At 41.7% G+C, this 119071-nt stretch overlaps 6 protein-coding genes across 8 annotated transcripts in view; 3 read left to right on the forward strand and 3 right to left on the reverse strand.

The window, feature by feature from the left end:
* oaz1b (ornithine decarboxylase antizyme 1b) overlaps positions 1 to 4768 on the reverse strand; it is a 5324-nt gene extending 556 nt beyond the window's left edge. The window contains 6 exon segments of the mRNA XM_041059173.1: positions 1 to 481; positions 626 to 711; positions 1058 to 1230; positions 1607 to 1693; positions 1695 to 1746; positions 4572 to 4768. The exon segment at positions 1 to 481 is cut by the window's left edge and continues 556 nt beyond it. Coding sequence (XP_040915107.1) covers positions 351 to 481; positions 626 to 711; positions 1058 to 1230; positions 1607 to 1693; positions 1695 to 1746; positions 4572 to 4696 — 654 coding nt within the window. The 5' untranslated portion in view covers positions 4697 to 4768 and the 3' untranslated portion in view covers positions 1 to 350.
* A 5426-nt stretch (positions 4769 to 10194) lies between these two features.
* LOC121195605 (endoplasmic reticulum metallopeptidase 1) lies at positions 10195 to 28379 on the forward strand. Its single transcript, XM_041059179.1, has 15 exons — positions 10195 to 10487; positions 13105 to 13409; positions 15125 to 15252; positions 15414 to 15519; positions 15860 to 16006; positions 16213 to 16305; positions 17861 to 18073; positions 18281 to 18501; positions 20361 to 20535; positions 20862 to 21052; positions 21247 to 21399; positions 21611 to 21813; positions 21903 to 22018; positions 22585 to 22748; positions 23505 to 28379. The coding sequence occupies exons 1-15, from the start codon at positions 10213 to 10215 to the stop codon at positions 23679 to 23681; spliced, it is 2667 nt and encodes an 888-aa protein (XP_040915113.1). The 5' UTR covers positions 10195 to 10212; the 3' UTR covers positions 23682 to 28379.
* Positions 28380 to 28507: 128 nt separating this feature from the next.
* Positions 28508 to 60592, reverse strand: ric1 (RIC1 homolog, RAB6A GEF complex partner 1). Of its 2 annotated transcripts, none has more exons than XM_041058848.1 (27): positions 59974 to 60592; positions 56214 to 56321; positions 44832 to 44911; positions 43803 to 43910; positions 41723 to 41868; positions 41370 to 41506; positions 40539 to 40627; positions 39667 to 39755; positions 38585 to 38729; positions 38433 to 38481; positions 37822 to 37992; positions 37517 to 37729; positions 37082 to 37120; positions 36710 to 36820; positions 36342 to 36431; positions 36050 to 36210; positions 35168 to 35306; positions 34959 to 35075; positions 34418 to 34825; positions 33985 to 34296; positions 33683 to 33841; positions 33069 to 33205; positions 32671 to 32951; positions 32292 to 32504; positions 31947 to 32124; positions 31671 to 31859; positions 28508 to 31555 (listed from the first exon to the last, which is right to left on the reverse strand). In XM_041058848.1, exons 1-27 carry the CDS (start codon positions 60112 to 60114, stop codon positions 31240 to 31242), a joined length of 4326 nt encoding a protein of 1441 aa, XP_040914782.1. In that variant the 5' UTR covers positions 60115 to 60592; the 3' UTR covers positions 28508 to 31239. The 2 variants fall into 2 exon arrangements, with proteins under 2 accessions (XP_040914782.1, XP_040914781.1); XM_041058847.1 differs by having other exon boundaries at positions 40539 to 40630.
* Positions 57925 to 64594, forward strand: exosc2 (exosome component 2). Its single transcript, XM_041058849.1, has 10 exons — positions 57925 to 58024; positions 61245 to 61436; positions 61928 to 62029; positions 62174 to 62219; positions 62333 to 62422; positions 62589 to 62654; positions 62753 to 62821; positions 63024 to 63200; positions 63423 to 63551; positions 64212 to 64594. Exons 2-10 carry the CDS (start codon positions 61321 to 61323, stop codon positions 64290 to 64292), a joined length of 876 nt encoding a protein of 291 aa, XP_040914783.1. The 5' UTR covers positions 57925 to 58024; positions 61245 to 61320; the 3' UTR covers positions 64293 to 64594.
* A 551-nt stretch (positions 64595 to 65145) lies between these two features.
* On the forward strand, positions 65146 to 95522 carry abl1 (c-abl oncogene 1, non-receptor tyrosine kinase). 2 transcript variants are annotated; one of them, XM_041058806.1, is made up of 12 exons: positions 65146 to 65686; positions 66414 to 66781; positions 85853 to 86017; positions 87020 to 87315; positions 88942 to 89214; positions 89659 to 89743; positions 89908 to 90085; positions 90656 to 90840; positions 90993 to 91145; positions 91242 to 91331; positions 91443 to 91571; positions 92117 to 95522. In XM_041058806.1, the coding sequence occupies exons 2-12, from the start codon at positions 66655 to 66657 to the stop codon at positions 93793 to 93795; spliced, it is 3360 nt and encodes a 1119-aa protein (XP_040914740.1). In that variant the 5' UTR covers positions 65146 to 65686; positions 66414 to 66654; the 3' UTR covers positions 93796 to 95522. The 2 variants fall into 2 exon arrangements, with proteins under 2 accessions (XP_040914740.1, XP_040914741.1); XM_041058807.1 differs by lacking the exons at positions 65146 to 65686; positions 66414 to 66781 and adding an exon at positions 80268 to 80827.
* Positions 95523 to 95649: 127 nt separating this feature from the next.
* Positions 95650 to 107790, reverse strand: rab14l (RAB14, member RAS oncogene family, like). Its single transcript, XM_041059047.1, has 8 exons — positions 107661 to 107790; positions 102789 to 102847; positions 101634 to 101687; positions 100863 to 101040; positions 99925 to 99991; positions 98579 to 98666; positions 98079 to 98109; positions 95650 to 97985 (listed from the first exon to the last, which is right to left on the reverse strand). The coding sequence occupies exons 2-8, from the start codon at positions 102838 to 102840 to the stop codon at positions 97808 to 97810; spliced, it is 648 nt and encodes a 215-aa protein (XP_040914981.1). The 5' UTR covers positions 102841 to 102847; positions 107661 to 107790; the 3' UTR covers positions 95650 to 97807.
* Positions 107791 to 119071: the final 11281 nt, after the last annotated feature.

Here is a 119071-nt window from a genome sequence, read left to right on the forward strand (position 1 = left end):
CAAGAAACTGAAATTACATGAGAGCTTAACTTAAAACTATGACAACTGCAACATGACAATAAGTCCAAAAAGCAAAGGTTCCCTCCTTTTTAGATGACAACATCAATTAATCCTTAATGAAAATAGTATGTTAAAACACACAAAGATAGATGGTGAAGACAGGAGATGCACAGCTTACATTTTCCCTTGAACACAAAAAGCGTGGGGGGGAATGAATACTTGCATACAGAGAGCTACCGCCGAGGGTGTAACACAGACGGTGGTGAATATGGGAAAGCTGGGACGGGATGGGCAAACACACGATGGGAAGAAAAAGGGAAGTAAGGGTGGGGTGGAGGGGCGGTCCAGGGCTACTCCTCGTCCGAGGAGTCCCTGTCAAAGTTGTAGGCCATGAAGAAAACGTCGGGTCGAGGTGGGACGAGGGCATGGCCCGGTTTCACAATCTCAAAGCCCAGGAAACTGAAGGTACGCACCAGTTTAGCTGGAAAAATAAAGTAGGGACAACAGATGTCAGGATGCAGTATAAAACAGAACAAAGATGGCAAAATAATTATGTATCGTGACAGCTGTGTGGATGTCCTGAATGAAAAAGGTGTGCTGGGAAAACGGGGCTGTTTGCACATACCACGATCATCTCTGTTCTTGTAAAAGCAGACAAACACGCTAACGACTTTCAGATGTTCTTCAGCATACTCCAGGAGAGCCGCAAAACTGGAGGGAGAACAGAGGGCAGCTTAGGTTAGAAAATGGAACATTTTAACATGCAGCCTCAAACACTCAAGAACATTGACCGAATCTCTGACTAAATCTCTAGTTTATCCTTGAACAATTAGAAGTGATTATTGCACTGCTTTTGGCTTCCCCTTAGATGTTTCAAAGAAAGCCAAACCGAAAGTATGTTCAAGCTAAAAATTGAGATTAACAGGGAATCAAGATGTGGACAACCTTCCTGTGACCTCTTTAAAGAAAAAAAAAACCCACTTTACCTCCACAATTTCATATTATTACTTTGGGATTTATTCCAAATTTAACTGCCTGTTTACTCTCCTGTGCTTACCTCTCCTTGCTGCCTTCAGGAAGAGGGTCAAGAGGTATCTCCACATAGAGTGCGCTGCTGCTTAGGACAGCATCCCACTGTATTGTCTTGGTAACAGTGGGACGACTTTGGAAGTGGAGTATCCCAGGGCGACCATTCCCTGCCGGCTCCTCCGTTACAGTCAACTTTCGGTCCTGGAAAATAAATGCATTATTTGCATTTATTTTATGACATTAAACACAACATATGTATCAAACACAATGTATGTAATGTATGTGTATGTTTCTTTATGGTGTCCAATTACAGTTCCATGCACACATGAGCCCTGCATTTTCAGTCCTGTAAAGAAAATAAGCACAGAAACATCTCAAGTAAAAAGAAACTGGATTGTGTTCAAAACAGGAGGAGCTCCTATTCTTGACACATTCCTTCCTCTGAAAGTGACAGCTCACCCTCAGTTCTGTACTCGCATTTCAGCTCCTCTGACTACCTGTCAATACATGTGTGTGAGAGAGAGAGAGAGAGAGAGAGAGAGAGAGAGAGAGTGAGTGAGAGAGTTTCTAGACTTACTGAGTAGACCGGCCGAGCTGAAGGAGTGTGATCCCGTGTGCCATTCCCTCGCCCACCTGGGATCTTCAGGGGTGGGAGAGGGGCATCAGGAGCACCACAGAGGCCCCGGGCCACGGGTACTACTACAGTGCAGGGACAGCCTGGAGGGGGGCAGAGAGAAGACACAGTCAGGACACTAATAACAGAAACATTTGTGTACAAGTGTTTTAGCAGTATAATTCTGTTCTCTAGACTCAACTTTTAAATTTTGGGAATATAACAAAATTTGGGAGCACAGCCTGGTTGTTGTAATTACTGTTAAAGTCCCCAAAATTACAACAGCTGTTAACTGTGGTGACCCTTTTTCAGACTAGACCTGGGACAGTTCATGCTGCCACTCACTCTCATCTCATTTCTCTAAGACGCAAAAAGCACATGTATTGTAGAATTTGAAAAAAGTATCTGTCAAAGTAATGTTCACTTTAAAAACACCGTGCTTGGAAAACAAAAATGTTTCGTGTTTTCTGTTTAGCTTTATTAGGGATAAAATTTAAGATTAGTCAATACTGCTTTCCAAAATAACTTTTTTTCCAAGCAGTAAAATACTACAGCCACTAACATTTAAGTGCTCAATCCACAACATGTGTTACACAAGCAAGCCTGGATGCTCATTCAGACCGCTTACAGTTTATGTTCCCCCAAACAATAGTGCTGTGTTTACAAAGCTGTTAACAGAACTTTTAAAAGAGTGGTACACCAATGCAGAAGGATGCGGTGGGAGGCAACCAACCCAAAATATTTGCTGTTAAAAAGCACAAACCCAGACTCCAATTCTTAGACTCAAATTTCAGTGTGGTTAGATGAAACAGCCAGTTTATGTTAAATTGTTTTCAGACTCTTAAAAAAAAAATCTTAATTCGATGTGCTAAAATTTACCACATTGTTGGATATTTATAGTACACATTATAAAAGGAGCCCAAAGATAAAGCATGAATAAACATGCAATGAAAATATGCTTATTTGTTGAAGCTGACGGTGAACATGATTGAGCAACAATTAACTAGGAGCTGGCTGATTTTTTATCTTAAACAATACAGCTGGTCTCAGTAGATTCCTAATTGGGGTGCAACTAATACTTATTATATTACAATTAATCTGGCATTTATTTTCAGCCAATTATTTGTTTGGTCTGTAGTATAACAAAAAATACACATTAAAACTGTCAAACTCAAGGCCGCAACTAAGTATTATGCTCATTATCAATGTGCCAATTATTTTCCATCATTCGTTTTGTCTATAAAACGTCTGAAAGTAGTGAAAATGCTTTTTAGAATTTCATGTCATCCAGTGATAATGGTTTAAAAGAGTTGGTGTGTTCAACCAACACACAAGAGTTTGCTGTCATACATAAAAAAGAAAGGCAGTAAATCTTCACATTTGAAAGGAACCAGTGAATATTTAGAATTCTTGCTTTTAAAGTAACTAAATACTTAATTATTTTAACAGTAGTTAACTATTTTGATAATAAGTTATCCTTCTCTTACCAAACCTCTTCTCCCCCAACTACTCAGTTTCACCAGGCAGCCAACTCAAGGAAGAGTCCTGGCTGTTCCAAACTTATACCATTCCCTTTCCAAATCATGTCCAATCAACTGAATTGAACACAGGTGCCTCCTCGTCAAAGGTGTAGAAACATCTCAAAGGTAATCAAGAGAAATGGGAGGCACCTGAGCTCAATTTCAAATGTCCCAACAAATGGTCTGAATGCTTATGTCAATGAGATATTTAGGTTTTCCTGTAAATAAACTTTCAAACAAATAAAAAATTCTGTTTTTGCTTTGCCATTATGGTAATATAGAGTGTAGAATGATTAGGAAACAAAAATCATTTAAACGATTCAGCTAAAAATGCAACATAAGAAAATGTAAATAAGTGGATGCAACTACATACTTTGATTAACCCTTCAGGCACGTATTTTAAAACCTTCATTAAGATCCAAGACCACCTATTCTTTCTAGGTCGGGCGACGACTTTCTAGGAACGAACAACACATCGGAAAAAAAAAGAAAACATCGACAACAACCTCTCCTTCCCTTTGTTATTTATTTACTTTGAAATATTTGCACGTACCATCGCATCGCCATGTACAATAACACGGCCCAGTCGCGAGGCCTAAGGCAGTGAACTGACAGTTGCGTAATAACCAACCTGACTCAACTGTCAGCTCACGAGACCAGAGTGGCCAGAAGCATGTGTTCACCTGGCTCCTTCACCGTCACGTTTTTAGCCTGATGTCATTCTTCTCTTGCCTTTCCTGGAATCACCAAATGTTACATGTTCTGACTTGATCTGAGGTCAAGTAGTCACCTTGCGAACCGTCAGTCATGCGGAGAATCCATACAGCGTTAATCGGGTTTTTCGACAGCAAATTTACCCATTTCAAATATTTTTTTGAGTCTTATCCTTAAATATGGAGATCTGCTGGGTCTTTAAATTGACTTGTACGTGAGAAAATATGAAGCAAACCTTTTTTTTTTTTAACTTTCTCTGATAATTTATTATTTTCCAGTGCCGTTCGTTGCAAATTAAACTAGTTATTTTTTAACAGCCCACTTAACAAATCAAATGTATTAATATTGACTAAAACGTTTATGCTAACTGGAGCAGTTAGCTAACGTGACGTAACACTTTCGACAACGTTAGTAGCTAACGCTAGCTAATGTAACGCAGCTCATGTTGCTTCTTGGGCCAAGAAGTAAACGTCCGTTTTTTTTAACATGACAGTTGGTTGAATAACATTAAGCATATGGCTGTCTCAAAATATAACGCTGTGGTATCGGTGAGCCCCGTATTACATATAACGCGTACATTTAAATGCGTATTACTTCCGCTTTTCTGTGGCTGATAGCTGGGTTAGCTTAGTCACCCCTCCCCCACATCACGGTTAGCAGTTAGCCAGGTGAGGTATTTTTCATCGTTTACTTACTTCCCAATCATGTCACAGATACCGCTACTTAAATCCGCCATGGTAGTAAAAGGCTGCTGTTTTCCTTCTTTCTCGCGAGCAAAGCAATGACTGTTTAGGATCCGCTGGAGGTTGGATTTTACCATCCGGCCTCGGGTAGAGACACGACGGGCTGACTGCTCTCTGCTATGCTCGGCTGGGAAGTGATCGGTCGGAAAGTTGTAGCTGATAGAAAGGAAAGTAGTCAAGTTATCCACAATGTTAGTTACGCACTTCCTCTGCGACTTCAAAATAAAACTTGTATGATACAAAATTCTTGTCAATTTGAGAAATAAATGGGCATGTAGGTAACATAGCAGGTAATATAATAATAAGAATAAGAATATTGTTGGGAGATACTAAATCCTTTTTTACTGGGCTAATCACTTTTAAACACGTTGCATTTTAAAAAAATGTCCAAAAATGTCCAAAACCTATGGCCATCATGTTTTCACCCTTGGAAGAAAAACCGATTCTCTTATTTTGAAAGCGAAAGACATGGTTTCAGCAACGCCCAAAATGAGCTCATATCTAGCTTCACACGTGCTAACAAGCTAACGCTAACCTCGAAAGCTAGAAATGCTAAAGAACATGACCGAACTTCACCCTGGGAAATTGACTGGCCCTGACCTGTGACCACAGTTAAAATAGTAATAAAAACGTCGGATAATATCTCGTTTGCCGCCAGTAAACTATGCTCGTTATCTTTATGTTACAGTTAAGCCTAAACGAAGTGTCCTTGCCGTTTATTCCCTTTAGCGAGACGTTACCGAGCCGAGTAAACAAACAGCTTTAGTCATGTTAGCTGCCGTTAGCAGCTGGGTGTTTACAAGGGGGCGTCTAATGGAAAAGTACCAAGGACAGAGAAAAACTTAGAACAAAGACACTAAAGACGTACGATTTCTTTATGGTAACTGGACTCCCATTGCCGCTAGCTTTTATCGCATGTTGATACATTGTTAACAAAATAAGAAGTTTGTTCATTAGTTAATTTATGAATGTGTAGGATTGTATACAATTACTCCAGTGCTTTTCTTAAAAAAAGCATTTACACTTTACTTGAGTATATTCCATTTCCATTACTACTACTTAAAGTTACCCCGATACATTTATTTGACAGCAATTTTTGATTTTTCAGATTAAGATCTACATATGAAATATTTATAGTTTGTATGATGATTTGCATACCCACCAGTATGTAGAGCAATTCAGCAGTTTCACCTTGACCAGCTACCACCTTAAAGTACTGCTTGCGTGTTATTGCAGTAATAAAAATAAAACAATGATGCGATTATATAACACAGGTGACATTGCATAATGAGTACTTTCAACTTTGATGCTTTAAGTACATCCTGTTACTGATACTTTGTACTTTTACTCGTGACATTGGCTTTTATTTAAAATGTAGTATCTACAGTGTAGTACTGCTGCATTTATTTTTTACATTTTTAATAATAGATCTAATTGGTTGATCTAAGTAGATCTAACCACATTCATTAATTTACTGGTGAAGACAATAAAGGTGATTCTGGGTTTAATTTAAAAGTGGTTCAAAAAAGAAAAGGGAGAAAAGTCAGAGTACAGTGTTAACATCCACATGATGGCGACAAAGCAGCAGCAGTACAGGCCACAAGCCAACACATGATTTCACCACAGTCTGCAATGATATAACATTCATGGTTAGTGTGAAATAATATAGTTATTATATAATATTTTTAGTAACAGATTAATAACTGGTTCACATAAAGGTTAATGGTACAATGTAGTCATCTGTTGCATAATTAAATAGCTGGTAATTGTTTGTATAAGTAAATGATTCAGCTGGTGGTGCAGCTGGCATAATGACATTTAATGTTTGAGTGGGAAAATTGCATTTGCGTTTGTAAATCTTTAAACAGTTTGCTTTCTCAAGTAACCTAATCAAACTTTCTACAGTGAAATACCAGGAAGTAATCTGAATCAGTTTCACTGGCCATGTATATTGACACATACAAGGAATCTGACTGCAGTTCTTAGTAGCTTTCAGTAGTGCAGTGCAGAGAAAACATTTACAGGAGTATACAGATAAAGACAAGGGGCTATGTTAAGATTGCAAGCTACACACAATCATATGTAAACATAATGAAATATTAAAATATAAAAAGCTGCCCATGTGAGCTTTTATCACTTTATCAGCCCATTACCTCACATGCACACCATACTTACTGTACAGAATAACCTGTAGGGCTGGTTAATCAGTCCAATTTCCTGACAACAGTAACCCAAAATACACCATATAGATATAAATACACCAACTAGCCAGCAGTTAATTGGTATAGTTATTATAACATAACTGGAAGGCTCTGTCCAAAGCTAACAAAATTCAGTAGCCACCATATTTAAAGCTCACCATCTGACACTTGATATCTTATGTGTTTTGTTCCATAAAGGACAATAAAAACAGCAGGATGTGGTTTCACAGGGGACTTGAGGTGGTGGTGGGCGGATTGTTACTATTAGACAAAGCCATTGTTAGTACTTCCCTGCTTCTAGTGTTTGTGTGAAGCTAAGCTAATGTGCTACGAATTTACAGCCTTATGTACCATACTGATATGAAAGTAACGATTTGCTAAGCCTATCAACAAAATTTTAGTTTAGTTTTAGTTAACTTTGTAATATGCTCATGGGGGTGATTATACTAGTATGTCTGTGTAAATAGATTCTAACTGTGGGGTTAATGTTAGTAAAATGTATATTTGTATATTCGTCCATTTTCTATACCACTTACTCGTTAGGGGAGCTGGAGGTTATCCCAGCTCACTATGAAGCATGGGCACTTTGGAGGAATGGACACTTGAGCCAATTAACCTCTTTTGGGATTGGGGGTGGGGGAGCTCATGGAGTATCCATGCGGAGGAGCCCAGACCGGGGTTCGAACCCGGAGCTCACTTGTTGTGAGGCGACAGTGCTAACCACTACGCCATTTGGCCGACCACCACCCTACCGTCGTATTCATTTTTCACAGTACGTTAGCTTCGAGTTTGCAGACAACGTACGTCCTGTCGACGTGTTTAGAACTCCTGCTATGTAAAACCAAAATGCATCCACACGCTCGCTTTTTGCTCAGATAGAGCTGGATGGATTGGTTGCTTGTCGGTTAATGGTTTTTCTTCGTCCGTATCACACGCCTCTCGCCTCGCTAGCATAGTAAGCTCGTCCGCTGGCTCTGTTACACGGTATTTTGTTATGACTGTTAGTCAACAGCTCCACCTTGCGGTTAAATTTTGTATGACAGCCAGTAACTGGAGAGTCACTGCTGTGTATTACAAAAAAATAAAATAAGAATTTTCGACTCATAATCGTCCATAATATAATCGCGATGAATCAGTAATTTATTTTTTCATCACCCCTACCTGTTACATACAAAACATGACTTTAAACTACCCAGCTGTAGGTTAAAATGTTAAAGTTAGTGCTAACTCGACCAACTAAATCTTTAATCAAACCATGCATTAATCCGTCGGGCATTATTATTTTTACTTAAGTATAGATACGTAAAAAATACTTAAGTACAGTAACGAAGTACAAATACTTTGTTACATTCCACTACTGGTAATCTATCAGTGATAATGATAATATACGATAACATAACACTGACAGGGGACATTCTGTCTGCATCAAGGTTGTCTATTGTAAAAAGATACAATGCAACTATTTGAACCTTGCCTTACTTTTATATTTTCAGTTCATTTTGCTGATAATCCTTTCAAATTTTTACTTGAGCATAAGTCTGGTTGTGGGATTTGTACTTGGACTATCTTTGCAATATCATGGCTTTTCTGCTGGACTGCATTACATGGCACAGGGAGTTCATAGAGTTCATCTTAAAGGAATAGTTCCACATTTTGGATATGTATATTCATTCACTTTCATGGTTAGATCCTTAAATACAGACAATGGTTAGATTAGAGGATCATTACCTCGCTAATGTCTACTTTAAACATGAACTTTATTAATCCCCGTGGGGAAATTCGTTTGTAGCAGCAGTCACAAGGAGACAATAAATACACTTGAAAAAGGAAAAATAAATTTGGAAAAGAAATACAATATATACAGGAGGGGGTCTTATATACACATATATATACACACATAGCAGCAGACAATTGCACATACATAAATACATACATACACATATACATATACATACAATATATGTAACATATATATACAGTTAATGTAACAGATTTATGGCGTTAGACAAAGCCATTGTTAGTATTTCCCTGCTTCTAGTGTTTGAGTGAAGCTAAGCTAATGTGCTGCGAATTTACAGCCTTATGTACCTACTGATATGAAAGTAACGATTTGCTAAGCTGTTGGTAAAAAGTATGTTTGTATATTCATCCATCTTCTATACCACTTAACTGAGCTGGAGGTTATCACAGCTGACCATGAAGCTTTGGCACTTCAGAGCAGCCAATTAACCTCTTTTGGGATTGGGGGTGGGGAGCCCACATGGACGCGGACGCAGGGAGAGCGTGGAGTACCCATGCGGAGGAGCCCAGGCCGGGGTTCGAACCCGGAGCTCGCTTGTTGTGAGGCGACAGTGCTAACCACTACGCCATTTGGCCGACCACCACCCTACTGCCGTATTCATTTTTCACAGTACGTTAGCTTCGAGTTTGCAGACAACGTACGTCCGCTGGCTCTGTTACACGGTATTTTGTTATGACTGTTAGTCAACAGCTCCACCTTGCGGTCAAATTTTGTATGACAGTCAGTAACTGGAGAGTTACTGCTGTGTATTACAAAAAAATAAAATAAGAATTTTCGACTCATAATCGTCCATAATATAATCGCGATGAATCAGTAATTTATTTTTTCATCACCCCTACCTGTTACATACAAAACACACACCTGTTACATACAAAAAGCCTATATTTATTCACTTTCATGGTTAGATCCTTAAATACAAATGGTTAGATTAGAGGATCATTACCTCGCTAATGTCTGTACTTTAAACATGAACTAGCCAGCAGTTAATTGGTAGTTATTAGCACATGGAAACAGCAGGCTCTGTCCAAACTGTAACTGAGATTTATAGCGTTAGACAAAGCCATTGTTAGTACTTCCCTGCTCCTAGTGTTTAGCTAAGCTAATGTGCTGCGAATTTACAGCCTTATGTACCATACTGATATGAAAGTTAACGATTTGCTAAGCTGTTGGTAAAAGGTATATTCGTATATTCATCCATCTTCTACCACTCTACCACCACTATACCACTTAAGCTGGAGGAGCTGGAGGTTATCCCAGCTGACCATGAGGCTTCAGAGCAGTCAATTAACCTCGTGCGGATGCAGGGAGAGCGTCGCAGGGAGAGGCTCAGCCTCGCAGGGAGAGGCTCAGGGCTGAGCGTCGCAGGGAAACACTCTCCCCTGAGGCGTCGCAGGGAGACCGGGGTTCGAACCCGGAGCTCGCTTGTCGTGAGGCGACGGTACTAACCACTGCGCCATTTGGCCGACCACCACCCTCCTCCTCTTATTCATTTTTCAAGCGCCCGCCCTGCTGTTTAAGATTGTCCCTCAGCGCGATCCGTCCGTCGTCCAGGGGGAGGAAAAAAAAAAGCTGATGTAGCGCTGGCTCAAAAATGGAGAGCGACACTACTGTCAGGAGACTAAAATCCTTCGGGACGCAGAATTATGTAGCGCAAGATAACGACGGTTCCCGAGACCGGTGCGGGAATAACGGCTACAGCGGTGACCCGAAGAGGAAACCCGAAGTAAGCCTGTACCTGCTGCGGGAAGGGCTGGCAGCTTCCCTGGTGTCTGTTTTTATTTTGGTGCTGTGGGGACTTGTTCATTTGTCGTTACAGCAGCTCGTCATCGGAAAGCCCACCGGCGAGTTCAACGCTGTGAGAGCCAGGTGAGATTTTGTCTCTGCTTATTGTAATTCTCACTTCTTGTGGTTTCATATGTCGGCTAACGGTCTCGCAGCAGCAGCAGAACCCGGGCTAACCTTTCCTCTAGTTTGGCAACAGACCCGCCTAGAAACCACTACCGGGTGTCACCTCCACCTTTACCTCCATGGTAACCTGCAGTTATTTTAACGGTGTATAAGGGGTTGAACAGTTTAGCCCTGGAGCGAAGAGGTCCAGCGGCCACTAGGAGTGATCCGTAAATGATTTAACCCCCAACAAGTATAACACCTCCTTACCCAAGCCTGTTAACATGAACAACTATGTTATTCCATAAACTCGAAATTCAAAGTTCCAAGATGCTCAGAAGGGTTTTTTTTTTCAGGTAACACAACGCAAGTTTATTGACAGCACAGCACAATGCAATTCACGCAATTCACAGTGCTGTATGTGATGCATGAAAGCACTGAAACAGGAAATACAGCACAGACATGAATTAAAATCTTATGATGGGCATTTCTTCCTATTTTCGGATATTTTATAGACTGGACTGTTTAAAAATATAATCAACACTGATTGATAGTGAAAATAATGATTAGCTTCAGCTCTGTTGTGGCAATTTCGTGTGTAAAATTAATTTACAGCTCAATTAAGAGTAAAGAAATTCAAGGTCAAGGTTGCAAGGTTGCTGAAAACATGTTTGTTATCCTACAGTATGAGCACACTATGCACAATGGTTACCTATTACTAATATAATGCAGCCTGTGTGACCACAGAAAACATCAACAACATCCTGTTCATTAAAAGAAGCTTTAAAATTCTGAGATAAAACAACCACTTAGCTTCACAATGCAACAGTGCATCCGTTTTTTCAGTCCCTGTGTGAGAAGGAGAGGCAGGGATTATGGAACAGTGTCTGAGGTCAGCAGGGCTGTGGTTGAGCTCTTGAAAGTGCTGGGCGATGGGATTTGCCATCATTTGGCTGGTTGCTTCATAAATGAGTCAGGCATGCTACATTTCAACTGATTAAGGCTGTGAGCTTTTTTTGGTCACAGTTATGGCTTTTATGAGTCCAGGCCCTGCAAGCCTAGTTTTGAATTATAAGCATAAAACGGTGCCTTAGAGGTTGCTGTAAAAATAGAGTAAAAGCAGCAGTTCAGACGACATCTTTAATGCCACCCTTTCACTACAGAAAAACTACATGCAGCAATGGACTTGGAGATTTTGGATATTTGCTGTTTTTTAATCCATGCTTGTAACAAGAAATGGCTTCACCCACCATAGTTTAATGACAGGCATTCTTATTTTCTCACCACTTCTAAAGCCTACTCTCTGGTGGCTGTGAGCATCAGTTAGCACAGCAGAAGTTCTGCTGGTGTGGGCAGTGGAGCCAACATTGGGCTTTCATGAACAGTTGCAGCAAACACCACCAGCAGCTGCTTTAAAAAAAAAAAAAAAGACGAGGAAAGGCATCTGTTTTCTTTCTTGTTTTCTCTGTGCCATATGGGCTTCTCAGCTTTATTTCCTGTTCTGCTTGTCTTAAGGGACTCTGTGCAGTGACAAGGAAGATAAGGTCAAAATAATACAGAAACATGGCTCACTGTCACCTGATCGAGTCAGGACAGTTGTAGTAACTCCTTACTCTAGGACTCCTGACAAAGATGGGTTACACCCTGTTTGTTTTTAAAAATTCCCATTTTTGAATGAAAAATAACTTCACTTTAGTTCTGAACCTTTCTTTTGTGGGCCATCTTCATCTGACTGGAAAGTAGTTCCCCCTCTTTGTTCATTTGGGGGACGTCAGACATTTTTCTAACTCGTTTTTGCTCAACTCGTCTTTAACTTTTGATATTACATGCAGGGCTGTGACAAACAGCTATGTTTTCCTTTGATAAATTATTTGTTTGGTCTACAAATTATGCGAAAACTGAAAAATGCCTATTGCAATTTCTGAGATGTATTCTCTGTTCTCATATTCAAATGGCTCGTTTGCCTGACTAAAACGGTACAAAACACAAAAATGTTCAATTTACTTTTTAAGAAAAGTCAGAGGAAGTAAGAGCCACAGCATTCATTTTTTGCATGACAAATTAAAATTTTTCTTATCAGTCGTCTGTCAGTCACTTGTTCGACTAATTAAAAAGGAGGTTAGCGAAAGACTTAAAACGGACTCATATTCAAGATGGGTCCCTCAACAACAGATTCTGTAGGGATATCTGAACCTGAACCTGGTGCCATTTCAGGTCATCATTCAAGTATTATCAAACACTAACAACTGTAGCACTCTCCTGTATGAGCATGCAGTTTTTTCTTAGAAGAGTTATTTCTCTCAGAAACACACACACAGGCATGCACATGCTCGAACTGTGAGTCAGCGAGCTCACATACGTCTTCAGGAGATGTTCTTGTTTAAGTTTTGAAACCTTGTGGTAATTTTAAAAGGAAAGTCACGGGCTGTGACCACACATGCTATATATATATATATATATATATATATATATATATATATATAAGCTGGGATGTTGTGATAGGACAAGCAGTCTTGGTTTACTGCCCCTGCTTAGTTTCACAACAACACAATATTCTCCTTCTCACTTTCCCCTCCTGCCTCACCTCACCATCTAGACGGCACTTGGAGCATATCACCAGCGTTGGCCCACGGCCAGTGGGAAGTCAAGAGAATGAAGTCCTGACAGTTGGCTACTTGTTGGAGCAGATTGAGAACATCCGGGCCGAGACCGCAGCAGGCCCCCATCAGCTCACGGTGGATGTGCAGCGACCCACCGGCTCTTTCTCCATCGACTTTCTTGGAGGCTTCACCAGCTTCTATGACCGTGTCACCAACATCGCGGTCAGGCTGGAGCCCAAAGGTGGCGCGCAGCATCTCATGCTCGCTAACTGCCACTTTGACACAGTGGCCAACAGTCCAGGTATAAAAACATTCATCCTTCACTTTAACAAGTCTGCCTCTTGTTAATGAGAGCTCTCTGCTGAAACCATAGAAAGTGGGTGAGCCTTCTAATTATAAAGGTTTGAAGATGAACAGTTGTAGCTCACAGCTTGCATGGAAGCAAACTTTCACACACCTGTGTGCCAGATTTTAATCACAATAAGGGAGAGGAGTTTCAAATATCAATCACTGAATAAACGAAACCAAATGCTCATTTGAACTTTGAAATTAAACTTGCTGTTAGAAGTGGAGCAGTGGGAGAGGTCATGACTTATTTTACAGCCATTTTCTTTTTTTCTTCTATTCCTGTTAACATTTCTAATCATCACACCCTCACATATCTAGCAGCTCTTCACTTCACAGCATGAGGTAAAGAGACAGTGCAGTTGGTTTCCAACACACAAGTCATCAAGTGTTTTCTGACGATGACAATGCCCTCAATTGTGCCCCTTGTTATAAACTGTAGTCATGCGGGCCACGCAGAATGAAATTTAAACTGCAGTAGCAAGGCAGTCGACGTTTGGATCCAAAGTAGTTCTTGTAAATTATTACAAACAACCACATTGTGCTTTTAACAGGAAGCTGCTTAAAGCTATCAGGGGATCATATCTAGACCTCTCAGTAGTAACCGTGTTTGTTGATGAGAGGTAGTATGTTGTGGTATGTGGTGATAATTTCTTTTGTTTTAATCCAGGAATTTTTCCCTCCCTGTTTTGCTCCACACTCGAGAGTCTGTTGGAGAGACTTGTTTTCCTAGTTCTTACACACACATACAAACACGTGCACAAACAGCTTCACTGGCAAAAGGAAACTGATCCAGTAGGCGTGGGCCGGGAAGAAACACATACATTTTCAGGTTCACCACTGCCTGCAGGCCTTTGATTTCTTGGAATTCTAAACACTTGTTCATGTAAAAAATAATAATGGAAAAAAGAGAAACTAAAGGAGCAGTGTATTGTCTTGTACACATTGTTGTTGAAATAGGTTGCGTATATGCGCAGGCAAGCATTGTGATAGTATCTACGATTACTTTTCCGACCTGGATTTATACATGGCATCTTTTGAACTCTCACAGAGCTTTTTAGGGTCAAGAATGAATATGTCGCTGACATAAATGGCAGTGACAGGAGCATGAATAGTGTCCAGACTGTGAACAGGCTCCCACCCCCACCACATGCAATCCAGAAAGCTGAAGCACATGATGTCTCAGTTTGGCTCTCTGATCTTTATTCCATTTTTTTCCCCTTTCTTTGCATTTACTCTCAGTAAATTTTGTTCCTTGCCACTAACCTGTCTAATCTGTCCGCATCACATGCACTAGTCACATGGTCTTTTCTTTTTCTTGTCACTATTGCCCCTTTTCCATTGTGCCCTCACCATCATACAAGCAGTGGGAGATGGGTCTTGTCGCATTCTTCAAATGTTTGCACATGGAGCCTACTCCCTTCATTCTCATGTGTTCTCATTGTGAATTTGTGTTACTCTGGTGCACTCCGAATTTATCAGCTCTACCATCTGTATTTTTACTTCATGTTGAGGCAGTGAGTTTGGATGTCTCTGTGTGTAAAGTCGAAGTCAATGCTTTTTTTTTTGCCTGACACAAATTTGAAAGACAACTATGAGCTCATATCGTTCATATTTTGCAGGTTTTTATTTTTTATTTTTAACACGCATTCACTGGTTTGCTCGTCTTAGGTGCCAGTGACGATGCAGTAAGCTGTGCAGTGATGCTGGAAGTCCTCCATTCTCTGGCCAAACAGTCCACTCCTCTTCACCATGGAGTTATCTTCCTCTTTAATGGGGCAGAGGAAAATATCCTGCAGGTAAATTAAAGTGACAAGGACATGTCTTATACTTTGGGTGTTAGACTAGCTTGTCCATGCCACATTGAATTTTCAGTTTCTTTAGAACGTCTTCTCTCTTTCTCATTAAATATATTCCATTCTTTCTATGTCTCTTTGTTTCTCTATTTCCTCTCCCTCAGGCCAGTCATGGTTTTATTACCCAGCATCCGTGGGCCAAGCAGGTGCGAGCCTTCATTAACCTTGAGGCTGCAGGTGTTGGGGGCAAGGAGGTTGTTTTCCAGACAGGTAAGTCACTGTGTGTGTTTGACAAAGTGGTGTGGTTTGTTTATTTGCATGCTTTCCCTCTGGTTTGGACTGTGTTTGTTTTGCATATGTGTACCTTTTCCTGTAAGTGGGAAGGTTTGCAGAAACAACTCAGTGCAGTTTTTGCTGTTACTGTTGCTGTTTACTGTTACCAAACTACAAGCAGCAAGTGGAAAAGACAAAGGAGGAAATGATATAAAACTACAGTGATGTGTCTTTGTGTCTATAGTGATTATGCTATGTGACCAGACTTAGAGATCTTAGATAACTGTCACCTATATAAAATGTACCATCAGCTTTTCCTTTTCATTCCGCTTTAAAGGGCCAGAGAACCCGTGGCTGGTCCAGGCCTACGTCCACGCAGCCAAACACCCTTTCGCCTCTGTGGTTGGCCAGGAGGTCTTTCAGAGTGGTGTCATCCCCTCTGACACTGACTTCCGCATCTACAGGGACTTTGGTAACATCCCAGGTAAGACCCCACAATGTACATAGTACTGTTTAGAAATTAAAATCAAATTATAGAACCTCTCTATGTCAAAGTCCAAAACAAGAATCCAGTGGTTGATATAGTCTACAAAGCAAATATATTTTTATTTTTTTACTCCCAACTTTTTCTGTTTTTATTTCTTTTATTTTAATCTCCTGTGTGTGTGTGTGTGTTTGTTTTATTTACAGGCATTGATCTGGCTTTCATTGAAAACGGTTTCATCTACCATACGAAGTATGACACTCCTGACAGGATCCTGACAGACTCGATACAGAGAGCTGGTACGTAAATAACCACATGTGCATCCATACTTAAATAGATGCTTTTATCTAACACTCACTGCAGATATATTGTTAGCTGGTGGGTGTGTCTGTCTGTCTGTCTGTCATGGAGAGAATGGTCACTGCAGCAGAAGTGGTGGAAACAGCTGCCAGCATCTTTTTTGACAAAGACACAAATACATGCTGCGCATTTTGTGCTTTATCCCCAAGTGTCAGACTGGTCAGCACTCTGCTGATCTTAGTTTTTTCCCTGAGAAGTAAGAAATGCATACATGCATACATACTGGCCACAGGCCTTTTCTGTTGCCCTCATTTACCTCGTGCTTATGTGTTGCTGAATTGTTTTGCTTTACTTAGCAGAGAATCCAGTCAGTCAGCACTAAAAACCTGAGACAGTTGGCATCGTTCCTCTCTTCCTCAGCAGCTACTGGACAGCTCGCTCCTCTTTTTCTTCTTCTGCACACAGCAAGTCACCATGAAAGGCATGAATTATTCGAGAGAGAAAGTGAGGTTTCAGAGGGAGGTAGAAGGTATTTTTAGTCTGTGAAGAAGGAAGCAGTTTTGTAAGGTGGAGAGTAGATACAGCACAGAGGCAGTGGAGAAGTAAGATACACCAGTAGCTCTGGTCAGTTAAAGCCTGTGATGGACACAGCGGGTCTCTGTCAAAACCTGGCTCTTTAAAATCTCCTGCTTCACAGCTCTGTCTTTAGACAAAGAGGGGAGCCAGGTGCAAGGCTAGCTTTGCTCTAGTGTAGATTCACTTTTGCTAAAATCAAATATATACTGGGATTTTTTTTTTTTTTTGGAAAGATGATATATTATAAAACAAGTATATGAATATAACAATGTTATCAATGTTGGTGTGACTAAAATTAATGTTATCATAATTTTAATTTTGTGGCAGTGAAATTGAGAAAGTTATGGGTAAATCACATGCAGTGAACCTTACATGAACAAGTAGATGTTGTACACTCAGTTGTTTACACTTTTAGGCCACAGTGAGCCTACCAGGCGGAAGAACAATGGAGCTTTGTCTCGTCTGTGTGTGTGTTTGTGTGTGTGTGCGCTGTTAACTGTGCAGACATGGAGGCAGCAGTGCATAGAGCAGCACAGATAAAAGAAGCTTAGCCTTAGGCTGCAGTAACCAAAACAGCGAACTCTTACTGATCCTTCTTGTAGCCAGATCTCTCATCTACATTCAGCATCATGGTTGTAGCCGTTTTCACGGCAAGTTCTCCACATTTCCCGTACACTGGTGTGTAACTGTTGCGTAACTACGAGAGGCCATTCAGGCTAAAAATCAGACTTGCTCTTACACACACACATACACCTTCATACTCTTTAACACACACTCTACTGTTTGGACCATGAATCATATTTGCTCACTCTCACCAATGCTGCTATCATTCTCACTCACACCCACACAATAGTGTATGTAAGACAGACCAGAGGTTAATGAGAAATAATTGATTGAAGATACAATGATTTTGCATCATTTCTGTGTTACATTTCAGCTTTGAACTGCTTCACCTCTACACTCACTTTCTCGGTCTAGGTGACAACATCCTGGCAGTCTTGAAGTACCTGGTAATGTCAGAGAAGTTGGCTGATTCCTCAGAGTATCGTCATGGCAACATGGTATTTTTTGACCTGTTGGGGGTGGTTGTTGTGGCGTACCCCGCTCGCGTTGGCACCATCCTCAACTACATGGTAGCCACAGCCACGTTCCTCTACCTAGCCAAGAAAGCGTCACTGCCTGGCAATGGGGGTAGGTCACCATTTCCTGTACTGTATATGTATGTAGTGTGTTTTTCATGTTGTGGCTTATTCAAGTGTTTTTCTTGAAAGATGTAAGATAAGAATAGTCCGATCCCAATTTGTGGAGCCAGATACTAATTATTGAACTCTTTTAATTTTTCTGTGGAAGACTTTGATGAGCTGTTCGTCATTCAACATTCACCTCCATCCCTCTCAGGTGGCCGCTATGTTCGAGATCTGGCCTATGCCACAGGCGTAGCAGTGCTGAGCTGGTTTGTCACCCTGCTGTCGGTGCTGATCGTAGCTCTGCTCATCACCCTGCTGGGCCGCTCCATGTTTTGGTACAACCATTTCTACGCCTCCGTCTGCCTGTACGGGGCTGCAGCCACCGGAAAGATGATCCTCATCCACACCCTGGCCAAGAACCTTTACTACGGGGTGAGTGACAGAGTTTTTCCTTTAACTTTGGACAGTAACTTTAAATGGCAGACCCTTGTGCACATACAGAGAGCCAGGCAGTTTCTCTTCCTCCATGGTGAATACAGAACAGCAACTCTTTGTGCATGTTTGTGTGTGAGATTGTAAAACTGTGGAGACGTCAGACATGCAGTAATCTGTCAGTCACATGTACACACTCGTTTAGCAAATAATGATTTACTGCTGAGAAATGTCTAACCTGTCTCAAACTATCACATGTTAGCATCTCTGCCTGTTAATGGAGAAGCTTAATTCTTTCATTCTCTAGAGGCAGTGTTATAGACTTTTTTTCATTTTAGCAGCCAAATGCAATTCAACAGATGTAATGTGTGTTTGAACTCTAGTAAATAGAAGTCTTTAGAAAACATTACAGAAAGTTGTTTTTTCATTTGGAGTTTCAGATAACCACTTATCAGAACTCCAGCTTATCATTTCCTAGAAAGGACACAGACCACCCTTTGTCCCAAACCACACAAGGCTTTATCTCCAATGAGACAAAATCTATATTTAAAGTATCTTTGTGCTCGCTTTAAATGGTATTTTCTTTGACATAAGAGTCTAGATGGAGCAGACCTGATTCATTAGTACTGACGATAAAATGAATAAAGAAGATACAGTGAAGATAAAATGAATGATGCCCTCGTGAGAAAGCTACAAATTTTGACATATAGCTTGACCACTGATAATTTGCTATTCTGGTTCACTTTTTCCCAACGGTTTTTGTTTGATATGCTGATTTACCCCACAGCCAATACCCCAGTGTGTTCATGTGAAGCAATTTTAAACTAGATGTGCATTGTGCAGTAAATATACTACAACACCTGCACAATGCTGTGACGGTGCATTGCATTCTTAACTGCTCTTTCGAACTCATCCCCCTTAATTTGCGTGACAGTAATGTGAAACCATACACACCTCTGTATAGATTTGGTGTGTGTGTGTGTTGAAGGATTTCTGTATAACATCTGTTTTTTGAAAAAAAAAAATCATTCAACCAAAACACAGTGAGAGAGAGAACTGGGTGATCTGATGTTCATTTAAATGAACAATGCTCTGCCTCTTGTACTGATGGGATGTTAGGTAGCCTCTGAATCAGCCCACAGTTATGCATACATAGGAAAAGTCAGTGAATTAGTTGTGTCGTAGTAGAGGGTTTTTACCAAATCCTCCTCTTTGGTTTTGTGTTCCTTTTTATTTTATGGTTTTGGTTTCAGGATACAACACAGACCATCGTGGAAAGTTCCCATTGTAGCAACTGGGAAGTACCTACTCATACCATTAACTCTTTGTTTCTGTCCAGTGTTTATCCACACAGTCAGTCAGTCTTACTGTTTCCGATGAATGTACATGGGGCACATTCTTTTAATAAATAGCTTTAACTTGTCAACAGCGCTAATCTCTGCAGTGTATGAAACGTCTTTGCTATTCTTTAATTTCAGTGATGCATTTCAGGGGCTCCTTATCTGATGAGTGAGGAGTAACCACAGTGTGTGTGCCACCACACACACTCCACAGACAAAAACTTTCAGCATTCCCCTCTGTCAGCAGATTTTAATCCCAAACTGTTTGACGTGATCTACACTGATAATTGTGATGCCTGGAATAAAGAAGGAAAAAGCGAAGAACAGCTCTTTTAGCCTGAGGTTCAGTTAACATGTTAAAAGTTGCAGATTGTCTTATTTTAATAAGTTTGTCAGGACAGAGACATGTTAATAGATTAATTATTTTGTCTACATGTAGATGTGGTAAAATTTTAAAGAAACTAAAACAGAAAACTGACTCAATTGTTTGTTCATCTGTTGTTTGTGTTTTTCACACAGGGCGTCCGACTGGTGGAGCTGGGTGATCTCTACTTTGATGTGAGCTTGCTTCTGTGGTGCTGCAGCCTGGTGTGGCTCACCCAGCAGGGCCTGTGTTCAGCCTACGTGCCCATGCTAATGGTGGCCTTCCCCCTGGCCACCAGACTGCTGCTAGCTAAGGAATTTAAACACAAAGGTAAACACTCAACTCAGCTTTAGTTACAGTGATGTGTTTCTTAATCAGCATGTTTTTGATTTAAAGGCATAGTTTTACATTTTGGGAACCAAGCTTGTTTGCTTTCTTAGTTCCCAAAATGCTGAACTATTCCTTTAAAGAAGAACAAGCTGAGTTCTTTTCCACCTCACTGCTGTTCTCCAGCTGTGATGTGGCTTCCGCTCATGCACGAGGTGCCAGACATCTTGCAAGCTCGGCAGCTCTTTCTGCAAAGGTGTCGTCATGTCTGAGTGAACCTGTCGATTACAGCAGGATGGACAAACGCTAACTTCTCTTTCCTTCTGCAGGAGCATCAGTGAAGTACAGTGTGCTCTACCTCTTGGGCCTGGCATTGCCATATGTCCACTTCATGTTCCTCATCTGGGTGGTGTTTGAGATTTTCACCCCCATCATGGGTCGCAGTGGAACAGAGATACCCCCTGAGGTGGTGCTCGCTTCCCTCGTCACCCTCGCGACCATCTTCCTCTCCTCTTTTTTTGTGAGTATCCTCACATTATGTACAACAATGAACATCACATCACGCCACATTGTTTTAACAGCAGAGAGTTTACTGACATTAAATATTTGACTTTAGGTGCCAATAGAATTTGTAAATATGTCAAATTGGCACATATATTTGTCTCGTGTATATTGTTCCCCCAGTAACATGTAGTACTTTCTTGTCTGTCTCAGCTACATTTCATCTACTTGGTACGGAGCACTAAGTGGATCCTGGCTGGTCTTGGCTCAGTCTTCATCATCATGTTCCTGCTGGTGTCCTGCGGTCTCTTCTTTCCTTATTCAGGCAGTCCAGACAACCCTCGGCCTAAACGAGTCTTTCTGCAGGTTCAAAGTCACAACAGACACATAGAAACACAAACATGTACATGTAGCAATGCATTTATTCCAGTTCTCGCTAAGATAACTGAATGAGAATCATTCATTTATAAAGTACGATTTCTGACCATTTTACTTTTCCTCTTCTGATTCAAAAAAATTGAAAGTGAGAAAAATGGCCTAAGGAAACACATGTTTTATCCACCCACCCTCCCTGTAGCATACGACAAGGACCTTCCACAATCTCCAGGGCCAGGTGGAGAGCCGGGACTCGGGCCTTTGGATAAACAGTTTTGACTACACAGGGATACAGCACATCACACCCAGCATCCCTGAGATCAACGACACTGTTCGCACTCGCTGCCGCGAGGACCGACCCTTCTGTGGTTACCCCTGGTTCCTGCCTGTGAAGTTCCTCAGCAGGTCAGTAACACAGCTTTGTAGCTGACGTCATTGTCTCCGTGCTCTTTTTTTTTGTTCATTTAATGTATATTATTCTGCTGTATTTTCAGGAAGAACTGGTACCTAACTGCTCCAGAAGTGTCTCCCAGCTCTCCAGTGGAGTTCAGCCTTCTGTCCAAAGAGGAGACTAGCTGGGGGACAATCAAGATGACCTTCAGTGTGAAAGGTCAGGAGCCTTTTATGTAACCAACTTATATCTAGACGTTTTCTTTGTGGAGTTGCTGACTTCCACTCTAATTTTGGACCTGATCCATATGACTGAAACTCCAGCCCAAAGCAGATGTGTCCAGTGACAACAACTACCAGTCAATCAGCACTGAGATTCAGACTTCTCTAGAAAAGCATGCTGCCACTTTGACACTGAATTAAATTGGGTAAAAAAAACACATTATCACTTGTTGAGGATTTAAAACCCAAAGTTCAATATGAAGGACCTTGAATATTAACCCAACAATTATTCCCCACTCCTGCTTGCAGGTATGTTTTTCAACAAGCCATTTATTATTAAAATTCATTGAATCTTTGTGAGGCTTTAAGAAGTCAATTATTTTTGGATTGCTAATGCTACATGTCCCTAACAATTACAGTATGGCCACATAAAACAATATAAACTCAACAATGTTATACATTGATTTTCACATTTTTCTTTTTATGCATCGACAGGATGATTTTGATGTTTATGTGTTAACTTGTTAGTGCGTTTATACCTATGTCCTGTCCGGTCCCATGCAGGCCCCAGCCACATGTCTCTGTATCTAATGCCTCACCGAGGAGCCAGCCTCTCCACCTGGTCCTTCGGCGACGGGACGCCTCAGTTTGACCTGAGCGGAGAATATTTTGTCTTCTATTCCCACGGCCTTGACGCCCCCACATGGACCTTCTGGTTTGAAATACAGGTACTTATTTTCTGTATTCTGTACTTTTTTTTTTAACTTATTAACAATAGTTAACAGTATCTCTGTTGTGTGTTTTTTTCATGTGAATTATTCAAACTGCTTTCTGTTTATGGGGAGTGGAGATAATCTTTGGAACCTTTGGTTACTTTTGAAAAGATTCAAGCTAGCTGTTTCCCCCAGCTACCATTCTTTCTGCTAAGCTAAACAAACCACCTCCTGGCTCCAGCTTCACATTCAGCATGTAGACGTGAGACTGGCAAGAAAGTGAATATGGGTACTTCCCAGAATGTCAAACTATTCCATTTAAGACTGTTATCTTTGCCACAGAGGCTAAATAAATCATCAGGGCGCACTTTTGATACCCTCTGAATCCATCCTAGTATCCAGATAGAAGGAAAAGGGTTTTTTCTGTATCATTCTTTTCATTCCTGACATTTTTGAATTTCTGCCAAACATCACCTTAGCCATGATGTCTGCATGAGATTAGCTCCTGCTCCTTGAATGTATAGTCTTGCTGTCATGTGACATCTTTAAACTCCGGTTTTGGAGATTTAAATTTTTTGAATTGCATTTAAGACTCCATGAAAAGAACTCCATGATCCTTTAAAGACTCTCCTTTAAATCCATTACATAAGCTCAAAAGCATGCAGCATAATCAAGCTAAAGATGAGGTGATATTTATTAGTGCCTGGTTTTGGTCCTGTTACACGTTTGCTCATGCTGGCATTCATGGTCTTCTTCCTTTTTCTTTGTCAGCCTCCCAGGGACCCGGACCCATCAGGCCCCGAGGGGATGATCTCTGTCGCCATCTCCTCCCACTATTTCTTCGGGGAAGACCAGAGGACTCCTCAGCTGGAGGAAATCCTCCACAGGTTTCCTACATGGGCTTTTCCTTCGTCCTGGGTCAGCACCTACGACATGTACCGATACTGAAGACTGCACACATCATGGAGGCTGATGCTGAGGAGAGCTGAGGGCTGCGGGGAGGGGGGGCCCCCGAGACAGAGAGAAAAAAGCGAGGAAGAATCAAGGAAAAGTACTGAGGACCGGCCCTGCCACCTTTTTCACTCTGACACAAACGCACACTCTAACAAACACAAACACACACACTCACACTCCCTCCCAGCCTGCCTGAGAGACCCCCATCACTGTGTCAGTAGGCTTAGTAGCTAACCGAGCAGGAAGATGTGCTGAGACATGGCAGAGGTAAGCTGACCAGAGAGCTTACAGACTGAATAACTCACCGACCAACACACCGGCCACCACAAGCCTCGTGCTCACTCCTGGGTTAGCGAAACAAAGGGGTTAAGATTTTCTTTTTGTACTCAATCTGTTGTGCCTTTGCTTTAGTCACTCCATCTCACCCCCCCTCCCACCTGTGCCCCCCCCCCCCCCCCCCCCCGCTCACTTCCTCCCCTTTTTTCTTCCTCTCTCATGCTAACACTCTTCCTGAATGAATAATGTCGCATGGCTACCTCTCCTGCTCTCTCTCTCTCTCTCCCTCTCTCTCTCTCTCTCTCTCTCTCTCTCTCTCTCTCTCTCTCTCTCTCTCTCTTTCTCTATCCGTCAGCAAACTACTCAGTCCATGTTCAGTCTAGACGTGTCTCTGGCTTCCTCTTCAAAAATAACACCACTACCACTATCTGCACTATAGGTGTAGTATCGTATTTGATGGATCTGTTTTGGGGGGGAAACAAAGACCTGTTTTTGTTGGACCCCTCTTCTTGAACTGGAAACTTTGAGAGTCACTTTTCATCAACATGCACTTGTTATGTTAGGTGCAGATAGTTTTCATATTAGTTAAGTAAACTGTGAAATTGCTCGTTATTAAAGACCACTGATTTGAAGCAAGTCGTAACTATGTATTTCAGAGGGGCACGCCACCCAGTATGCAGATGCAGAACACTGTGCCTGTTAAACACCTGGCTGAAATCAAAATGTCAAGGTCTTTTACGGGGTCTTAAAGGGTTCGGCCTGATGTGTTGGGCTTGATGAGACCAGAACTCAGACCAGAGGAAACACAGACATGTGGCCATGTATAAATGTCCTGTGATTATTCCCTGAACCTTGAGGGTGACTGGGTGGGAAACCAGCAATGCAACTCCACACTTCAGTAACTGCATCAGTGTCACTTGTCACAAAGTCTATTTGTATTTACTGTTACTGTAACAGTATTTGTGCTTGTTTTCAGACTTGACTTCTTCACTGTGCTGCGAGTTGTCTCCAGCAGCACCAATGAATATCTCTTATTATGATCTTTTTTTTGCTACAAAAGATGGTTTTCAGCTGGTTTTAGCTTCTCAATCTGGAGGATTTTCTGCTTTGTCATATAATAGCAAAAGAAATATATTTGGGTTTTGGATTGTTGGTAGGACAAATTTATCCAATTTAAAAAAAAGAAATATGGCTTTCCAAATAATTTTATTCAGTTCAGTTTTTGGGTTTCCTGGAAGAATCTCTACAGTTTGGTGCTAATATAGCAAACAGTGGCTGCGTTCACTTATCTCATAGTTATTCAGCCCGTTCATTTAATTACCTTCTTCTCCACAGTTGTTCTGAAATGTATCTAAGAATATGAAATTATACATCGGTTCTTCTGGAGACAGCTTATAGTGGTAACTATTGTCCACTCATTTTTCTTCTTTTCTCAAGTGGAGCTGCATCTTTACTGTTTATAACCCAAGTATCACAACTACAAACCACCTGGTATGACCTGTTTTACACGAGTCCGCTTCACATAGCGGACCCAATAGAACACGTTACAGTCTGTGTCACCACTACCTCCGTAATGATCAAAACTGAAGTGTCCGACACCATGAGAGTCTCCAGAGTTCTGGTTCTGAATGTTAATTGCTGGAAACATTTAGCTAACCAAGGTTAACTAATATTAGAGAGACACAGAGATTATTGTTTGTCCGTGGGCTACCTCTGTTTTATGCACACGAAGCCGGAGATTAATAGATTGATCTGTAGTGTTTCAATAGGTGAATGGCGTAGCTGTGCTGTCAAAGAATCAGGACGACCGTCCCCTCCCTGCCTTCAGTCCTACACACTGATGACAAAAAAAACAGTCGCATAGCTGCTCGTTGGTTGTCCAGATGTTTTGGCTCCGTCCACGTGTGATCAAATGTGGAATCTGCTTGTTAAAAAAAAAAAAAAAAACCTTGGGAGATTATTTGCACTTAGGAGATCAACTGAGAAAAAAGTGATCGCCTTTCGTCCACTTTGTGTTACACCCAGTGACGTGTCCTTGTGATCCATGTTGTCTGTTCGGCTTCAGTCACCTAAAACAAGAAATGTTGACATGAAGGAGGCCTTAAAAGTTTTGCTTCCAAAGACGCACAAAATGTTTACTGTTGTGGACACAAACGTCTCAGTGGTCTTAAAAGCTATCAAGTGCCGCACCGTACAGCATTTTTATGTACGTGAGTTGTTGTCTGTCGGAAAGTTTAAACCTAGAATCCAATCACAGCCTTCAAGAGCGCCTGGCCGGTTGAAAACAGATTGTCCTACTATGCTCTTTCTTTTATGCATTTTGTTTGACACCTAATGAGTTAAACAGAAAGTCACAGCTGAGTTAAAGCAAGCGAGTTGGTAAATTAGGCAGATGATGAGGTAGAAAGTTAATTCTTGACCTTGGAAACGGCAGTTGACAAAAACAACTCAGTGGCTGCTCTGGAGCTTTTTTTTTTCTGAGCTCCTTTTAAGACCTCTTGTCCGTGGTGGCTTAAAAGTTGATATTCAGATGTGAAAGCTTGTTCTAGCTGTTTACACGGTGAACAACGACCTTTCAGTCTCAACTTTTAAGCCAAACCTTAAAGACCTTAGGGGAAAAACAGAAATTTGAACATCTACCGTTCCAAGACAACTCTGCAACCTACATCTGCTGAGGAATGTCATGTAATGTAACTGAAAGCTCCACAAAAGCTGCTGAGTGAGACATAACGGTGAGACTGTTTTGGTCAAAAGCCAGATAATCTGATCAGCTGACTGCAGTGTAAAGACACATCCTTCAAAAAGCAAAATATCAAATCAATCAGATACCCACTGTTATGCATTTCAAATTGTTGGTCGATAAGATTTTTTTTCTAGAGTAGAGATATAGACAAATAACACCAGTATGGTCCTTTAATACTTTTAATAATTTCTGCACCAGATGTGCTGCTTTTTATTTTGAGTGATGTTACTACTGAGAGGCAGGAGTTGATGGTTTGTCAGTGAACAGGATGGTTGATGGAGCAGTAGCTGATGTGTTTTTCAGACATGTCAGACTTTAAAGACGCTCTCCCATCTTTTTTTCCCCCCCTTTGATTTAACATCAAATGAGGAGACACCTGAAAATACCAAGCTGACATTAGATTAAAGTCTTTACAGCTGAAATAAACCATGCATTTGAGAAGGACCTCCAGCTAACACGCATCTTCACCACTCTGTGTGTGAGCGTGTGTTTGTACATGTGTGGCTGTACAGTGCAGCAGATCAGAAACTTAGTTTAAGTGACATATGATGGATCTATTCTGTTATATAGAAGGACTTACAGTTGATATGCAGAGTGTCTACGGGAGAAAAAGCTTTATTAACAAATGTAAATGAATATTTTTCTATAAAAATCTGTTAAGTGATGTAGTGTTTGAGATTTGTTAGCGGCTGAAAAGAAAGTTACTGACCATTTCAAGTTGTGGCAGAGATGTGACCATTTTACCTTGATTTTTTTTTCTTTATAGTTATAACGTTAAATGGGATGATAGCTGATTAATGACAGTAAGAACATAGGAGGAACTGTGGGTTGGAGCAGGGAGATGTTTGACGAAAACGCTGTGAAATGGCTCATTCCTGCACCGTTAGTTCTCCCTCTAAGACTAAAGATCACATGAAGCACTGCTAGACTGCTTAACATTAAAAAAAAATAATAAAGTGAATTTAAATTGTCACGTTACGACAGAATCTAATGTATTAATGTAACTCAGTTTAGGCTGAGAGGCTGACCAATCACTGCGCAGTGTTTTTTTGTTGTTGTTCAGTGTAAAGTCGCACTTGGACTTAGCTTTATCTTCATCACATCTAACAGTCAGATGCATAATTAACAGTCATTCACACAAATGTCCATATCAGCTTGAGAAATCAACAGTTCAGCTGAATACTGTTCTGGCAAACACGTTAAAATGTCTTAATGCCTTTTGTTAAAGGATGTTCTTTTTTTTCTTTTTTTAAAGTAAAATTTGTTAACAGATTTGTTATCGTTACCTGAGCTGTTTTTTTTCCCCCAGCATCTTGATTTTTCACACTTGCCTATTTCAGTTCAGTTTTTATTCTATAAGTTAAATTAAGTTTAGGTTTTTAAATAAGACTGATCACTTTGTTCATCTTTTCTGTGATTGATGTGACACATGAAATAACTGTAACAGTTGCGTTTCTCCTTTGAACTGCTGTTTTGCTTTTTTAAATTTTTTTTAAAAAATGTATATTTGTCCACTAGTTGGAATTAAGTGATTGATACGACTGTTGCGACTGGGGTTATTGGGATTGATCTGGTTAACAGGGTATCCATCTATTGAATGGATGGGATGATTTTACCTTATGCAAGAAGCTTGAATTTAATTAGCAACTGTACAGCCATTAAAATGCTTGTTACGTTAATGTTGGTTGCATTGTCCCTCTGTTTACAACACGTATCATTTCACTGGATGCACATACAAACATCAGACCATATTATACCTAGAAATTATCTGGTTTAATAGTTCTCAATGAGGCAAACTAACCAGTTTTAAAAATAATTTATTGGTCTTTATGTACAAGGGGAAAAAAATGAAGTAGAAAACCAAACATGAGTAGAAAAGGCAAATGTACAAGAGAGTATCTTTACACTGCATTGAGGATGTCTGCTGCTCCTGCCTCAGATATAAAACTTTACTCAGAGTCAGGAAACAGGCAATACTTTTAAACTGTACACAGGAGGGAGGGAGCGCCGTCCACCTCGTGAGTGAACGTGACACCCGAGTACCACGAGACACACCTGACCGACCGCTCCTCGCCTGCAGAGAAGGAAACCATAAAAGATCTGCAATATTCATTTCCGTAGGAAATTGTCTCATATGCTGTCAGCATTAGTTTTTGAGCATTGATGCTTATGTTTCGGATGAGAGGGATGGATTGTGTGTGTGTGTGGTGTGTGTGTGGTGTGTGTGTGTGTGAGAGAGAGAGGTTTCGTTCCCCCTGCATAATGACTCGAGCGCTCAATCGAAGCAACCGCTTAAAACAGAAGGCCTCTGGACGTAAAGTCTTTGGTTCATCAAGTTACCGTTTTCAAGTCAAATAAAGCTTACAGCGGAGCAGCGTAGTGTAGCTGTAGGCTTGTTCAGAGTGGAGACGGGCCCCACTGGAACGAGGGTGCAACGGGATTTACACTGAGTGACCAACAGTACATCGGCGACAGCAGCACTGCGCCGCAAAGTCACTTTGCCCTTTTGTGAATAGAGAGTGTTTTGACAAATACAGGCAAATCATTAAAAAAAAAAAAGAAAAGAAAAGAAAAACCGTTTAAGAATCTACATTTCATCAGACACCACACCAGACTCTTGTACACGCTGACAAGAGAGCAAAGAAATCTATCTATAAAATATAAATTTGGTCTATCACGAAAAGTAAAAGCAAACAGATGGTGGAGGGGGGGGTCAGAAAAGAAGTAGTGAACATAAAAAATAAAGCTGAGTAACATTTCAATACATTGCACAACATAATACTGACGTATCTGTGATAAACCTTTTAGTGCTTATGGTAGAGAGCCAATACATGACTTTGATTAACTAAAAGGGGGGAAAAGTTTGTTATCACTCATAAAAACAAATGGAGCACATTTCCAGGTGTCAATTCAGCAATGATCATTCAGCTACGATGCCCAATAAATAATAATAGCAATAATGATGACTAATACAATAAAATCAATTCCACGTGATGAAAGTCACCAAAACATTTCGACGCACTGTCAAACACAACGCGGTTACACGCATTCAGAAATCCCACGCAGAAGCACACAAAAACGCACGCGGTGAAATCGGTGATCGTTGTCTCGAGCGGTTCAGGGGTGCGATATGCATGTTGGACTGGACGAAGTATGATGATGAAGGTTAAACTGCCGCGACAACCATTTCATCCTCTTTTTCAGAAACGATACTGGCGTGCGCCACTGTTAACACGACCGACTGGGGAATCACATCGCGCCCCTGCAGTGAGTGACGGGTACAACAAAATCTACAGAGCAGGATGGCTTAAATAACACAACGATCAGGAAACACAATTAGAAACTGTCAGACAGACTGACACTGTGTTTAAAAGCTGGATAACGTATCATATGATTTTGGTTCTTATAGCACGTTTCACCCATGAGCTTCATCCCTCCACAGTTTTAAATCTGCTCGCCTAAGGAACACTGATCTGCCTCGGTTGTTGTCTAAAACCTGGACCACGCGGAGAAAAGCAGATACCCCCCCACCCCCCCCCCCCCGGGACACTTCTGGGCCTGGACTTCATCAAGGTCGGGGTGAGGTCGGTGCGCGAGAAATACATGAGCGGAGGTACTGATCAGAGGTATGAAACTAGTTTGCACTCGCGAGGGTGGATTCTTCTCCAGCGATCATTTTCTTGGACATCTTAAGGTTCTCACCTCTCAGGAATTACACAGAATTCATAGCACGAGCAGTTTGAGACTCAACAGGGAACGAGGTGTAATTGATAGAAAAATAATGTCATCTTGTACATTGTTACATTATTGAAAAGGTTATCACAAAATATTTTTAAAATCATATGAGGTATGAAAGTATGAAACACCTCTTGTGCGCACAAACAGAACGGCACACGCTTGCTGTAGGCTCAGACACACTTCAGTGCATCTCCTAAAATGGTTTCGTGAAGAGAGCTTTGTTCTACATTATGCTTAGCAACATAGCATGATGCCATGATCAAATACGCTCAGGTTTCTTTTTTTTTGTTGTCTTTGAGCTGATTCTTGCACTGTTTGCATTGACCAATGGAAACAAGGGAGCTTTTTGTCTGGAAAGTGGAAAAAAAAAAAAAAAAAAAAAAAGCCTGGTGCCTTCCTGTGCTGGTCTACAGCTTCCAAACACCACAGCGCTCTGACACAGGTGACCTTTCTCTAACAGACTGAACCCTGTCTCCGGTTGAGCTGCGATGTCTTTGTGTCAGTCGGGCTGTCTGTTGCTCTCTTGGTAGCTCAGTATCCACGGGGGGGCTCTAGTCGACACAAAGGGCAAATCTGAAGAGTGGATAATACTGACTCTAAGAACCTGCAGGAGAGGTACTTTCTGTGCACACACAAGTACACACACACATGCACGCACACACACAAGCACACACACACACACGAAAATAAAGTCTATTTCCAGTCGCTGCTGCTGCTGCTGCTTCCTCCTCTCCTCTTTCCCTCCAGGGGCCCAAAGTTCACAGGTTATTAGAGTCCAGAGGAGGCCCCCTGGGTTCAGGACAAGGTGCAGTCGTAGGCCCCCTCCTCGTCTCCCTGCTCCTCTGTCTGTTCAGGAGGACAGTCCTCGGAGGGGGGGCGAGAAAAACCTCCCGCAGGTTCGAGGGAGGGAAGGGCCAGGCCCAAAGGAGCCGCTACCCCTCTGCTGTCCTCGGGTCGGGGTACAGCGGCGACCCCCAGCCCTTCAGAGCCGCCAAGTTTGGAGCTCTGGCTGGTGGGCTGGAAGGCTTCAGGCTGCACCTGCTCAGACGCAGAGTCCATCAGCTGCTGCAGCTGCGGCTGGATCAGGTTGAGAAATGGTTTGTATCCCAGGCTGAAAAAAAAAAAAAATACAAGTCGGTTAGCAACATTTGTCCAACTGACACAAACTGAAAGAGATAAACAGGAGCAGCAGAGGCACATCTGTACAGGCCACATGTTGAACCCACCAGTCGGTGGAGGCCCACGTGTCGACGGCCAACAAGCCGTTTCGGACACTCTGCACAGTTTCCTGGGGAACCTCCGGGTTGTCCAGGAAGCCGATCACCTGCTTGATCACATTGGCGTCCCGCAAGATCAGACCGATCACTACACACCACTCCAGACAGCACGCCTCCATGAAGACGTGGAGGAGGTACCTGAGGAAAACACAGAGGGGCACCGTCGTCATATTACAGGCTTTCAGTCTCACGTTGAGCCGAGTCAAATAATCAAACAACACTCACCTGAGCTGCACCTGCGACTTGTGCGGGCCCTTGTTGGCCAGCTCCATGGAGATGTGCTCCAGCTCGGCCTGGCTCAGGCTCAGAGTGGAGGAGTTCTCGTCAACCATCGTCCAATCACCATCCACCACTGAGCTGGTCTCAGTCAGGTCTGTGGCCGAGCCGATGCTGTACTCCTCCACTAGAGGGAGGAGAGATGAAAGAAAATGTTTAAAAAAGAAAAAAAGCTGGTGAGCACTTCACTGATTAAAACGCCAAACAACACGAGTTGATAAGAACAAAGGGCAGATCAGAGCCTTTTTCTAATTTAATGGAAAGGTCAGGGATTACCTGTTCAGGTCTTATTACCTTTGTTGGTAAGCAGTGACAGGAAGGCGTCATGTGTCTGAGTTGAGTGCTGGTTGGAGTGAGCGGACGAGGCCGTGTCCATATCTTTGGCCCTCTGCCCAAGCCCGTCCAGCCAGGTGTGGTTGGTGGGAGCTGCCTGAGGGGGCGCTGTGTCCATGTCGCTGTTCAACAGGCTGTCAGCTGACTGCGACTTCAACAGCCGTGTGCTCAGCACTTAGAGGAACGACAACAAAAAAAAGTGCAAGTTAATATTTAATTAATGCATTAACTGTATTCAGTTAAGTCCAAATTAATGTGTTCATCTTTTGCTCCAGCCTCTCATCATCAGCCCAACATCAGGGATTAAAGTGCTAAGCTTTCAACCAAGCCCGTCACTCACCTGTGCGACACCGTCCGTTCTTCAGAGGCGAGCTGAGGCTTCCCACTGGAATCACAGGGAACGGCCAGAGAAAATCCTTATGGAGTTTCTTCAACGCCAAAACGAAATCGTCAACATGGGCCACGCGGTTTCGCTCGCGACACAACCAGCCGATGAGTTCGAAGCCCAGCTGTGCCGAGAAGCATCCCAGGTCGCGGAGGCGTACCTGCTCCAGGAGGCGGCGGGCGTGACGCCAGAGCATCATGTCAATGTACATGTTCTCCGCACACTCCACTTCCCGACTGTCAGGAATGAAAGCAGGAGGAAGGAGAGAAAGGAAATGTGGAAACATTTAGATGTTACAGAGCAAAACAGAATCGTAGTCCCTCACAATCTCCACTGTGTGTGTGTGTGTGTACCCTTTAGATGAGGGTCCAGTGGGCATACTGAGGGTCTTCTGCAGGTTGAACTTTCCTGTAGAGATGGAGTCTGCCGACTGAGACAAACTAATGCTGCGATTTCTGAAGAACTCAAAACCTCCAGTTGAGCTGGGTTCCTAACACAGAGATTCACACCATTAGTTTCAGTTTCATCAGGTTTAGAATAAAACGTTTCTGAATACCAAGCACAGCCCACTACTCACAGCAAAACAGGTCAGCAGCCACTCGTGCTGTGTTTCCGTGAGTCATGTTTGTTATTAAATGTCAAAACACTTCCTGTGTGCTTTCAAGTGTTGTTTTGAAGTGAATGTTATTAATGAATGTATTTGTCCTGGCCTTACAGCAGACATTTCCTTTTTTTTTTTTTTAATCCATTTTGGCACTTTGACATTGATATATTTGAAAATGGCTAAAAACTACACTGCAGAAAAGGCTCCTTTAAACATGTCTCTCTCCTTTCAGTGTGGACAGATGAAAGCATACAGTATATAAATAGGATTTTCAGGTTTTAGGTCGTGAGTGATTTCTATGACCAGGGTCGAAAGAACAGACAAAAATAAAAAGTTGTCATGAGATGCTTTGAACTTGCTCACCTGAGTTGTAGGCGTTGGGGGCGGAGTCTCCATCTCCCCTGAGCCAATGGCTTTGAGGAATCGGATCATGTGCCGGCAGAGGTCCCACTTGCCCTGTTCCAACGCCGTGTTGAAGAGCAGGGTGGCGTGTTGTCTGCTCACTGCTGGAACCTCCATGTTCTTTACAAGGGCAGGGAACAGAAGAAGATGAGCCAAAGAAAGACGGAGACGTGGTGGTGAGACGATGAAAGAGACGTGGTTTCACTGTAAAGCTTTTCGATAATCTCTGCATTATGCTGTGAAAAACAAACTGCAGTCCCTACCTGCAGTATAATCAGATAAGAGGCTGCTGTGTCCAGGTCTTGAGCCATGAGACACTCCTCAAACAGATCTTTGGGGTTTCCCACAGCTGCGAACAGGTAGTTCCACAGGGCGTACTCTGTCTTTCTGGCACAGTGGACGATGGTCTGAAGGAAGAGGGGGAACTCTGTGATGAACTTGGCCACAGTGGGCAGCAGAGGGTCGGGGATGGGCTCCCGCGATGTTGCCTCCTCTTCCAGAACCACATGCACCATTAGCTCCATGACGTGGGGGAAGTAGGGGAGAGAGGCACACGACTGAGCCAGCATCAAAGCCTGTGGGAGAGGGAACGTTAAGGAGGGGAAAGAATGGACTCAGACTGTGTACAGACTGTATAAGAATTGTATATTTGTGTTGATTGTTCTCCTGGTATCACCAGCACTCCTTTAATAATACCTGTTCACCCAGATTGCGAACCAGCAGCTGCCTAAGGATGTGGTGGAGGTAGATCTGGGATGTCCTCTCTACAGTGCAGTAGGGGAACAGCGCCTCCAGTGGCTCCGAGGATCCCTGCAGCCCATCATAGAGCACAGTCTCATTGGTTGCCCCCAGTACCAGGGCGTCCTCGAACAGCACAGCCAGAGGGTAGATGTTGATGTGGAAGGGCAGCATGATGCGTCGGGAGAGGAAGGAGTGGGGCTTGCGGTGGTCTCGGGGGAACAGCGGCAGCCAGACTTTCATGCCTGCTTCGCCGCATGACAGCCACAGGGCCTCCAGCAGGTGGCGCTTCTTCCTGTTGGAGCGACAGGTGGTCCACACGTTCTCCACACACTGGGCCAACACAACAGGAGGGCAAAACGGTAGCTAGGGGAGAAAGAAAACCAAATATGTAAAATCTTATTCAGTTAACATGCTGCTTTAGTGAAATTTCTGAATATAAGTGAAAACAGCTGAAAGGTTAAAATTCAGAAAATCCAAGCAAAGTGTTTCAACTCACCAGCTTCTTGTTATTAGCAGGTGTCTCCTTCTCTCGTACCTGTGGACCCGAACGGTCCCTCTGTAGCATGATCAACTGACCAGCCAGATTCAACATGATGCTTTCTGCCATGCAGGCCTGAAACAGACACGCAAACATAAAACATGAGTGGACACACACCTATAGAGACTTTGTGTGTGTGTATATGTGTGTAGCTGTTCCTGTGTTACCTGCTGCGGGGCTTTCAATGTGATGCCAGTCTCTGTGCGTACGGACGTGAGTGTGACAGAGACCACGAGGGCCGGGTGAGGGATGTAGCGAGACATCGACACCTCCTGCAGCAGCTCCACGCTGGCTGACGGGTTTGGACTGGAATGACAAGTATGAATACACAAGCTGTAAGTCAGAATCATGACTTTAAGGTAAAAACACATAATGCATGTGGGACATGGTCACTGACTATATCTATGTTCTGAAATACTGGCAAAGAACTTAAAATATGTAGCACACTGAAATCTTTTATTCTGGTTGGACTTCTGATTAAATTTACTCGATGTACTGTACCTGACTGCAAAGTCACTAAATTACTATTTAGATAATATTTTAAAGTTCTCGTTACAATGTCAGACATAAAGCTGAGGCCCAGTTCTGTCGTGTGATAGGTTTTAGACCAATGGCTTTGACTAAAGGCCTTTTTTCCCCAGTGGAAAATATAGCTGAGTAACACTATTATGACTGCTGGTGCCAGGGATTTCCCTGGTGCTGGAGTGTGTGAAAGGAAGAAACTATGCTGAATGTGCAGAACAGTATCCAGTTTAGAAAAGATAACGTCGGCTCTAAGACGTACTGGCATTTGTTTTGGGTACTCAAAGTTTGGGATCTTAGATAGAGAGAATTTTAGCTAATCCTCACCTTGAAAATCTGCCACTAATATGTGAATAAACATATTGGTTGTACAAGCCCACAAACACATTACTGCCAAAGTTACAGGGTATGAAGAAACAAATATTTACAGGTATTCAAAAAAAAAAGTTTAATGTCAAATTAGCGGTATTGAATGCTAAGGAGATCTGAACTGACTGGCAGGGTCATATGTATACAAAAGAGCCCACCTGTCATTCCTCTTCTCTATGCTATAGAGGCAGATGGAGCAGTCAGCTCTGAACAGGATGACCATGTCTCTGAAGACGTTGAGCAGCAGAGTGTCTGAGTGCAGCTTAGTGACCGAGGCAAAGGCGTTGTCCAGGTTGGATGAGCGTTGATAGAGCCTCAACTGGTGTCGACGGAGGGACGATAGAGGGAGACATCATAATGAGACTAACATGACTAAAATCATCATACATGGTAGGAAAATAGAGGGGTGAGTGAGAAACAATGGTGACGTGAGTGATGCTTCAGTCTCACCTGCTCTTGCTGGTCTATAAAGTTGTAGCAGGCCACCACCACAAAGTCAGTCCACCAAGCCAGACCTCCCGTCACTGTCATGTTCTGCTCCTACAGAGAAATACAAGTGCACATTATCATTATTCACTTGGGCGAAGACTTTTTTAAATTTTTTTAATTTTTTTTTTAACAACCTAAAAATGTATTTCCCTATGAATTCTAGCTTGTGATAGAGAAGCCAGCTGTGCCAGCTAGCATACATTACATGTTCACTCTGGAAAAAATAAAACACTTTCCGGTCACCATTCGTTCATTGGTAATTGCACTAATGCCATTCATAGAGGGTAAAGTTTAGAATTTTTTGTCCTCCAGTCTATGGAGTCACATACCTGAGTGATATTTCCAAACAGCTTCCATTTCCTTGTGAACAAGGAGTAGTGTGCAAAGCCTCGCCTCCCTGCCACAGCCATGCACTGGCCTGCTGTGTCTATGGCTGCAAACTGTACACACACACACAGTCAAAAAGGCAGACAATAGTCTAATTTCATTCAAGTTTACTATGTAAACATTAGTGTTACATTACTACTTTTAAAGGAATATTGCAGCTTTTAGAGTCTGAGTGCAGGAGTACCAGATGTTCCACATGTAACATCAAATTCAAAGCCAGAAAGTTCAGAGGTTCAGAACAAACGGATGAATTTAATACAAGTTTCTGTGATTCCTGACACACAGCCAACTCACACACACACTCCCAAACTTACCCTTATTGGCCAGTTGCTCTCTAGGTATGTGCTGTGAATCTGGACAAAAACAAAAAAGAATAATAATGAAAAAATTAACAATACCTCATATCCACTGAGCTATATATACAAAGTCAAGATAAAGGCACTTGAGCTTATATAAAGCTCTGTGGCATTTGTTGCCTTTCTTTAGAGCTAAAATAATTAGTCAATTAATTTGATTAATGCAGTCCTACAGATCTTAATGATAAATAAATGAAAATGCCACCAGTATTACCTGTTTGTGCCATACTGGTGGCATTCTGGACATCTGAATCTCAAGAAATAATTCAAGAATCTTTTCAAGGTAGGAGGTCAGCTCTTATGTTTTTTCCAAAATGGTATAAAACTGCCAATTCTCCACTGGTTAGGCGCATAAATCCCACCTAACCAGGTGTGATGCCTGTGCATCCTCACCTGGACCACGTGCCAGTGCTTGTGTCCAAGTAAAGTGCTGAGTCCCTGAGAGAGAGAGGAGTCGGGGTTGGGGGGGTGGTGCAGCGGGCTGCCATCGCGCGGGTGTAAGTGTGTGTGTGGGTGTGAGTCAGACGTGCTGTGGACCTGCGTTGGGTCACCGCAGGTCAGGTAGAGGCGGTCTTCACCATGGAGTAACACCTGCTCCTGGTTACTCTGTAAAGCCGAGAGAGCACCAAACAGAGCATGAATGTTTAATGTGTGTGTGTGTACACAGAATTGATAATACAACTCTATCTTGCTCTCACCGTGCAGGGGTTGACTGTGAGGGCACTCTTGATGAAGTGGAACTGCAGTATGCCGGCCTGCATGGAGGAATGAGGAGGTTCGACCATCTCCACCTCCTCCTGCTCTTCCTGTCTCCTCCTCTCTGGTTTGTTAGGGAGCACCCATAGGTGGTACCCCTCTGCTCCCCAGCTCTGGAAAGGGCAGAGTGCAAGTTTCAGTATGAACAATGGTGACAACACATAAAAAAATAAAACCCCAACCAATATGGAGAAAAATCATTTTAACATGCAAACACATTAAATATGTAATGAAGAAAAACTCTCATTATTCTAACTGGAGCAGATGCAATTAATTAATGGTGCTTAGGCTGTGTGTTACCTCTGCTCCACTTCAGTGAACAGCAATTTGCTTGTAAATAACAGGGTTGAACAGGGACTGAATTTTAGCTACAAAACATAACCACTACCCAAACACCTGTTTCTTTTTTAAGCTGATTCACTGTCGTTATGTTAACTGACCTATGTGGCCTCAAATCTCTTCAATATACTTACACAAAGAGTTTTATTTAATTTATTCAGTTTTTTTAAATGTTAAAACATAGACAGAGGGACAGTATAAAAAGTCCCCTAACCATGGAGCTGATTTTAATGGGGTCCTTCTTGGTACCATCAGAACGATACCTGAGGGGAGGACACAAAAATACAAAAATTAATTTTAGAAAAAGGTTCATATCAAATTGCATTAAACACAAATGTGTGTGTGTGTGATTGTGGGTCCACCCACGCAAAGTCCTCTCCCAGAGTGCAGATGAGGTGAGCTCCAAAGACACTCCACAGCGATAGGCCACCACACTCCCATGTAACCATGGCAACGCTGTAGTCAGGTGACCAGCAGATGAGCTTGACTGGGCCTGTCTTGTTATAGATGTCTGGATAGGCAAAGAATTCAGAGAATGACAGTTCAGAGCACCTTAGTTATTGCTTCATTGTTAAGAAATACTAATTGAATGCTTATGTAAATGATGTGTTTGAAGCACTGAACCAGTTTATATTATGCTCTTTTCTCTCTTCTCAGTACAAACTGTAGCAAACATTGCAGTTTGAATATATTTGAATATTGTCTTTTTCATTGATGTGCTCATTAGTGTTTGGTCTTTTCTTTTCAAATGTTCTTAGAAGCAAACGAGTGATAATTATATAATTTGACAAAAACTCTAGCAGAAGCTGAACAAAGTGTTTTTAAATCAGTACTTTTTTTTAACCATAATGCCTAATGATATACTTAAAGCATCGCAACCTAGACCTAGATAAGCAGCAGAAAAGGGATGGATGGAATAACCTATTAAAAATTCAAGTTCATTTAAGTTTTTGCTAAAATCCACACTTGCTGACTGAACTCAAAAAAGGACTGAACTTTGAGAACAATCCCACTTGTTAATTTATCAGAGTGTAAATTCTACCTGCAGCTAAAGACTGGATACAAGTACATATTATAATCAACACTACTTCCCATAGCACACATGTCAATTCATTTTAAATGTTTTTAGTACCTTTTAAGGCACTTTTTGAGGAAAATGTGTAAGAATTTTCATGACTTGCACATAGCCCTGGAAGCAGATTCCCTACATGGCAGCTCACCCACTAGGTGGAGCTATGGCTTTAAATCCCATTACAGAGGTCTGGCTGAAAACAGATGTGAACTAAAGGGAAACACAGACACAGAATCCCAAGAGGGAGACAGCTGAAGGAATGCAAGTTATCTCAAAGAAGAATTTGTGTAGGGGTATGACACGGAGGGACAGATAAAGAGAGGAGGGAGACAAAAAGGGGGAAAGACAGAGAGAGAGAGAACCGTAAGGGTGATACCTGGGTAGTGTTTCGGGGTGAGCTCCAGTTTGTGGGACAGCTGCATTGATCCAGTTGTGGTGTCTATCATGTACACCAGCACTGAGCCGCTGTAACGAGAACAAACACACTTTAGGATCAGAATGTTGCTACAGTGCAAATGACCGATGGCTGTAATTTGGACCAATACCTGCGAGCTACTTTTCTATGCTTTGAACGTCTCCCAGCTTGTCTGTACACTTTAGTGCTTATTCATTTGGACACACACACATGCCTGCAAATACCTCTAAAACCAACAACACAAGCTGAAGGTATTTATTGGTATTGTGCGTGATTGCAACAGTTTAATCAGAGAGGCTTGAATCTGATTTCTTCAACTGATGCCTACTGATACATTAGTTCAACTCATTCGGTGGTAAAAGTCACACCAATCCTCATTAGAGTAACCAACACTTTTATCTGGAAATGTGTTTTCAAAGGTGTATTTGTGTTTTCTTGCTATACTGCCAGACTCTAGACTTCATTTCTCTTGTTGTCTGCAAAGGACTGTTTGGACACTAATTGTATAAAGAACTGTAACACTGCGGGTGCATGTTGTTTCAATAAGGTACAAAACATAGAAAACGTGCAGAAAAAGATGAAGAAGGAGATTATTAAGGAGTGGGGAAGAGAAATTCCTGCCAAGCTGGCAGATTGCGCAGTCCATGAGGAGTTTCTGACAAGCACACATTAGGTAGCCTCTGCAAACACAACCTGACAGATTCTCACAGTGGACACACACCACATGGACAACAATCAGTCTCTATAACACACACATGCAAACAAACACCCTCAAGTTTACTTCCCAACAGTGGGTTGTAGAGAAACAGACAGACAGTTGAACACACACGTACCTGGCACAGCCGAAGGCCATCAGTCTGTACTTGTTGTTGACAGCCACACAGGTGCCATCAGTGATGTCTGCTGCCCAGACGCCCTGTAGCTGCTGGACACAGACACAGACACACACACACACACAAAACACCTTTATGATTTACAAATGCCTCACAGTGTGTATGATGTCAGTTACAGGTCTGCAGAATGTGTTTTAACTGCAGTCTCTCAAACATATCACTTACATTTAACATTAAAATGCTTTGATAATTCTAAATGAAACTTTCACACACACATTATCAGCACATTGCTTGGCTACAATCTTGGTTTAACATTTATATCTGGACACATTATATCTTGATGGTGACATCAACACCCACTTTCCAATTTCAAAACATGATTTCGAGCCAAAATTTTAGAACAGCTTGTTAATGTTGAGCTCGGCTCGCCTCTTCGGATGTGAAAATAGATCCTACGGATACAGTCATCACTGTTTAAATCAAGCCAAGACAAAGTAAGAGCTCCAGGCCCTGTACTGGATCATATTCTCATGACATTAATAAAAAATACTGCGCTGCCCTAGTTATAAAATATGAAAAGCTGTTGACCTGAACAAGTTGTAGCACCAGTTTGGATACTTTTTTCTAGGTAACTGGCTCTGCGTATCTCTGCTCGTTGGGAAAACTACTGAGGTTTCCGGTGCGACTCTCACTAAACGAAAATCAAACTACTGAAAGCAGAAAGGCCATTTTTCATACTCTGTGTTTGCACATCTGTGTTTACCCTTTAGGAAACCGTGTGTACATTTTAACATCAACAGTTAGCGTATGTGTGTCTGTAAGTGTCCTTACGTCTGCAGTGATGGTGCTGCTGATTGGTGTGATAAAGCCCAGCCGTCCGTCACTCAGGACCACAGCGAAGCCGTCCAGGGTAACACAATACTCCATACAACGGATATACACTCCCTCCAGGTCGAGAGAGGGACCACCTAAACATACATTTGAAGTATTCAGTGCAACAAAGAGACTGAACCGGGAGCTGCAGTGAATGATGGGAACATAAAATAATTCATCTTATTTTGAAATTATTTGTAATTTATTTCCAAACAACAGCAAGTGGTTTGCTGCTTCTGTTTACAGTGTGAATTAGAATCAGGCCTGAATTCTTCTCCTGTATTTAGCTGCGCGCACAGGTCAAATCTAACCTCGAGCAGACTGCAGGTCTAGCGAGAAGGGGATTGTAGTGAGGCAGATGGCCTTGCGCCCGTTGCTGCCTAGCCCGTCCCAGTGCAGCACGTGAAGGTAGCCGTCTGCCGTACACACCAGTAAGTCCTCCTGGAGGGACTGCAGGCTGGTGGGAAGAAGAGGAAACACAGAAATGAGAATTTTGATCAAAAGGAAGAAAATGTGGATTAGTTGGTTTAAGAAAAAAATGCAGGGGTGGTAGTTAGGAAGAGTGGGAACAAGTTGACAAACAGCAGAGTGTTAGAAAACAGTGGGCTAGTCATCATCCAGCTGTGCCCTCTTAGTGCAGCCTGAAAGTTTTACTGGCCAGCTGTGATGAGGCCACATAGCTGCCAGTGCCAAGTCTCACTGTCTTCTAACACACAAGGGAACAAACAGTGTGTTTGTGTGTGTGCATAGCGCTTCATTGTCTTCCAAAAAGTATGAGAGGCCTAAGACTGAAGATGACACAATGGGACAACCAAGAGAAGAAAAGCTGGAGTCAGAAAGGAGAGAAATAAAGAGAGGCAAAGGGTGGAAAGCACAGTGGACTTTCACTGTGGAGGAGGCAGCGACTTTTACGGTAGTTTCACAGCCGGAGACACCCACTCATCTCCTGCACAATCAAGCTGTGCCTGTGAAATGCCGACAGAGTGCTCTCGTTCAGATGACTACTCTATAATCTCTGTCTAGTGCAGACAGTGGAAGGGATGTGACAGATGAACAAAGACACAGACAATACAAACATGAGATAAACAACAAAATGAACAAAAAGTAAGCAGAGCAGAAAACTGGTGGAGTGACAGTTCGTGTCACTCGGCAGACAAAGACGTCAAGTTAGAGGATGTGGGGGTGATAACAGGGAAGGCGAAAAACAAGAAGAAAGAAACTAAAAAAGAACTGAAATTAGCAAAGACTGGAAAACAAGGAGACGGCAGACACAGGCTCTTATGTAACAAGCGCAAGTGTTGTTCTTCGGCCTTTGTTATTTCTTCACATAAATTTTATTATAATTTGGGGACTAGGTTTTAGAAATCCACATTAAAACCAACACAAGTTTCTATGGTAAAAGTGGACAAGGGACTTCCTGGTCAATTTTTTCACAGTGCACTCTAAGCTTATGATAAACCTGTATGAAAACTGGATGATCTGCTGAGAAAAATGTGCGATGCTGTGAAAGTAGTGTGTGACTTTTGTGTTTCAACAGCGAGGTGTTTTTGATAACTGGCAGACCTGAAGCGCAATGTTTTACAATAGGGCAAAGATTAGAAATGGATCTGTCTTTACACAGTGTCAGTGATACTGGCTTAAAAATCCTGAAGTGCTTTATCAAGTCTTTTCAGAGAATGTGGAGAAGTACATGCATCCTGTTCATCTTCCCAGCACCCCTCCACCTCTGCAGATTCATGTATATTTCTCTGCAGGCCTCTGTGTTTACAGCTAACAGAGTGGGGGGAGCATAGCTTCTCACTGCACCTCAGCCACCTCCCGCTGCCGATGCTGACTTTCCGTAAGGGAGAAGAGAAATTTTCAAGTCATTACTCTTGAGCCAAATGCCCTTCACAGATACTGCACACAAAGAGCGGGTCACTTTTAGCAGCCACAACAATGGTGCAATTTTTTTAAATACCCACTGGGGAACCGCCTGAGCAAGAACAATGTAAATGCTGTTTAAATCAATTCAGAGGTCAGCAGAGGCTAGGAGCTTAAAAATGTATTAATCCATGTTAAAGATACTGAAAGGTGGCAGAATAACACTCGAGAAGAGACTGTGTAGTTTTCAGATCTTTTAGTGGAAGACTCATGATTAAAGATTTGAAATGAGGAAAAAAATTATGTACATGAAAATCCCCTGTGCACAAGGGCAGGATCATACGTGATTCATAGCACTCTCTCTTGTTTTACAGGAAGCACTTGATTAAGATACACAGTGAGCATATTTTTGGTTTCAGTTTTGCGTGCATGTGAGCGTGATGATACATCCAAGACCAAGAGTGAGGATGAGTAGGGTTTGTATGAAGGGAAAAAGGCAGACACAAAGGACAATAAGAGACCCTCTACCTGGTGATGGGGGCCTCCAGATCCACAGGTTTCTTCATCTCTAAGGACAGGGCCGGGGCACATTGCTCCTCCTTATAACCTGGGGTCACCTTCACACGAGGACTTCCCCTGGGGCAATGCATTAATACAAATATGTATATTAGTTTCACTGATGTATAAAGACAAGTGCTGAAAACCCAAAATGCAACTCATTTTAAACTCATAGTGCTGAAAAAAAGATCGCTTGACGTGCCCACACTTGCCCCACCGCTGCTGGTATGGTGTCTAGGAATGTGAAACACACACTCAGACACAAAGGCATACAGACACACACACACAACAATGGTACAAAGCAGAGGAACTGATTTGGTTTTTCATATTCTTCGGGGGGTCCACATTCTTTTGACCACGTTGTGCATTTGTCACATTAATAATGCGGCGCTAACTGCAGAATTAGCTTCTAAAATGTCACTACCTGCTTTCAGTAACCATATAACCACACCAACTTACACATTGGGTCATGAGCAAACATAATACTATGCAGGAGGATTTAGACGTGAAACCCTCTTGTGTTCCTTCTGGCATTATTTTCCAGCTGCACTTACAATCCACGGGTTTCATGTTCTGGGTGTAATAAGGAACTTGAAACTTTCTTCAAAGAAAGACCGCAGCAAGCAAAAAAAAATACCCCAGGAGGTAAAAAAAAAAAAAGTAGATGAGGTTAAGTGTTCACCTAAACTAATCGTGTGGTTGCAGCATTATCATTATAATTTGTCATTAGCAGTCGTAAAAGTAGCACGGTAGCAGGGCTATCACCTGTTTCAACTGTTCACTTCAAACAGCATATAAATAGTGTTGTTCACTAGCTGTGTTTCGTAAATGTAGCGATTAACCCTCAGCAGATATTTATATGATTAAATGGCTTTTCAAAGGCCGAATGATTTGCTGATAGTCTAGTGTAGTGTCCCTGAAAGTTACAGCTTGACCCCTTTCATTTGGCTCACTTTATATAAGCTTGTGTGTATCAGTTTGTATGTGTGCTGCACTCACTTTGGATAGACAGGCTCATAGAGGTACTTGTCATCCCCTCTACCCAGCACATCAAACAGGAGGATGTAGCCTTTGGCAGTCTGAAAACAGAGAGGGGGAAAAAAAACCACATCAATATATTTGCTCTCCAACTATTTTATTATCAGACAGGGAGATGGACAGGGAAGTGTCAGACACTGAGAGGCTGTAAAAATTAATAGTGATGAGAATTTAAAAGCAAAACTAAATTGTATCACTGGGATGTAATCACAAACTTGCAAAGTCATTCAGTGCCTTTTCACGACAGCCAAGGAGAGAAACAATGTGATGACTGGAGGGAAGAAAGGAAAAGGGGGTTTATCAGTAAATAAAAACATCATCTAATGTTACCATCACAGAGGACAGAGGGAGACAGGAGTGTGATGATGGCCGCATAGAGACTGAAAATAGTACTGTGTAAAAAAAAAACCAACAACCATAAATTAAAAAAAAAACAAACAAAACCAAACTCAGAGGGCTGTGTTGGTGTGAACATGGTGCACAGTAAGCCACTGGCAATATGAACTTGCACATATGATGGCCAAAGCAGCACCAGATGCATATGTATATCTAGATCTAAACTGTGGGTACTGTTACTTTAGTTGATGAGAGGTGTTTGACTGAAGCTGCGGATCTGTAACAGAAGTCACTGCTGCTCTGTAACTGAATGATACTGGCTGGGCCCGATTTTGGCTGCTTCATATCAATGTCACAGTGTGTCCTTGTTAAAATAGGACCTTTGAATCATGCTGGTTAATCCCACACCTATTTTATTTGATGTAAAGGTGCTTCCCTCAGAAAAGTCCATCTGAATCCTTTGATAAACAGTTATTGTAGAGTGTTATTACTTGCCAAAGATCTTTAGTAAGGAGTCTTGATCAGTATTTTAGGGTATTTCAACTTGTTTTCTACAAAGTATGAGCTATAAAGGATAATATTTTCCAACACAACCACTGTCATAGCAAATACATTTGTATTCACAACGAATGCTGCTTGACATTTTCCTGCACTGCCCAGTCCTGTGCAGTGAGCTGCCAGTTCATTAATTTTGAAAACTGAATTTACATAGGCTAAAAAAAAAAAAAGCTGCATTTAAATAAGTTTATTTTGCCTATTATTATGTACTGTGTCAACTCACTGACTATATAAGCAGGTCTAAACTGCTGCCTTTGCTGATAATGATGCTCAACAACAAATTTGTCAGCATTTAAAAACAGCTGAAAGACACTCGCTCCAGGCTGTCTGTGGAGAAGTTCACACTATCTATGATGTCAAAATAATAGTAAAGTATAATGATTGCATGTGAGCACAATATTGCAGTAGGACTTTTTCCATAACTACACACACACACACACGCACACACACTGTGCTGTCAGGGAAACTGCTGAAATTGAGCCTGTAGACTGAAACATGACACGAAACCCGATCTAGACTCCACTGTCAGCAGTAATGTGCCATGGTTTTGCAATGGCTGTGCATAGAAAGACTTCTGAGTGAGCTTGAGACACAGATCGTGATTCTACTATTGACAATGTTTTATTCAGATACGCTTCACTGTATGCCCTTGTTTTGCTCATATTTTGTGGCAGCGCACTGAAGTAACCCTTGACTTTTCTAGTGTGGTGACAGCGCTGTTGGTAGCAGGCCAACGCTTCAGCCACAGCAATGAGAAAACCCAAATCAGAGAGAGGATAAAGCCAGCAGCAACATGAAGCTTGACTAGAATAAGACCGACCACAGCCAGGGACAGGACAGAGAGCCAGACTGAGGCCTGCTAAACCCATCAACTGCCTTGGAGCTCCACAAAGCTGCTGATGCACACAAAGGCAAAAACTGCTACACAACTACACTTTAACAGACATAAAATGTACTTCACAAAGACAAGAAAATGCCAGTATCTCAAAAGGTTGTTTTATATGCTTTAAATATACATAGAGACACTTTAAATATACATAGAGATCATTCATAGGAGTAATTTGAGGACAATAATATTAATGATAACAACAGCAACAACAGAGTTAACTGGTATTGTGGTGATTTCCATGATTGGTGTAATAGCAGTGGCACAATCTTCAAAGCTTCATCTCAAACAAAAATTTCATGCAAACACTTTGGTTCAAATATTTGTTGAGGCAGTGAGCGATGACAGCGTCAACATATAAGTCAAACATCAGCCACACAGACCCAGATGTGGTGAAATGAATCATTAAACTACCTTCACACTGAAGGAGGTTCCCATATTTTGTGATTTCTATATATTTATTGTGAACTGAGGTTGCAGAAATAATACAGCCAACTCATCATTTTCATATTAGCACTGTATATAGTTAAGATGATCACAGTAGGACATAGTCTCATTACAATGACCTAGTTAGCTATTATAGCCCAACATGCTCATGTCGTGAGAGTAAGAGAGCTGCAATTCTCCATATTTGCTATTTCAACATCAGGAAATGTTTAGAAATTTTTTAGCTGCATCTGTTTCCAGATCGGCACTAAAATAGAAAATGAGACGTTTATTGAAACACGAAAACTGCTAACAGTCGTTGCCACTGGGGGCAGGGAAAAAGAAATTGAGCTTTATAAGAAATTGTGTGTAAGCCAGAAGAAATACTTTAACTTGCATATGACCAGTTAAAAGTTGGGGGGAAAAAAGTTCACATCCCAACTCTGAAGTCCTGTCTTCAATCCCAGGAGAACACCCCCCCGAACCCATATCATCACAAATCTGAACAAGGCTTCCTTCCCAGAAAAGGAGCAATGTGGGCTCAGAAAGGAAATGTGAGTGTGACTAGAAAGCTACAGTACTTCAAAAGCATGTCAATTACAGGAGGTAGTGAAGTGTCAAAGATGGGAGGGGGAGGGGCGGGAAAACTATTTGCCAACCTTTGACAAACTTCAGCAGTGTCTCCCACTCTCAACATCTCCTGCCTTTCATCTGTAGTTTGATCACACCACATACATGAAAGCATTCACACACCCATTCATCTTTTCATGGGACTATGATCAGGTTTACTTCAGCTCATCATGTCAGATAAGTGTAAAACTGTACATGAAAGGACTGAGAGATAAAGAGAGAAGACCACAATTGAGATGCATCCCACATCTCCAGCACTCTCTGTGTTCCTGGTAAGTTCACACATGCAGAGATAATGATATAAGAAGAGGCATTGTCGACTGAAAACCAATAAGCACGCAGGCACTGAGATTCAAAAGGTCCAGCATAAGGGAAGTTGAAAAAGTGTTCTCTTTATGTTGTCTGACAAATGGGTGTAGTTACATTTCTAGGGAGGTGTAAGTCGGGCTACGGCATATAATATAAGGCTACGCCGTACCTACACCATACCTACAGCAATGATGCTATGCAGAAGTAGAAACTGGCCTGTACACTCACAAGATGCACTGACATATGTCAAGACCATCTCAGTTTCTACTGGAGATACAGGACTGTGATGCCAAACGGAGGTTTCCCTTTACAAAACATAAAAACAAGTTGCTAATCCACTAATTTGTCAAGGGCCAGTAAAGCATGTGATAGACTCCCTCTCTCTCTCTCTCTCTCTCTCTCTCTCTCTCTCCAACCTCAGAAAACAACAGCTGAACTGGAGGCATATATTAAAATTCTGTGATCTGTGGTAAACAAGCCAAAGTGACCTGATTCTTTAAATGTCATGTAATCAATAAACCTTGTTTTGCTTCATCAGACTGACTCACTTGAAAATATGTCAGGCTTTGTTAAAAAACAAGATAAGGGGAGAACTTTGACTATAGGCCAAACGTGCATACACGTGGGTTTCTGATGTGGATACAGATACAGATGTCCTGCTTTAATCAGGTTTCTCCTAATAACTTGTGAGCACATTTACATTCGTAATAACTATAATATGAGAGGCACATGGTAGATGATACTATAATTATAGACAACAGCTTTAGCCCTTGTCATGTTACACTACCTCCTCTTCATTTGGTACTTCTACACTATTTAAACCAACTATCATGACTTGATGCTGCATTTGACAGAGGGGAACTTAAGAGGAAGGGCTTCATGCTGCTGTAAAACACAAACCAATAGAAATGAGGAAAGAGCTGACTGCTAACTACTCTAGTTCAGGCTTGCAAGTGGAATGAAAGACTTTGAAAGCTTTCACAGAAAAGAGACAACTCAGCAGAAGACTATACATAGTGTAATAGTGTACCGAAGCCTTCCTTCTGCATGTTTAAACAAGCTCCAAAGGTCCACACACACGCGCTTGTGGCAATCTGCAGTGGTTCCCTGAAATGATATGCACTTTCACTAAAATGTGACCAGTCGCACAACGGATGCCAGTGGCTGTCACTGAAAAACATATTGGACAGAAATGCATGCAATGTTCCTAACTGCCGTGGGACAGTAGCTACCAGCATGGACTGCAAACAAGTATAAACAGTGCACAAGCAAGCAAATGTGTCATGTGTATCTGTAACTGCAGCACGTGTAACTGCGGTCTTACTGAAAGTGGTTTGGAAGCACACAGCTGTGAGGTAGTCTGAACTGAAGCATGAGAAGACAGCTGATCCATCTCATTACCATCAGTTTATTTTTCTTTAGGGTTGATTGCAGGAGTGGGGAAGATTGCAACTGAAAAATCACTCAGCTGTACGCCATTACCTTCGACTGATGCCCTATCTTGCCTAACAAGGAGGGAATTATGTGCATTAGGTGGCTAAATCTTGTTCATTCCTTTTGGGTAAACTGGCGTGTCACTGGGAGCACAACAGTGAAAGTGCAAGGCCAAAGTAAACTCTTAAATTATAGTATAGAAAGAATTAGCACTGATGCATAAATTGTAATTGGTTTAGACCTGGAACAACATCACAGAATATAGAAAACAGCAAATCTTGGTCACAAAAAAAATAAAAAATAAAAAAAACGTCTCTGGTGAAAACACTTAGTACTGCAGAGTGTGAGTCTAAAAGCAGAGAGGGAACATTTTGGCCTCGGACGGATCCCAAAACACACACACTAGAAGAGCTAAATACTAAAAACTATTTCCCCTGTTTGAAGAACTTCATCCTGTCTTGACTCCTGCCACACAAAAATGTCCACCCCTCTCGCTCTGTCAATTGCTTTTACTGTCTCTCTTGTCCTCTCTGTCTTACAGACACATACACACACACTCTCTCATCTAAAGATAGTCTTAGCCATGGTTTAGAAGGGTGATTACGTTAGCCTCAAGGTCTGCAGGGTGTGTGAGCAGCCAAACATCTGGGAAACAGCTGGTAAGGACTACTGCCTGGGCAAGGCTGGCCTTTATTGTGCTGCAGTCCCCAACTTCTTTAGGTCTGCTCACCCTATAATTAAACTACAATACTAATGAATGTGAGAAAAGTTATGGGTTCTTGGAAATGGAAAGAAAACACACAGCTAGTATAGACACCACACAGCCTGTGGGTAAACAGCAGAAACATTCAGACATGTACTTTAGATATCATCATAGCCTCGTGTGTGCTTGGAAAGAAAAACTCAGTTTTTTTTTTTACATGTAAAACTGCCAGAGCATTTATGGGGTCAAATGCACATGTGAAATGGATGGAGACCATCACCATGAGTGAGGGTGATTGTGTGATGGGATGACTGGTCTGTTCCATAAATATAGTGGCACCTTCTTTATTGAAAGTACACAGTCATCGCATCACATGTATTTCTAATGGTCAAACATTTTTCTGACTAAGCACCTACTTTGACAACAGGACCAGCATTGTGTTGCAGTATGTTTGCCCATTCAGACAATGTTTCCCTCCTGTTTAAATGATGTTTCCGTCTCTGTTAGGGCTTTGGCTTTAAATCAATACTGGTACCTATAGGATTGACACCAATAACATGAATCCATCTAATGTTAGATCACGTCCTGGGCACGTGAACACTCTTCTTAGTGCTGCAATATTTGTTATCCCATTAATATGAATTCACTCCATAAGTCATATTTCTTTCCTGTAGATGACGCTACAATAGCTCCTTTTTACAATAAAAGGCCTGTATATTGCTTTTTGATATCACGGATCCTGGCCCTGATAATATTTGGTAATGCTTCAAAACCACATTTTGTGGTTTAGCCCACCCCTAATGACTCGGCTTAGAAGATATAAATGGAGTTGTGGCTGAGGTCAGATTTAGGTAAGAGGAAACACACAAGACTGGTTTCAGTTTTAGCTGCTTTAATGTCTCCCTCAATAGAAGTAATGGGCACAAAAATGCAACACAAATATTAAAAAACAAAACTTTCAGTCACTGGATTAAGGAGAGCAGCTTCTAATCAGTAGATCTCGCAATGGCGTGACATCTACTAAGTGTTGTTAGACTGAACCAAATGTAGGTTCTCACACATGAAACTGTTGCTGCAAAGTTCAAACCTCTTGACCTAAATATTTCCTGTTTTAAAGGAAGTACAAGTAAACGAAAGGATAAACCCCAAAAAGCAAAAACATCACACAAGACAAGAACATCCTCTTAAAGGGAAAATCAAATTTGATTAAATGAAATGATTAAAGTTGAACCTGTCATAAAAGCTTCATTACAATTTGAGCTTTGTAAATACTGTTGACATTAAAGAGGGATTTCTGTGGCAAATGACATACAGCTTGTGGTTGTGCCAGTCAATTCACATTTCTGCCACTTAGGTGAACTGTTTGAACACATTTCATATGCGTGCACAAACACACAATAAAGACACTCCTCCCCACATTAACTTTTAATACTTTGCACAAGTCAAGAGCCAGGACCAAGCTCTGCGTTTGTGGTGCCCAGGAAGTGAGTGAACAAGTATGCCCTAGTATTTTTGGTAACTCCAGCACCTGCTCCCTGTTGTGTTTGGCTGGGTGGGCTTGGGACCGAGCCTGACTTACTGCTTTCCCAGACACATTCACAGCATTCACTCGTGTGTACTTTGGCATCCCGACAAGAGGAAGGGATGAAAGTGAAGACTGATGGAGTGGGGAGGAAGACCGAGACAGACACAGAGGTTATCCCACTAATATCTTCGAATAAATTATGTTATGTCTTCACGACTCTAAATTATTTTGCCATTCCTTTGCTGACATGAACTGGAATCCAAATCATTTATATGACACCACTGGTGAAAACTGCGTTGCCCACTGACAATTTCTGTCCATTGTTTTCCCAACACCCTTCATTTCTAGGACATTGTCTGGATTTCTGAAAACAGTTTTGACCCAGGCATAAATATATTTATACTACGTTCGTCATAATAACTGTCTCTTTTGTACATACAGACCTGTATTGCAACCCCTTTAACACCTGACACATAATGTTCAACAGAATGGCTTCAAGGACAAGTGGTGGTGTTTTGGGACAAACACGCACTGCTGTCTGCCACACTGACTTTCAAACAGCATCTTGTGTCCTTGACAGTTTTTCCAGGCAGGGTTTTCCCAAAAAAAAAAAAAAAAGACCTGGGTTGAGGTTTTTGATAAAATATAAAATAAGCAGAACTAAGCTACGTTTTAATGACCTGCTTAATTAAAGGCCTGCAGAAGAGTAATGTACAGCCCTGTTGTTAATTACTTAAATCACCAAGTGTATGTGTATGTGACCCAGCACATCGCAAGTATGATTATAAGAGATCAAATAATATGATGTGTTCACAGAGAAAGTGCTAAACCATTCTGGTACCATAATATGAAAAGACAGATGATTGTGTCAGCTGCGTTCATGTGGTCTCTCTGTAGACCTACTGTAAATGTAGTTTGGTTAAAATGACGCATTCAAAAGAAAAATGCATGTAAACAAACTTTCTAATGTCCAAATGCAAACACTTCTGAAGTCCAGGAACCTCAGTCCCCACAGCTGAAAGCATGGACACGAGCAAACACAAAGCACATTTTTCTAGTTGACGCTAATTATTCTAGTGAATCAATTTTCTGTGCGCGGTTTGTTTTGATGCCGTCTGCTTCTGTTCTGGGTCTTGGCAGTCGTCCTGTGCGTTGCCGATCACATGGCCTTTGGAAGCTGATTGAGTCATCTGCTGACTCGGGTACTTGCCTTGTGTGAGATTACTCAGCAAGACACTTCCTTCGCACAGTTATCTTAGATGCTGCAGGGTGCTCAGCTAACAATCATGAGTAATGGTAACAAGAACAGAAAATGTCAGAGGTTGATGTATCCTGAGACTCAGTTGTCCCCAATTTTTCAAAAGGTGGACTGTGATTGCTGTTCAGTGTATTACATCACTACACATCTGGTTCACATTATCAGTGCTGGTCTGTGTAAAAGTTCTCTTTCTGAGATATTCTTTATCTAGGCTGCAACACTGGAGAGTAACATCAATGCCGTGGTGCTTTTGTTTAGGATGAACACAAGAACTAGACGAAACATTTTCTGACAAACAAAAGTATTAGGCCACGAGCAGCACCAACTGGTAGAATTAGTGTTTCTATTACACACTTATCCTCATTCTCATAAGCTTTGTTTATTTACATCAAGATCCTGAGATAAACAGCCTGATTCCACTACCACTGCTCAGAATCCATTGCTGCCTCACCGTGCTTGACACAGCAGATGCAGCATCCGCCTGTTCCTTCTCTGAACTCTGAACAGTATGTATCAAGGCATTAGCTCAACACAGACGGGGATCATTACCAGGGATTACACGTGATGAGAGTGATTTACGTTCCACCCTGAAGATAATTAACATGCCGTCCTGAAAATAAATAACAGCATCTCAGTTAATCCAGCCATGATGTACTCTGCTGCCTTAAGGGACACTCTGCTGCCTGTGGGCATCAAAACCTGCTGTCTCTCTATGAACAACTCCGCTGTTTATACACTAATATTATGTGCATCAAGCACAGAATTTCCTCTTGACATGAGTGGAATCTCTGTCAGAAAGCCTGGACACAACAAGGTCAGCTGTTGCCAAGATATGTCATGGGCAGTGAAATTTCACTCTTCAAAGCAATGTAGGTGTGCTGATTTTCTGTGGGCTGAAAACACTGACAGCTGATTGAACATGATAATAGTGGATATTTTAGTGCATGCATAAATCTAATCATAACCATAACTACTCACATTTCATGTTATAGATTTTCATGGGAGATAGGTATGGTCATTGAACTGAACTGCAGTAGATATGATGATCCGACTGGAGGCGTGACAGCGGAGGAAAGATCTGGCTAAACTAACATCAATAAGCTTGTGTGGGCTTACATGCAGGGACATGCTGGCGAGAAGATAGTCTTTTCAACTTCATGGAAATGAGCATGAATTTTTTAAAATCATGTCTTTTAAGCTTTGTGGGCTGATAATTTGCATATTCTTTTGGTTGTGGGTTCATATCCAGAGTTTACCCAAGGCAGGGTTTATAATGATGCAAAGAAAGATCCTGGGGGAGATTTTTCACAATCATTTAAAGAGGAAAAAAAAGAAAGAAAAGAAGAACAGGCTGTGTATCCCCCCTCTCATCGGGTTCAGCATTTGGGTAATTTTGCATTGATTAAAAAAAAAAAAAACATAAAAAATGAGGCCCTTTCCATCACTCAAAAGAGATGAGGTGCGTAGATCCTTCTAGACGACTGTGGTCTGTTCGCAATTTAAAGCTTCTCTAAAAACCGGACCTGTTAAGAAAGAGATCAAGGTTCAACTGCTGTTTCACTTTCTCAGAGTACTGGGATCAGCAGAGGGCAAAGTATGATGAAACTGTAGATAAGAAGCAAAGTGAAACCGAAGCATTTGAATATTATCACTATCACTATCATGAAATGTGACAGTATGGTCAGTGACTCTTAGTGATTTATCTATTACAGATAAATTACTGCCACAATTTCAGGATGTTACAGCTGGATCTAACTGGCTGTAACTTTAGGAGCCACCTGTGCACTTTCAGATACAGCAGTATATGCCTAAATCCCAACATTTAGAGCTTAAATTGTCCACTAAGTGGCCACTCTGGCAGCGGTAGACCTTGTGACCATTTGTAAGATGCACACCTGAAGTGACGGCGATGGAAGTCAAAGCAGGTACTGCATTCCTTTTCTTACAGACTTTAAACTGGGTAGTATGTCAAGAGCTCCTAACAGTTTCCTGCATAACAAATGTTCATGTTTTTTTTTCTTTGCTTTCCATTATCTTTACTGTAATTTTGAAACACCTAAAAATGACTAACTTCCCACTATTGTCCCACGGCTGTACACAGTGTGTGACTGAAAGTGAGGTTGTAACATGATGTAGAGAGCTCCTGGGCTGTGTTTTCAGTTCCGCTGTGACTGCTACGGGAATACCTGCCTTGTATCTGGACCTCTGAAGAACAGTGAAAATAGGGCAAACTCTGCTGTTCAGAGGAGTGTAGCTACACTTTCATTTTCCATTTGTCATGCTCATTCTACTTTTATGCACTACAGCAACAAGGAAGCTGTCTGTGTGCATTTATATAACAAAAGGATGCTGTTAAAATTCTTTTGTCAGTGACTGATTACTGAAGCATCTTCAACCCACTGACAGAAACTCTACAAGCAATAAATCAAAGTAGTAAGAAATGATAAGAGGAAGTGTTACTGCTACAGAGACTGGAAAGGAAACCAAACAAGTAACAGATAGGAGGGGGAAATGAGAAAAGAAACGAATAAGAGGTGAGACCCGTGATTGGTATCTTGCTGTGTCAAAGCCCTTGGATAAGTGCAACGGCTGCCCAGCTTGGCAGCTTTGTTATGCAGGTGCTTTCATTTCAAACGTGCTAAGTGCTGAGAATGGTTTGAGGAGTGTATGGATGTGGGTAGGCCGTTCAAACGTTTTCCACCAACATCATCATACTGTGTGTGGATTACGAAAACAATGGCTTTTTTTTTTTTTATAATTGTGTCAGACGTGGCCACAAGCTCCCTGACGCCTTCCAGAAATAGTGATCAGATACTCTGTCTTCTTGTTTTAACATTTCTGATGGCACACAACAGTTTGAGTTGCTGATCATAGTGGGAATTCCCTCAACGACTCAACTGTCCAAGAACAAACGATCATGGTGCGATATTCAAAGTGTCGATTTTATCAATAGTGATTATGACCGTGTGACTGTGATGTACAACTGTAATCAAGCCAGACTGGAAAAAGAGATCAATAAAAACCCAATTTTGAGAATCATTTCACATTAATTTTATAATTACATGAAACACCATCATGCTGTTGGTAACTTCTCATGACTTGGTAATACAATTCTGAACTAAAATTGACTTACAACATTTGATGACACAATTTCTCAGTGACAGAGCTTCATGTGAGGTGAACAATGACACAATAGGCTGCACTCTTTCTGATTTCCAAAGAATGACATAAATCAAACCACACGCACATAGGATGAGATGGTAGAGTGGCATACTTACCGCCACAGCTATCATGGAGTCGTCTGGTTTCCATTCTGCCCTCTGGTAGAAGCCAAACTGGGCCGCCGCCTTTGCAGACTCGATATAGCTGACTATCAAAACACTGGGCTGTGGGAGGGGAACAGGGAATATGGGAAAGAAAATGAATACTTTAAACATCCTGTTGGTCGTGGACATCTTGCTGCCATATATGACGACATCAACAGTCTACTGTATATTGTCAAATGAAAATGAAGCATGCAATTTTATTAAATTTTAATGTTGCCACTCATTTCATTGCTTAAATCTTGGGTCACTGGCAAAGAAAGAACAGACAGAATTGTGCCCAAAATAATGGGACTGCTCTGATTTTGAATTTTTATTTTGTGAGGCTCGTTTAAAAGCATGTTCAAGTACTGTTAATACCATACAACACAGACAGAGAGTTGAACAGGTGCACCACACAGACTTTGCCTAAGGCTGTTGCCCTTAATTTGCCTCTATCCCTGAGTCCCTAAGGCAGATATTTGTCTGAACAATCATCATCACCAGTTCATTCCAGTCCCCTAAAATAACACTGAATTTGAACTATTTTAGGTCTGTATCTTACACTGTCTGCTCCTGTTGAACGCAGACATTAATCTATGTTAATGTGCAGTAAAATAAGAAGCAGCGAGTGACTTCTGATTCATAAATGTGTAACTTCAACCAGCAAATGGCAGCATCAGCAGGTGTTAAAACATCTGTTGAAGAGGAGGAATGGTAATGAAGCCAGTTTCTAAACACCAGAGGCCTAAACATCTGGCAAAGCGCAGTTCAGTCACTGGTATTATTTAACTGCCAGTGGAAACCTCCTGCAGATTGCCAATGAGACTGGTAAACATGTTTTTTGGCTTGTTGTGCTACAGTTCTAGTGATCTCTTTTAATTTTAAAGGAAGTATGAAACTGCAGCATAAGCATTTCAAAGCCACATTACCAGAAGTATATAGTGGACCTGTGTCTTTTAAGACCTTATACCCAGTCACTGTAATAAGAGAGCAGGTTTTAAGTATTTCTACCCTTCTGTGTCCCTTTAGTGGAATTAAAACTTAATAATGTCAGTGATACCTACACTTGTGTAACCTCTCTCCTCGGTAAGAGCTGCAAAAGTCATTAGGAAGTCTGTAAGTTAAAGGAAGAACCACAAAAGTTTCCCCCTTTTGATGGCAGCTTAGTGGAGCTACATATAGTGCAGTCTGTAAATATTAGGAAATAAATATTATGCTTTGCCTCTGCATGACAATACACATTATTCTAACTGAGCTAAAACTGAAATGGTTTGCAGGGTAGAAGTGACTCGAGCACATGAATTTCCCCTGCATTGCCATTTCCCATGATCTACCACAATTGCAGTCAGCTGGTGTTACTGAGGAAATCCCAGGGGAGCGTAAAAGATTACACACAAACAACTACATGCAACCATATGTGTGCACACACACACACACACACACACACACACACACACACACACACACACACACACACACAACAGTGCTAATTTTCAGATACCCAGAGCAAACTGTGGTGCTACTATTGAAACACTGCATGCCTCTATTCCTAGACATCCTGCGCAGCAGTCACCCTCCCATCCAGCTGCGGCAGGGTGGCAGAACAGAACAGCTACAAGTCTAAGCTACTGTGCTACACGGATTAGTAATAATGCTTTGACTGAACTAGCCGGGCTCAGGCTCCACTGGCCAAGGTCGAGGAGAGATGGGATTAAAGAGAATTGACCTGGTGGCAAAGTGATGGCTGAGAGCAACAAGGGGCAAGAAAGCTTCAAGGAGAAATGGTAGATTTACAACATCCTACATACACCACATTACCTACACTGTATCTATTTAATATCACATTGCTGACATTACATTTATATATTGTCAAGTTTTCTATTTACATGTTTGCATTAAGAACATATTTATTTAGGACATACAGAACTTGAGACAATTGAATAAAACACACCACTCTACTACATCCCCTGTGTGTAGAGTCGGGATAGACAGTAAACTGAAATGACATAATGGATACAACACATGTGAGAGGTGCATGTCAAGAGGAAGAAGCTGCACTAATCGACATTCCTGAGATGACCCTTTTCCTGGACGCCTTATTGATACTCACAGGCAGGCAAAGTTCTTAAGAGGGGAAACAAAACATGGCCACATCCTGTGTGGGCCTCAGGATATAAATCCTGACCCATTGTTGCTAAAACTGAACAATGTACAAACAGCGTGGAACACAGACTGAATTAAACAATGTGTTCAGCTGAAGGTTATCAAATTGAATGGCCCCTCCTCATATCGGCATGAAAAAATCTTTTATATTCAAACAAATGAGGACAGGAGAATACATTTCACAGCACAGTGCTATGTTTGAAATCGTATGGGACTTTTCCTACTACATTAGATATTAGTGCTGGCATTGAAACCTGTGCTGAGTGGGAAACCACCAAAGATTTCACGAGCAATTTTTAATTTCCTCAAAGTGAAAAGTTGAACTGTTACTTGACTTACTGGAGTACCGGGTAACAAGTGGCATGACAGTCACATTGACATAAAATATTCTTTATGTGGAACATACATAAATGCGGGTAGCCATTTGTTGTAGCAGTCTAGATCTATATAAAGTTTACATGAACTTGTCAATGATTTGTTGGAATCATATCATATCACATCATATTGTTGAAAAGACTGCCATAAAATACAGAAAGAAAGAAGAAGTCAGCAATGGCTTTAAACTACACAGAAGCCTTTTAGAGAAAAGGAACACTGTTTCTGCGTTACTAGGAAATTTTCATTGTGCAACTATGCTACTGTGGATGAAAAAAATTAATGATGATGAAGTCATGTGCTGACTTGGTTGTTTAAATTAATCATTTAACTCCTGAATTAATGTTGAGCTTCTGTCTGACAGAACATGCCACAACTTACAGGTCGGAGGGTATTTGTTTAACCACCAGTAGAAATCCCATGCTGATATTAATTTGAACTTTGAACTTGACTTCTTGAGGCAGTGTGTTAAAAACACAAAATTTCACCAGAGGTACTGAACAGACCAAAGAAGTGCATCCAGTTTACATTTCCATCCGGTGGGGAGGTGTAAACTGCCCTCTGCCTGACATAAAGCATTCATCAGGTGAACTTCAGTTCCTGTGGCTTAGAGGATGAAAAGCCACCAAGCCTTTGTCATGAATGAGGGACTAAGTTGGGGGGGGGGACGCCATTCAGATACAACGTAGTGATAAAGATAGATAAGATAAGATAAGATAAAAATACTTTATTGATCCCAAACTGGGAAATTCAACTGTTATAGCAGCCGTGTACAGGTAATAATAAATTGAGCTGCTATGTCTTGGTGAAAAGCACACGTATACGGATGTGCTCAACCTGTTATAATGCGTAACAATGTCACCTGTCATTTATGTAATAGGAGTGTCGGTGGCAGAGTTTGGCAACACATCACGGTAAATGCCTTCAGGCTGCCTATCGCTAATGACACCGCTGATGCTCTCCGTGTTTATTAACTATCCTTTTAATACCGAAGGGCAGTCAGCCAGATTGCCACGCAGTATCAGTACCAATCATCCAAAAAAATAAAGCAATGGCAGATGTAGTCTGTGAAGCAGATTTAATGCACCATGCTCACCTTTGCTTAAAAATGGAAGTAGCGCTGCACGCATTGTTTTTGTCTGGACAGCTGAGTTCATGAGCATGACTGAGGCGAAGCTGCAGCTGGTTGACTTACCCGACTAAACCAGATGCTGAGCTGTGTCTCCGACAACACGGCGAAGTAAAACCTCTGGGAGCTGGGCTGAATGTGGAAGGGCTCCTCTTCACTCCTCAGCGGACAAAGCAGCCTCCGGGGCCAGCCGGTTAGAAAATACATGACGGCAAACTCTCTGAGCCTCGACACTGAAAACAGTGTCGCAATGCCAGATCGTCGGTACCCCTTATTCCTCCTAAACTATTTTTAATCCAAGTGACTCATGGGCAGCTCTTTCCCTGAAAATAAAAAAAAAAACTTTGAATAGGTGTGGGCAGTCCACCGTTTACCCTGGTCAGAGTATCAATCCATGGACGCCACAGTGAAATCTCCAACAGCCGACAGAGCTATACAGCTAGCCCCGGGCTAGCGCTGGCTTTCCAACTTGAAGCTAATGAGCTGTCCAAAGCAACTGCGGTGTAACCGAAAACAAAAGCAACCAGGCCCGCGGCGACACCATACAGCACCCAACAGCGCGCAGCGGCTTACAAATGGGTCGATTAACTTTCGGTCCCGCTGCCCGATCACTCCTTACGGTGTCTGGACCAGCGGTGTTTAATAACGGCAAAGCGTCCAGTTTTCACTCCTCTGTGCCTCACCGTCGCCATCTTTACAAGAGTCTGTGAGACTTAAAGCTGATTGGCCACGGCGGAGAAGTTTGCGTCCTGTTGACATCTGACGTCACCCATCCGTTATGTGAAACCACGGTTGCGTTGAAGCCAACGTGGCTCGACACTGACATCTGGTGGTGTAAAGCTAAATGTATTCAAACCCTGAACAGAAAACACATTTTTATCATTACATTACAGCATACTCATAAACTGCAAACGGGGTCCGTAGAAAAAATGTTACTTAACCAGTCATGCTCCAGTCCGTCTCCCAGCTCTGTAAATAAATACTGTTCAACAATACAACCTCTGTATATAATGAGGCAGTCCATCAGTGTTGTATTGTCTTATTATATGAATGCAATTCATCATTCGTGTTCAAAGACAGATGAGGTGTTTTACCACCACTCTCTCTCTCTCTCTCCAACGGAACTGTATTAAGGGTTTTTGATGGTGCCACACAAAACATGGTAAAAAAATAAAATGGCAAAGCACATATTATGGCTAAATAGCAAAAATGATTGAGTTAGAGTTTGTAGAATTGTTTTAATCTATATCTTCATACAGTGGACTTAATTAGCAGTTTTTAAAGTCTGTAGAGCTAAGTGGAAAAAACCCCATTTTGACTCAGCTTTCATCTTTCAGTAGGTGGCGGTAAAACACATTTAGCTGTTTGCCAACTTCCAGAGAGGGCAGAAGAAGAAGAACCGAAGTAAGAAGCATGGCTGCGGACATGAGATTACCAATTATTCGAAAACCTGTGTCAGTTTCTGCTGTTAGCCGAAAAGATCTGGTCGTCCCCGGCGATGTTATCACTTCAGACACTGGTTTCATGAGGTAGGTACTGGTTTATGTGCCGGTGATGTGATCGGTTGACTGCTGTGTCTACGGTTGACACACTACGTTGCCTTGGAAGGAAATCAAACTGAATAGCTTGATGATCTTTGATGCAGGTTCTGGTGCTGGTATCTTTCGTGTAAAGAAAAAAAAAAAAACTAGTTCAAGCTTGACAACCAATAAAAACATTTAAACACATCTAAAACCTACAGGCTGCACCAGCTTGATCTCTTTAAACTTGTTGGTCTCCTTCCATAATACTGATTTAGCTACTGACCAGTTTAAGAAAGATTGAGAACATGTCTGGTCTGCTGTCAGCAATGAATAAGGTAAATCTTTCACTGATAGAGTATCTGATTAAAATTAAAAGAGGAGCTGTGTTGTCCATCACCACTATCTGGTGCTCATTGTTAAGCCAGATACTTAGCCTTCATCACATCTCTGTTTGGCTGTATTACTCATTAACAGTGCTTTACACCATTTATTCCCAGGGGTCATGGTACCTATGTTGATGAAGACAAGCTGACGGCTTCAGTGGCTGGTGAGGTGCAGAGAGTAGACAAGCTGATCTGTGTCAGACCGCTTAAGACCAGGTAAGTGATTTCAATTGAGGTTATAAAGTCAAATGGGCCTAGAGGAAGTGAGCTGATGTGTGCACAGATTTTAATTGGTTTATTTACTGCTGCATTTGCAGAATTTATGTAATTGCTTTTGTGTTGTATTTTATTGGATTACAGGTTCAATGGTGAGGTTGGAGATGTGGTGGTTGGAAGAATTACAGAGGTAAGACCCTCCCTCCATGTTTCTTCTCCTGTGATGTCTGACATTTCAGACATGCCATTATGGCCAATAAGACTTTGTTTTTGTCATTTTTATTATTTTCTTTATATGTATAGGTGCAACAGAAACGGTGGAAGGTGGAGACCAGCTCCCGGCTGGACTCTGTCCTCTTGTTGTCTTCTGTGAATCTGCCTGGAGGAGAGCTGGTGAGAAGCTAGAAAATATGATTCACTGGTAGATGTGGTCTGTGTATTACACTGTTAGCTGAATTAGCATTATTCTGAAGTGTAGTGAAATGGGTTTGGATAGGGAAGTTATTAAAAGCCAACCTTTATTTATTGTTCAAATATTCTATTTGTTTTTCTCTTTTAGAGGAGAAGATCAGCAGAAGATGAGCTCACCATGAGAGAATACCTTCAGGAAGGCGATCTCATCAGTGTAACTAATAATTTATTAAAATTGTTAATTAGCTGATCTATTTATTACATTTTTTTTTATCCATAATGTCTTTGTTGCATTTATCCTGTGCTTTTTAGGCAGAGGTGCAGTCTGTCTTCTCAGATGGAGCTCTGTCGCTTCACACCCGTAGTTTAAAGTATGGAAAGGTAAGTTATGCCACTGTGCACAATTATATGTGATGATGATAACTGGAAAGTTGTAAATGTTTATATGTAATATGGATCAGTGCCAAGTGGGTGAATTATAAAATTGTCTTATTAAAAAAATACTGTAAATCAGCAATTATTCTTATTTTAGTGACGGTCTTCATTGACTTAATATCCTGTTTCTGTTTCCTCCGACCTTAAGTTGGGTCAAGGAGTTCTGGTACAGCTTTCTCCGTCTCTGATCAAGAGGCAGAAAACACATTTCCACAACTTGCCATGTGGTGCATCCATCATCCTCGGGAACAATGGTTTTGTGTGGTTGTATCCCACACCGGGCCAACAGGAGGAGGAGGCTGGGGGCTTCTACACCAGTTTGGAGGTGGGCACAGGAAGCACAAAGAGCAATATTTCATAGTTTGTTTAATGAATTTATCTACACATTTTGAAGCTAACAGTACATCAGATTGGACGTGGGATCAGAATCATTTAAATAAATTTACTGCTACCCACAGCTTGGTTGAGAAATGTATCTGGTCTTTTTTGAATATGTGCAATATGTAAGTGAACTGCAAAGATGCATTTCTTGTCTCCGGCCTTTCAGCCTGTTAACCTGTCAGATCGAGAGGTGATTTCACGGTTGAGAAACTGCCTGCTAGCGTTGGCTGCACACAAGGTCCTTTTGTATGACACCAGTGTTCTCTATTGCTACGAATCTTCACTTCAACACCAGGTAGGAAGCGCCATAATGACAGTCAGCAAATTCAGTTTGTAACAGTATGCAGTTGTTTTTGAATCACACACACTGTCTCACAAATGTCAAACAGTGGCAATGGAAAGGTTGGAAATAACAACAGTTGACTTTTCTGTAATGTATTGTGCCATCTGGTGGCCATATTGGTAATCCACAGATTCTGGGCAACACTTACGGAAAACAATTGACTGCAGTTCTCAACTTTGACTCTGCTGCTTTAACAGTGTGGAACAGATATGGTTAATTTCATTGCTCTTTGGGGTGGGGAACGAATGACTTAATCGCCAATGCTTCTCATAAATGTTGCGCTTATGTAACAGAACATCAGCATATCATCTCATCTGCTATTACCATGCTGCTGCAGACACATTTACACACATTTCATGAGTAACACTTAGTTTTGATTAGTTAACTGTTGTAAACAAAATTATGTTCACTGTTAAGACAAAGATGATTGAGGAAAATATTGCATTTGCAAATGTGAGAACAAATGTTCATTATGTATCATTCTGCTTATGTTACTTAAGCCCTTATTATGTAAATATTGCTCATCAGAATCTATATGATTTTCTGGTGTTTAAGTTACAGATTTCTTTCAGTGCAGCTGATCTACAGTCATCCACTTTATGCTCTTTGCAGGTCAAGGACATCTTGAAACCAGAAGTGATGGAGGAGATTGTAATGTTGACGCAACAGAAGCTGTTGGAACAGGAAGGCTAGAGAGTCCTGTGACCATGCCACAAAATCAGGATTACATCAAGCATCTATTTCAAGGACTGACCACCCACCTGAAGGCCTTTTTTCACAGAGGCCTCCTATTGTGGCAGCTTGATGGGCAATTTAACAAGTTTATTTTAATAAACAAACTGCTGATCATTGTTTGACTGCAAATGGTAAAGATGAATAACTTTTAAGATACTTAAGTTTAAGTCTTAGGTAGAGGTATAGTGGAACAATTTTGATAATGTGTGAGGTTATAAAAAAAACTGTTGCATGCAATAAATTTTGTATCATTTTCAGTACTAAGTGTGGTCTGTCTTGTTGAATTGTGAAGAAACAGATAAAGGAAAACCACATCAGAAAGGATAATTTTAATTTTAGTTTGTTTTAGTTAATGTATTTTATGCAAAAATTTCCCATCAGAAATAAGAATAATGCGCAAGTGTAAATGTATAGGCACCATTATTGGTTTATATTGTTATTAGTGTACATAATTCAGAGGAAGAAGGCATTATATTTACTTTGCACTGTCATTATTTTTTGGTAGAGCACAAACCCAATTCTTGCAATTCTTTAAAAGACCACATTATCCTGTGGTTTACACAGCTTACTTCTATAATTTAGAAGTGAATAAATGTCATTCTTATACAAAAGGGCATAAAAACCAGGTTCTGATAGGTGCACCCTCACCTGATCTTTGAATGCTGTGTCTGTCTCACTGGAGTTGCTGCTCTCCCAGCATAATAAAAACTTTTGCTCTGGTCCCATGTACTAGCCCACGCACGCACGTGACGTCACGCGTCGCCCCACCCACATATTTCTGTAAACCACCTTGCGTATGAAGTATGGCGGCCCCAGCCACACAACTACTACTCGGACAAAGTTTATTGCTCAGGTTTTCACGTGAGAGCGATGAATAAGTACGCGGGCCGAGGAGTCGGTAACGAAGAGCTCGGTGACCGTAAACAGAGGAGAAAACTTGCAGGAACAGTCGTCGGTCTGTCGCCGGCGGAGTTTCCTCGATTTCTCTTCGCCTCCTTGATTGAAGTGCCTATAGTCCGGGTACCACAAGGGAAGAAGCTCCGCAAGACGGGAAGAGTGGACACGGAAGTTTGAAACAAACTGATTTATGCGGCTTTGGAAAGCCCGGTTGCAAAAGTATTAAACTCTGGCGACCAGCAATGTTTTTGTGAGGTTAATACCGTGCACTTGCCCGACTTTTACTACCAGCGTGTTCGCAGCGATCCAGCAAGAGGCAACTGTTGACTACTCGATGTGCATTTAAGGGTCTGGCGCTGCTTACCACCAGCTAACGTTAGTTAGCCTCCATGGCTACCTTCAACACTAGCTTGAGGTCGCCAGCCTGCCAACAATATAAATGTTTCCTTGGACGTGTAAGTTTGTTTTCACACTTTTCTTCACTCCAGAAGTTTGTAACCACGGTACAAGTTTGGTTTGTGTCGTTAAAAAGTTACCCTTTGTACCCAAATGCATATTACTCGTGAGTTAACGTTTTTTTTTACATTGTTTTGGTAATAAAATAAGTTGTCTAGGGATTATAAGGTTTAGGGTAACAGTAGTTAACGCTCTGCTGCCTTTCACTGCCCTTTTTTGTATGTTCTCTATGTTCATTGAGCACTTTGTGGTTGTTGCCTATCGACATTTAATTCCTCGATAGGTATGTGTGTAACTTGCACTATGCTGAGTTCGTCAACGTTAGCTTGTCATTTAAAGAACTTTATTGGTATTGTAAAGATGAAAATCAGTGGCCTTGCATCCAGGATACAGAACAGAAGGAAATGAGGTTGTAAACAGAAGGAAGCACATGCACTGTGTACTGGTGTATAATGCAGATGTACTGACAACATAGTTGAAGCAGAGCATTAAAAAAAACAAATAAAACCATACCTTAACAAGTTTAGGATATAGTGAGTCATTTGACTGAAACTCATCTGACGAGTTATTTATTAGTTGTGTTGGGAGTGTTGGAGTGTTGTTTGTGCTTTAAGTGCAAGTCAGAATCACTTGTAAAGTATTCCAATACATTTTTTTTTGTTTGAAGGTATCATATCACTCTAAGTGAAATCATTATTGAGTCTTAATTGTTTTTTTTTTCTCTAGATTCCTGTGAAATGCCTTTCTTTGACCTCTGAAGCACTCAGGCTCCATTAATGCATGATAAACAGAGACATACTGGAGTAATACAGACCTGCATAGGTGACCCACATCACCCATACTCCAGGAGCAGACAGACTGAGTCAGGGAAAGGGGCTCCCCTCCCTGCCTGGGGGGCCAGCTGTTGGACGGTGAGCAACTCAGTCCAGCTTGGAGAGTCCCGGCTGCGGCCTGGCACCCTGCCCTTATGGGGCAGCAGCCGGGGAAGTTTGTAGGGGACCAGAGGAGACCCAGTCTGCCAGCCTTCATAAAGGGTGGGAAGAGAGAGTCGTCTCGACATGGGAGCCAGCCCTGTAACGTGTTTGCTGTGCATGGTAAGTACAAATATTTACAGTAAGACCTGTGTAAGGTTGCGTGTCATTCACAGCAATTTTTTGCATACTGTCACACTGTAATCAGTTCGATTAGTTGTTTAGGTATATACTAAGACATTTCTGACTTGTGTTCCCAGTAGTCTGTCTGTCACTTCATTTTTTCAACAAAATAAATTACACAATGAAGATGAGTAGACTGGACTGACCATTGAACTGATGAGGGGAAAAGTAGATTATGTTTAAACTTGAGTCAAAACAAGAATGCAAGATGTGGAAAATGTAATTACACATGCATAGAAATCAAAAGATTGTACAGACAGTATCAACACAACTGTAGTTGGATTATCAGGAATGTGGCTTGCTAGCGGAATATCAGACTTGCAATTACATAACCTGGAGAAGAGAAAGTGTTCACTTTAAGGCATGGGATACTACATTTTAACAGTTTATAACTGTTTATAACCTAACTCTACCACGTGCTAATAACAGAGAGCCATTCTTTGCTTGACACAGGGTGACCCCAGAGATGGTTGCATGAATCAGTACCTTTGCTTGGTCACTTGCTTGGTTTTTGCTGTGATTGATTGACTGTCACTTGACCAATACCAAGTGTGATTTCTTTTGTAATACTACACAACAACTCGTGACTTACTGTTGCTTGCAAAGCAGCCTTTAGTTGAGCATATAATGAATGATGAACTGCAACCACTAAGGTGTTATATGGGATCACTTAGTATCTGTGGACTAGTAAAAATGATTAACAACATCAGTTACGCTCAATATGATGGAACAGTGAGGTTCATTCAAAAACTATGTAGCCATGTTCTCTACTGGTTCCTCCACTGTTATGTTGTTTAAAATATTTTGGACTGACTAACACCCAGACTGTGTGAATTGGTTTTTGGTGCCAGGAATTTTAACAGAAGTAGGTTTTGTGAGACTTATGTTGACTCACACTTAATTCCTGTTTTTATCTGGAAATGAGTTTACAGTGTAAAGGAATAACATATTGATATAAGGTGATTTATGTTCTTTACTGGTATTGAAATTAATGCCTGTAAATTATCCGTGGTTGGAGATTTCCTATCCATCTGTTTGTCACACAGAAATGAACAGCAACTGGGACTCATAATAAGCATTTAAACCCACAATACAACTTCACTGTGGCGAAGTGTACTGTGTGGCCAGTATGACTGATGTTCTGGCCAGAGAAAGATGAGAAACAGCTTTAAGCATAGGACATAGAGAAAAAGATAGAGTCTTTCCCAGTCCTTACCCCTATTCAAACCAAGCCTGACTTCACTGAAGAACAGATGGAGGAGAAGTCAGAGACATTTATTAAAGAACACCTCCACACCTTTGTTATAAAGCAGCTTCTGTAGAGTGTGGTGGAGCTCAACAGTGCCTCCTCCTGTGTTTGCGCAGGATGGTGTATAGTGTGGTACTACAGAATGCTGTAGCATGTCCTCGACATGGCAGAGAACATTCAGGCTGTGTCCACAATTGTTCACCATCAAATGTATAGGCTTTTACATTATGTAGTTACGTCAGAAGAGATGATTTTGAAAGTAGAAGGGGCTGATAATCTATTTTCTCCTTCAACCCTGGATATAACAGGGCATCCAATTTTAAAATTCACTAGGCTCTCCTTTGGAGCAGTATTTTTTTTAGGCGGTCACCCCTCTGATAGATTGTTTAGGTGGCAAATAACTGCTAAGGTTTTGTCTGATGGCAGGGGCACACCTATAGGATAGCTCTGGAGAGTCTGAAAAAAATGTTCTAAGTATTTCCCAACAGAACTGTAACGGCAGTATCTTGCCCATAAAATCTGTCTAAAAAACGTTGTATCATATGTTGAGATTGTCTATCAAGGTCCATTTCTAAATGGCAGATCCTTCTGACTCAATGGACCTGACTATTTGGTATGTTATTTTTTTTGAGACGGATGAAAAGGTAAGTTTAGACAGCTGCTCGATGAAAGGAAATCTGAAATTAATAGCAAACAAGTGAATGATTTCAGACAAAGTGATAATCAGAGCACCCCTCAGGGAGCCTTTTTGTCTCTGAGCAAGGCTGGCATGCTGTGGTCTTACCTGGTGAGGTTTCTCCTAGGTTTGTGTATTGTTTAGACCATGATCACATAAAGCACTGTGTCTGTTTCCTGGCTAGAACCTTTTGTTTTGTCTAGTCTCCCATTAGATGACATTTTTTGAGCCATGGCAGTGTAGAGAAAGCAGACTTTTGTAGGTTTAAACATAACCTTTAGAAACCAGCGGTGACATCATCATGTACTTCACTTCTTGTTTTTATAGTCAGTGGTTTGTTATTTACTGGTTTTGGCTTATGAAAATGTCTTTGTGGTGGTCTCTTAATTTATGGTCCAGAACAACACAACACATAATATGACCAAGGTACACGGAGGATTGTTCTCTTCCATAAATCACAGTAAAAAAGTCAATAGAATTTTTTTTGCAGTTATACCTTTAAGCTTTGTCTTTCAGCTGCCTCTACTTAGATGCATAATAATGTAATTGATACTCAACTGAGTATCAATTACATTATTATGTCTCTATTTAGATGCATAATAATGTAATTGATACTCAGTTGTGGGCTTGGACAATGAAAAACAAAATGTAGATTGTACCATTTCTACATCAGCACATCACTGGAAAGAATTGGTGTGTTAAACACAAAATATATCACAAAATATATCTTATCAATTCAGGACAGTGCTTCAGTTAAAATTGCTTCAGATTTAATCAGTTGAGCGATAAAGCTGAACTATTTTAACCTTTTAAAACGATCACATGCCATTGAGACGGATGCATGCCATGCATCCCGCTAAACAGATAAGTTTACCAAATGTGTCTTTAGGGCTGTGATTGCCTTGGCAGGAGTACTTTCCACTGACTCTAAGTCTTGCATAACGCAGAGGGGGACAGGACAGGGAAGGTCAGAAAAACAGAATGAAAGCCTTTGCCAGTAAATAGATCGAATTTGGCAAAGGGTCAGTGACGTGGGTCGTATTTGTTTTCTCTTTCTGCCCCTTTCCTCCTGTGATGAGCAGGTTAGACCATGAGAGAGGATGTGAGTCATAGTGCAAGAGGAGGGCAATATCAACACATGATTTTACATCTATGTTCTTTTTCTTCCTGGTGAGCCCCAGGTAGTTAACTCTCAGCTAGCCAGTGCCATGCTGCTTCTCAACAGGCAGGTTCAGACCTCTGCGTGCAGCTGCCTGGGAGAGAGACAGAGGCAGTGAATGGCAAGCAAAGACCTGTCTATGCTCTTGGCACCTCTGTGTACTGTACAGTGGGGGAGGTATGATCTCACTGGCTAGCTAGCACAGACTGTAAGTACTGAGCAGGGTAGTGAATTTCTGAAGACACTGCTCACTTGCTGCTTTTTCACCTGTTTTCTCTGTGTGTGGTTCAGATAACTGACACCAGTTTTACAGTTTAGTTGCCATTATTGCTATATCTCTCTGTTTGCAGCCTTTCTACAACAGCTTGTTCCCCCCACGTCTTTGCCATTTTGGTTTTGAAAGTCCAAAAGTAATTTAACTGAATTAAAAAAATTACGTCCAAAGTGGTGTACCCATGAGGGGGTGTTAGCTTCAGCTTTACATCAGTATTAGATTGTTTTAGCGACCACTGTTATTTCACTCAGTGAAGCAAAATTTTTTACACTTCCGTCAAATATGTGCCTCCCTCCTTCCTCCCTGAATTTTAGTGTTAACTACATAGGACAAATATGTGACCACCGCCAAGTTTGACTTGCTGCAGGAAGTGGAATTGCTGTGTAAAAGTGCTTAATGAAAGAATAATGCCTTTCATTTGTTTTCCTGCCGTTCCCTGAAAAGGGCAAAAGGAAATAGAAAAGTTGAGCGGAATTTGGAGGTTCTAGGGTTTAAAGGAAAGAGTATTGGCTTTTTTAAGGCTCACAACAACATCTGGTTTGTTGGTAAGTTAATGATTGCAGTCCCCATGTTTTGATGGTATGGAAAGGAAAATTTGCCCCCTAGTGGTTACATTTATTTATGTGGTTAATGTGTTTTATTCAGGCACATTGCAGCTGTGATCTAGCTAGATAGCATTTTGATACAAAAAGACTACCTTTATAAATATAATAAAGTTATTCATTCTCATTAATTCTCTTAGAGGAAGACGCCCTTGGTGAGAGACAGTAGGAACTTTTTCTTTTTAACTTAGGTGCTGGTGAGCATCTTTCTTTGGAAGGAATTGGCTGCCGTGTTGGAATTCCTCATCCTTTATTCCATACATCAGTGGTTAGAACAAGAGCTGCATACCACAGGGCAAACATATAATAAAGATAAGCTGCATCTTTTACTGTGCCACTCCTGCTTTATGGAAGACACAATCTCAGACTCCGATCCTGGTCTCATCACTGGCGTCTCAATCAAGTGGAAATCTGACAAATTTGGGGTGCACTCTGACCCAAAGCCAATGTAGTCCTGACATGTTTCAGTAATACATTATCGAACCCTAACTGTAGAGCAAAGCGAGTAGTTTTTTGTCCCCTGTTTAATCAATCATTTTGTTCATGAAAATATGCTGTTGTATGAAGCCTGCCCTATTAGCTGTAAATCCCCTTGAAATTACTGTACTACTGGAAAACAGTGACAGCTGGAAACAGTGTAAGAGTTTAACAGATGGCGGTTTTGGCATGTGATTGCCTACTGATTGTCCCCGTTGTCTCAAAATTTTAACTACAGCCAACTTTAACTTCTAGACAACAAAAAGAGAACAGTGTCAAGCTATGGTCATCAGCCAGACAAATTGGGTTGCAGAAAATGTAGGATCCTCTGGCATGTTGCTTCTTGCTTGGATAGGTTTCAGAATGGGCACAACAGGGCTTTTCTTCTTACTCATAAGCTTCACCCCACAATTTTTCCCTGGTTGACGCCTGCAGGCTAGCCTGGCAAAGCTTCAAGTATGTTCAAGGCACATCATAATGTGGAGATGAAGGAAGATGACACCCCACTTATTCATTGTCTTTATTTGCTGATTTCTATTCAGGGTCTTGGGGTGGTGGAGAAACATGTAAGGAGCAGAAAACAAAAAAACACGATATACCGGTTAAGTCACGCTCATGTATGGGCAAATTAATAAACCATTTGATTTATGTGTAAATATGTGAACATGAAGATTTGACACAGATAAACTGGCACGATCTCTGGAGCTCGATGCAATGATGTCATGATCAATGAAACTAGATTAAATATCTGCTGCTTGCGTGAACATGAAAATCCATATAACTATCTTAATTTGAAGCCAGGCTTGTAATAATGACAGAGCTATGATATGTCATCTCAACAGCTTGCTCATTAATCTCTGGCAGGTTGATGTTCCTTTTATCTGCTACGTATGAATGTGCATATAAAGAGGCTTTTTAACTTTTGAGTTGATGGTGGTTAATGTACTTTGACTTAATAAAGTTGTATTCAGGGCAGAGCATAGACAGTCTGACCCCTCCTCTGATATAGCCTTTCAGTGACATCGTTTGATTTCTGTGTGTGTGTGTTTTTTTTTTTCCTGCAGCATGTGTTCAGTGTGTATGCAGTAAGTGAAGCCATTTCTCTTTTAGTCTGTAACTGGCTCTTTCTTGGCTGGAACTCGAGGAATCTATACAGTCTAGACACCAAATCTCCTCCCATGATCCCTGTGGGTCCTGAAGATGGGAGGAGGGGGGTCTGTGTGTGTGTGTGTGTGTGTATGCGTGTGTGTGCGTGTGCACATGCACACCCACGTACATACCCACGCAGCAGGCGCCTCATAGTAATGCTCATTCAGGCCAGCTGTTAGGCCCCTGGTGGCTTGTCCCTTGCTATGCCCGGCCATGTGTTCACACTAGTGGGTGCACACACGTCCTGTGCAGCTCTCAACTGAAAGGACTCCTCTACTCTGTTTATTGTTTACCAGTTAACCATGACAGTGCCTGAATGGTCCTTTGTGATGCAGTTTTGATAGGTTTATCTGGAAAATTTAGTGTAAATGTCTTAATATTGTGTGAGAAAGCATGTGTTTTTTTGTGTGTGTGTGTGTGGGTATGTGTGAGAGACACATTTGTCCCTTGCCGGATGACACCTTGATTAGTAAGTGTTTCCCCCTCTCATCAAGTCTTGACCACCTGGAAACGAGTCCTCTTTATTACCATGCTACCTGATGACTAGCCAAAACAGCTGTGTTTATAAGTCAAGGTAGTCAAGGTAGCCTATGCCTCACAAGTTCCCTCTTTTAATCAAGGTCCACATGTGCTGACAAATTTACAGCACTTGATCATATACAGATCTTACATGATGAATGATGAAATTATGGTAGTTCTTCACAAATAAACTTTGAAAAAGGTATGTAATGAACCAGATTCATCTCTTCTGTCTTTCCATTTATTGTCCTATCTTCACAGGAGTAGTTTACACTAGTAGTTAATCTATTCCTGGCCTATGGCCTCTTCATATTTTGTAGTGAATCACATATGTTTGTATGTGATCTGCTTCGCCAGAGGTGTATTGAGTAATATTGCCTATTTTGCACAGAGAAAAAAAAAGAAAGAGAGAGTTGAACATAGGGCAAGCCACAGCAGTGAAGTGAAGAATGTGACCTCTTGTGCATTCCTCTCTCAAATAACTGGTGCAATCCCCCTCCCTCTTTACCTCCTTTCTTTCTTCTCTGTTTCTCCCTTCCTCTTTTTGTCTTTCTCTTCTCTTTGTCATTGTCTCTCTCTATTCCTTTGTCTTGCTCCCATTTTAAGTTTTTATTAAGTGGATTTTGCACTGCGTAAACATTTTTTATAGACATGGAGAACAATAGCAAAAACAAGCAATAGGCTAAATTAATGAAAATCAGCAGACAATAATGGAGCACACAAAAAATGTCACAGTTTAAAACTGTAAACAGAACACAAACATCGGGCAGCAGCAAAAGCATATCAGCATTTATTATTAAATGTTTTTGCTCTCAAGCTGCATTATCCAGTGTTCCAAAAAAAAAAAAAAAAATCAACTTGTGCATGAAAAAAACCTTAAGCTGCTAAAATTGAAAAATGATCAGCTACTTATAATGAAGCTGATTTGAAGGGGGGAAAAACGCAACTGCAAACAAAGGAAGAAAAAAAAAATCACAAAGGCACAAACCAAAGCTTAAACCAAAGCTTTTTCCATATACATAAGGTACACAGTGTTTTGTGCAGAACAATTGGAAGTGTAAGCATGTTGGTTTAGTACAAACAGTCCTGTTGAGTCATTGACTCTCACCCTGGTTTTTCTTACTTAGATTCAGTTCAGCATCTGCAGCTTTATATTGTATGTTATAAAATCTGGGCTTGTGATTGCCCAGTTTCAGAGTTTTTTGTATTGGTTTGTAATTTATATTTTCAATACTGGTACATTTTTCAAAATTTCATAAGCTTGTTTCAATGTTAACTACGTGGGCAGCATTCACAGGGCAGGTATTTGTTATTTTACATATTGTCAAGCTTGAATTCCCACAGTAAGAGGCCACCAGCATACCCACTTCCTTTTCTTCTTTTTGCTGGTTATCCTTCCATTGTACACACACATAAATATACAATACATACAATGCTCACAACCTCCAAGTTGTGTTAGGAATGCAGCGTGGGAGCTCTTAGCCACCCGGATCCACATGCACAGGAAAAAAAAAACACCCCCTGTTCCCCTCTCCATGCCTGAGCAGGCAGCCCTAGCTCCAGACACAGCTGTTGCTTTCTCTGCAGACAACCTGCTACCTAGGATGCCAGCTCTGTCTTTTTGTAAAAAGTTCAGCCATCTATGGACCCCCTTGTTCAGAAAGCCTTTGTCCCCTTGCAGATTATAGGATAAAAGTCCATGGGGGCATGATTTGCCATGGGGGCATTTGGTTGATGTTCCTTTACTTTTCACAGTTTTTTTAGTTTAATGCTTTTGAGTCTGCCGATGTTTCAATTTTAATTGCTGTTAAGTAGGAATAAGAAAAACCCTGTCCACCTAGACATTGTCTGACCAGTTATATTATTGTCTGGTTTGTTTTTTTTTCTCCCTCACCAGTCCAGTCCATACAGTACTGGTATGCTGTCCTGTCCTTTTGTGTTGTGTTAAGCTCCTCTTCATAGCGCTATACGAGGGTGCCTGCTATGCTTGCTGCATCTGGATTCACTTAGACACAAAGAAGAGCCCAAGCTGCTCCACTGCTGCAGCCTGAGAGCCCCATAGCCGCAGTCGCTCCTCTGTGTATCCGTTTCTGTTTTTTACCCCAATGGGCATACAGACAAATGGGGTCTTTCTCCAGGCGTCTAGATAACGTCTCAGACACTTAGGGCTGATGGTCTGTAAGAGCAGACAGTGCATTTACTGGCTCTCTCTTCCCTGTTTACTTTGTTTGTCTGCTCTTATCACGGTGTTGTCCTTTTATGTTGTTGAATTAATACATTTTGCCCCAAGTAATAGTAGACGCTTTAGTGCTAGCTTTCTCTTTGAATTGTCGTAAAACTGCAAGCGTCCCACTCATACATATACACACACATGCTTTTCTTTGCTTCTTTCCCTTTCCCTCCTGAAAGAGTTTGGCTCTCCTAGTCTGCACACTCATAAAACAATGGAATATAAAAAGATATGCTTTTATGCCAGCACTCTGGGTCAGATCGAGTAGTTAAGCTAAATTCTGAAAATGACTGGATTAGCACCTTCTCCCCTCCACACACACACACGCACAAACACGAACGCAGGTTACCATTTCTGAATAGAGCTAATTTGTCTGGCCTCTCCTTTGCCCTCTTAAGTACTTTATCACTGACAAGTGATGAATAGTTGTGTTCATCTGAGCTGCCTGTCTGTTTGCTCTAAGTATGAAATTTTAACTCTGGGCTGACATCCATACATTTCAGTTCTCTGCAGGTTTGCATATTTTTGGCACTACATAGTTCTGTCTGGGCCTACAGCAGTCTGTCGTGTGGAGAAATGAGCAAAGGTTTTGCTTAGTCACCTGGTTTGTGTTGCCCTATTTTGTGTCTGTCATCATGGTAAAATGGTTCCTCCAGTCCTGTTCCAGTAGGTCGGGTGGGTTTAACTCCCTCTGTCTCAGCTCTGCGTGCTAGCAGGTCTGCCAGGCACGTCTGTAGTGAAGATTGTTGTAAAACTGAGCTGACAGTAAACTGTTAACGGGTCACCTCAAATGAGAGGGATTTGGCTGGAAAGAGAGAGAGAGAGATTGTGTGTGAGCAGATACACAAGAGCATGCCTATAAAATAGATTTCATCACAAAATCTGTTTAATGACCTGTGGGTCAGTTTCACTATTTCCATGTAAAATACATTGGAAAAACAGCTTCTAAAAAGCACAGAGAGAATCAACATAATGGAAGTTGTTTGTCTTTTGCTCTTTGTGCGTATTTACTGATTTCTGCACATTAGAAACTTTAATGAGTTTGCAAGTTTACATATGTACCTCTCTATAATCAGTTTCACTGTTGTCCACATTGGTAACTGATTACCACCACAGGCTGATTCTAGAGCCTTTAACCTTGAATCAGATCAGCCACTGTTTTGTTCTTAAGTGTCTGTTCTCCCTGTGGACAATGCTGAGTGGAGAATTACGTGGAACCCTAAACCCTTTAACCTCATCTACTTGTCTGGAGGCCTCAGACACTCTGACTGCATTCTCCAGAGGGCTCTGAGTAAACAGCCACATGCACACACGTAGACACACATCCGTACACCAAATACATGGTAACTGGTTCTTGAGTGTCTGATATTTAATTACACTTGGCTGTTACAGATTGCCGTGACTCCCGAGTTAGGCACAGCAATGAAATAATGAACCATGTGTAGTGCAGAATCTCTATTAGGAACCTTCATGGCTTTGTCTCTTTCCCCATCTCCCACCCAGTTCCTCCTCTGTAATTAGAAAGTTTGCTTGGTTTAAAAGTGCAATAACTCTTGTTTCATTACTTAGATGGACAGGATTTATGCCAAGTTGGCTGGCTCACATTTCTAACATTGTTAGACAGTGTGATTATGTTTGTGTGTGCACTCTCGTGCATGAAGTTACAAGGACAGAAACCGAACAGCCCTCAGACGCACTCGAAGACAATATCCTCTTACCATCCCCTTCATTTCTCTATTATTCCAGCTTCAATATGACCAAGTATTAATTTATCATACTAGTTAATGGCCTACTTCTGCCTTCAGCGCCTTGCCACAAGTAAAAATGTTCATAGCAGATGTCAAGAGCAGTTAATCATGTAATGGTATGAATTATTGAGGTGCATTCCTTCTCAGCGCACACTGGTAAAAGAGCATTAAGTGTAAAAGTAATACCAATTCATAATTGATAGATAGGATATGAAATATGATATATGATTTGTGTCAACACCACTGTAGTGGTGTTTGTAACACCACTATAGTTTGAATCGTAACACAGTCGCTGCCCCAGTTGAGAGCTTGGGAACACAACCTGTTCTCTCTGCTTGAAGGTTTGGAGAACGGAGTCAGGAAAGCAGGAGGGGGGGTACATGAGAGGAAAAGGGCCAAAAATCATCCCGTGGGTGGATGTACGTCAGCTAACTGTTAACATACTAGGCCCGGATTATAAAACGCGAGCGAGCGATTCTCCTATGAGCTCACTTCCAAACAATGTGCTTCATGTTTCTCCATCTGCAACCTTTTTTCCCTCTTTCCTCCTTCATTTTTATAGCCCCTCTCCTCTTCCCTTCATCCTCTCATCTCCCCAACACTTTGTGACTGCGGTAAGTTAATGGGCCTTTCTCAGAGTTCGAGGAAGCCTGCATTTCTTCTTAATTGGTGTTTGGGGTGGCGCATGAGAGGAGCACAAATGTTTGCCATACCAGTGCTGCAGCGATGATGTAGGGCCTGGTGCCATGTGACTGGATGTTCAGGGTACTGAGGTCATTACTTACAAAGCCACTGAGACTGAGCCATGTTGAAGAATACCCATAGATGCTAACAGAAGCATCACTGCCCAAACCAAACAGACAAGCGCAAAATAAGTTGAAGTTCCAAGACTAGTAGATGTGGATGTGTAGTATAAGGTCAGTCCATGTCCAATCCATGATATTTATATATTCATTTTTCTTGTTCTTCTTTGTCTTGACTTTATCAGCCTTAAATCAGTAAACAGTTGCAAAACCTCATCCCTTGTCATCACTATTTCTAATGACCTGGATAAGTAGCCCATTACACATCATCTGCAGTGCTTTTGAAATCATCCTCCAAACCTGTTGACTCAAATTAATTTTGTTGTCTGAGTTTTCCACAGCTATGAGGTGATAGAGGCAGGCAGTCAACCAGAAATGAAGCCGCTTGCCAAAAGTTGTTGTGTTCAAGGAGAATTTGTGATTGAGGTGCTCTTCATTTTCCAGCCCCTTTCATACATCATTCCATCCAGCCTGTTGCTCCTCATATTTCTGCTTGTCCTGTGTATAAGACATGACATTTTTAGTATCAGATTATGTTGTCTTGAAAACTCTTTGGAGTTTGAAATCCAGTCCAGTGACTGTCCAACCTTGTGATTGATCTGAGGGGTGAGTGTCCCTACTTGCCTCGTATCCTTTTATTGTTTTTAAACCACCAAAGATTTCAGACTGTCGGTATACTCACTTGTCAGTTTATTAGGTACACCCAGCTAAAACAGCTGGAGTGTAATACAGCAGTCCTTCATTAAATCTTATCTTCATGTTCTAATGTTCAGTCCTTGTTGAATCTGTTTTAGAGAGCTGTTGATTCATTTATATAAACATTTTAGAGGTTGTAGATTGGCATGCTGCTGAACGGCGTTGTGTTATACTAAGCACTATTTTACTTTCAGGATTAATTTATGTTCCACAGTAGGACTTTTGGTTTACATTAGGTTTCTGCCAGTCAGCTACAGACATACAGCGAGGTCCAAATTTCCAGAAGAGACCACTTTCTGATTGGCTTGAACAGGAAAGTCCCATTCACTTGAAAGGGAATGCGGTCTCAGATTTCTAGACTATAGGCCGTCAGAACAATAGTACCTTGTACACTTTATTGTATGGGGGATATTTATAGTCAGTACTTTTACTCCCTGATTGGAAATTCCAGTGACCTGGTCAGCCAGTAAAGTGGGTTGGCACTCACGCTATTTGCATGGTGTCATCAAGTCAGCATCCAGTCAGTATGTAATTACCCTCTCAACTCGGCCTCTTATCTCTGATGTCAAATATGTACTCACACACTAGGATGTGTGTCATTTAAATGGAAAAATGCTTGGCAGACAGAGTCAGCACATTATAGCAGCTCTCGGATGATGGTTGATAATTCTTTAAGCCCATAGAACACACGTTAAAAAGCCAAATCATTTTTTTCTGACAACAAAAACTTGAGGTTCACAATTGCAGTATTTGTTGCTTGGCTATTCATTTGAATTGCATTGGTTTATATGGGTGTTCATGAAGTTGTCTTCACCCCCAGGAGACGGCCTACTAAAATTTAGTTAAGAGAAAGAAATACACAATTCTGAGCTGTGTTGTCCTGTAATAAAGAGCAGGACAGTTATTTAGAGAAAGATGCATTTATAATCACCTTTATAGTTATATCCTCATCTTTTTTGCTTTTATCACATTTTCAAACATTTAAATGGATTTACTTTTGTTAGTTGGAGTTTTGACTAAACATGAATACGTTGTATATCACTACACTTTGAGACAACTGAGAAAATATAGAAGAAAGAGATATAAAGTTATAATGTGTCGCAAGTGTGCTTTCCTTCTGCCAAGGATTGTTTGTTCCCTCCAGATATGGCCAAACCACCGCTGCTGTCTAAAATCACATGGTCAGACATGCTTTTCTATAAAAAAAAAAAACAACTTTCATTTTGATGAATTTAAATATATTGCTCACTTCACTGCCATTTGAAATAGCTTGTGGCAAATGAGCCTTGCGTGAAGTCCAGAGGAGACTGGTAAAGGTTATACTTTGCTCCCTGTTCGCTGCCAATGATTCAGAGTTTCAGCTATGTCTTTAACTACCCAGGCCTGTCTCCAGAAACGATTCTTTAACCTGTAAACATTTCAGACTGGAGAGAGGGAAAAAAGCATGGCTGAGAAGAACAGAGAGGGGAAGAAAGACAGTGAGAGGGGGGAAGGGGGGTTAAAAAGTTGGAGGAGGAGCTTCTTGTAATCATCTCATGACTTCAACAGAAGGCGAGGAGAACTATTTAAGATCCATACTGAATCGTAACTTCAATCAAAGTTTTAAATGAGACCTCTGGCGCTTTTACCTCATATCTTGGCATGAAGTTTGGGTGCTGGTGTGCTGTTGTTTGTATTCTTTTTGGTGAATGCTCGTGTGTGTTTGTGTGTGTGTGTGGTAGCGGTCTCTCCCTCTCATTGTGTGTGTTTGCTGCTGGAGGTGGGACGGCTCAGCTGATGTCATTGAGTGCAGCAGGCTGAGCCTGAAAGAGGCCCTTTGTTGGCAGCTGTAGCACGAGTAGTCCCTGCGCCTCAGATACACACTCACACAGGGGACAGGAGAGAGGAATGGCACCGCTCAGACTGCCCTACTGCCCACTCAACTGACACATCTATAAGTCTAGCAAGCTTTTTGGACCAAACCCACGCTTTTGGATAGTTGCTGTATCTTGCAAAAGTGGAGCTAACGAAAAGCTCAAAAGCCAAAGAGGGGAAAAAAACATGGAGACGCTCAGAAGAGAAAGTTGGTAGACTTTGGCGGACTCCGCTTTTTGTTTCGGAAAGGAGCAAGGAGAAGCAGAGGATTTACAGCAGCTGGAAGGACAGAGGAAAAGAAAACTAGAGTATTTAATCACCTATTTTGGCTTGTTGCCGTTTCTCCTTTTTTTTGTCTTGTGTTTGAATTTTTCTTCTGTTGGACACATGTAGAGGGGAAACGTTCGGGGGACGTCTCATTTGAACAAGCAACAAAATTTTTGAGTGGGAAGGGAAAGAAAACAAATGAAAATGTTGGAGATATGCCTGAAATTGGTGGGGTGTAAATCTAAGAAAGGCCTCTCGTCCTCCTCCAGCTGTTACTTGGAAGGTAAGAACATTTAGTGACCGTTATAGGGTTGTCTCTTAGCTTGGGCTGTGATTTTAATGTTTACTTTGGAGGAAATGTTAACAAAAATCAAAAGTAAAGATGTCAGAGAGGCAAAAAGTAGGGTCTTAGGAGACAAAGGGAGAAGGATAAAAGATGAAGTATCAAGTAAAGTCTGAACAATGATTTCTGGACTGTGGAAACTGAAGAATGGGGAGGAGAAAGTGGAGAAGCGAGCGCAGGGGAGGGCGAGGGAGGCCAGACACACTGGCTAGCTGCAGAGGAAAGAAGTGGAAAAAGAGACGGAGAAGAGAATACAAGGAAATATGACTCCTGGCCGTGTCCCACTTAACTCTTGTTTATGAGGAGAGGGGCTCTAATCTCGGTCTGCACTCTCCTCTTCAGTTCTCTGCCATGTTCTAGTACTTGGCTGTGGTGAACTGATTCCATAATGAACTTAGACGATAGCGTAGATATATTTACTTCACATTTCTTTGTAGTATAAGAACTTATTTTCCATTACTTCCAATTAGACTGTTCTGGTCACAGATAAAGTGGGTAATTGATTTGCCCGTGATGTATGAAACACGAGGGGAATTCGGAGAAATCTAGGGCACACTGAGTCTGTGCATAATCACTATAGGAATGGAATGGTAATGGAAGACTCTGTGAAGTAATATGTGCCAAAGATTGTGCAACCAAATGATTTAATAGAGTTAATAGTCCTGGTACACTCTTCACTGAAGTGGATGACAGTGATAAAGAGTCTTTAATTTTCAGACCATATGGTACAAGGCACAGCAAATCTCATGCTGAGATGATCTTCCACTCCACGTTTAACTTTCTGTCCTGATATAATTCTCTAGAGCTTGAGGCCTTATTTGTCATCGGCTCCAAGTAGTAAGAATTTAGAATAAAAATCTATAAGCATAATAGCAGGAAAATGCTCTTTGAGTATTCTATGACACTTTCTAAGTGATGTTAAGTCCAAGATACCTTGTTTTCACCTGTTATTCCCTGCTCTCCTCTATAGGGCTCTGGTCTGAACATCCCCTCACTAACATGATATCTCCCACAGTGGGTAGAACTGTATCACATGATCTGAATCTGCTTGCCTTGTTCTCCACTACCTAACACTCAGGTGATGACAGGTGATGCAAGAGAAATATGTAAACTAGAGGGTTTCCCTCTCTCAGACCTCAGAAATATGTGGTGTGGGACAAGCGCCGACTTCATGGAAGTGGACCCCACACTGTTAAATAGATTCACGGTTTTGGCCCCAGGCTGCTGCTGGCTGCTGTTGTGCCAGGTACTTAACTGCATTTGCCTTTTGACCAGCTCATTTGAGATGACTGGAATCAAAACTGGCAGGGCTTGGCCTTGGTCATGAACACCAGGACTAAGTGAAACCAACATGATGTTCTGTTTTTTCTTTTTTTTTTTTTTTTTTTAAAGAAGTGCGGTTTTGAAGAAATTTCTGTCTTGCATCAGTGTATGAGTATGAGTGCAGAATTTTATACAAGTTCCACACACATTTAATAATTTTGAGTGTCATCTCAATAATGCAGCCAGGACATGGTGTAATGTCTCCCACTTCACGGCCCTGTAGAACTGCAGTCTGATAAAGAGCCTTTCTGATTCTTTCTCACTTACCTCCCGAGTTTCCTTTTTCATATGACTTTTCTTGCCTTCTCTCTCTCTGAGTGTGTGTTTTTTGGCCCATGTGTCAGTGTGGTGTCACCCTCTCACAAAGAGCTGTGGTATTTGTGGCCCGTAAAGTGGACATGTGTGGCATGGGCCGCTCAGATGTTTCTCCCCACACACTTTATGACCAGGCCAAATTCTGGACATATGGTATGTCTAGCTCACCCTCAGGTCTGGGTCTTGCTTATCGGTCTTCTTTTGTATCTTGCTCAATCTTTCTTCTCAGCTTCAGCCCAAATCTGACAAAACACGGCTGTGTTTTTGACTTGAATCATAGCGTTATTTCTGTTTTTTGTCTAGCTACAATATTCATTGGGAACACAACTACTGTTATTTATGTAACCAGGGGATAAACTGAAGTGGAATTATTTGGCTGCTATTTCTTTTTCCTTTTCTTTTTTCCAATTATTCACAAATGTGACTCTGAACATATCCTAAGCCCCTGTGCAATGTAATCCCATACCAGCTTTGCTGAAACCATGTTTACAGTTTTAGACTACATTTACATGATTTCCTAACGGGAAAATTGGAATCTGAATAAGTTTAAAATGTTACTTGGTAGTTATGACGAGATGACTGTCCATGCTTGACAAGTTTTTATTCTGTGCCATAGATACCCATATCTGTGCCAGCTGAGGGATGTACTCCCGATTGTTGCTCCAAAATGCAACAAGTCTGTCTCGTTTTAGGATTGGAACCCACTTAAATGTGAGAGTCTGAGCTGGGCAGTGTGCTCCAGACAAAATCACATCTGGTTTGTTCTCTCGGGCAAAATGGCAGGTTTGTGACCTAAAAGAGGCACCACCGCATTTGGCTTTGATTGTCTCACTGTGTTAAGGCTGGCAAGCCTAACTTGGCAGAAGATGCTGTGTGAAAGTCTTTCACCAGCCCGCAACTTGTCAACAATGTCATGTGACTGGCTGTGGGCCACATATGTTCTGTTTACTTCCTTGGGGTTATGCTAGTTTTACTATTGTATGGTTCGAGCATTGAAACTCCATCTGAGGAAGACACAAACACATTTAAAGCTTTGGGGTTGTACAGAAGATATTGGTAGTTGCTTGCAGCTCTGTATTTGACAGCAGTCAAAATCATTCTTTTGTATATTCTCGATCAGCTCTCTGCTCTTTTTCCAGCTGTGCCTTTATAGCTTCATATACATTGTCCTTTTTTTTCCCCAAGTCAAGGTTCTTGATGGTTCTGGCTGCTTTTACATCTCGGTCTCCCTCAGATCAAACAGGCCTTAGCACTTCTACAGCCAAATTTATGTCTGCAAAAGATGCATCAGGTGATTTCACTTATTTTTGCAGAGGTACATTATAGATCTGTGGATTTTTTTCCTCAACTAACATCCACTTATGCAATGCAGGTTATGTCCTACATTATGCAGCTGGGGCTTGATTTTGCTCCAGTGCTTTCTGGAAATGATGAAAAGCTTGTAACTCCAAAATATAAACTTTTCAGAAGCTAAGCCTTGACAATCACATTTGTTTTAGACATAATCAGCTGCATCCAATAGGTTTTTGAAGGGTTTTATGAACTTAAGAGGTAGAAGAAAACAGAAAAATATCAACACTTAGAGATTTATAGTTTTCTGTTGACAGAGATGATATAATGGATAACTGTTCTTCCATCTTGTTTGTGTGTCAGGGAGTGGGAAATGCTTAAAGTTGGCCACAATTTTCCTGCCTGTGGTACGGCGTGTTATGATGCACTTACTCAAAACTGTCACTTACAGCTGGTTTTAGTTTTTATCAGACTGTGACCTGCTGCATTTCAGAAATGCTGGCAAAGGTCTGTTCTGTATGCTACGGAGTTATCTAGAGCAAAAGCTTAAATGTGCGTTCCAGTTTACGAATAAACACGTTTGTGAAGTTTGAAGCCCGAAGTTTATGACACCAGGACGTAGCTGCGAGTGAAACAGTCTCTCGCTGGAATCTCCGCTGCTACCAGAGACTTTCTTGGGATTTTAATTATGCAGACACTCCTACAAAGATCACAGTCAGTGTTTTTGTGTTATCCATGGGTAACAAAACTTTACTGCTAATAGGTGTAATAATCAAATACATTTGTCAGATGATTTTTTTATCTTACTTAGCCTTTACGACATGGTATAGACTTGCAGTGATATTCTCCAGTTGCTTGAATCACACTTTACGGGATGAATGATTCATAAATGTTAGGGAATAGTTTACTTCCCTGGCCCAGTTAGTGTTTCTGTTGTAGGACGTGTTATCTTGTTATTTTTCATCAGCATGTGTGAAAAATTATGTCATGATTGCAACTGCGTATTTGTTCAGAGGAAAATAGTCATTTTCAGTCATTTTTGAATTGTGTTTTCCTTTAGTTTTGTCAGTAGTTTTACAGTTGTTGATTGGTTTCATTGCTAGATTAGGAACTTATTTACAAGTGTTTAGTGTCCACTGTTACCAAATCCCCCGACTCCACAGATCACAGGATGGTCAGTAATACTTAAGTTTGTCACTTCCAGGTAGCTAGCCTCTAATTTTTCCAGTCATTCTGTCATTGTGGAGAATTGGAAGATGACTCTGGTTTCCACTTTTTTGATACGCTGGTTTCTTTGTGTACACCTGGGGGCTGAAATGTGAGATGCCTCCAACACGTGTGACAACAGCTGAGCAAGCCACACAATCAAAGCTCACGTTTAGGCCAAACTGAACTGTTAGAAGTTCTCCCCCTTTTCTCTCTCTTCTTCTTAAACACTGTCTCCATCTTTTCTCCTCACTCTTTCCATTTCTCACATTTTATAATTTAACCATCAGTTTCACCACTGTGTCTATAATTAACATAACTACAAGGTAAAGCACTCTGAACTCACTACCTGTGAGTGCAATCACATCCATTTTACAGTTTGGAGATTCATGCTGAGACACATTCTCATGGTCTGTGTGGTAGTTGTCAAGGTGTTAAAGAAAATGAAAACTAAGCAGGGATAATCCAGGAAATTACAAGCTGTAGAGACAGCAGGGACACGGCAGGTCACATGATCGGGTTTATTACTCTAAACTAAAAGGGTGGGATCACAGCTGATGACCTGCTTGTTGGGAGCAAGGCACAGTTGAAGGGGACGCAGAAGAATTTAAATGACACACGGAGAGGCCGAGAGTTGACATTGTTGCTGAATCATTCAACATGTGTGAAATTGTATGGGAAAACTGCTTCACAATGGCGCCGCATACCGAACACACACGCCTACAGATCTCCCTCGGTCTCCCAGCAGAAAGGCATTGTTTGATGTTTTCCCTCGTACTCTAGTCACCTACATGCGTTCTGATGATCTTCTTCTCTTTTTGTCTTTTCCAGAAGCTCTCCAAAGACCAGACTTTGAGGGGCAGGGTCTGACAGAAGCGGCCCGTTGGAACTCCAAAGAGAACCTGTTGGCTGGACCCAGTGAGAATGACCCCAACCTGTTTGTGGCACTCTACGATTTTGTGGCCAGTGGTGACAACACACTCAGCATTACCAAAGGTGAGGCCAAGAGAAAAACTATGCCATTCATTCCCATATATTTATATATACTAGTTCTTAGGATCAACAATGAATTATTCAGACCATTTTGCAGTAGGGTTTAGGGTTATGGTTGAATCAATTGGGATCAGTAATCCCAATTAATTTTTGACTATGGTCACTATTGATGGACATTGGAAATTACATGTAAAGTGACTTATGGAGAACGTTTAAGTCTTGATAAGGTTATGAATCCTACTGGGAATCTGCGTGTTTTCTTCCCATCCCCTCTCTTTCCTGCTCTGTGTTCATCCCCGTCTGACTCTCACTTCCTGGCAATGGTCTCACCCGTGGGGTTTTTTTTTCCCCCCACTGAAGTGACTGTAAAACAATACCACAGATGGATCACACAGACAACAAACAGAGGAAGGAAGGAGAGAACATATGCACCGGAATAAACAGGAAAATGTCCTGTATAACATTCGTTTTCAGTTCAGTGTAACATGGTCCATTGCACAAGAAATATTCATTGTACCTTGGGTCTGTATTGTCAGATAACATGTTTAAGACTGGCCAACAAAAGTGGATACTTCTGGTTTTGTTTACTTTTGTTTTGTTTAAAGCTAATTTTTGTTGTATCCAGTCTAAACTAAAGGAAAGAAATCAATTTCCTGAGTTTAAGTCACCAAATGACCGGTGGAAAAGAAAACCCCCTGAATTCCTGATGTAAGGGAAGATGACATTAGATACAGTGGATTCCTGCATGTCTGACTCAAAACATGCTGAGTTCAGCTTTTTTACGGTGTCCATGTTATGGTAGCTGTTACTCAACGTTAACAATATGGAAGCTTTGTAACAGTCCCAGCTGTGGAAATATATTTTTTTTCAAGATCTCAGGAATGTGCCTTAACCATTAAAAAAAATATTTTTAAAAAGTGTGTGTATGCAGCCAACTGGGTACTTTAGCCACAATTAGCCTGGCGTTTTGGTGTTTTTTTCATTTTGATCTCACTTGTTGACCAGGTGAGAAGCTGCGTGTGCTGGGTTACAACCACAACGGGGAGTGGTGCGAGGCACAGACTAAGAATGGCCAGGGTTGGGTGCCGTCGAACTACATCACACCAGTCAACAGCTTGGAGAAGCACAGCTGGTACCACGGACCTGTGTCACGCAACGCTGCAGAGTACCTGCTCAGCTCGGGCATCAATGGAAGCTTTCTGGTCCGCGAGAGCGAGAGCAGCCCCGGCCAGAGGTCCATTTCTCTGCGGTACGAGGGGAGAGTCTACCATTACAGGATTAACACTGCATCTGACGGCAAGGTAGGCATCAGTGGATGACACAGACATAGACTGTATACACAGACAAAGAATGTATTCTTCTTTGATTTCAGGACTTTTTAAAAGTCACTGTTACTGCTTTTATGTACGTTTAGGTCTAAATGAATCTAATGGCTAAACTTCGTTACATGTGGTTTTGTGGTTTACTGCTCGTTTCATGAAGGCTGGAAGTTGCTTACAGCACATAGCAAAATCTTCCACGTTGTTCTGTATCTGCTGTAGTTGACTGATTTGCAGTAAAGATAGTTGTCAGGTCCAGTAATCGAAAGGTAAACCTTTCAGTCGGTGCAACACTTTGAGAATAGCAAGAAATAAGTATATCACACCCTGAAAAAGGGATGCATTTTAGTAATATATTGTTCCTAAAAATGCTTAAAAATGTTATGATTTTTTGCATAATGTATTGCTTGAAATCATCAGTGTGAAGAGATTCAGGTTTAGTAAAGAAGGCAGGGTATCTGGAGCACAGTTATATTAATAGCTTTTTAGCATCCCAATGGTTGTGATAGATTAGTGTAGACCATATTTCTCTGGGCGTACAGCTGAATTTCTTGGTGTGGGATTCCCCCAAATTGCTATGTCAGCCAAGAAGCCACTGCCATTTTGGCTGGGTCACCCTCCTGTCTGTGATGCAGCGAGGTGAGCTAGCTCGAGGAACTCTAGCTATGACAAGAATGCCTCTAACCACCACTGTGCTGCTCATAATGACCAGCAGACGCGAGGCCGGCCAGACACTGACGCCCATGCTAAGACATGCATTAGCACAGACTGTTGCAGCCAAGTATGCACGCACACACATACACACGAAACAAATGGACGAATACGGATATACAGACAGCGACAGCGCGCACACACACTTGGTTCCCCATCTCATATTGTTTTCCATTCTCCCACTGAGCTACAACTCAAGAGTCTGGTATGATAGACTTCTCCAATAATTTGAGATTACCTCAGCACTCCCCCAAAACTGCAGCTTTGTTACACACTGACTCTGTGATTAAGGTCGCTCTGAATAACTAACGTGTGTTTGTAAGGAAAAACTGATTTTTTTTTTTCTCTCAGTAAATGATCATGGTTTAAGCTAGGAGAGCAGCCAACTGACCATTAAATCCTCTTTAGATCTCAAAGGTCTTTTCACCACAGTCAAGGTTGTTCTTTTTTTCACTTTTTTCCTCCACATGCCTTCAGCTTGCTCAAAGAGCCTGTTCACAAAGCAATTCAAAGTGCAGATTGTAGAGCAAATCATTTCTGGGGTTATGTAAGACTTGGACAATGAAAAAGACTGTGTCCACTGAGTCCTGACCAATATCCTCCCCTTCACCAGCTTCTTGACAAATGCCTTGTGAGTTTTTTGAGTTGCTTGAGACCTTTCTTCGTGGCTTTAATGGACTGTTTCATGGTGCACTAGTGACACAAATACCACATACTGACATAGATACAAACAATAATTGATTTAATTTGAAAATAATTATATAGACACTAGTTGAGTTGAAATCAAAACTACCATATTTTAATGGAACTTAGAAATTCGAGCTGAGTGTCAATATCCTAAGCTGAACGGACCTCTCATGTATATGTACTCAAATACAGAATCTCTTTTTCCTCCAGCTGTACGTCTCGTCAGAAAGCCGTTTCAACACACTGGCGGAGCTGGTGCACCACCACTCCACGGTGGCCGACGGCCTCATCACCACACTGCACTACCCGGCACCGAAGCGCAACAAACCCACCATCTACGGAGTCTCTCCCAACTACGACAAGTGGGAGATGGAGCGCACTGACATTACCATGAAGCACAAACTGGGAGGGGGCCAGTACGGGGAGGTGTACGAGGGCGTTTGGAAGAAGTACAACCTCACTGTGGCAGTCAAGACACTAAAGGTAAGAAGATGGGGCAGCAAAAAAAAAAAAAAAAAGCGATCTGTGTGAGAAAAGATTTATTTCTTAATGTTTGCTGCTCTTAATCTCATATGTTTCACTATATGAGGAAGTGAGTTTTCATAGCTTCTTGAGACCTATTGTTGTCTCATACTAGCATTGTGTCATGTCATCATCTGCTGCTTATCTGGGTTGTGGGTGTGACAGCTTGCTGCTGCTGCCCAGTCCATGACACACCAAGGTCCTTTGGCTGTCTGTGGTGGGACTTGAACCCACGACTCAGAGAGCTTGAGTCTCATGCTTTACCAACTGAGCTAACCAGGTGGCATGTTAACATTGTGTCAACTATAAATCTTCAAATTGGCTGAATAATGCTACCACCTGGTGCTATATGGATGTAACTGCAACCAGTGTATGGATTTACTCACTTTTTTTCCCTCTGTCCAGGAGGATACAATGGAGGTGGAGGAGTTTCTCAAGGAGGCTGCTGTTATGAAAGAGATCAAACACCCCAACCTGGTACAGCTGTTAGGTATGTAAACTTAAAAATAATAATAATTTAAAAAGTATAAAAAAAAAGGGTTGGCTCTGTATATAATCTGTAACCAGATTTGCAGATGAAAGAAACATGCTGAGATAAAGAACATATTTTGTGAATAACGATGCCTTTGTTTTGCAACCTTGCTTCCTTGGCAGGTGTGTGCACGCGGGAGCCACCTTTCTACATCATCACGGAGTTCATGACCCACGGTAACCTACTAGACTACCTGAGGGAGTGCAACAGAGAGGAGGTCAATGCTGTGGTGCTTCTCCACATGGCCACACAGATCTCCTCTGCTATGGAGTACCTGGAGAAAAAAAACTTTATACACAGGTGAGTTTAAAGATCTTACAACCCCCTTTTGGATTAAATCTGAGCCCTCACCTGGAATTTTTTGTTTCTGAGGTTGTCCGCAGCCAAACAGATCTCAGTCAGAACTGCGAGAAAACACATTCTTCTGAGCAGCTCTCCTCTCACTATCTTTCCTCACTGGAGGACAGACTTGAATCACAGAGAAGCTGATGTTGTAACATTGCTAGTTTGTTCTGGCACGTTTAACAAGGTCCTTTAGAAGCAACAAGATGATTTATGCCTTTCATATTTGCCAAACTGCATTTTAATTTTTAAACCTGACAAGACTCAGCTTGTGACTCTGCTCCACGCAGCTGTAGAAAGTCAACACTACAGTGAATGTTTTAACAAGAAACACTACTGAATGTTTTTTTCTCATTTTCTCTATGCCTTTGTTCTCATTTTCTTTTTTTCTTACAAATAAATGTGTGTTCAAACAAGCTCATGACTTTTTTGGACTATTTTTCTGTCCATTTTTGATTGTAGAAAGTCAGGCTTCCACCTTTGCCTCCTGCTCGTCTCTCATTCTCCCCTCTGTAATCTCTCCTGCAGGGACTTGGCTGCCCGTAACTGTCTGGTCGGGGAGAACCACCTGGTGAAGGTTGCAGACTTTGGTCTGAGCAGGTTAATGACAGGAGACACATACACAGCTCACGCAGGAGCCAAATTCCCCATCAAGTGGACCGCTCCAGAGAGTCTGGCCTACAACAAGTTCTCTATTAAGTCTGACGTCTGGGGTAAGTTTGATCGCGTTTAGGGAGAGTTATGATTCCTGATGTTCCTGCTTGAATAGCTAATTTCTTTCAGATTCTTATTCAACAAAGGGAAACTATTTTACTCATTACTACCCATATTCCTAACATTATTTTTCTTGTGCTTATATCTTCAGCATTTGGTGTTCTGCTGTGGGAGATCGCCACCTACGGCATGTCTCCTTACCCTGGCATTGACCTGTCCCAGGTCTATGAGCTGCTGGAGAAAGACTACCGCATGGACCGACCAGAGGGCTGCCCGGAGAAGGTCTATGAGCTCATGAGAGCCTGTGAGTAGCAGAATGCCTTAATCCAGAATATGATTCGAGGCACTCTTCTTCATTGGAAGGATTTTTTAAATTCTTATTTGTTTGTCTTCCTGTCAGGTTGGAGGTGGAACCCCTCAGAACGTCCCTCTTTTGCTGAAACACACCAGGCCTTTGAAACCATGTTCCAGGAGTCCAGCATCTCTGATGGTTAGTGCTGAATCCTTTTCTGTAAAAAAGAAAGCACTTTTTCTTGTGGGGCATTATTTTCGGGATAATGTTTGGTTGACTGTTAGATTTTGACTGTATTTGTATTTTTAGAGGTGGAAAAGGAGCTGGGCAAGAAAGGGAAGAAGGCCACATTAGGTCCCATCCAACAGGCTCCAGAGCTGCCCACCAAGACCAGAACTCTCCGCAAAAACATGGACAACCGGGATGGAGATAGTCCAGGTGAGACACACTCACTCCCTCTGGCCCTTGTCATAAAATAGTCCATTACAGTAGTTGTTATACCTAAAGGAATATGTGAAATGAGTAGTATATAAAGGGGGGATTATTGTTGCTCAAATACAAGATGAAATATACTGCAAAGATGTTCAAAAGGTTACTGAGTGAAATAAAAGAGTGAAATAAAATGCTTCTCATTTTGTTCAGATGGTGCTTTGCTAAAGTTGCCAACTTAATGCTGCCTTATCACTTGCTTCATTTTAGCTTCCCTTTGAGTTAAGAGCTTTTAAAAACCCGTAAGATCAAGTGCAGTTTGAGATCTTTGGCTGTAACCACAGAACACGCTAAGGCTGGTGGAGTGTTCTCCCTCAGGTTTCTTTGGCTCTGGGAACACCTGCCTGCCAGCTCAGTCTCCTTTTATACATATACTCCTGGAACAATAGTTTCCATTGTTTTGTTGTTTTTTTATTCAGTCTGTCAGCGGATTTGAAGGATTTCATTTTTCTTAATCACCATTGGTTCCCTGATTCTTTTGTGCTCTTCCTCAGACCCAGTGGAGCCGGAAGGAGCTGTGTCCTCACCCATGCTGCCCAGAAAGGAGCGCCCCCTCCTGGATAGCAACTTGAATGAGGATGACCGCTTGCTACCCAAAGACAAGGACAAGACGCGCGGCAGTGGTTTTCTCAGCCTCATCAAGAAAAAGAAAAAGAACGCACCAGCTCCGCCCAAACGCAGCTCCTCTTTCAGAGAGGACGTCCACCCTGACAGGAGGGGCGTGACTCCAGATCCTCGAGACATTGACAGCTTCAACAATGGCGCATCTCTGGCCAATAATGACGCCACACATGGCCTTGACTCCTCCAGGTTCCTGGGTGCCAACAATAATGGGGCAGGGGGCATCACCAATGGAGCGCCTACCTACCCAGGGCCGTTATTCCCCTGGAAGAAGGGAGGTCCTGCAGTGCCTGGCCCAGGAGGCAAGGCAGCTACCACACCACCAAGTGAGGAGGAATCCCTCTCCAACTCAAAGCGTTTTCTCTGGTCCTCTAGCATGCCCTCTGGGTCAGATGGCAGCGAGTTTAAGTCTGTCACGCTGCCACGAGACTTGGGCCAGCGTCACTTTGACACAGGTACCTTTGGGGGCAAGCCGGCTCTGCCACGCAAGAGAACCAGTGAGCAGAAAGGGGAGAGCACCCCTCGGATGGGCACCCTGACGCCTCCGCCGCGTCTAAACTCCTCATCAGATATTTCCTCTGCCTTCTTGGGCAAAGACACTGATCCCAGTCCCGGTTCCAGTCCCCAGGCTTTAACGCCTAAGGCGGTCAGGAGACCAGGTGTGCCGGGGCTGGAGAACTCCAAAACCAGCGCTCTCCATGCTGAGCTTCTCAAGCCCAACGTGTTCCCTGCTTTAGGGGCAGCTGGAGAAGAGTGCAGGGCCCGCAGACACAAGCAGCCTGTGGACTCCTCATCTGTCAGGGAAAGAGGAAAGTTACAGAAACCCAAGCCAGCCCCACCTCCACCACCCACCAATGCCAAAACGGGCAAGATCTCCCGCAGCCCCACTCAAGAACTCCCCTCCTCCACCACCTCAGACATCAAAGCTAAGGGTCTCCCCTCTGTCTCCGAGCCCCACCACACAACCACTGCCAGTGACCAAGCCCGCTCACCACTCAGTGAGGGCTCTAAGAAGCTGCCCCTGGGCTCCACCTCCAAACCTCAACCGTTGAAGACCTCCACCTCCTCCACTTCAGTGACCAACTCCCTCTCCAGCCAGAGTCTAGGAGGTTTCTCTTCCTCCCTCACCTCTCCCGGCGATCAGAGCTCGCCCACTGCTTTCATCCCCCTAGTGAACACTCGACGCTCCCTCCGCAAGACTGCACCCCGCCAGGCCGCCGAGCGCACCCCCAACTCAGCCGTGACGCGCGAGATGGTGCTGGAGGGTACCGAGCTGCTCCGCGCAGCCATTTGCCGTAACTCGGAGCAGACGGGTAGCCACAGCGCTGTGCTGGAGGCCGGCAAGAACCTGTCGAAATACTGCATGAGCTACGTCGACTCCATCCAGCAGATGAGGAACAAGTTCGCCTTCCGTGAGGCCATCAACAAGCTTGAGAGCAGCCTGCGCGAGCTGCAGATCTGCCCCACTGCCACAGGGGGCGCTAATGCACAGCAGGACTTCAGCAAGCTCCTGTCCTCTGTCAAAGAAATAAGTGACATTGTTCAGAGGTAGCGCCCTAAAAGCTTATAATACCAAGACATAAACCTGATACTGTATCTTACACTACTTACCCTTTTTTTTCTGAGCATGAACTGTGGATCATGCCAAGCTCCCGTTGGAGAGCTGAGGGTAAAGTCTGCTGGAGAGCAGCGGCAGAGTGTAGGTTCACACTACAGTACACTCTGAAACACTTAAGCCTGTGGTTATTGTGGATGGAATCAGTGGAATCTGTCTGTAGACGTCATCAGACAGAGTTTGCAATATTGAAAAGCCTTAACTATGAATGAACAGTGTCTTTTGGCCTCAGTGAGAGGCTAGGGGGCCAGTTTTTGATCAACATGACTTTTCACCAATCATTTTTTGAAATGATCATGTCTTATGTATTCTAGTTGTTTCTTCCCCTTTTATCGATGACGCTAGTAGGAAAAAAAAAAAGGCCTGTGATATTTGTTTCCATCACTGTTGGTGTGTTTGATTTTCTTTTTTTCATTGATGCCAATGACAATGAGCAAAAACAAAACACTAAACCTCATCTTGTCTTAGGATGCCTTCTCACACTTCAACAGCTAATCTCACAATTTCACAGACGCCTCTGTCCAACACATCCCAGCGTTTTCCTTTCACGTCAATGGTGATTGGTTGTGTGCTGAGTGAAAACGTGTCAGTGTTTGTTCTGTTTGAATGCTTTTTGCAGTATTTGCAACCATGTGCCATAAAATAATAATAATGGGAGCGAGCAGATGAGGGAGTTTGAGCCTCCGGCCTTCCCCTTTTTGCTTGACTGCACACTTTGGTAACAAATAGTGCCTTAAACAATATTGGCAGAGCTGTTTAGACTTCTCACTTTACAAGTGCAGAAATGTGGCAGAATTTTGCCAGGTGGCCAAGAACAGCTGTGTTGATTTGTTTATCAGATTTAAATGTTTGCCATACCAAAAAAAAAACTTTGTCTCCAGTCTGTACTGGAGAGGGACCAGGGTGATCTGCAACTCTGTGGATCTAACTCTTGTTTTATATTGTTCTTTGACTGGACCTGTTTTTTTTTTTTTTTTGTTTTGTTTAATATAAAAGTTTGAATTAAACTTTCTCTACATGCCAGTCACAAAAGCCATCAGTAGCAGCTTGGCCTTGGGAATATGGACTGAAACAGTGTTTCTCCGATCACTGAAGGGGCCTCTTTGCCTGAGAGAATTAGTTTTGACGGAGAGTTTATGTCACATGGTCTAAATGCTGTTTCAGAGGCCTTTCCACCCCAGTAAGAAGTATATATCCTGGGGGAAACACTGGACTGAAATGTTTATGGATCTGTCACTTGCTGTCTTACAAAAATAATGTATAAGTGAGAAGCTGACCATTATAGACTAAGAGAGCCCATGAAATTCCACTGTAACACCGTACGTTCCTTTTATTCTCGTCTGCATCTCTTAGACATTTTCAGTATTTGTGCTGTAGTCGTCTCACCCCCGTGTGCCCTGTCTGACTGCGATGCCTGAGGACACGAGTCAACCACAAGCTGCCTTGACTTCAACATGGTACTGTCAGTGTTGGCTTATATTTTAAATCCTCCCCTTTACCAACCATACCACTACTCTTTGTGACTAAGCCTCCTCACCAATTTTGTAGACAAACTTTGCTTTCCTTTGTAAATACATTTTCTTTTTCCTATTTGTTTCTCCCTCTAGCCTTGGTGCAATTTTTGTTGCAATAAAATACAAAGCAGTTGTGCTACTTGAAATACATTACTGAGTGTGGTGTTTTTCCATGTGCCCCTTTTTTTCCCCTCTATTTCAATCCCAGATTATATGAAAGCCAGTTTTTCTTTACAGCAACATTAACAGATCAAAAAAAAAAAAAAAGACACACTGCAACAGGTTATGTATAATTTATTTTTTCTGTCTAGAGTATTTTGTCATTAAAATCAAAATGTCAGCATTTTAAAATCATATACACACAAGAACGCATTTAAATGTTAGCACAGCTCCTTAAAAATTTATACATATGTACGTTGTATTTTTTTTTTGTACTCGTGGACAGACAAAAGCAGGAAGTGGTCACTCAGACTGCAAAGAGGTGGGACACAGGAAAAAGGAAGACCCAGCCCACCAACTTCCCACAATAACAAACCAATCCCCACTCCCCAAAAGTTAAGACAGCGACGCGGGCCCCTCCCATGTGGAGGAGCTATATGATGGGGTGGAAAAAGAAAACAGAATATAAACATAAAAGTGCCCCATACTCCACTCCTTACAGAAATGAGGGGAAAGTTCGCAGACATAAATACTAGTTTGCACATCATCTCAATCCACTTCCTCTCCCCTCAACCAATCGGCAGGTTCAGTAGTGTGCAGACGGGGTGGTTGGAGGGGGTGTTTAGGTGTCTGTCCTTTACATACATTTATTAATAGAAACTATGTTACAGAATTTCCCAAGCATGAATTACAGGCAACCCACTAGCACATCAACTGTACAGATCTTGGCAGAGCCAGCAAATAAATTTCTAAATCCCAAGTAGCGAGGTCATCACCAATAGTTAAGAAGCAATATATACAGCTGTCCAATCAGGGAATCACTATGATACAGAAAAACTGTACTGAACACAAAAAAAAGACATAATTGGATTTTGACAATTTCATCATGTTTTGTTTTGGAGGGGGTGGGGATGGGCCATGCTGCTTGGTGTTGTATTATACAAGAGAAACAACTGTCCACATGAACAGGTCAGCTCTTCGGTGCAGCTACACTTGAAATAAAGTTTGTTTTTTTACATCTAGATCGTTGAGACGTGGGTTTCAGACCTTGCTGCTGATGCTCGACTGTTTGAGATATTTTGACCATGTGAGCCACCACTCGTATGTTTACGTTATTCTCTGGTAAAATGCAATCATTAATCTAAAAAGAGTTGATTTACTGAATCGGGGTGAGTTCAACAGCAGTGTGAAGAGCAAGTGCAGCAAAACTATAAAGATTAAAGAGTAATAACATTAATTATAATAAGGCAACAAACAATGACAAAGACAATGCTGGTAAAGACAGAATCTGTTGATATGAACTGGGGGGAGGGTTTGTGGTTCAGGGACGGGAGAAGAGAGGGAGAGCTGGTGCAAAGAAACTGATGTGAACGAATCTTTCCATCGAAAACAGAAAAGTCATGTTCCTTTTTTGTTTTGTTTTTTTTTGTTAAAGTGTCAAAAGAAACCCCCATCCAACTTCTTAATGCACAGACACTCACAAACACACACAGACAAACTGGAAAACATCCAATAATCCGTCCTCTCACACACACACACATTTAAGAGTGTCTACCTGTGTGGCTGCATGATACACTACTTCATTGCCTTTGCTGCCCGATCTCACAAAAATGAATGGCGGGTGAGATATCGCACCCGCGTGTCTCGATAAAACGCTGGACTGGTAAACCATGCAGGAGAGGCGCAGGGAGACTGGGAATATCATTCTGACCTGATTCATACAGAACTAATCAATGGTGGATGCAACTTAATGCAGTGTTTACATGTCATATATAGCTATAAAACCAAACATAAAAAAACAGTCTCAGTTTATCATTATCGTATGAACATTACATCTATCTAAAGTGTCAGTAACCCGTGTAATGTGTGGTGGTGTCTACAATACTACAACGGGAGGGGGGAACTAGACTGAATGGTGCAAGAGGAGCGGAGGGCATTATGGGACGACGACACACTGACAGTTTAAAGAGGAGGAGTGAGACAGCAACAGAGGGAGACAGACAGGCAGAGACAGGAGGGAGAGGAGGAGGGGCGAGATGTAGTCCACACAGCCCAGCTTAGTCAGGCCCGAGTCCATATCCGTCCCCTGTTCCTTCCCTCCGCAGCCCTGCTCTCATGCAGCTCCTGGTGCAGTGAGGGGTGGATGAACATACGAAGGCGAAGGAATGGATGGAAAAGTGGGGGGTGGTTGGAGGAGGGTGGGCAGGACAGATGGATAGAGAGAGAGAGAGAGAGAGAGAGAAAGAAAGAGAGGGTGAAGAGGGTTTGCTTGGTCATTAGCAGCCGCAGCCTTCCCTTTGGGGCTGTGGTTCGCTGGTTAGCCGGCCTCCCTGAGGGGCCGAGGGCTTGTGCTGGACCCCTGACTCGGCGGCGTTCAGGTCCAGGCTGCCATCTTGGATGTTCTGGTAGATCTTCTTAGCAGCTTCCAGGAAGGCATCCTCAACGTTTTCACCTCTGAACACGGAGCATAAACACAAATGTGAGACAGGAGTCAAATGGGAGCTAAAGAAAGTAAGCAAAGGGATATCGAGAGTCGTGCAGACTTACGTTTTTGCACTAGCTTCGAGAAACAACAGACCTGTAGGAGATAAAACAGACACAATGACGGGGTCAGTAAAAACACTGTTCCAAACTCACATTCCTCCAATACCAAGTCCTCATTTGCCCCCTCTTTAAATTAATATCTCTACTCATTTAATCTTTCCTCAAGTCACCTTCTCCTAGTTTCTCTCCCAGCAATATAAATAGAAAAGGATGTTAATCTTCACTGTTGTCTGTTGAAATCAACCACAAGGGCTTTCATTATAAACACTGAGAAAAGAACACAGAGGCTAAATCTCATTTTGATTCTAAATATTTGGACATTTTGTTGGGATTCCTGCGATTATTGTTTTGCTGAAACTGAGGATGGAACACTCAGCGCTTTGGAAGACGCCTTTACAGAAAACATTTGAGTGTCTTATGTTTAGTTTACACCGAACTAGTTTCCTCCACCTAAAGCCCTCATTCCCATTTTCCCAGCAGGCACCGCTCTGTGTCTGACTCACCGTTCTCTTCAGCAAACTGCTTTGCTTCCTCGTACGTGACGTCCCTCTGGGCCTCCAAGTCTGCTTTGTTTCCTATGAGAATGATCACCTGAGAATCGAGAGACACAGGAAGAGGAACAGTGAGACAATCCTGTTGACAGTATGGTGTCTCAGGAAGACGCCTGCTTTCTAAACCTCCAATAGATACGAGAGCCAAAGGCAGTATATGAGGTTCCTAAATCAGCTGTTATACCATTGACTTCTCTGTTAGGAAGTCAATAAGAGAGATACACTGAGGAACTGACACTGCCCTACGAGCTCACTCTTCAGTGCCCCCAGGAACTGTGATGTAATTAGACCTGCAATGTAATGAGCTTTCTGGTAGCAGAGTGACAGACTATTCTCCACTGCTGCAAGCTCAATCTAAATCACCCCCCCCCCCCTCCAATCTTTTCATCGCAGTGTTAACAACTAATCATCATCACTGTAGAGCTGAAAATTAAACTGTGGAACAAGGAAACTGAATTATTATTTCACTAAGACAAATATATATGCTGATTTGACACCAATGTTTACACAAAATTTACAATAGATCAAACTAGTTTTTGGCCTTCAACTGTTGGCTTGTTAGTGGGAAAGTTGAGAAAACCAATGGCCAGATTTTTAAAAGTCTTACATAACACTTTTCATTCAACTGACGACCACAGGGTCAGTTAGAGGGTCAGATAACATCATCATTATGCTTCCCATCTCAGACAAAAGCAGCCAAAATAAAAATCATTAGCAAATGTAGACAGCTGGGGTTCAAGCCATGACTGGACTACAACAGTGCCACCACATGGCCGCTACAAGATACTTCAACAAAAACAGCAATGATGAAGAGAACAACTTGGCAAATGCAGGGCTGCTGATTTTTCTGTTTTGTCTCCATAAACATTTGTTTGAAATTTTAAAGAGTGAATTTAAGAATCAATAACACAAAAAGTTGTCATTAAAACAACATGTCTAATGAGGTAAAGCTTACTTTGTGGTCTTGTGTATCCATAAAATGAATAAATGAAAACACTGTCACACAAGGTTTGTAGACCTAGAACACTAGGAAAACGTTTTTAATTTGGAGTGGAAGTGATATGTTGCACAAACCCACTTCTCTGAAGGAACACAGAGCTCAGTAAATTAGAGCAGTATGATTGAGAGATAATCATATTTACCAAGAAGTGAGAGGGGCGACACAGGAGGAAACAAAACTACACGATAATCAACAATGTACAGAGAGCAGAAGGTATACCGAATAATTCCAGCGTGCAAAAAAATAAAAAAATTAATAAAATAAAATAAAATAAAATGATGTTGATATGTGTTCTTACAGTATTGGGGTTGGTGAGGTTTCGTGCATCAGTCAGCCAGCTGCTGAGGTGGTTGTACGTGCTTCTCCTGCATGACATGAGAGGGGACAGAGGTTACTATGACGACGAGCAAAGGCATAACACTGTGCCATCTCCGAGGAGAGATCAGAAAAGAGTTGGGAGCTTATGCATCATAAAGATGGTGTAACAGTGAGAACAGGGCAACATCATCACAGAGAGCAACCAATCTGGGGCTTACAGAGACATTTGAAATTGATATTTGTGGAGTTTCTCACGGTTGAATACGTCTCTTCCTGTAACTAACAATACTGTAACCACTGTGCCAATGACTTAAAGTAACATAGGAACCGGTTCAATGAGTTCTACCAAACTGTACCCTCTAAACTGGGCCATATAAAATCTGAACTACAGGAAATAGTGCAAATATAATAACCAGTTTTAAAGCCACACCCTTTAATTACAGGATATAGGATAAGGGATTATCAGCCGTGTGTTCACAGCAACCGCGCATGACACAATGAACACTCATCTTAGTCTCCCACTTTTGTCCATCAGGCCAGCAGAAGCTGTGGATGGCCAGATTAACAGAAATGTAAACAATATATGTAGTCTGTAGTTTTTCCAGCAAACTGCTGTTAAAGAGACCCAAGGGGCCCTTAGTGGAGTTGGGTGTGGTGTAAATATACATTCTACATGTTGAGCTGTGTTTATTTTGTGAGACCACTGATGCTATCTCACACTTTGGCTAAGAAGGCTGGACACAAGCTGTAAACATGTCTGTGTTTGTTCAGGAGTCTGTGGGGGTGGACTGCAGTTGTCAGATGCTTTTGCTTTCATTTAACCACTTCTTACATACGTGTTTTTGTAGACAGCAGAGAACAAGTAATCAATGCTTACATCTCACACACATCAAAACAAAAAAAAAAAAAATCCTTTACCTGGTGATGTCGTAGACCATGAGTGCTCCTGCGGCTCCGCGGTAGTAGGAGCGGGTAACGGCCCTAAAGCGCTCTTGTCCCGCTGTGTCCCAGATCTGCAGCTTGATCTTCTGGCCACTCACCTCGATGATTCTTGTACCAAACTCCACACCAATTGTGTGGGGGCAGTCTGCCATGACTGGGGACAGGAAGTAAAGGCTACTGTGAATTCAGTTCTTGTGTCAATTAGTTTTACTGTTGCACCATTTTAGTTTACATTTTGTATTGAATTTGTGAACCCTTGTGTAGTCTCACTCACTCACTCTCTCACTCACGCACCTCATCTCCATTGTAAGCCAGCAGCAGGTGCATCAATAATTAATCACAGTCATTTTACTCACAGTAAAGTGAAAGTATCAACACACAGAAAGAGGCAAATGTCTTCAAAACTGACACTGAAAACCCTTTATAAATCACCCCAGTGTGTGAGTGTGTGTGTGTGTGCGTGCGCATGCAGGATGTGATCGTGGATGAGTGAATGAGGAACACAGCATCTGGCTTGTTAATAGTAGCACTAAACAAAACAGAGCTGAATGGTGATGGGAGGCTGCAGCTGACTCACACACAGAAGAGTCTCACTGCTGAGCTCACACTCCACTTCTAAGCCACTGACTTCCGCTGGCGTATAAAGAAATCTAAAGTGATTTAGGCACTCCAGTTGAACCTGGCAACCTTGCACACACTGAGGCGCACACATAGATGAAAAGGAGTCAAAATCAGGGCAGCACTTACATTTCTTTTCTGTGAACTGGTGAAGCAAACATGACTTCCCTACCCCCATGTCCCCTGTGGAGAGAGATGCAGGAGAGAAACTCAGGTCAACCAAGGAAATAACAGCAGAACAATTCTCTATTCAAGCTTGCAGTGTTGCCCCCATGCATGATGTAGCAGCCCCTCTGTGCCAGTCAGCAACGATGCTTACAAATTTCAAGTGGAGCAGTGGGAGACGGATAGAAAGACTTTAATGTGTCCTGTCCTACAGAGTGTATCAATACTCAAAATGTTTATAACGATTTTGTTACCAAAGGTACATTTGTTTTGTGCCTTGAATCAATAGTTTTAACTGAAAAGCTGGATATTTAAAGTGTGTTCTGGGCATTTTCAGAAGATATTCTTACACAAGTGATGAGAAAAACAAACCAGCATCAAGGTTGAGGCATTCACTGTTTATTTTACTCGGCCAAAACAATCAAAAGAAGCTTTGAAAATTGTTTGCAACGCCGACAAACACAATCATGAGACCTTAAAACTTCACTGTTCGAAAACAAACATTTAAAGTGTCCTTCACTGTTCAGCAAAAAGTAAAGTAGTAAGGCACTGTCCCTCCAGGCTGCTCTTACAGACTCATTTGCACACCTGCTTAAACTCTGAGGCAGGGTTTCATAGGTTTGACAGAAGAGGATGACAAATAGCCCAGAGCTGTAGGTGTGTGTTTAAGAGTGTGTCTGTAAAAGTATGTACATGTAAAAGCATCAATGTGCTTATTTTGAGGCCTCATGTTAAAAAACATGTCAGCAGAAGTGGAACATCATGCTAAAAGGGGAGAGGCATTTAAAAACTCATTACAAATTAACAACACATGCTAAAGTGTTCACTGCTAAGCTGTGTAGTATGGCATTTTAATATAACAACACTGTGGTCAACTACAGAAAATCTAAAAACCTTTGACTAATGCATTGATTATTTTTACTTATAAATTGTTTGTCCAATATAAGCATCTCTCTGCAGATGAATACAGCCGTGGTGCTTTCTTACAGACAAAGCACAAACTGCTGACATGCTGCCACTCAGTTACAGGATAGCAACGGTTAAAAAAAACAAAAACGCTCATCAACATGGCTTGCAACAAAGACTGCACACTGGTCGTCGCTGGCATTGCTCTCTTACCGATAATGATGTATTTGAAAATGTAGGAGTAGTTGTATGGTGCAGTGGCCATTGTGGCTCTGAAAGAGAAAAGATGGGAGAAGTTCAGGCATTTATATTGTCAGTAAGGAGAATTTGCCGCTTTTAAACAAAAGGAATTACAGGCAATGCAAATAAGAGCAACAATTTAATGTGTATCACAATAATTCATTTAAAATAAAAAGAGAGAAAATGTATTCTCTTATCTTATAATCATTGCCTACAGTCTCATGTAGCAGAAGCAAATAAAAACACAAGTAGTAATCCCACCAGACCCATAATAATGTGAGGACAGAGAAGAAGAGATCCAATATCATTGCACACTAAAGTACAGCCATAAAAACAGTACCATTCCATAGGGATACGACTGAACACATCAAACCATATACTTTGTGTAAACAGTTATGCCATATGAGTAATTACCAAAATATGCACTTATAAATTACATGACTATAAATACAGTTCTCATCAATATCAGCTACAATGACTTTGATTAAAACCATAAATAACAAGTCTCTCTGTTTCTGAAGATCACTCCTTTTTAAGTCCTACAATGCAACGGCTGAGACTGTTCAAGCAGCCAAAAATGAAACTCAACACAAATACTTTATCAGCTGGTAGGAAACTCAGAGGTGTTATGACTGCACATCCCACACGTTTAATATTTCTGCTTACATAAATAAATGCAGAAAACAACAGTCTTAACCATGCACTTTTAGGCGGTGACAAACTAGCTGAAATGACGTCTAGAAAATGTAAATATATATTTACCACTGTCATTCAACCTGACTGTTCACCTACATATACACAGATTTGTTCTAGTGAATCCTTTCTTCCAGTGTATCACAAAGCTACCAGCTATCACCAAAGCTGAGGTCAGAGTTGGGATTTGTTTTTCTTCACTCCATAATAACTGAAAAACCAAACCATCATTACTCTAAATAAAAAATATAATAATCCAAGTCTAGTAATAGGGTGACATGCATTCATTAAATGTTCGGTGTGCAGTGCATTTAAAATGTTGGGGTGAATAAAGGCCTGGTCAGTCAACCACAGCTCTAAAGCACTAACCACATCACCCCACTGTCTCCACTGTAAAACAGTGACGCTGGCTAATTTTGATGCCATTGGACACAGTTTGTCTACGTGTAAACAGTGTGGCACTTACATGTACACAAGAACAGCTCAAGCATCATAGGCTCCGAGCTAAAAATAGATCTGACACCTATCTGATATCTACTGATGCTTCACTGCTCAAACTCCACTCTCAGCACATAGACAAAGGAAAAGCCGTGGGATTTACCACACAATATCACCACTACTAGTAAATCTAAAGAGCATTCACAACGGCCAAGGGGAGAATGTCTTTTTGAACTTTTTTGAAACATATGCTCTTCCATTCATCAATGATCTGGTCATGAATGACGTTAATGAAGCTGCTTTAGAAAGCAAGCGGTTTGTCTCATGCTGAATGTCACTGTAAAAATTCTCTTTGCAATTGCCATTTCCTGATAATCAGGGCTGTTTTGTAGTTCTGCTGAATAAATGCTGCTTCATAATTCTGCATTGTGGTGCTGCTGTACAGCATAACTGCTGTAGAGAAGTAAATAATTCAGGCATAACAATCAGGAGCATAATCATTCAGCAGCCTGATGGTTTCCATGTCCCTGTCAAAGATAGTCTGCCTTAAACCAGTGCTTTTCTCAGATCTTAAGCTCACAGAAAACTGTGCTGCAGTTAAAGCAGTTCCTGGAAACTGAAATCACTGTGTCACATCAGAGCACAGTGCTCGTGTTATGCTCATACTTCTGCATCTGCAGTTCAGTGACCACGTTTGACTGGCCAGATTAATGCTGACACACCAAGATGAAATGAGGATGGGGTGTGATAAGAGAATTTAAGAGAGACGCAATGGAAATAGAGCGAGTGAGTAAAAGAAAAATGGAATTTGGAAAAAGGGATGAAAAAAGCTGATAAAAGGAGTAGACTTTAAGTAGCATAAGAAAATTGAGTAAGTGGGTGAAATATAGAGGATCTGACACTAATTTGTTAGACAGGAAATGAAGAGGGTCTGCAGGGCTACATAGTTGAGGTTAATTCAGGTTGCTATCATCTAAACCTTTGCTTTATTATAAAAGGAGGGTCAGGTACCTTCATGTTGGCACACAGTAACACTCACCGACCCCAGCTACAACCCTTTTTCGGGAAAGTATTGAAAATCTATTGCCTGAAACATCATGATAAAAGAGATCGCTTATGTGCAGAGATTAAATTAAAAGAGATAAATTAAAAAAAAAAAAAACACCATTAGATAATAAAATGAAATAGCTCAAAGTATGTTTTGATATTTCAAATTTCCTGGCACAAAATATGACTTAACTAGAATGGCGCTTAGTAGAACACATACCTCTACCAAGGTGAAAAATATCCTGTCACACACCGAAATTTTATGTTTTGTTTCCTAGCCCATGCCCCATCCCTCCAGCAAGTGTGGTGCAAATCGGTTCACTACTTTTTGAGTAATCTTGCTGACAAATAAACAAACAAACAAACAAACAAACACACATGGGTGAACACTTAACAGCAGAAGCTGCTGAATGTTATAATCTGAAACTAAGTCAACAACTTGCAGGTTGTTTTGTAGTTGTTGTAGCTGTGTTGTTTTGTGTTTTGTTGGTGGCCTCAGAAAAGACTTGGCTCACACTTACCGTCCTCCACAAACTGCAACTTGATCTGACATCTGGTAAGTACTCAGGCTAATACCAAATAACCAACAGAAGCTAAAAGCAGTCTGTATGAAGTTTCTTCTTGCGTCATACATGATCTGAGTTCCTCCTTTTTTGAAATAAAAAACAAACAAATAAAAAATAAACTAAGTATGGCACTGGTTTAATTAAAATTCTCCTATGACTTGATGCATCAATTCTCAATTCACTTAGTCTGCTTGACATGACTGAAGGAAGTCCAAGGAACTGCACTGGGTAGGTCTCAGACACTGATCAGGTGCCCAAAGTGAAACACAGACCATGAACAGGTCCTACACAATTACACCATTAATATCCTTCAAAATCCTGGTGTAACATTTAAGGGCCTTGTTCTAGGCTGCCTCCTGTCACATGACCCTCATGTGGCATCTCTATCACCAGTGTGACAGTTTTCAGTGCTCTGAAAGGTAAACTGTTACAGAAAGTATCTCTGACCAGTGACTAAATGTGATTCAGTTGTGATACTCAACCTCATTTTTTGCTCATAATGTAGAATTAAACCCCATGAGTATCTATCAAGAGGAAGGCGAGTCAAGACCATGTGATCAGACTGCAGCCTCAGCACTTCTGCCTTACTCCCCAACTAACTGAATGTTTCTCTAGAGATACTCTGCCAAAGCCTTTCCTCTGCTCAACAGCCACTTCCCACAGAGGGGAAGATGCATGACTTCAGCGTATCTCAAATCTGGACTATCAGGAAATCATGACACACATGTAGTCACGGTGCAACCATGATGTTCAGGTCCCCTTTTCAAATCATGTGACTCCTTTCAAGCCATAAAAACAACATAACGAGATCATCAATACCGTTTACAGACAAGGCAGTGCGCACCCTCACAGTGCATACAAATTAAATTTATGAAGATTTATAGCATTTATATGATGAAAATCAATACAAAAGAACAGGAAGTAACGCTGTTACGTCTCAACTAAAGCCTGCAAATACACAGAGAGCACTAGCACAAGAAACCGAAATGATGCAGCATTTTATGGTGGATAAAGGTAGATCTATCCGAATGCGCAATACTTTGAGACATTAATGGTCTACTTTGTAGGCAAATACCGTTGTGAAGTTATACACACGTGTTGTTAGCAAAAAAATAAATAAAACCAAAGAGGAGGCTAACATACTGGTGGCTAAGGAATTAGCACCGGAACTTATGTGCAGTGCTGCACAATAGATAGTTACGGTATTATCAGCCCTTTCACACAAAAAGGAGATGATCAGCACACACAAATTCAAACAAGCCGGACAGGAGTGTCTCATGGTAACTCTTTAATTTGACACTGTAACGTCACGCCTGCTTCCCGACGACGGTGGCTAGCTTTAGCGTAACAACCGGCATAATGACAGAGTCGGTTTGGTTAATTCTTTGCTGTTAGTTTACGGACAAAGTGCTGGTAACGTAACCAAGCACAGGAAGAAATAAAATCCGATATTTACTTGGGCAACTAGCAAGACGATCTTGACTGATGAACATCACGGCCCTAAATTAGCTGTTTTGACAGCTAAGTTTTCGTTAGCTAGTTACCTGCTTGCTGACATCAGTGGATGTATCTCAACAACAAATCTCGTAAATCACAATACGTACGTCGATTGCCTCTGTCAACACGCAGAAAATCGACTCGATACCATGTAATCGGTATAACCGGATTAGATTAGATTATAACCAATTTGATCTCATCATAATTTCACAATAGCCACCATATACCAAACTAATAACAGCTAGCGATAGCTTTAGCATGTTAGTTTGCCAGCTTGCTCCGATGGTTGGATTATGGTAGATACGTAGCTTCGTTAGCTTGTCAATCCATATTCAGGGATCGCTGAAAAAGACCTCGTTCCTCCCACAATTGTAATCTCTAACAGTTCAATAGATTATATCTCCTATTCTTGGAAGCTACCCACAGACACCAACCTAGTATTAGCCATCTGTTAGCTAGCTTCGTTAGCTTTCCAAATAGCTGACTCCTTGCAAACACAGGCTGGCTAAACTGTTTCATACTTAAAATCTGTGTCCCTAGGTTTATTAGAACCTATGCACATGTGTGTGGATGTGTTCAAGTATTGCCCTTTTCCTGTCCTTACCAGGAATGAAGTCTTTTGAGCTATGTGTTCTTGAGCTGCTCGGAGGAGGTTTGCAGGTTATCCTGGCTCAAGTAGTAACTGTCTATCCAAGATGGCTGCTCGCGGCACAGGGTTTCCTCCGCTGTGTGCAATGGGTTTCTGGGACAAAGAGCATCGTATGCGGCGGTTTGCGGTGTGTGCACCAATCGTGTAAACGGTTTCGTGGAAGGCAACCTCACCTGCACAGGTGTATTCATGCATACTGCACTGGTACAATACCTAATACTGATTATGTGCCATATCAAATTATGAAATCACCACTTAGGTAAAATCACGAGATCCAAGACTGGGTGTTCAAGGACCCCCTTCCAGACCTGGGTTCAGATATTGTTGCAGCATCCTTCTACTTATGTAACTTTAAAGTCTCGAAAATATTTGCGTGTGGCAAATCATTCTGGTGAGACTGTGCTCCAAAAATCATTTTTTTCATTGCATTGCTTTGGTTGGTATGTTTCACATGTATTTGTGGGAAATAAACTGACAGCTTGAGTGCCCACATTTGAAGCCAGGTTGAAATCTGTTAATGTGTTAACTTGAAAAAAAAAGTCTTTTGAATTCAGAGAGAATTACACATTTGTCGCATGCAAACAATCAGCATAAGGAAAGCAGAGCTATGAGCTGTTTATCAAACATCTGAGCTGGACAGCATCCATTCTGCTAAATATCTTTGTGCAAGACAGAATTTCTCCTCTAACAGCTCTGACTGTTGCTGCCACTTTGTGTGACTGGTATGGGGTAATATGCAGTAAGCTTTTTATATGACAAATTTGTGATATACAGAACATATATTTTAATTGTATAGTAGAACTAGTAGAGGCCTTCAATGAAGTATTTGTATGAATATTGCCAAAATAAAGCAAAGTAAGTCTATAAATATCAGTGAATATTCTCTTAGAGAGACCACTGCCATCTGGACTGAAATGTTTCATCACAGGATAAAGGTGATCACTCAGAACAACTTTGTATTGATTTGCAGTGACCCTTCCCTCTAAAGGGACAAGTGGACCCAAACCATGCCAGCAAAATGTCCCCTATGGCAGTACAGAGCCAAGAGATCCCCTCAGTGTAGGGGTCAAGCATTCAGACCTGTGCCATTCTCTTAAAGTACGCCACACATACACTCGCCCACTTGTCAAGAATGTGACTGAAGAACGATGACTAATCTGACTATATCACTTTTTTCCTTTTCACTAGATCACTAGATCTAAATACAGATATCAGTTTAGTCACTGTTTCTATTGAAACACTTGCTAGTTGAGCAGCAGGCCCACTGTTTAACACAGTTTAATTAACTCACATGAACTCATGTGAATCACAAGTAATTTTAGTTTTCCCTGATTATGTGTTGGATGTGACATTCACGGTGTGTCTTGGAGTCAAAGAAATTGCGGAGTTCAAAGCCGTTTTCTTTTGAAAAATACGAAATATTTTAATACAGCAATTCACAACATTACATGCTTTCACTGTACAATATTTTTTACAATCATACATAGAACCACATGCAGTTTGCTTTCCCAAGCTCAGCCTGGAGAACTGGACAGCAAACTAAAAAAATATCTTTCATTTTGCAAAGTAAATAACCTGTGACTTAAAAAGAACATACCGCACACAAAGATCTGATCTTGAGAAAGATGATGAACTCCTTAACAGAGAAAAGGGATTTATGTCTGACAGTACAAGTGGATCTAAGCCTTTATAAAACTGAAGCCAGTGTGTTGTTATATGGATGTTTTTACTGAAAGCTTAATATGAACTGACATACGACTCTAATGAAGATATTCCTTTCGTGGCAACAAAATGACCCATGATATCCCATTTACTGTACTTCAAGCTACATTTGAGTGAATGGATGTGCACAATAAATTCACTGATGACTGCAAGCTTTTGATCAAACATATTCACAGGATTATTTTGCCATTTCTGTGGCTGTCAATCCAAACTAAGAATGTGACAAAAACAACTATTTCAAGGTGTTCACCAGTAACACCATACTGAGTAAAACCCTCATTCAGTCCTAAATATGAGCAGCTAAGTGATTAGATGAGAGTCTCTCATACAAAATGTTTCCCCCATAGTCCTCTGGTGTTGCACTTCTCTCCAAAATGACTCCACATCACAACCACATCCTCAGCAGCAAGAGGCTGAATAGTGCACAGACATAGTGAAGTGTGCTTGAATGCCAGGAGGGGGCACTGTTACATAGGTCTGAGTCACAGCAGTGGATGCGCACCCCAGGTAGCTCCTGCTGCTGGCAGTGTCTGGATGTGGCACAACCACTGGTCAGGACAATACCCAGGGCCGCTGGAAGGACAGAAGAGGGAGACAGTCAGTCAGAGAAGAGTGACGAGCTGGTGTTTGGCTCAGCAAGAAAAAAAGCACAAGTAAGCACCAAATACTGCTAGTGTGTAATGAGGAAGCCATTTAGAGATCTTAAAGGCACACCACATGGGATATTTCTTCACAGCTGAGAAGCCAAGCCTTCGACATATAGTACATTTTGTACTCTTAAATGCTGTAAAGAAAAAAAAAAGCATTGCCACAACATTCGGAGTATCTTGTCAGAAGTCTATATTTGAAATCTGTAGTATTTTTATTTAACTGGAGAAAAGCTGTTAAAACATATATTAAAAGACATTTTAGTTTCTAGAGAAGCATGTCAGACCTAAACCTAAGACCCCCCAGTGGAGTCTCTCATCTGAAGAAAGGCATTGGACTGATAACTGCCATCCACTGGCAACTACAGTCTATGTGATATTTCCACCTACAGCTAATAGCCAGTGAAATGCATAATTTAAATGTGAGAACAGCAATACTTGACATTATAAATAAATGGAAATCCTAGATCTACATCTTTTTCTATTCCTTTTTCTTTTTTTTTACTGATCAGCTTCTTGCACTTGATTAGCACCTGACAACATCCAAACCTGACACATGGAGCGCAGAACTGGTTGTCGTTTCAAGTCCATGCTGAAGACAAAGAGTGATCTTGCTGAGGGCAGCAGAGCCATCCTGAAAAGCTCAGCCTGACTTCTTCATTTTTTTTTTTTTGCCTATCTAGAGTCCTTAATTCAGTTATAGGTTGGAGACCACTGAGAAGTGAGAGGACATTGTTCAGGAGACAAGGACAGTGGACTTGTTGTGGACAGATGTCTTATATCTGAAGACAAAGGAGACCAGGACTCTAAGACTCTTATGGCACTTCATCAACATCAGTTTGATTTGGGTTTGGCAGGGTCACATGAAGATTAACAGGCTGCCTGCCCAAAGATTACTACCAAGACACTGCTTCAAGATTTTGACAAAGTGTTTGTCATACTGTGTCAGATGGGCTGTTGTCAGTCCTTGTCTGAGCTTGCTGTTTCTCTGCAAATGGAAAAAGGTGTCTCATCAGCCCTTTCAACATGAGCAGATCCCTGAGACGTCAGGCAAACAGCTGGATTGTCCACGCTTCCATGGATATCAGCAGAACTACTCATCTGACCATCACCATCCTGTCGTGGTTGTCCACATCCTCCATTTGACTTAACATCAAACAATGAGTGACTTATAATTTACTCAGCAAAGCACGCCAAAGTAGGGTTATGTAACCATCCTCGGTGCACAGGGAAATAGAATATTCACATCAGCGGACAAAGAACATTTACATGAAAGTATGATTAAAAATGATTATGCCAATGTCCAGTGGCACGCCAGAGTGAATTCATCATTTATTAATATGCTACCCCATAAATATTCTCCAAATAAGTATCATACACAGTTGCATTAGCTCACTGAGTTAGAGACCAAAGAGAAGAAGAGAAAAGAAGAGAAGAGAAGAAATTGTGGAGGTTTAGAGGTTTACTCACTGCTCTCTGTTTTAATGCAGAAACGGTGTTTGAAGCCTTTGTGTGAGTGGGTGCAGGTGATGACCTCTGGGTTAGAGCAGCCCACGTCCACGTACCTCTGGCCCTGGATGATGTTGCAGCCATAGCACTGCAGCCCCTGGACTGCAGGGGACACACAAAACAGTACACAACAGTTTGTTAGGGTAGAGTTTAATATGGTGTGTCAGCTTGTTTGCGTGAAGCCACTATGATACATAAGCAATAGCACATTCCCTGCTACTTTTGGGCTATGGCAGGAATAACATTATGCAACTCACCCTGGTAGAAATACTGTAATGCCAAGAAATGTATGTGCTTAAAATGAAGGGAAGACACTGCAGGCAGGAGTTCTAGACAGAACAAGTGGTGACCGCCATGAGCTGATTAATATGTTTATTATGAGAGAGGGTCATATTAGGTTGCATGCCAATTACCAGCATTTATAAACCCTTTCTGTCTCATATCCCAGTTTCAGTTCATGACTGCTTTGTGGTTGCAGTTGGCCTGTGTTTACAACCTTATCTTTAACAAAATATGATTACGCTATGCACCACTACTTCTTTGTTGTCATTAATTTTCAAGACTGTTCACCTTATGCACCCACTGAAACATTAAATAACACATTAAATTTGACTGGTTTTGGACTGTTGCATCTGAATATTTGGCTGCACACAATTAGGCCTTTTTGGATTTAAATTAATTCCAGTGTGCTTTGCTGTGTTGGTTTGAAACCTCACTTAACTGCCAGACATTTTTTCAAACTGACTCTTGCTCACATCCAGCTTAAATCAACCCACCTCTGTAGCAGTGTTGGTGATGGTTCAGTGTGTCTCTGACTCAAAATCTACATCAGAAGCATTTGCATTGACTGATTAAAATCTGTATGATCTTCTTAAGAAGTTGGGAATTATACTTAAATTGCAGCATCACAGTCCTTCTCACTGAAGATATGCAGCTCTTAAACAGTGCAAATGAACTCTTTTTAAAACAATCCTTGAAGCAAAATACTGACAACTGAAGGCGGCATCTTGGCGGCATGGTATTTTGTGAAAAGTACATGTCAACAAGGAACATTGTTTTGAAATTTGATATTTGAAATTAACTTATAACCCCTGAAATACTCTTCTCTTCTCTTCTCTTCTCTTCTCTTCTCTTCTCTTCTCTTCTCTTCTCTTCTCTTCTCTTCTCTTCTCTTCTCTTCTCTTCTCTTCTCTTCTCAAGCTTGTGCTTAAGGGTGACTCACCCTCAGTTGTACACCCCATCCCAAGCTGTCTGCCTGCCAGTTCCAGCTTGTGATCTCGAAGCTGTGTCTCTACCACTCAGCGCCCGATAAGTGGTAGAAGCCACAGCACAGAGGAAGACTTGAGAGAGACAAAATCAACATGCAGCCAGATAATGCTGTTTATTTTTCCTTCTCAGCTGATATATAAAAATGATACACCCAGTTAACATGATCATTTCCCAAAATAGGTTTGGTCCCTGTGCTGCTAAAAGAGGAGCTGGGACACACTGGATCACAACACAAAAACTTATCTTTACAGAAATAAAATGCTCCAAAAACTTCTTTCATCTTAAGTTCCCTCTTCTCCCATGCCACTGTCTCACTTCCCGAATGTCTAACTCTCTCAAGAAAGTAAGGCTAAGCCTAAACAGAACAAATCCACCAGAGCTTAAAGGGATTATCTGTAAATTCAGACCCCTCACACACCTGTGCCTGACCTCCAAAATCCCACACACACAAGATAGAAGATCAGCTTTGGCTGAAACCAATCCTCTCTCTTTATCTGTGCAACCCTGTGGACTCAGTGCAAGGGTAGAGAGCGGACTCGAGCCTCTCGCCGCCACTGCACTGTTAAATAGCCCACCAAAAGCTCTGATGGAGCTTTCGGGAGCAAACTAATCCCAGGCAAATGCTCTTACAAAAATCACTTTAGAAATCTGCTGGAATCAATGTAAAGCCTCACAGGGACAGAGAGCACATGCCAGCCTTTAGGGGATGTGTCATAGTCCCCTGATAGTCCCCTGCTGGTGATACACTATGCAGCGAAAGCTCTCATAAATACTGGAGTATTTCATTATAGCTGGGTAATGGTAGTGGAAATGAAAAGCAGTGGAATGGCCATTTACATGAAGCGAACAACCTGATTTAACATTTCACTGTGATGCAATGCTATTACACACCACCGGTATAAGCAATTGTCAACATAATGAGGACATATTGGAAAGACATTCAGCTCCCATGGTATAACACAATTTATTATGAGTATGCACCAGATCCTCTCCCAGTATGCATTGCAAATGTTGATCAAGCCTGAATATATCAAAAAGCATCGTAACCTGAATCTAATTCAGTATTTATGGTTTTGTGCTCATGTTTAACTCATCTGCATTTCAGCACGGAACCAATTATATTCATAACACTATTTATGCATCATAGATTTTTTTTTTTTTTGAGAAGTCATTTAAAAAAGGAAAACTAAGCAGCACAAACAGACACATAATGATTTTGAGAATTATCATAAGTACATTTGGATTTAATTTGGGAAAGGTTATGCTGCCGCTCTGTCTCATTATATTTTATGTTTTGCTTTTTCATTAGCACTTGAAACTGAATGCAGTATCATTACTGCTATCAATAATGATATAATATTTAATAGGTAATAAATATTGTGCAATAATAGTATTAAGCTTATTGCCTTCTGCTGATGTTCTGACAGTTAAGGTTAATTGAAAATCCTTGGTGCTACAACCTTTTTTCCACCTTTTTTGGCTTCCTATTGAAAACTGCATGTTCTAAATCACAGCTGTTGGATTACATTCAGATGGATTAAATCACATGACTGTTATATGTCTCATCATGATATTTTGAAACAGAAACAATATTAATCTGGAAATCTGATCGCTTCCATAATGCACTGCAATACATTTGCAGCCAGCTATTTGTTGCCGCACCTACTGCCTTTCGTGGATGTTGCCTTATTGATGAACGCCATATGATTAATCTGCCCTGGAGCTCACTTCACCCCCTGGTTTGGAGTTGGGATCAGAGGTGATCTGACTCAGACCAAACACCGGGATACAAACTGAGCAAAGCAACATCTCAGCACACAACAACATCCTGGTTTCTTCTCGTTTGGAGCCCAGTGAAACAAAGGTTGCAGACAAGCCGAGCCAGGTCAATCATTATTGCTCTATAGGGAAATTTAGTTTGCCACCTATGGATATTACCTATTGTTAGGAGACATAGATTTGAACTCCCAGGTCAATTACACCCAGAACAAAGGCACATTTATTGGAGTCACCTTTCAGCATAGTCGTTCATTATATTAATGTCACCCATTCTGTTGGTTTTGGTCTGGAACGTTCACAAGCCTATTTTCTGCAGTTCTACTGCTGTGTTAACATTTTGCCAACATTTAAAGTAATTTTTTTAAATCAATATTTTTACTTTACTCATGTTACAGTATATTGAATATACTACCTGTATGACTTTTACATACATTTATTATTGATTGCTTTGCCTGCAAAAGGCTATTGTAATTGAAGACTGTTGTCTTTGTGACATCCTTAGTGCTCAGCACACTTTTTCACATACAAATCTACGCATTCACGTGCACACACAAACATACCTGCAGCCTGTTCACATGACCCTATGCATTCTCCATAGATTTCACAACCAAAATACATCCTACTTACCTTGTGTCAAGCAGAGTGCCCAAACCAAGATAAATCCAAGCCCATACACCAGCCAGGTATGTAAAGTCATGGATGCAGCACAGTAGTGGTGGTCAGTGGTCAGTGCTGGAGGAGAGAGAGCCAAAGATTTCCTCTGCTCTCATCTAATAGCCCACCAAAACAGACAGAGAGAGAAATCTAGACGAGATCCCACTTTCCAAAGCCTGAGCAACCCGACTGTCTCTCTCCACCCCAGCCTCAGCGAAGCTCACGCAGTGTGTGAGTGAACTGCCAGTGAGAGTCCAGTGAGAGAGGGAGCCAACCATCCAGACAGTCAGTCAGCTCAGCAGCCAGTCAGGCAAAGAGACGAGGGGGAGGAAGATAAATGAGCGAAGGAACTAAATAAATGACTGTCTTCCTCAGTGGTCTCCTCACGTCCTGAAAAAGAGAAGCTGGTGGAAGTGGTGGTTTGATCACAGACAGGGAAAAAAGATCTCCCATGCCACCTCCTGAAGAAAAAAAAGGGGAAAGAACCACCTTCTCTCATTACAGAGATGAAAACAAACAGTGTAGCAGTAAGTGTGGTCCTTTTCCAGTTGGGGCAAACACATCAATCAAGATTAATTCCTGATTGATAATCCATTGCTTCTAATAATAGTCCGATCACAATGCGTTAAAAGCCCGGGCATGAAATGGGATGGCACACCAGGGGGGCCAGGTTAGTGTGCATGTGAGTGTGTGCATGTGTGTGTCTCAGAGAGGGAGCAATGCCAAAGGACACACAAACACACACACGCACAGACATCCCCAATAGGGCAGGTTATCTGTGCTCGGTGTATCACTGCGCTCGCACACTGGGGAGAAAATTCTATCTAATCAAGAATTAAAGAGTAAATCCTTTCTTAGAGACTGTAATGCCACAGGATAAGGCAGGCTTTGCAGTAAGCCCTCATTCCCTCCCCACCCAAAGCAACATATGGTCCGGCCTGATAGATGGCTGCCAATGATCACTGTCATTCATATTAAGACATATTTACAGGGGCAAGTTCAGATTTTTCCACATATGTTTTGATTACGGTGGAACGCAGATAAGCTATTTATTCATTGGCGCTCATTGACAAAACAAGCAATGCCAAACCGTGACCTGGGGTGCATCTTTTTCTCATGTTCCTGCACACACATGCATGTGCCTCTTTTTATTTGTAAGTGTGTGCAGCTGCGTGTGAGTTGTCTCTCCTCTCTGTGCTTTTACTCATGAGTCATTGTTTGTGTGTATGAAAAAAAAAATATGGCGAGAGAAAAGAAATGCCAGCAGCATCTGTGTGAAGCATATGGTAGGTAGAGAGGGGTCATGTGGACAGATGTGTGTGTGAGTGCATGAGGAGGTGAGAGAGGAAAAGGTGCTGTTTTAAGCTTGGCTTTAATCAATATTCCTATGGGTGTTTGTATGTGTGTGTGTAAACTTTAACCTTAAAGGAATCATTTGACATTTTTGAAAATAGGCCTAGTTGTTTTCTTGCTGAGAGTACGAGAAGTCTAATTTCTGTCCCTTATATATGAAGCTACAGCCAGGCATGGTTGAAATTGGATGCTAGGAGGAAAGGACTCTGCCTAGTGGTAACAAAATTCAGCTACCAGCGCCTCTAAAGCTTACCCATTATATCTCTCTTTGTTTAATCTGTATAAAAACCAGGAAGGCCGTTTCTCACTGTTTCCAGTCTTCCAGATGCTAAGTTAAGCACCTGCTACCTCTCTGCCAGAAAATGAATAAGCACATTTCCCAAAATGTCATGCTTCTGCTTTAGCATTTAACTCTTTCCACAATAAAAGCCCTACCTTATGTGTTATACTAATTTTGAAAGTAACACTACATTGCACATGCATGCACACACATCCGACACAAACAAATCAACTTCCAGAGATTCTCATTTGTTGCAGACAATGGTGATGAATCTGTAATGTGAAATTTTCATATTGCATCCACACAACCAAACTGAGTGGTGTGAAGCATAAAATAGCAGTCCTTGTGACAGTCCTACTGCTGATGTGCACATGCAATTTGTGTCTCAACCTTTTCCCTCTTTCCACATCTTACAGCCCTTATTCATTTATATTCTGCTGAGCTGCTTGAGCCTTTGAGTGGTAAAGCCATGAAAAAGAGAGTGAGGGAAGGATGGATTCGAAGGGGGAAGAGGAGGTCCGGCAGTACAACAATGATGAAAGTGAGTCTTCCCCAAGCTGCTCCTGACTTATCTTATGACACACAATGGCTGCTTTAAATACCCTTGAAGTCCCCTGCGGTGGCTAGTTTGGAGTGACAGCGACAAGAATAGGGAAGACTACATGGTTTTAAATTCTTGATGAAATTGCAATTAAGACACCAGAAGAAGAAGAAGAAGAAGAGGAAGTGAGCCCGAGGCCGTGCAAGCAGCGACCAAAAAGAAAAACAACAAGGATGTGAGGAGAAAATACATGAAAAGTTAATTCTGCTCTGTGGGCTTTAATTCTGGGCATCTGTCACTGCACATAACCCTCCTCTAAAAGTGTAAAGGAGATGAAACTGAAAATGGTCATTAAGTCATGTGTATTAACCACAGCCCAGCGGGTTCTCTCTGCAGTGTTAATGAGCAGTAATCCAGTAGTGTTTGACCACAATACTCTACAACATGGAGAGATATTCTGCAGGCTGTGTGCAGCAAAATCAAAACAAAAGTCCAGAAACTACATGTAGAGCAGTGAGCTTTGAAACTTTGCTACCCCACCAATTTGGCTGCTTGGAGAAATCCTCAGGGGGTCTCTTTTGCTTCCCTTAAGGGACAGTTTTTGTGCTTTTGTCACATGTCCCATGATTATCGCCTTAATGCTGGCACTAGCTGCAAGATTAACTACTGGAGCCTTGAAGGGAAAGTGCCTTTTAGCACCCAGAATTTCAAGTAATTGAAAGTTTGACCAAATGTATGTGCCTCTGCAGTTTTACACCAAAGGGAGAGCAAAGCCGGATTCTCCTTATACAGCAAAAGAGACGTCTCAGCAAAAGGCTTAGCTTCAGTTGTGGAAATGTAAGCACTCCAGAATTTTGCTTTATTGCCCTTTAAATTATGGTTCCCAGCATGTGAATTACATGCATTCAGGTTTCAGTGCACTGCTTTACAGCATTCATTCACAAAATATACTCTTTACATTTGAGGAAAAGGTATATTTATTTTAAAAACTACACAGTACTGTATTTAACATACATTTTTTTAACATCTGCATGAATTAAAAATGTATCTTTTAATTGACGTATTCCCACAGTTCATTAAAACGCCTCTGTTCTTCTATGCATGTGTATAATGTTTTGCAATATAGGAACACTTATTATTCCAATGGGTTTTAAATATTTGTGCAATAGATGATCTTCTGTATAAAATCATAAAAATAGTCTTGCTGACACCTCCTCTTTTTTATGGATTGCAATCCAGCCAATACCCAAGTGAGACTTACCATTTATTGACTCAACAAGCTACAGTGTCTGCCACGATGGGTGAGTGGAGGGTCCAAAGTAACTACCGGGTTAACATAATTATAAGTCTTCTCAAGCATGTAAGTGCTGCTCCTCTCAGCGTCTTATCAGCCCATGGCATCTTAAGAGGCATGGTCCAATCAGTGGCTGGGTATTTTGTGCATGGCTGCTCTGACTCTGTGCCCAGGAGCCTGGGGTTAAAGCCGGGGGCCCTCTTGCCATCTGCTGCTGTCACTAGGGGTGGCACTATCTCATTCACAGTGCCATGCCAGCCCAGAGAGCCCAAGACCAGACTGTGACCCTGTCTTCAACTGCCCCGAGACCTACCGTCT

Source organism: Toxotes jaculatrix, chromosome 16, assembly GCF_017976425.1.
Source record: "Toxotes jaculatrix isolate fToxJac2 chromosome 16, fToxJac2.pri, whole genome shotgun sequence".
Lineage (NCBI taxonomy): Eukaryota > Metazoa > Chordata > Actinopteri > Toxotidae > Toxotes > Toxotes jaculatrix.

Coding starts and splice junctions, on each gene's coding strand:
- rab14l (XM_041059047.1), bottom strand. CDS start 102,840: ATGGCCACTGCACCATACAACTACTCCTACATTTTCAAATACATCATT. Junction 101,041..101,633: donor CCAGTTCACAGAAAAGAAAT/GTAAGTGCTGCC, acceptor TCCTGTCCCCAG/TCATGGCAGACTGCCCCCAC. Junction 98,667..99,924: donor ACCTCACCAACCCCAATACT/GTAAGAACACAT, acceptor CTCGATTCTCAG/GTGATCATTCTCATAGGAAA.
- exosc2 (XM_041058849.1), top strand. CDS start 61,321: ATGGCTGCGGACATGAGATTACCAATTATTCGAAAACCTGTGTCAGTT. Junction 62,030..62,173: donor GTCAGACCGCTTAAGACCAG/GTAAGTGATTTC, acceptor ATTGGATTACAG/GTTCAATGGTGAGGTTGGAG. Junction 63,552..64,211: donor AATCTTCACTTCAACACCAG/GTAGGAAGCGCC, acceptor TGCTCTTTGCAG/GTCAAGGACATCTTGAAACC.
- ric1 (XM_041058847.1), bottom strand. CDS start 60,114: ATGTATTTTCTAACCGGCTGGCCCCGGAGGCTGCTTTGTCCGCTGAGG. Junction 35,076..35,167: donor CATTGAAAGCCCCGCAGCAG/GTAACACAGGAA, acceptor TGTCTGTTTCAG/GCCTGCATGGCAGAAAGCAT. Junction 33,842..33,984: donor CTTATCTGATTATACTGCAG/GTAGGGACTGCA, acceptor GCCCTTGTAAAG/AACATGGAGGTTCCAGCAGT.
- LOC121195605 (XM_041059179.1), top strand. CDS start 10,213: ATGGAGAGCGACACTACTGTCAGGAGACTAAAATCCTTCGGGACGCAG. Junction 16,306..17,860: donor AGACTCGATACAGAGAGCTG/GTACGTAAATAA, acceptor TTCTCGGTCTAG/GTGACAACATCCTGGCAGTC. Junction 22,019..22,584: donor GATGACCTTCAGTGTGAAAG/GTCAGGAGCCTT, acceptor GGTCCCATGCAG/GCCCCAGCCACATGTCTCTG.
- abl1 (XM_041058806.1), top strand. CDS start 66,655: ATGGGGCAGCAGCCGGGGAAGTTTGTAGGGGACCAGAGGAGACCCAGT. Junction 87,316..88,941: donor ACACTGCATCTGACGGCAAG/GTAGGCATCAGT, acceptor TTTTTCCTCCAG/CTGTACGTCTCGTCAGAAAG. Junction 91,146..91,241: donor CTATGAGCTCATGAGAGCCT/GTGAGTAGCAGA, acceptor TCTTCCTGTCAG/GTTGGAGGTGGAACCCCTCA.